At 47.6% G+C, this 144179-nt stretch overlaps 1 non-coding gene across 1 annotated transcript; it reads right to left on the reverse strand.

Moving 5' to 3' along the window:
- Positions 1-55940: 55940 nt before the first annotated feature.
- Positions 55941-56096, reverse strand: LOC138288658 (small nucleolar RNA U109). The gene has a single exon (XR_011202514.1). It is a non-coding gene; the product is annotated as a small nucleolar RNA U109 (small nucleolar RNA).
- Between the last annotated feature and the right edge of the window lie 88083 nt (positions 56097-144179).

Genomic DNA, 144179 nt, shown 5'->3' on the forward strand with positions numbered 1-144179 from the left:
CAACAGCATTATCAGATATGTCTTCAAACTCTGCAAACTCTGGGCTTATAGATCAACATAAAAAAATCCAAACAGAAACCAACTCAAAGCAGCCATTACCTAGGAGCGACACTGGGTACAAACCATACAAGAGTGCATCCTTCGGAGGAAAGGTGTACTCAATCTACATGAAATGTTGAATTCTCCTCTGCACTCCTTGCCAATCAGCCAGACAAGTGGTATAACTATTGGGATCAATGGCCTCCTGCATCTTCACAATTCCCAATGCCAGGCTGCACATTAGACCTCTACAGCAAATCCTGGAGGATCAATGGTCTCGATATTTCAACCAATGGAACAACAAGATACTTCTCGCAAGGGAAATCAAACAATCCCTCCGATGGTGGATGCAGAAACAGCAGTTACGGATAGGAGTTCCTTTTCACCAAGAACTTCCGACACAAACTTTGATCACAGATGCTTTCTCTCAGGGTTGGGGGGCTCACATGTGTCCCTTACAAGTTCAGGGCGTGTGGTCTGACAATGAACAGCTTTATCATATAAACATGTTGGAACTCAGAGCAGTCCATCTAGCACTGAAATCCCTCTATCCTGCCATTCAGACAAACTCTCTGCCTGTTCAAACAGACAACATACCAGGATCTGGGTTTAAACGAAGACGCTGTTAAAACTATTTTTCAAGAATGGTGGCAACTGCAAACAGACCTATTCGCAGATGAAGAAAACATTTTTTACTGTCCAGGGACAAAGGGCAATGCCCTTTTGATCAACTGGTCATAAAGTTTTCAGTATTCATTTCCTCCCATTCCTCTAATTCCGAATGTCATCAACAAGCTCTACAGAGCCAGAATGATCCTAATAGCCCCTACTTCATTTCTCAGAGAAACTACACATGAAATTGCAGTGCAGACCGGATCTCCTTCACAATCTTGAGGGTAAAATACTCCATCCCAATCTTCCTTCCTTGAGCTTGACAGCATAGCTCCTGAATTCCTCCAATATGGTCATTTCTGCATTTTGCAGGAATGTATAGATATTCTCAAGGAGTCCAAAAATCCATCAACGAGACACGCATATGCGTTTAAATGGAAAAGATTTTATATGTGGTGCATCCAGAATAATTTCCATCTGATTCTGGGGCAGGAGGATGTTATTTGACCTTACCTCCTTCATCTGGCAAAATCAGGTTTCATCGATAAAGCTACATCTTGCGGCTATAACTGCTTATAGAAAAACGCCTTCTCAGACATCCTTTTTTCGAATGCCTTTTGTTAAAGATCTTTTAGAGGGTTTAAGAAAAGTTTTTCCCCCTGTTTGTTTACCCTCTGCTCCCTGGGGGCTAAATGTGGTACTTCAAAGACTGATGGGTCCACCTTTTCAGCCCATACATAAGTCTTCCCTACAGCATATCACATGGAAAACAGCGTTTCTTGTAGCTATCACCTCAGTGCACAGAGTAAGCAAAATTCAGGCTCTCTGTGCAAAAGAGCCTTACAATGTCTTCCACGATAACAGGGTAGTTATGAGAACCCATCCTAGTTTCCTGCCAAAGGAGGTTTCTGATTTCCACATTAACCAGACTGTTTCCCTTCTTACATTTTTCCCCAAACTTTCCACGCCAGCTGAAAGAGCTCTACACTCTTTAGCTCTAAAGAGAGTTGTAAAATTCAATTTGGATAAAACAAAAGACAATAGACAATCTGATCATTTATTTGTGAACTATGGACCAATGAGAACAGGCATGTCTGCTTCCAAACAATTTCTAGATGAATAGTTTCTTACATTACATTCAGTTAGCCAATAAGCAAATGGCTGCAAGGCCCAAAGTTCATTCTACCAGGGGCAAGGCAGCAAAACTAGCTCTTCTGATAAATGTCCCCATCTCCGAAATCTGCAAAGCTGTGATGTGGAGATTGGTACATACTTTCACAAGACATTACTGTCTCGATTCATAAACTAGAGCAGACACCCAAGTGGAACAGTCCTCATTACGAAACCTGGCCTCCATAATGATCCTTGTAATTTGTTCCAAAGTCCAACATAAGTCCTTAGGTATCCATTAAAATCATGTAAATTGCACGTTAGTTCTCCATGTTATATCAGCTCATGTTCATCAACACAGCTAACACGTGTTTCATCAGGGAAATCTCCCACTAGACTTCATCGGGGTTATGATAATATATAACATAGAGTTCAATTAATGTAACCAATTAATAATGTTACTGATTGCACTAACCATCAGGTGTTCAGCAGGTGATAATAAATTCTTGTTGTGAATATATCTGTGAAAATATTACCCTCTGTGAAGACACTGTATTAAGTTATAGGATAATAAATGCTAAAAATGGTTTTATACTTATTAGCTAGATTAAATTATGTGAACTTTATATTAATTTTCATATACTGTATTTACCTGTTTCCCAATTAGTGTTCACCATGTGTACATGCACACACCAGTGAATATTACCATGTTTAAGACGTCGAATGACCTTCGTTACTCATTAGATACCTTATTTCCAAATTATGGTCCTTATACTGTCATGAATTCTTATTTCATAGTTAATTGGCCACCACAGTTCCTTTGTCTAAAAAACAGAAATTAATCTGACAATCTTGATTAATATGTTGTCTAATAGTGTATTGAGAGTCCTAGCTAATAAATCGAAGCATTAGATTTGTATCAATCTGTCAACATCTAGTGTAAACATAAATAAAATTGGTCAAATAGTCATAGCCATGATATCGCACATGTGTTTAAAGAGCTGTTTTAAGTTTTCAAATAGAAATATAATCTCATATTTAGCCAGTCATTGCAATATAAATCATTTGACGAGTTATTCTGCTAAAAGTTATATTTATAGTTCCCTCAGATTCCCTATAGGTGCTTGTATAAGTTTACAACCACTTTGAATGCGCAAAATTAAGGTATACGAATAATTCCACTCCTCGGTATAATAGCATCCCAAGTCCCCTACTGTATTGCTGAGAATTAAGCATTATGACCATTCCAACCGCTTACCTGCTTGTAATCAATATCATGTAAGTAAGTTTTATATTACCACGCGATGCGAGTACGCTCCTTAGACGGGCGAGGTAAATACCCAATGTTTTCCACATGTAAGTCGGCAAATAGCTTTACTTTGTCGTACTTCAATTTCTATAACTTACTGCCCACATAGCAGTAGAAAGAGGACTGAAAACACCGTTTCCTCTTCTTGTATGTTGAAGCTTACTGCTTACTGTTTAATGTTTCACTCGTACAGAACTGCAGTGACTATTATTACGAGATTACCTCAGGGTAAACTAACCAGCTATTCAAGATAACAATATTAGCGATATTTGATAACTATGATCAAAGAAATTAAATATTTGGTTTCTTATCTTTTGAATTCCCCTTATGAATCATGTGTATTCATCTGTTGTCTATTCTAAGTCATATTAACCGAGAACAATTAAATCAAAACGAATATTAAATACATGTAGTTCAAGATATACACTAATAATGTTGTCATATTCTGTTTCATATATCTATTGCTACATTGGCTAATGCCTGCCAACATACTGCTAGTGAATATTACCTAATCTTAATATATTCATGGTGCATATAGATTGATGATGGATTACAAATTTGGCTAAAATACGAAATGTGTGTGCAAGTTTTCTGGTGAATCTAAAGTTAGGGATTTTTTTTGATGTCCAGCAATGTATGTCCCCAAAAAATATTCCAGTTCACGGTCTGTGTTTAAACCCATCTCCACCGCTTGTAGTTTCATAATCCATAGTGATTATTTGTGTCTTAACTGTAATTCCCTATTACCTCCCCTGGAGTCCATAGGAATTTGTTCTAAACCAAAGACTTTTATGTTTGCATGGGTATTTCGATCAGTGCAAGACAGTATGGGGGTCATTCTGACCCTGGCGGCCGGTGGCCGCCAGGGCCACCGACCACGGGAGCACCGCCAACAGGCTGGCGGTGCTCCCGAGGGCATTCTGACCGCGGCGGTTCAGCCGCGGTCAGAAAGGGTAAACCGGCGGTCTCCCGCCGGTTTACCACTGCCCGTTGGAATCCTCCAAGGCGGCGCAGCTTGCTGCGCCGCCGAGGGGATTCTGACACCCCCTACTGCCATCCTGTTCCTGGCGGTTCGGCCGCCAGGAACAGGATGGCGGTAGGGGGTGTCGCGGGGCCCCTGGGGGCCCCTGCAGTGCCCATGCCAATGGCAATGGCATGGGCACTGCAGGGGCCCCTATAAGAGGGCCCCGCTAGTATTTCACTGTCTGCTTTGCAGACAGTGAAATATGCGACGGGTGCAGTAGCACCCGTCGCACCTTCCTACTCCGCCGGCTCGATTACGAGCCGGCTTCATCGTGGGAAGGTCGGTTTCCCCTGGGCTGGCGGGCGGCCTTTTGGAGGCCGCCCGCCAGCCCAGGGGAAACCTCAAAATACCCACCGCGGTCTTCCGACCGCGGTACGGTATTTTGGCGGCTCCCGCCGGGCGCGCGGTGACCGCGCCCGGCGGGAGTCAGAATGACCCCCTATGTGTTGTACAATTGGATATCTCTCATCCATTTGTTTTCATGCCCTCAGATGTTCATCTATTCTTATTTTCAATGGTCATATTGTACTACCAACATATATACATTCAGATTTGCATTTTATAATATAAATTATGTACTTTGTGCCACAGGACGAAATTCTTGTGAACATTAGTTTAAATAATATACACTGTCAGAGAGGATGGATTAATGAGATGGTTTACAATGAATACTGATGATGTACTGTGAATTATATGAACTGTGACATAACTAGCTGGACGAGTGCCTGCAATTAATTTATCATAATTTATCACTAACTTTGTTGCTGAGACACAGGGTCTTTTTGGGGGTATTCACCCTGTTCAGTGCACCTTCCAGACTAGTGAGTATTGAATCAAGGGCAGGAAACGACATATTACTCTATGAAAAGTTCTTTAATCAGACTATTATATTTCTTGTGAGTAGGCAGCTCCGTCTTGATTCTATAGTCAAATACATAAAATGGAGAGGGAAAAAGAAGCTGAAGATCTATTTAGTAACCTACTGAAGGGACGTACTGTACAGGAAGCAATGAAAAGTGGGAACCAGACACAGAAACAGAGTTTATCGGAGAACTTTTTGAGATTAGAGAAACTGAAAAAGACTGAAATGTCAGGATGGTGGGATGGGGTGACATTGAAACAGTATAAGAAACTTAACAGAATCCCTAGGGGTCTCAGGTCACAGATCTTCCCAACATATGATGTTTTAGATTTAGATTTTCTAACACAATGGGACAAAGAACTAACATCAAGTTCCAGGAGACTAATGGATATCCTAATTTAAAGTGCTGACAGAAAGGTCTCTAAATTATAAGCAGAGATAGAAATATTAGAACAAGAAATCAAAGATACTGGTTTACTGGAAGCAATAGGAAAGAATTATAGAATATTAAATGAGATTCTAACCCAACACCAAGAAGAAATCAAACAAAGGGAAGCAAGGAAACTAAAAAGGGATGAATGGGACTATTTGAATGGCAGAGTTTTTATTTTCACTAGAAAGTATGACCATTTAGCTAAACAGATGAATACTAAAACTCTGTCAACCTCATCTTTAAGTTCTGTCTCGTCTTCAGGGGGTAGTGGGTCAATATGTGAATATGATAATACTAGAAGGGAAGCAAGTACGAGTGCAGATCCCACAAACGGGAGTTCTTTTTTTACGGGAGATGCTGAGAATAAAACAAGGTAATTGACAACAAAGAAGAGAAACAACAGGCAAACTAGGAGGGGACATAGAGGGAGGAAACAGCACACGGAGGAAAGGGATGAAAACGAGGTCCTGGGACAGGAAGGCACAAGGCCCTTGACAGAACAGCAAATCAATGTAATCAACTTGTCGAACAAACACTTGACGGCAGACATGATCTCCTTGATTAGTAAAGGATTAGGATTCTGCCCCACGAATAAGGGAGACCTTTGTAAACAGCAAATTGATTTCTGTAAATATGTGAGACGTTTGAAATTGAAGAGATTTTTTTAAATTAATAAGCAATTGGGACAGAATTCTAATACCATAAGAAAAGTGAATTGACAATACAGGACATACATGACACAGCAACTGTAATGTTGATTACGGACTATGAGGAAATACCTACTATCACTCAAAGATTATTAAATGATTTGAATATTTTTTCAGACTTACATGAAACGAGTGGTTTAAAGAAAAAATCTAGTTGGACACCGAGAATGGGGAATGACAGCAATATTGAAGTTTTCTAGAGATCAGTAATTAGGGACTTCAGAGAATACATGGTCAAAACAAAAAATAGAAGACCGAGGTATAACCTTACTAGGAAAGAGTGGCAGGCCTTAAAACAATTACAGGAAGAGGAGGACATAATAATTCGACAAGCCGATAAAGGTGGTAACATTGTTGTTATGAATAAGAGGGACTATGATGAGGAAATTTATAGTCAGTTAAATGATGAAAATTGCAATGAAATTCTCCCCTCGAACCTGATACACAGCCTTACTGGTCTAATTAATAATCTATTGGGAACATGGTATCAACAAGGTTTACTGGATGAAGAAGAGTACATGTATTTGAGAGTAGATAGACCTAGATATCCATGCTTTTACACTTTACCGAAAATACATAAGAATCTCCTGTTTCCCCCTGGGAGACCAATTATCTCAGGGATTGGTGGACCCACAGAGAAAATTTCAGAATTCGTTGACATTTTCTTACAACCAATGGTAGTCAATTTACCATCTTACATTAAAGATACAAAACACATTCCAGGATTCCCCAGGGCAGTGGAAAACCGGCAGTACACTGCCGGTTTTCCATTTCTGACCGCGGCTGTACCGCCGAGGTCAGAATGCCCAAGGGAGCACCACCAGCCTGTTGGCGGTGCTCCCGCGGTCGTTGGCCCTGGCGGATTTTACCGCCAGGGTCAGAATGACCCCCTTAGTCTGCTGAAACATACAGAAATTATCCTAAATATTGTGGATTTGATTCTAAATCACAATGTATTTCTTTTTAACGATCAATGGTACAGACAAAAAGAAGGAGTAGCGATGGGAGCCAGATTCTCCCCTTCTTATGCCAATCTCCTTATGGGGTGGTTTTAGGAGAGGTGGGTCTGGGGACCTGGTGCCAAAGAGTGGCAAGACTATATACTGTATTGGGGACGATTTATTGACGATTGTTTCATGATATGGACGGGTGATACGGCACAATTTATTGAATTTTGTGATTATTTGAATAACAATTATGTGAATATTAGGTTTACTTATAAATATAGTGAACACAAAATAGAATTTCTTGATGTAGAATTATTTATTAATGAGGGTCAGATTCAAAGCAGATTATTTAGGAAACCTACGTCCTGCAATGCAATATTACATGCCTCTAGTCAAGTGCACACCCGAAACACCAAATACAAGCAATTGCATTTGGGGAGTTAGTGAGAGCGAGACGAAATTGCAGCAGGGCTGAAGCTTTTAAAAAATGCATACAAGATATGACGTCACATTTTGAAAAGGGAGGTTCTAACAGGACTACTATTAAGGTTGCACAAGAAAGGATCAAGAGAGTCAAGAGAACAGAGACTTTACTACCACGCCCAAAGACTTAAGAGGAGGACACTAATAATGTACGATTGATTACGTATTTCAACAACAGTGCATATATCATGCAGAACATGATGAAACGACATTGGAATATTCTTAAACAGGATAATACTTTGAACACTTATACATAAGCAGGTCCATTAATTATGTATCGAAGAGGAAGATCATTGAAGAACTCAGACTTACTCAAGACCTAAGATCAAGGATAATTGGCTTACAGTTAAGAATATGTTTTTTTCAAATGTGGTAATTGTGGTGTATGTAAATGGGCTTGTCATGGCATAACAGAGGTAATATATATCGAATAAGATCATATATGACCTGTGGCACAAAGTATGTAATTTATATTATAAAATGCACATGTGAATGTATATATGTTGGTAGTACAATACGACCATTGAGAATACGAATAGGTGAACATCTGAGGGCATTAAAACAAATGGATGAGAGATATCCAATTGTACAACACATACTGCTTTGCACTGATCAAAATACCCATGCAAACATAAAATTCTTTGGTTTAGAACATATTCCTATGGACTCCAGGGGAGGTAATAGGGAATTACAGTTAAGACGCAAAGAATCACTATGGATTATGAAACTACAAGCGGTGGAGATGGGTCTAAACACAGACCGTGAACTGGAATATTTTTTGGGCACATAAATTTCTGGACATCAAAAAAAAATCCCTAACTTTAGATTCACCAGAAAACATACACACACATTTCGTATTTTATCCAAATTTGTACTCCATCATCAATCTATATGCACCATGAATATATTAAGATTAGGTAAAATTCACTATCAGTATGTAGCAATAGATATATGAAACAGAATATGACAATATTATTAGTGTGTATCTTGAAATACATGGATTTAATATTTGTATTGATTTAATTGTTCTCGGCTAATATGATTTAGAATAGACAATGGATGAATACACATGATTCATAAAAGGAATTCAAAAGATAAGAAACCAAGGTGGTCATTACAACCCTGGCGGACGGTGTTAAAACGGCGGTAAGACCGCCAACAGGCCGGCGGTAAAAAAAATTGGAATTACGACCGTGGCGGAAACCGCTAACAAAGACAGCCACTTTAACACTCCGACCGCCACGGCGGTACAGACAAACAGCTTGGCGGACACCGCCAACAGACAGGCGGAAGTCAATGTACCGCCCACAGTATCACAGCCTACCAATCCGCCACCTTTTCCGGGGCGGATTCACCACGGACAAAAACACGGCAGAAACAGGACTTCGAAGGAAAAAACGCTCACCTCTACACACCCCACGAGGAATCCGGACGCCATGGAACCAGAGCTGCACATTTTTCCAGCCCTCACCTTCTTGCTCCTCTACCAGGAGCACGAACGCCGGCGGCGCAGACAACGGTGAGTACTGCACCTACGACACAGGGGATGGGGGAGGGAAAAAACAGGGACACACACACACAACACCCCCACCCCCACCCTCACCCACTAAAACACACAGACAAATACATATTTATACATTATATTTAAACCCCCCAACCCCCCGGAAGAATGCAAAGACAAAAGGAAATGAGTGGAACCATTGTAATCTATTAAAATCAAGTACGCAAAAATATATATATACCATAACAAAATATACACCAATCTTAGTAGTCCAGGTAGTGCTCCAATGAAGTCCGTGGAACACTGGGCCCACACGGTATGGGCGAGGCCCACACAAGATCCCCGACCATGACGGAGAGAACACTGCAGGGGCATCAGAGAGCAAGAAAACAGGCACCTCAGGGGGAGGGAAAGGGGGGCACCTCAGCCGGTTGAGTACACGACGCCAAATCCACGAGGGGGCCACATGCCCACTGTTCAATCCTGGGGAGTGCAAAGCACAGTCTCTCGAGTCTCTACAGTGGGTGGGTTGCCCACTGTTCCATCCTGGGGAGTGCAAACCCACAGTCTCTCAAGTCTCTACAGAGGGTGGGTTGCCCACTGTTCCATCATGGGGAGTGCAAAGCCACAGTCTCTCAAGTCTCTACAGTGGGTGGGTTGCCCACTGCTGCATCCTGGGGAGTGCAAAGACACAGTCTCTCAAGTCACTACAGTGGGTGGGTTGCCCACTGCTGCATCCTGGGGAGTGCAAAGCCACAGTCTCTCAAGTCACTACAGTGGGTGGGTTGCCCACTGCTGCATCCTGGGGAGTGCAAAGCCACAGTCTCTCAAATCACTACAGTGGGTGGGTTGCTCACTGCTGCATCCTGGGGAGTGCAAAGCCACAGTCTCTCAAGTGGATAACAGTCTCCACTGGTTCTGGAGGGGGCCTGGTGCCCAGAGTGCTTCATCCTGCTAAGGACAGAGGCAGCGGATGTGATACTCCACTGGTTCTGGAGGGGGCTTTGTGACCAGAGTGCTTCATCGTGACTGACTCAGTAGCATCAGTGCCCTTGGCACTCATGGGCCAGTGGTGCTTGTGGCGGCGGTGCCCTGTTCAGCGGTGCTTGAGGCGGCGGTGCCCTGTTCAGCGGTGCTTTAGGTGGCGGGGCCCTGTTCAGTGGTGCTTGAGGCGGCGGGCTCCTTTGTAGCGACTCAGCTTCTGGCGGTCCTCTCTGTCCCAGCGGGGCTTGTGCTGACGGTCCTCCCTGTCCCAGCAGGGCTTGTGCTGGCGGTCCTCTCTGTCCCAGTGGGGCTTGTGCTGGTGGTCCTCTCTGTCCCAGCGGGGCTTGTGCTGGCGTTCCTCTCTAGCCCAGCGGGGCTTGTGCTGGCGGTCCTCTCTAGCCCAGCTGGGCTTGTGCTGGAGGTCCACTCTAGCCCAGCGGGTGCTGGCGGTCCACTCTAGGCCAGCGGGGCTTGTGCTGGCCATCCTCTCTAGCCCAGCGGGGCTTGTGCTGGTGGTCTTCTCTGTCCCAGCGGGGCTTGTGCTGGCGGTCCTTTCTAGCCCAGCAGGGCTTGTGCTGGCGGTCCTCTCTGGCCCAGCGGGGCTTGTGCTGGCAGTCCTCTCTGGCCCAGCGGGGATGATGGCTGTGGCCTCCTGGGCAGCGGGGATGATGGCGGTGGCCTCCTGGGCAGCGGGGATGATGGCGGTCTCCTCCGCCAAGCTGTTCTTCCCAGACTTGCCGGGTTTCTTGTGGTCCTTCCCCACCTTTGAAGGTGTCGCAGCTGACTCCACACTCCCACCGGGACCCCTGGGTGCGGCTTTGGTGGCTGGTGTCATCCCCCTCTCCCGCCGGGCACTGGCCAACTTCTGATGCTTGACAGGTGGGGGACTGTCCATGCTGTGGCTCCGTGCCACACTGGCTGCCCTGGTGGCCGGTGCACTCCAGATTCCGGTGACTACCGGCACCACTGGTCCCGGAGATGTTGTGGCTGAGGTGCTAGGTTGGGACCTGGAGAGTCGGGACCTAGGAGATGGACGGGGTGGGGGAGATGTGGGAAAGAGGTCAAGGTTGGACAGGAAAAGTTTTTGGGAGACACTGGGACGGGTAGCTGGAGGGGGTTTGGGAGTGGAGGAAGAGGTTGTGGTTTTAGGAGGTGTTCGTTTGGTGACTTTGGGTGAAGGTGCATGCGCTGGAGCCTGTCGTGAGGTGGATGGCTGTTAGGTGGGTGTGTGCCTGCGTTTGTGTATCTTGGGAGGTGGCGTCACAGACACACTGGGAGAGGACACAGGGGACTTGTGGATGGTAGTGCGGGGGTGGTGACTGCACATGAGCGGGGTGTGGTGGTGTGTGTGCTGGTGATGGCAGTAGTGGCTGTAGATGTAGTGCATGCAGGTGTGAATGTAGACGAGACTGGGAGGGAGGAGGGAGGCGAGGAGGAGAGGGACACAGTGGAGGCAATGGATGTTGGTGTGTCTGTATGTGTGTGATGCTTGCGTGAGTGCCTGTGGGATGTGTGGTGCTTATGTCTGCCTGAGCTTCCCTTGTGTGTTGAGGTGTTTACATGCTGGTCTGAAGGTGTGCTTGGGATAGGCTGGGGTACAGAGGATTGGGTCTGGGTGGAGGAAGTTGGAGGGGGGAGGCTAGAGACGGGGACAATGGCTGCCCTCAGTGCTGAGGCCAGAGTCTGAAAAGCTCGCTGAAGGGCCACCTCACCAGAATGAATGCCCACCAGGAATGTATTTGTTTGCTGCAACTGCCTTTCTACACCCTGGATGGCATTCAAAATGGTAGACTGCCCAACAGTGAGGGACCTGAGGAGGTCAATGGCCTCCTCACTGAGGGCAGCAGGGGTGACTGGGGCAGGGCCTGAGGTGCCTGGGGCGAAGGTGATGCCCACCCTCCTGGGTGAGCGGGCACGGGGCAAAGGCTGAGGGGCTGCTGGGAGCGCGGTGCTGGTAGGGGGGGTGGCGGCTGTACCTGTAGATGCGGGGGCACAGATGTTGCCGCCACCACAAGGGAGCTCCCATCAGAGGACGAGTCCGTGTCGCTGGTGTCAGTTCCTGTCCCCGCTGTGGAGCTCCCCTCGCCCTCTGTCCCACTGGTGAAATCAGACTCCGTAGTCTCACCTTCCATGGACATGTGGGATGCAGCTCCCTCGTGCTCTGGTGCCACTGCTCCTCCGCCTGATGATGCTAATGCACACAAGAACAGGGAGACCACAAAAAGGGTGGGGATGACAGAAGAAAGACATGTTGAGTGCATGCATTACTGCTACCGTTGGCGGACACGACAGACACAGAAGCCCCCTGTACTATGCCGCGCTCTTGGGCTCCACTGTGCAATCCCTGGGACATGGCCTACTAGGCTATGGACGACATCTGCACACATGGATGACACAGGGGCTTAACTAGGTGTACTTGGCACTCTACAGAGGTGGGGTGGGGTGCCACATGGCCTGCCTTACGGAGGACCTTGCCTACTTAACTCGCCCTGGCCTAGGGAAACCACAGCCCACCTCCCCCACCCAGATACCTCCACTGCGCGCTAAATCAGTAGGATGAGAGTGTACTCACCCCCTTGTGGCTGCTGTGATGCCCTCAAGCGCCCATCCAACTCTGGGTACGCCACCGCCAGGATCCTGAACATCAGGGGGGTCATGGTGCGACGGGCTCCCCTCCCACGTTGGGAGGCCATCCCCAGCTGAGCCTCTGCTGTCTTCTTGCTCCAGGGGCGACTGTCCTCCCATCTTTTCCGGCAGTGGGTGCTCCATCTGTGGTAGACCCCCAGGGTCCAGACGGCCTTGGCGATGGCACGCCAAAAATATTTTTTCTGGTGGGCGCTGACCTACATTATTTGTACAGGGGAAAGAGAAACTTATTACCAACTGCACCGTCACAGTCAGTTGCCCCCATCGCTACCTTTGGCATGTGGCACATGCATTCACCGTTGTTTCATGCACGCCACACTCTCCCTCCTTCCTTCTTACATCCACCCCTCTCCACACAGGCATAGCCCATACAGCATGCTCCCAGTGTACTTACCTGTTTGTCTGGAGGACCGTAGATGTGAAGGCCCTTTCCCCAGACACTCGAGCCATTGTCTCTTCCAGGCCGAGGTCACAGCACCACTTGCAGTGTAGGTCCTCTCCTGTCGAAGATCAGGTATCGAGTGATTGAACAGATAGAAAATGGCACTCACGTCCGTGGCGGTGTGTACCGTCACCGCCGGCGTACATCGTCATTGGCTCCTGGGACCCATAGGGTCCAATGTTAACCAATGCAGCATTGCGCCGCGGTCTTCAACCGCCTCCCGCAACGGTGTACAACGCCAGCGCAGTTACCTCACATCCCATTGCCCCACTTTAGAGGTCAGACAGCCGCCATTTCAGGGGCCCACATGGCTTTATTTGCAACTGCGTCACACATACCTAGGCCTAGACTCTACACACATACAGCCCACTTTTCGGATTATGATTCGTGTTCTGTGTAAGCTGTGGGTACGTACCTCTGAGTTGGTTGACTCTGTGCTCGCTGTTGTCCTTCATAGGCACTGTTCGCTGGGACATGTGAGGAGATGGCGGCATCCTCCGGTGTACAGACCGCTGGTGGACCTATCGGCAATGGAGGTCAGACATGTGATCATCACATACAGGCTTGACCGTGCCACAATCCATGAACCGTGTACCCAGCTGGAGCCAGACCTGATGTCAGCTATCCGCCACCCCACAGGAATACCCCCTCAAGTGCAGGTGCGGTCAGTGCTCCATTTCCTTGCAAGTGGCCATAGCATCAGGGATGTCCCAGCCTATGTTTTCCAACGTGTTGTCCAGAGTGTTGTCTGCCCTGCTGAAACACATGTGGAGCTGCATTGTTTTCCCTCAGGTGGAGGATTTGCCTACAGTGAAAGGTGACTTCTATGCCCTGGGACATATCCCCAACATCATAGGTGCCATTGATGGGACACATGTGGCTTTGGTACCCCCCGCAGGAGTGAACAGGTGTACAGAAACCGGAAGAGTTATCATCCTATGAATGTGCAGATGGTACAGACCAGTACATCTCCCATGTGAATGCCAAGTTCCCTGGCTCAGTGCATGACGCATACATCCTGCGGAATAGCAGCATCCCTTATGTGATGGGTCAACTCCAGAGGCACCGTGTGTGGCTATTAGGTGAGCACCTGGAAGCAAGTCACTGGGAATGGTTGTCTGGGTCTGGGGATATCCCTACAGGTTACTGTGTGTCTAACAGTTGTCCCTTGCCATTTGCAGGTGACTCTGGTTAACCCAACCTGTCATGGCTACTGACCCCAGTGAGGAATCCCAGGACAAGGGCAGAGGTACGCTACAATGAGGCCTATGGGCGAACACAGCGAATAATCGATCGGACCTTCGGTCTCCTGAAGGCCAAGTTCCGGTGCCTTCATATGACAGGTGGATCCCTATTCTGCTCACCAAAGAAGGTTGCCAGATCATCGTGGCCTGCTGTATGCTGCACAACTTGGCTTTGCGACGACAGGTGCCTTTTTTGCAGGAGGCTGGTCCAGATGGCGGTGTTGTTGCAGCTGTGGATCCTGTGGACAGCGAAGATGAGGAAGCAGAAGAAGAGGACATCGACAACAGGGACTCGGTGATCCTGCAATATTTCCAGTGAGACACAGGTAAGAATACAAACCTGACTACTACATGTACTTTAACATTACTACCTCTCTATTGTCTGTCGTTTTCACCCAGTGTATGGTCACTGAGTTGTCACTTTCCCTTACGATTTCACAGATGTGGGTCCCACTGTGTGACATCTGCTTTGATTCCTCATGGACTAGAGCTGTGTTACATAGGTATGTTGGCATTACAATTGTAAGAGCTTTTTGCCACAGTAATTGATAATACACTAATTCGAAATCACAGACTGACTCCAGATTGTTTTGTGCTTCAAGGGTGTTTATTTAAGTGTACAATATTGGAGGGGGTTGCAAAATTGGGAGGGGTATGGTGGAGGTACGTCCATGGCAGAGTCCAGATTATTGATCTCACAGGTGCATTGCCCAAATGGGCATAGGAAGTGGAGCTGGGGAAGTTTGAGGATGGACAGGGTGACAAAGTGGGACGGAAAGATGACATTCAGGGTGGTCTCATTTCTTGGCGGGGGTCTTGGCATCATTCTCTGTCTTCGTCCTGGATCTCAGGGCCCGTTTGCGGGGTGGTTCTCCCTCTGCAGGGGATGGGGTGCTGGTGTGGTGTTCCTGTGGCGGTGCCTCCAGTCCACTAGCGCTGGCGGAGGTGGTGGGCAGTTCATCATCCAGGCTAGTGTCAGGGGCCCCTTGTTGTTCCACAGTGTCCCTCCTGGTGTTGAGTACTTCCTTCAGCACCCCTACGATGGTGCCCAGGGTGGTATTGATGGCTCTGAGTTCCTCCTGCAGCCGCTGGGTCTCCTGAAACTTGGTCAGTACTGTTGCCATCGTCTCCTGGGAGTGGTGGTAGGCTCCCATGATGTTGGAGAGGGCCTCATGGAGAGTGGGTTCCCTTGGCCTGTCCTCCCCCTGTCGCACAGCAGCCCTCCCAGTTCCCCTGTGATCCTGGGCCTCTGCCCCCTGAACAGTGTGACCACTGCCACTGCCCCCAGGTCCCTGTTGTTGTTGGGGTGGTGGGTTAGCCTGGGTTCCCTGTAGTGGTGGACACACTGCTGCTTGACGTGTCCTGGGGACAGAGGTATGGGCCCGCTGGGTGGGTGCTGTGCTGGTGTTTCCAGAGGGGGGAAGCTCTGTAGTGGCCTGTGACTGTGTGAGGGGAACCGACTGTCCCGAGGTCCCCGATGGTCCGGGCTGGTCATCTAGATCCAGTTGGACAGAGCTGCAGTCATCACTGTGGGCCTCTTCTGTTGGTGGTGTGGACATGTCTGGACCCTCCTGTGCGGTGGCGTTGGGTAGGGGTCCTGCAGGGGTGTAAAAGCATGATTATTGCATCTGTGGGTGCCATGGTGTGCAATGGGTGGTTGACCGTGTACCCCTGTGCTTGCATTCCTGTGTGGGACCTTGTGTGAGGATGGTTTAGAGGGTGTATGGGTTTGTGCAGTGGGCATGCTTTGGTGTTGGTTGTCCATGCTTTGTTGTTGCATGCAGGGCTTGGTGTTGGGATGTGTGGTTTGTGATACTGGGACATTTGTGAGGAGTTGGAGTGATGGGGGTGAGGGTGGGGGTATGTGTTGGCATGCAGGTTGGATGGGGGATGAAATAATGAGAGATTTGACTTACCAGTATCCATTCCTCCTGCTACTCCTGAGAGGCCCTCAGGATGCAGAATAGCCAAGACCTGCTCCTCCCATGTTGTTAGTTGTGGGGGAGAAGGTGGGGGTCCGCCGCCAGTCCGCAGAACCGCAAGGTGGTGTCTTGAGACCACGGAACGCACCTTACCCCGTAGGTCGTTCCACCTCTTCCTGATGTCATCCCTATTTCTTGGGTGCTGTCCCACTGCGTTGACCCTGTCCACTATTCTTCACCATAGCTCCATCTTCCTAGCAATGGAGGTGTGCTGCACCTGTGATCCGAGTAGCTGTGGCTCTACTTGGATGATTTCCTCCACCATGACCCTGAGCTCGTCCTCCGAGAACCTGGGGTGTCTTTGCCGTGCCATGAGGTGGTGTGGGTGATGTGTGGGGTGGTGTGTATGGGGATAAGTGTGCTGATATGTAGTGGTGTGTAGTGTGAGGTGCATGGAAGTTATGTGGGTGATGGTGTTGTGTGCCTGTGGATGCTAGTTTGTTGATGGTGGTGTCTCTCTCTGGCCTTCTCTCTGTAATTCTGTAATTCTGTAATTCTGGTCGTAGGGGGTTGTGGGTGATGTGGTTGTGTGTTTTATATAGTATTGGGTGTGTGGGAGTGGTGTGATTATGTGTATCAGGTGTGTGTATTTCGATTTGTCCAATGTGGTAGTGTTTTGTATGTGTGTGTGTATTTTGAGCGCAGCGGTGTGTACCGCCAATGGAATAAAGCAGTTGAAAGACCGCAGTGTGGATTTGTGTGTCGTGATAGTGTGGGCGTATTTCTGTTGGCGTGACGGTGGAGGTTTTGTTTTCGCCAGTTTATCACTGACCTTTGGTTTGACGGACTTGTGTGGGTGTCTGAATTTTGGCGGGTTCCGTGTTGTGGGTCATAATAGCTGTGGCGGATTTCCGCGGGCGCGGCGGTGTGTTGGCGGTCTTCTGCAGGGCGGTAAGCAGCTTTTACCGCCAATGTTGTAATGACCGCCCAAATATTTAATTTCTTTGATCATAGTTATCAAATATCACTAATAGTGTTATCTTGAATAGCTGATTAGTTTACCCTGCGAGGTAATCTCGTAATAACAGTCACTGCAGTTCTGTACGAGTGAAACCGTAAGCTTCAACATACAAGAAGAGGAAACAGTGTTTTCAGTCCTCTTTCTACTGCTATGTGGGCAGTAAGGTATAGAAATTGAAGTAGGACAAAGTAAAGCTATTTGCCGACTTACGCGTGGAATACGTAGAAGCGGCTATTTAAACATCGGATATTCACCGCGCCCATCTAAGGAGCATACTCGCATCGCGTGGTGAAATAAAACTTACTTACATGATATTGATTACAAGCAGGTAAGCAGTTGGAATGGTCATAATGCTTAATTCTCAGCAATACAGTAGGGGACCTGGGATGCTATTATACCGAGGAGTGGAATTATTTGTATACCTTAATTATGCGCATTCAGAGTGGTTGTACACTTATACAAGCACCAATAGGGAATCTGAGGGAACTATAAATATAATTTTTAGCAGAATAACTCATCAAATGATTTGATATTGCAATGAGTGGCTAAATATGAGATTATATTTCTATTTGAAAACTTAAAACGGCTCTTTAAACACATGTGCGTTATCATGGCTATGACTATTTGACCAATTTTATTTATGTTTACACTAGATGTTGACAGATTGATACAAATCTAATGCTTCGATTTATTAGCTAGGACTCTCAATACACTATTAGACAACATATTCATCAAGATTGTCATATTAATTTTAGGTTTTTTAGACAAAGGGAGCAGAATATATGGTCAACTATGGTGGACAATTAACTATGAACTAAGAATTCATGACAGTATAAGGACCATAATTTGGAAACAAGGTATCTAATGAGTAATGAAGGTCAGTCGACGTCTTAAACATGGTAATATTCACTGGTGTGTGCATGTACACATGGTTAACACTAATTGGTAAACAGGTAAATTCAGTATATGAAAATTAATTAAAAGTTCACATAATTTAATCTAGCTAATAGTATAAAACTGTTTTAGCACTTAATATCCTGTAACTTGATACAGTGTCTTCACAGAGGGTAATATTTTCACAGATATATTCACAACAAGAATTTATTGTCACCGGTGAACACCACATGGTTAGTGCAATCAGTAACATTAAACCGTTTTAGCACTTATTATCCTATAACTTAACACAGTGTCCTCACAGAGGGTAATATTTTCACAGATACATTCACAACAAGAATTTATTGTCACCCGCTGAACACCGCATGGTTAGTGCAATCAGTAACATTATTAATTGAACTCTATGTTATATATTATCACAGCACTGATGAAGTCTAGTGGGAGATTTCTCTGACTGTTTTGATGAACATGAGCTAATATAACATGGAGAACTAACGTGCAATTTACATGATTTGAATGGATACCTAAGGACTAATGTTGGACTTTGGAACAAATTACAAGGATCACTGTGGAGGCCATATGGGCATATATATGGACTGTGAGGAACTACAATAAAATCTATATGAAACACATTTGAGAGTAGGGTTCAATCAATTAATCAAAAAAAAATTGTAGAGCGCGCTACTCACCGTGAGGGTCTGGTATCGGAGGACGAAATTCATGTGAACATAAGTTTAAATAATATACACTGTCAGAGAGGATGGATTAATGAGATGGCTTACAATGAATACTGATGGTGTACTGTGAATGATATGAACTGTGACATAACTAGCTGGACGAGTGCCTGCAATTAATTTATCATAATTTATCAGTAACTTTGTTCCTGAGACACAGGGTCTGTTTGGGGGTATTCACCCTGTCCAGTGCACCTTCCAGACTAGTGAAGAGTAAATCAAGGGCAGGAAGCGCCATATTACTCCATGAAAACTTCCTTAATCAGACTATTATACTCATTACGAAACATGTTTAAATGAACTGATGAACTGCTGTAGCTTAATCTAGCTCAATCTAGCTTTGTCTGCAGGGGTATGGGATGGGCTTGCTACTCTATTCAATGCTTATGACTTTTGATGAGGATCCCCTGGAAGAGAAGGAAACATTACTTACCTGTAATCCTAGTTCTCTTCATGGGGAATCCTCATCAAAGTCATAAGCAACCCTCACACGTCCACGGACGAAACTTCGCATACAGCAGTTTCATATTTTAGTGGAGTTTTTCTTATTCTCTACTTCACTGTTTAAAAAAAGAACTGATTTAACTGCCACCTAACTGCCACCTTTCCCTTACCTCTGAGGCTTGGTGGGATAATGGAAGTCTCTGAGGCCTTAAAGGCACAGTGCCATTTATTTGCTTTACATGTTAATCTGAATGCAGTCTATTGACTAAAAAATGTTTGTGCTTTTCATTACAGCGGTATCTTCATTAAAGTACTGTTATCTATGCCTCATTTTTTCGGAGTTTCAGAAATTCTGGAGCTCTTTTTGATATTTATTAAAGGAAAACTCAAAGAAAATTAGACATGTTTTTACCTTTATAATATAGGCTGCATAAATATCTATCTATCTATCTATACCTATATACATATTTATATATTTGATATGTGAACATGTCTATGTGTTATGTGTAGGCGGGAATAATTCATGCTTATGACTTTGATGAGGATTCCCTTGGAAATGAACTAGGATTACAGGTAAGTAACTTATCCTTCTTTCTCATTGAAATCATGAGCAACCCCCCTCCATGTTGATGCAAGGGATAAAGTATGGTTAAAGTATGTCCTGTTTCTTATTGCTTCAAAAACAAGTGGGTAATCTGCCACCTAAGTGCTTGATGGGATACTAGAGGCCAAGGATGCAGGGTACCATTCTCATTGTTGCTGTTCTGGAGCCTATCCTTCCCCATCATCAACAATAAAATAAAAGGATTTTGTCAAGGGTGTTTTAAAGTGTTACTTTTGCTTAATTTCAGTGACCTTCAAAGGATGCTTGTTTTACTTCCAAATGTATTAATGGAATTGACAATAGAGCCTGTCTTTATGCTGCAAATGTTTACATTTTTGTCACATGTACTTCCCGGCCTTTCCCAAGTAAGGCAAAGATACTGTACAAAATTTGACTTTGGAAAAGGTGCTCTGAGTTTCCTTATGTGGGCAGGTTTCTTCACTACTTATGATTTCAATCGAGCGTAGTCCCCTGAGAGAGTACTGGGATTACAGGTAAGAAAGCATTTCAATCAGTAGAATGTTTTTGTTGTAGGAAGTCTTTCTGTATGTGAACAGTATGTCATTATGACAATTTAACCTCTAGTAGCAAAGATGAGTCTGTCACTGTAGGAAAGTACCCTCTTTTTGGCATGGTTCCCCCATTTTATGCCTGATATCAGTGTGTTTGACTGTGTTCACTGGGATCCTGCTAACCAGGACCCCAGTGATTATGCTCTCCTCTAGATTTTGTCACTGCATACTGGTAACCCAGTATTTCACCCGAAATTGCCGTACTGGTGCCCCCTTATAAGTTCCTAGTATATGGTACCTAGGTACCCAGAGCATTGGGGCTTCAGGGAATCCCTATGGGCTGCAGCATTTCTTTTGCCACCCATAGGGAGCTCATGCAAAGGCTTCTACGGGACTGCCATTGCAGCCTGCATGAAAAGGTGCATGCACCCTTTCACTGCCATTTACACTGTACCAGGTCACTTATAAGTGAACCCTAATGCAGGCCTTCCAGCCCTGAAGGCAGGCTGCAGAGTACCTGTGTGTGAGGGCACCCCTGTACTAGCAGAGTTGCCCCCACGACCTCAAGGACCATTTTCCCGGACTTCGTGAGTGCGGTGACACCATTATACATGTGTACTGGACATAGGTCACTACCTATGTCCAGCTACATAATGGTAACTCCAAACATAGGCATTTGGTATCAAACATGTTGGAATCATACCCCAAGGCTTTTGCAAGCATTGGTTGCATGATTCCATGCACTCTGGGGGCTCCTTAGAGAACCCCTGGTGCTGCCATTATGGGCCTTCTAAGGTTTTCTAGGCAGCCCCAGCTGCTGCTACCTCACAGACAGGTTTCTGCCCTCCTACAGCTCAAGCCCAGGAAGGCAGAACAAAGGATTTCCTTTGGAAGGGGGATCCCAAAGGACATATTACTCCCTTTAGAAATAGGTGTTACAGGCTTGGGAGTGGTAGCATCCCCAAGCCTCTGGAAATGTTTTGAAGGGCACAGATGGTGCCCTCCTTGCATAATCCAGTCTACCCCGGTTCAAGGACCCCAAGTCCCTGCTCTGGCGTGAAACTAGATGAAGAAAAGGGGAGTGACCACTCCCCTATTCATCACAGCCCCAGGGGTGGTGCCCAGAGCTCCTCCAGAGGGTTCCTGGATTTTGCCATCTTGGATTCCAAGTTGGCAGGGCACTCTGGGAGCATCTGAGTAGCCGGTGACAGCAGGTGACGTCAGAGCCCTCCCCTGATAGGTGCTAACCTGTTTAGGTGACCAATCCCCCTTTCAGGGCTATTTAGGGTCTCTCACTTGGGTGGTTCTTCAGATTCGGATTGCAAGACTGTATCAGGAATCCTCTGCGTCCCTTACTTCACCTTCTTACCAAAGAAACTGCACCTGGACCCTCCAGGAACTCTACAACTGCAACAAAGAAGAAAAGACGACTTCTGCAACAATGTATCTTCAGCTCCTGCCAGCAACTGCTACTGTTTCCCGGTTGTCCATCCTCAGAGGACAGCCTGTATTCAGCCTGCACCAGAAGGATGAAGGAATCTCCCTTGGAGTGAAGGAGTCACTACCCTGCTTCAGCAGGCACCTCTCTGCAATGATGACTGGTTGATTGGGACCCCTCTCCTGATGAGCTGTGTGAATCCTGCATCACGGGTGGTGGACTGAGGTGGTCCCGATGATCCTGATGTCCAACTGTCCAACTTTGGTGGAGGTAAGAGCTTGCCTCCCCACGCAAGACAGTACCCCTGCGCACCGCGTGTTTTGCAGTTGCCAAGGCTTGTTGACATCCTTCCACAAACGTCTTTGTGCACCGTGCAGCTCCGGCCTCCAGCACTCCTTCCTGCGATGCACAGCTTTCTGCGTAGTTCTCCGGCAGCGTGGGATCCTCTGTTGTAGTGCTATGTGGGCCTCCTTTTGCACCTTCTTTGTCCCCGTGCTATGGGACTCCTGTGCACACTGCCTGGTCTTCTGAGGGCTCTTTGAGTTGCTGAGAGCCTCCTCTGACTCCCCCTTCTGGGTAGAGTCAGCCAGGTCCCTCCTGGTCCTGGACAGCGCCATTTTCCGCTAACCGTGAGTTTTGCATATGTCAACACTTGTTGGCAGAGTCCAGCAATGCAAAGCAGACTGCATTCATCCATCCGGCGTGGGACAAACCAGGAACCTGTATCCGTCTTCTTGGGTGCAGTACTGACTGTTGCTCTTCACCAGTGGTTCTCCTTTTGCACCTTCATCCAGGTTACCAGGGGCTCCTGTTCTCCCTGGACTCTTCAGTGCTTCTTAGTCTTGGTCCCCTTCTTCCACAGGTCTTCAGGTCTAGGAATCCATCGTTGGTGTCTTGCAGTCTCTTCTGGTTCTTGCATAATCTTCCTCATGTTTTTGTGTGTTCTAGTAAAGTTACTGTGATTTACTCCTGCTTTCCTGGGCCCTGGGGTGGGTTCTATTACTTACCTTCGGTGTTTTTAATACTACTAGCGCCCCTCTACACACTACACTTGCCTAGGTGAGAAACCAACATTTGCATTCCACTTTCTTAGTATATGGTTTGTGTTCCCTCTGGCCCATTTCTAACTATTGTGATTTTCACTATTTGCACTGTTTTCTAACTGTTTTTACAGCTATTTTTGCACACTAGTGTATATAATTTATTTATTACTTACCTCCTGAGGGAGTATAGTCTCTATGGTATTTTTGGCATTTGTGTCACCAATACAAAGTACCTTTATTTTTGTAACTCTGAATAATTTCTTTCATGTGTGTGATTACTGGTTGACTACATTGGTATTCCATAAGTTTTACATGTCTCCTAGTTCGACCTTTGTTGCTCATCCACACTACCCCTAGAGAGCCTGGCTTTTACATACTGTCTACATTTCACTAATAAGGGATAACTGGACCTGGTATAAGGTGTTAGTACCTTGGGTGCCCACTACAAACCAGGCCAGCCTCCTACAGTCACTTATAACTCTAATTCATTTTAGTATTTGTAAAGGCAATTCACACCTTTTCAGGTATGATTATTTTCCAAAATAGGTAAATACCATATGAAAATGTTATCCCTAAAATTCCAAGTCAAATGTGATGCATGCAATATTTTTCCTTATTTACTTTAAACAGACTGATCTAATTCACCTTGAGAATCAGATCCTTGAAGTTCAGCATAACTGGACATCCCTCAAGCAAGACCTACTGGAACTTATTGAGTTGAGGACAATCTTACATGAAGCGGACCAGTTATATCAGGTGTGTACCATGAGGACCCAGGAAGCAGAAACAATTGTTTTGTCCTTGAAAATACATGAAATAAAAAGTACCTGTCATTTATATTGTGTCAGAACAATCACCTGAATAGGTGTAGTGTGCATGCATTGCTGTTGTGCCACACATAAGCTGATGAGTTAGCATCCTTGATATGAATATTTGTGATATAATAAATATTTAACAAACAAATGGCCATTAGCGGAAAGCCTTATGTGTTTCTTTCATTCTTCCCATTCCTTGTCTATTATCTCTTCTGCAACCCCTTGTATTTTGAACTGAGCTGCAAAATTAATTCGCTAAGAGATATTTTTACAAGATATAGGGGGTCATTACGACCCTGGCGGTCTGAGACCGCCAGGGCTAAAGTGGCGTCCGTACCGCCAACAGGCTGGCGGTACGGAGACCCGTATTTCGACCGCGGCGCTACGCACCGCCGGGGCTGGCGGTTTCCCGCCGTTTTAGCCCCGGCGGTGATAATCCGCCAGGGCAGCGCTGCAAGCAGCGCTGCCCTGGGGATTATGACTTCCCTACCGCCAGCCTGTTTCTGCGGTTTGCCACACCAGGAAGAGGCTGGCGGTAAGGGGAGTCCTGGGGCCCCTGGGTCCCTTGCACTGCCCATGCCACTGGCATGGCCAGTGCAGGGGCCCCCTAACAGGGCCCCGTGCAGCTTTTCACTGTCTGCTATGCAGACATTGAAAAGCGCGACGGGTGCAACTGCACCCGTCGCACGGCCGCAACACTGCTGGCTCCATTAGGAGCTGCTCCTATGTTGCGGCCGCATCCCCGCTGGGCCGGCGAGCGTAAACTAGGTTTGCGTCCGCCGGCCCAGCGGGGATGTTGTGATGGGCACCATGGGAGTGCGGCTGCATTGGCGGCTGCATGGCGGTTACAGCTTGGCAGGCGGCAGAAGCCTCCCGCCAATGTTGTAATGACCCCCATATTCCTTCACCAACTGTTATAGCTGTGAGGTCAGAACCGCTGTATGGGGGTGATTTTATTAAAGTAATTTGCATAAGTTGCTCATTTTTACAAATGTTTTCTTGCAGAATAATGGGATTTATGGGACTATAGGCTAGATGTGCACTAGCCTTCTCCATGATCACATATCCTCACATAATCTAATTTACTTGAATATAGTTTATGGAGTCATGCAAGAACCACACATCATCTCTTTCTATATCATAGTATTTTTTTATGGTCATGACTAATTGTTAAGACAGTTTCCTTGGATCCTGAAACACAGTTTTATCTTTTAAAAAACAAAACTGAATTCAGCAATGCATAATTTTCTTTCTAAAAAGCAACAAAAAAACAGGTTGAAGCCACACTAGTGCCTAAGGGCTTAGTTTTTTTTTTTTTTTTACAGATTCACATGCTTGAATCATTGCCAATCATCGAGTTGTGTGTCTCAGGGTAACTTCAAAATAGCTGTATACAACTTGCACTGGAAGGCTGCACACAGTGCAGTGGCATGTTAGTGGCACAAACATCTAATCTAAAAGTTCAGAACTTCAACATGAGATGAGAGTGCATTGATCTACCATTTCCCCAGAGGCAACAAAACCTCAGATTTCTGACACCGTGTGTGAGGGAGTATCTGTACAGAGATTTGCTCTACAGCATTTAAGATTCGTTTTTTTAGTCAGTAAATCTTCCATGGATATTTTTTCAATTCAAATAGCCTGCTGTCCTCCTGTGGAAGACTGTTTGTGGGGTGTTTGACCCAGTGAGCATTGAATTCAAAGAGCTACTTTTAAAGTGTGTGGCAGGCAGCTGGATTCCTACCTGAGACCCTAACACCCTCTTTAAAACCTGACATAGTCGTTAACAACTATCAGGGTAGTTCCCCTCTGATTCCCCCTCTTCTGGCAATGAGCCAGCGAGTAGCCCTGAGAACCCTTTATTTATTTATTTTTTACAAGTTCGTTATTGGCATTTTCTTGTCAATCATCACACATATATAGGGATACAATCGTGTATACATATATAGCTAGGTGTGATAACAGATTCCTAACATTCCTTTAGCACTAATAACAGTAAAGTAGCAACTTCTATCATTTAGGGTGTTAAGATACATTGAGGAGGATGGGTTAAGGGCAATCCCTGAGGATACATGCTGTACCCATATACCTTAAGGATAAGCCAATGTGTAAATTGTTTAGCATAACAAATCAACATTTCAACATTATTCATTGTTTTCCAAGTGACATAAAAATTGTCTGGCTGGTATGGTCCCTTACGATGATCTAGGTCTGTGTCGGCCCGAGGGACCAGAGGACACTTTTAGGTACCTTGGGACGCCCGTTGGTGGAGTGTGTCTTGGGTATGGCGGGGGAGAGGGAAAAAGAAAGAGGAGGGCGACAGCTCATCTCATCGAACACCATCCAGGAGGGGGCTGGGTCCCTGTAAAGCTTCACGGTCCAATGTGTGAGGGAGGGACAGACTGCATATTAATTTAATACAGTCAGGTGTCTTATCCATCCTGGGAGGGGGTCAATTTTGTCAAATAGTTTAATGACATATGTGCCCCACATTGTAGCCACACCTCCTCCCCCTCATGACCTACGTTCAAGCATTATGGCATCTGGCTCTGCCAGGCCCCATTCTGAGTCAAGTCGAAGCCAACTCACAACCATAGGTGGTTGGAAGGCTTTCCAATTCATGGCCATCAGTCTCTTGTAGAGGACCATCGCCAGGTTTACTAACTTCAGGTAAAGTTTGTTGTGTTTAATACATTTTGTCATCCCAAGAGACATAGGAGTGGGTCTCGCGGCAGCTGAACATCAATGACTGTGGACACCTCTGCCAATACCTGGGTCCAGGTGCGAAGCAATGGAGGGCACTCCCTACCCATGTGAATAAATGTGGAATCCACATGGCCAGTTCTCTTCCAGGGGTATCCTCATCAAAGTCATAAACATTGAATATTCCCGCCCTTGTGCGGGGACCCCGGAGCATATATAAATTATATACACATTATACATGTGTAACAAACAGTCATGCAGGCTATCATGTTAAAAACAGGCTAAAATGCTTTATTTCTATGAAGTTTTTTTTTTTTTTTTTTTAATTAAATACTACAATAGAGCCTAAATAAGTACCCAAGCTCCTAAAACTAGGCTTGGGGAAGTAAGCAGTAGCAAACTCTAGTGAAACAATAGAGAAAACTGCATTGAAAAACAATGAAGCATTCTTAGCCAATAGGCTGCATGTAGGTTAACACAGGAGAACCATAAAAACTTTGGCACTGTGCCTTTAAGACCCTGAGCACCTCCAGTATCCCACCATGCCTCAGGGGTGAAGGAAAGGTGACAGTTGGTTCACAGTTAGGTCAGTTCTTTTTTCCGGCTTCTTCTGAGAGGATCCTGGAGCATTGAGCTCTCAGTTTTTCTGAGTTTTCCTCAGAAAAATTCTTTTTAAAAGCGTTTTTCACTTTTCACTCGACAAGTAACATCTTTGTCTGAGCTAGGAAGGTTTTTTTCTGACAGAAAAATGCCTTCTCTTTTTGTCAAATGCCCTGCTTGTGGGAAGAAGAAGGCCCAGTCAGATCCCCACTCTCTGTGCATAGTGTGCCTGCCTCAGAGTCACTGCCCTGACACTTGTAAGTACTGTAAGAACATGTCTAGGAGGACTCTGAAAGACAGAGAGAAGATCCGACTTCATGGGCTTCAGGAGAGGAAAAGAACATCGTCCTCCTCACTCCTCAGGCATCCAGAAGGCCATTCTCAGGAGAGAATGGCCCGGTCGACGTCGACAGGTAGGAAAATACCTGTTTGTTCACCGTCGACGTCGTCGCTACCACCGTCCCACCGGCATAGATCGCCGGCGACGGCGACACACCCGACGTCGAAGGGAACGGCGTCGAGGGAACATCAGAGCAGGGGCAGGTCTCCGTTGACGGCAGCCCGCCGATCGACGTCGAGCCATCGCCGGCGTGCCCGGTCGCCGCCAAAGGCTGTGCGCCCCCGACGTCAGGACACACGGCGTCGAGATCTCCACGACGGCACGAGAAACATCCGCCGTCAACCTCCCATCGCTCCACGTCGAGGCACACGACGGCGAGCAGGTCGAGGTCCAAGGAACGCCGTTCGACGTCAAGGCACTCATTGTCGAGGCACTCAACGTCGAGGCAGGGCCAACCGACTGGGCGTCCTTCGACGTCGAAACAGCCATCGACGTCGACGCAGGTTTTACCTGTCCAACAGGGAGCAGAACATCGCCCCTCGCCAGACAAGGCGCCGTCTCCAGTGGTCTCCATACCGAGCGACTCTTCTCGGTCAAGAGCATCTCCTGGGCATGTCTCGCCCATCAACCTATCTCCGAGATGGCTGGAGAGCCTCAACAGACCAGCGGCCTCCCCAGATTCGCAATATTCGCGAATGTATTCACCCACTGCCTCCCCGCCAAGAACGCCATCGCCGACAGCCGGGGCAGAACGGGCTCGTTCAGCTCCTCGACAGCCGACCGCGAGGCCTAGGCGCTCGGCTACAGCGTCCCGCAGCAGATCTCGCTCTCAACGGAGATCCAGGTCGCGCTCAAGAAGATCACCCTCTTGGTCTTCATCAGGTTCTTCTGTCGGGCGTTACTCACCTACTCTTACAGATTCACCACCTGCTAGAGTCTCACCAGTGGATGACATAACCACATTCAACGAGGTGTTGCTAAGAGGAGCGCAGAAACTCAATATAGAGGTTCCAGAACCGTCTACCTCCTCATCAATCATCTTTGAGACGCTACAACAGAGATCAGCGTCAAAAAAGTTGCTGCCTCTAGTGCCTGGTTTGTTGCAGCCAACCATGGACACTTTTCTGGCCCCAGCCTCGCTTAAGTCTGCCCCGGCTAGGATTCTTAAAAAGTACAAGGCTCCAGAGCAAGACCCTTTATTCCTTAGGAAGGATCCGCCACCAGACTCAGTGATCATAGCTGCCGCCCGAAAGACCCACTCGGTGGCATCTTCATCCACGGTACCCCGGATAAAGAGAGCAGGCATTTAGACTCTCTGGGAAGAAAGATGGGCGGGACAGCAGCTTCAGCAATGAAGGTCTCTAGTGCGTCTGCGCTCCTGGGCAGGTACGATCGTTCTCTGTGGGATTCCCTCAGTAGATTTACAGAAAAACTGCCCAGAGAAGACAGGCAAGATTTCCAAGAGATTCTACAGGAAGGATGCCTGGTATCTAACCAAGTTATCAGCGCAGCAGCGGATGGGGCGGATTTGGCGGCTCATGGGTACGCACATGGTATCTGTGCGAGGAGATCTTCCTGGCTGAGGCTCACTGGCTTGAAACAGGAGGCACAACAATGTATCCTGAATCTCCCATTTGCCGGGAATTCTCTATTCGGTGCCCATGCAGACGAAGAGATGGCCCGCATGAAGACCGAGGTGGATACCATGAAGGCGGTAGGCCTCGAAAGAAGGAAAGATTTCAGGCGGAGGTACAGACCGTACGATAGACGCCCTTTCCAACAGAGGGTTCAAACCCCTCATTGGTCACAAAGGTCTCAGCAACGACAGGGACGCCCTCTGTTTCAGCGAAGAAACACAAGGGAGCGAGGGTCAAGCAGACCTCAACAGTCCACTCCAAAAGCACCCACTAAGCAATGAAGTCTCGCTTCCCTCGACACTGTACACCACTCCGGTGGGGGGAAGTATTATTGCTCATCTTCACGAGTGGCACTCTATCACAAGAGACAAATGGGTGCTCAATATTGTCGAACATGGCTATTCTCTTCTTTTCAAACAGCCTCCACCACACTTGCCACCAACCAAACACAATCCGTCTCATCTCACCTTGCTACGCAAGGAGGCTCTCGCCCTCCTAAGAAAGAATGCCATAGAAAGGGTTCCACCTGCCCACAGAGGAAAGGAGGTCTACTCCTGTTACTTTCTAGTAGCAAAGAAGGGTCAAGAGGGCGTTTTCAGGCCAATCCTGGATCTAAGACTGCTGAACAAATACATAAGAAAGCAGAAGTTCAGAATGCTAGCACTTCACCAAATTTTCCCTCAACTGCATCAGGGAGACTGGATGTGCTCCATCGACCTGCAGGATGCGTATTTCCACATCCCAATAGCTCCAAAGCATCGAAAATTCCTGCGATTTCGAGTAGCGTTACAGCATTACCAGTTCAGGGTTCTACCCTTTGGCCTGAAATCTGCTCCAAGAGTTTTCTCGAAATGTATGGCAGTGGTGGCGGCACATCTACGAAGACAAAGGATATACATATATCCATACCTAGACGACTGGCTACTAAAGGCTTCTTCTCCGGAGCAGGCGAGAAGCCATCGGGACATTGTACTAGGAGTTTGCGAAGCTCTAGGTCTTCAGGTCAATTACCAGAAGTCAACCTTGACTCCAACGCAGAGTCTTCACTACCTAGGAGCTATCATAAACACAGAACTACAAAAAGTGTATCCTTCGGAGGAACGACTGTCCTCAATAAACAAGAAGTGCCAGGACCTGTTGAGAGCCAGCGCACCTACGGCACGTCAGGTGACATCACTACTGGGCTCCATGGCATCGTGCATCTTTATTGTCCCAAATGCCAGACTCCACATGAGACCCCTCCAAGAGGCATTGGAGGCCAATTGGAGCCAAAGAACAGGTCGCTGGGAGGACACAATGCGGCTACCGGAGGTAGCACTTCAGTAATTGAGATGGTGGATGCACAGACCTCACCTGTCAGTGGGCGCTCCGTTTCACCAGGTACTTCCATCCGACACTCTGGTAACGGATGCGTCTCTTCAGGGATGGGGGGCTCATCTGGGTCCTTTTCAAGCGCAGGGTCTGTGGTCAGACAAGGAGAAGCAGTACCACATCAATCTGCTAGAACTCAGAGCGGTCCATCTGGCTCTCAAGTCTTTCACACCGCTAATTCAGGGGAAAACTCTATTGATACAGACGGACAATACAACCACGATGTATTACTTGAACAAACAAGGGGGAACGAGATCCCTACCCCTTTCACGAGAGTCCCAAGCGATATGGCATTGGCTCCTGGCCAGAGGAATGTCAATCACAGCAGTTCACCTGCCAGGTCAGCAGAACGTAGAAGCAGACTTTCTAAGCAGACACCGGGAGGACGTTCACGATTGGGTCCTGCACGACGAAGTCGCAGAATACATCTTCGCGCAATGGGGTCGGCCTCAACTGGACCTCTTCGCAGACGATGTAAACAGGAAATGCCCAGACTTCGCATCCAGGTTCTACCGTCCGGGATCTCGAGGGAATGCCCTGTTGATCGACTGGTCAGGGACATTTCTTTACGCTTTTCCGCCGATTCCCCTCATTCCGGCAGTGATCAGCAAACTTTACGGATCCAGGACCAGAATGATTCTTATAGCGCCACAATGGCCTCGACAATTCTGGTACACGGATCTCCTCAACCTGTCGGAAAAACCTCACAGGAGGCTGCCGTGCAGACCGGATCTTCTGAGCAGAATGGAGGGCAGGATTCTGCATCCCAACCTACCCTCTCTGAGATTAACAGCATGGCTCCTGAATTCCTGCAGTATGGGCACCTAGGACTCTCGCAGGAGTGCATGAACATCTTGAAAGAGTCCAAACGGCCTTCCACGCGGCGTTCCTACGCTTTTAAGTGGAAGAGATTCTACATATGGTGCTGTCAGCAAGGCCATAATCCCATACGGGCGCAGGAGGACGTCATACTGTCCTATTTGCTTCACCTAGCGAAATCCGGTCTGCAGGTATCATCTATTAAGGTACATTTGTCTGCTATTACTGGCTATCGCAAGTCACCTTCTCAGGAATCCTTCTTTACAAAACCTGTAGTCAAGGATTTCTTAGAAGGTTTGAAGAAAGTTTTTCCGCCAATTCGGAGGCCTTCTCCTCCGTGGGAACTGAACATAGTCCTAGCAAAACCTATGGGCCCTCCTTTCGAGCCTATCCATAAGGCCTCCTTACAACACCTTACGTGGAAAACGGCTTTTCTGGTGGCCATTACTTCAGCGAGGAGGGTCAGTGAGATCCAGGCCTTGTCTGCAAAAGAACCGTACACGGTTTTTCATGACAATAGAGTAGTTCTACGAACTCACCCATCTTTCCTTCCGAAGGTGGTGTCAGAATTCCATATTAATCAGACCATAACTTTACCGACGTTCTTTCCCAATCCGGAAACTCCGGCTGAAAAAGCATTGCACTCATTAGACTTGAAAAGAGTGCTGAAATTTTATCTGGACAAGACAAAATCGATTAGACACTCTAACCGTTTGTTTGTGAACTATGGTCATTTAAGAACAGGAGAAGCAGCATCTAAGCGAACAATATCAAGATGGATAGTTTCTTGTATTGTTAATACTTACCAGCTAGCTAATAGACAATTGCTAGCGCGGCCTAGAGCGCATTCCACAAGGGGAAAAGCGGCTACTGCTGCTCTCCTTAACAATGTTCCTATATCTGAGATTTGTAAGGCTGCTACATGGAAGTCTGTCCATACTTTTACAAGACATTATTGTTTAGACTCAGATGCAAGAGCGGATGCCCAAGTGGGGCAGGCCTCTCTAAGAAATTTATTTGCGTAAGACATGTCTATTCCTGCACTTCTATCGGACAGTCCGCTGGGTTTAGGGATGGGCTTGCTAATCTATTCAATGTTTATGACTATTGATGAGGATCCCCTGGAAGAGAAGGATAAGTTACTTACCTGTAAATCCTAGTTCTCTTCCAGGGGTATCCTCATCAAAGTCATAAACAACCCACCCTCCTCCCCGGACGCACGTCTACTGGAAGTGCAGGACAGACAGTATTTTGATTCAATTATACAAATTGTCACCGTAAAAAGAACTGACCTAACTGTGAACCAACTGTCACCTTTCCTTCACCCCTGAGGCATGGTGGGATACTGGAGGTGCTCAGGGTCTTAAAGGCACAGTGCCAAAGTTTTTATGGTTCTGCTGTGTTAACCTACATGCAGCCTATTGGCTAAGAATGCTTCATTGTTTTTCAATGCAGTTTTCTCTATTTTATCACTAGAGTTTGCTACTGCTTACTTCCCCAAGCCTAGTTTTAGGAGCTTGGGTACTTATTTAGGCTCTATTGTAGTATTTAATTAAAAAAAAACTTCATAGAAATAAAGCATTTCTGATGGATACAACTACCTGTGGATTCCTCACCTAATGAATACTCCCATGGCGCCAGCATTCGACGGAAATCTTCTTACTAGTCTCTGCACGTCGACGAGGACGTCACTCTAGCCCACGCGACGCCGTCTGACGTCATACAGGCAATAAGAGGTCCTCGACGACGTGCGGACGTCAGTTCCCTTTTTTCCGTGCATTCGAAACGGTTATCTTCGAGGGAGCAACTGTTACTTTTTTGGTTACAGTGTATTTTTGCTGCGTAGTTTTTCGCTGTGGTAATAATGTCGCAGAGAAAGTCTGGATTTAAGCCTTGTCGTGAGTGTGGAGGCAAGATGTCGGTGACGGATCCTCATTCCGATTGCCTTTGGTGTTTGAGCTCCGACCACGACGTCTCGACTTGTGATTCATGCCAGCACATGAATCCAAAGGCCCTCAAGGAACGTGAGGCGAAGCTGTTTATGGCTAAATCGAAGGAGAAGCATCACAAGAAGTCTTCTTCTCCAAGACATCGGCGTCATCGAGAGACCCGGCGCCGTAGAGAATCTCGGCGTCATTCGAAGGAGACTCGTTCCAGGTCTTCGGATCGGCGCCGAAGGACATGGGAGATCAGTCCCACGGTTACGCCGCATCCTTCGACGCCGTTTCCCTCACCGGCGTCTCCGACTTCACCTGGACAGGCGTCGGTGATTGAGGTATTGGAGCCTCAGGTGTGTTCTCCGGCGCAGACGCCGAGGCCGGCGTCGGGGTCGCCTCCGAGACAGGCACCTCAGTATCCGGCTTTTCCCACCCCTGGAGCCGATAGTTCCGCATTCTTGAATGCGATGTATGCCATCTTCCAACAGATGGCTCCAGGGGGTGCTCCGGCTGGGCCTTTGGCCTTTTCTTTGGGTGATCCTGCGCCTCTTCGGCTGGCACCCTTTATGCCCTTTCTCCCTTTTGGGAACGTGGGCTCGGCGCCAGTGTCGGCGCCGGTGGCCGCTCCGGTGGCTTCAGAAGGATTGGCCCCGGGGATTTCCATCCCGTCGACGTCGAAGTTGGGATTTCGGCCTGTGACTCCGGTGGGTCCATCTGCTTCAGCTGCTCTTTTGTCGGCGCCGAAGTTACCCGTGGCGCCGGACGTGGCGTCGGTGGCTTCTGAAGATCGGCGCCGATCTTCGACTTCAGCGGAGGCATTGTCGACTCCGCGTATTGAACAGCGACTTCATTCCAGGAGACGTGCTCTCCGTGTATTAGAAGAGCAGGAGTACCAACGAGCCCTGGAGGAAGGAGAGCTAGAGGACTCGGGTGATGGGCTGCGTGGACTGGAGTCGGCCAGTGGGCTGGACACTTCCCCTGAGTGGGATCTTTCGTCCCCGGGGGAGTATACTGAGGAGGCTGCTTCCTTTCATGCAGTGGTACGGAAGGCAGCTAGTTTTTTGGACCTGCCTTTGCCGGTGGTGGAGGCTAAACAAAACCTTTTAACAGAGGTGCTACATCCGGCCTCAGCTGCGGCGGAGCCTCTGTTGCCATTTAATGACGCTCTGCTGGATCCGGTGATAGAGGTGTGGAAGAGGCAGGCATCTTCCCCAGCAGTTCACAGAGCCGTGGCCAGGAGGTATCGGGCGGCTCCGACTGACCCTGGGTTTCTATCTAGGCACCCTACGCCGGAGAGCTTGGTGGTGCAGGCCTCCTGTTCATCCAAGTCAGCGCCTGGTTCTTTCCCGACGGTGCCTGGGGACAGAGATTCAAAGAAGCTAGAGGCGCAGTCGAAGAAATTTTTTTCGTCCTGCAGTCTGGCGTTAAAAGCCACCAATGCAACCTGTATCCTGGGGAGGTATATTCATGCTCTGATGGATGACATTTCCTCATCGTTTACAGAGCTTCCCCAGGGTCTTTTGGATCTTGTCTCAAATGCCCAGGCTGCTGCGACCCAGATTATCCAGACGGGACTGGATACCACCGACTCGGTAGCCAGAGCAATGGGCACAACTGTGGTGGCAAGGAGACAGGCCTGGCTCCGTAACTCGGGCTTTTCTGCAGATGTACAGTCCACATTGTTGGATCTCCCATTTGATGGGGACAAACTGTTTGGAGCCAAGGCTGATTCGGCCTTGGAACGTTTTAAGGAAAGCAGGGCCACGGCTAAGTCGTTAGGGCTCCAAGCTCCTTCTTCCACGGCCTCTTCCAGATTTTTCAGGAGGTTTCGTGGATTTGGGCGTGGCTCTTCCTCCTCTTCCTTTCGGGGAAGATATCAGCAACCTGCCTCTTCCCATCCCTATAGATCTTTCAGGGGGAGAGGTAGGGTCCGCACCAGAGGAGCCTCTCAGCAGCACTCTGCCTCTTCCTCATCCTCTGGCGGGGTGCAGCAGGGGAAGCAGCCTTAGGCTTCCACCATTTCCCACTCACTCCTCTCCTGTAGGGGGAAGATTACAGCATTTTCTCACCAAATGGAAGACTGTTACAACGGACACTTGGGTTCTCAGTATTGTGGGAAAAGGCTACACCCTTCCCTTTCGGGAGTTCCCGCCCCTCATCCCGCCCCGCCCTTCTTATTGTTCAGAAGAACACCTCCTGTTGCTAGAACAGGAGGTACAAGCCCTCCTTTCCAAGGGCGCGGTGGAGTTGGTCCCAGAGCAGGAAAGGGGTCGAGGATGTTACTCAAGGTATTTCCTGATTCCCAAGAAGGATGGTCGTTTGAGACCAATTCTGGACCTGAGGATCTTGAATTGGTTCCTCAAGCAGGAAAAATTCAAGATGCTGACCCTAGCACAGGTGCTTTTGGCGTTGAACAAGGAAGACTGGATGGTGTCTGTCGACTTGCAGGATGCTTACTTTCATATCCCGATACTCAAGTCACACAGGAAGTATCTCCGGTTTGTGGTGGGATCGCAACACTATCAGTTTGCGGTCCTTCCGTTTGGTCTTACTTCAGCACCTCGAGTCTTCACGAAGGTGATGTCGGTGGTTGCGGCAGAACTCAGAAGGAAGGGGATAGCAGTATTCCCTTACTTGGACGACTGGTTGATCAAAGCCAAGTCCCCGGAGCTTGTGACGCATCATCTGCAGTCAACAACCCAGTTGTTGTTCGACCTGGGTTTTTCGGTGAACGAGCCCAAATCTCACCTAGAGCCCTCTCAGCGCCTCCTGTTCATAGGGGCAGTACTGGATACAACATTGGGTCGGGCCTTTCCTCCGCCTCAGCGGATTCAAGATATTCAGGATTTGGTTCCAATGTTTCGAAATGGAGCGGTAGTTCCAGTCCTCAAGGTCCTTCGTCTGCTCGGTCTGTTTGCCTCCTGCATTCTGTTGGTCACGCATGCTCGCTGGCACATGAGGGCTCTTCAGTGGTGCCTCCGAAGGCAGTGGTCTCAACACAAAGGGGATCTAGAGAGTACTGTCAAGATCTCCAGAGATGCTGCTGTGGATTTGAAGTGGTGGATTACAAGCAACAATCTTTCACAAGGAAAGCCGTTCCAGCAGTCGCCACCAGTGGCCACAGTCATAACGGATGCTTCCACTCTAGGGTGGGGAGCTCATCTGGGGGATCTGGAGATCAAAGGTCTTTGGTCTCCAGAGGAACAGATGTTTCACATCAATCTGTTAGAGTTACGGGCTGTACGTCTGGCTCTCAAGGCCTTCCTCCCTTCCCTTCGTGGTCAGTCGGTACAGGTCCTGACGGACAATACTACCACGATGTGGTACATAAACAAACAGGGAGGAGTAGGGTCGTACCTTCTCTGCAGAGAAGCTCTTCGACTATGGTCCTGGGCAAAGGACCATCAGATTTGCTTGGTAGCAAATCATCTGGCCGGGGTCTTGAACGTACGTGCGGACAGTCTCAGTCGCCAATTCTCGGCAGACCACGAGTGGTGTCTCCATCCAGATCAAGTCCGTTTAATCTTCCAGAGGTGGGGGTTTCCTCGGGTAGATCTGTTTGCCACTCGAGAGAACGCGCATTGTCCGTTATTCTGCAGCCTCCAGTATCCGATGCAGGGAGCGTTGGGGGACGCGTTTCAAATAACCTGGTGCGGCCAGTTGCTTTATGCGTTTCCTCCCATACCCTTGATTCCTCGAGTATTGAGGAAGATTCGCCAGGACCGGGCTCTAGTCATCCTAATAGCTCCGGATTGGCCAAGGAGGGTATGGTACTCCGACCTTCTCCAACTCTCAATGTGCCCTCCGCTCCGTCTCCCTTTCAGGGCAGACCTCCTCTCGCAGTCGCAGGGGCAGGTTCTACACCCCAACCTCCAGAGTCTGCACCTACATGCCTGGAGATTGAACGGGGCAACCTGAGTTCCTTCTCTCTCCCGCCTGAGGTAGTGGATGTTATATTAGCGGCCAGGCGACACTCCACTAAATCTATCTACGCTAATAGATGGTCTAAATTTGTCGCGTGGTGTGGAGAGAGGCAGATTGATCCTTTGCATGCTCATCTATCGGACGTTTTGTCTTTTGCTCTGTCTCTAGCGCAGAAAGGTTGTGCAGTGGCTACCATTAAGGGTTATTTATCGGCCTTGTCAGCCTTCATATGTCTTCCAGACCAACCATCTTTATTTAAATCCCCTATTGTTATCAGATTCCTGAAAGGTCTTCTAAATAAATATCCTCCAAAACCATTCGTTATGCTGCAATGGGATTTGTCCTTGGTCCTGACTTTCCTTATGGGGTCCCCTTTTGAACCTATGCATTCTTGCCCCTTAAGGTATTTGGTTTTAAAAACAGTCTTCCTGATAGCTATAACATCAGCAAGGAGAGTGAGTGAGTTGCAGGCCTTATCAGTAAAGCCCCCTTATACAACTTTTTATGGGGATAAGGTGGTGTTGAGGACCAAGGCTGCTTTCCTCCCGAAGGTTGTTTCACCCTTCCATTTGGCTCAGGCAATTACTTTGTCCACGTTCTATCCTCCGCCTCATCCTTCCAAAGAGGAAGAAAGACTGCACCGTCTGGACCCAAAGAGAGCGTTGAGCTTCTTTATTGATAGAACAAAGGATTTCAGGCTGGAGGATCAGCTGTTTATTGGATACGTGGGCAAGAGGAGAGGAAAGGCAGTCCACAAGAGAACACTATCCAGGTGGGTTGTTCTTTGCATTAAAATCTGTTACTCTTTGGCAAAGAAGGATCCTCCTGAGGGCATTAGAGCTCATTCCACCAGAGCTAAGTCGGCCACTTCGGCCTTGGCCAGGGGTGTTCCTGTGGTTGACATCTGCAAGGCCGCAACTTGGTCGTCCCTTCACACTTTTGCAAAACATTACTGTTTGGATTCTGAGGTTAGAAGAGACGGCCATTTTGCACGGTCAGTGCTGCAGGATTTCTTGGTTTGACCATTTAGGCACCCACCGCCGGGCGTGGTACTGCTTTGGGACTCTATTCATTAGGTGAGGAATCCACAGGTAGTTGTATCCATCAGAAGAACGAGTTACTTACCTTCGGTAACGACTTTTCTGGTGGATACATTAGCTACCTGTGGATTCCTCACGGTCCCACCCGCCTCCCCGTTGCCTTTCTGGTCTTACCAAGTAATCCTTGAGTGCGTTCCTCTTGGTCTTTGAGGGTGCAATAGATGTTGTATATAATATATTTATATATATGTATATATGTATATATCTTTGTGTATATACTTGATGTGTGTATATATTTTTAAAAAAGAGAGAGTTATATATATATATATAAAAGATTTACAGTTATTCATGCAATGTTGTGTATTTTTACAATATAATGGGATGTTGCCTTGCTCTTTAATTGCATTGCCTGGTTGTTCTCATGCACGTAAAAAATGATTGGTACTGACGTCCGCACGTCGTCGAGGACCTCTTATTGCCTGTATGACGTCAGACGGCGTCGCGTGGGCTAGAGTGACGTCCTCGTCGACGTGCAGAGACTAGTAAGAAGATTTCCGTCGAATGCTGGCGCCATGGGAGTATTCATTAGGTGAGGAATCCACAGGTAGCTAATGTATCCACCAGAAAAGTCGTTACCGAAGGTAAGTAACTCGTTCTTTTGCCTGTTTTTAACATGATAGCCTGCATGACTGTTTGTTACACATGTATAATGTGTATATATTTTATATATGCTCCGGGGTCCCCGCACAAGGGCGGGAATATTCAATGTTTATGACTTTGATGAGGATACCCCTGGAAGAGAACTAGGATTTACAGGTAAGTAACTTATCCTTCTTGGGCATGCCAAGGACACCTCTGAAAACATTTTGTATAAGCTGTGTGGTTTGATGTATATAATTAAATTATGTAAACTTTAAGCAAGTGTAGGAGGCTGGCGTGGTTTGTAGTGGGTACCAAAGGTACTTACACTTTATACCAGGTCCAGTTATCCCTTATTCGTGAAATGTAGTCAGTGTCTAGAAACCAGGCTGTCTAGGGGTAGCTGTAGCTGAGCAGCCAAGGCTTATCTAGGAGACATGAAACGCTCTTGCAATACCACTGTAGTCACACATTACTCACACACAAGAAAATACTCAGGGTTACAAAAATGAAGGTACCTTATTTTTAATGACACAATGCCAAAAATACCTTAGAGACTGTACTCCCTTAGGAGGTAAGTAATCAAATTATATAAACTAGTACCCAAACATTGCTGTAAAAACAGTTAGAAAACAGTGCAAATAGTGGAAATCACAATAGATTTGCAATGGGCCTGGGGGAACACAAACCATATACTAAAATAGTGGAATGTGAAAGATGGTTTCCCACCTAGGAAAGTGTAGTGTGTAGAGGGGCGTTGGGAGTGTAAGAAAACACCAAAGGTAAGTAATAGAATCCCCTCCTGAGCCCAGGAAATCAGGAGTAAATCACAGTAAGTTTCCTAGAACACACAAGAAGTCATGATAGAAGATTATGTAAGAACCAGAAGAGACTGTAAGGCACCAACAATGGATTCCTGGACCTGAAGACATGTGGAAGAAGGGTACCAAGTCCAAGAAGCACTGGAAGAGTCCAGGGAGAACAGGAGCCCCTGCTAACCCGGATGAAGGTGCAAAAGAAGAAACATTGATGAAGAAGAACAGTCAATACTGCACCCAAGAAGACGGATGTGTGTTCCTGGTTGTTACAGATGATGTTCCACACCGGATGGATGATTGCAGCCTGGTTTGCATCACTGGATTCCGCCAACAAGCCTTGGCACACACAAAGCTCGCGGTTAGAGGAAAATGTCGATGCCCGGGACCAGGAGGGACGTTGTGGCCCCAGGATGGGGAGAGAGAGGTGGGTCTCAGCAACTCAGAGAGCCCTCAGAAGACCAGGCAGCATGCACAGGAGTCCCATAGCAGGGGGACAAAGAAGGTGCAAATGAAGGCCCACGCAGCGCAACACAAAGGGTTCCCATGCTGCTGGAGAACCACTCAGGAAGCTGTGTGTCACAGGAAGGAGTGCTGGGGGTCGGAGCTGTGTTGTGCATGAAGAACCTCGTGGAAGGTAGCACACAAGCCTTTGCAACTACAAATCACAGGGTGCACGGTGTACTGTCTTGCGTGGGGAGGCAACGTCTTACCTCCACCAAAGTTGGACAGCTGGACCTTAGGACCGTCGGGACAACTTCAGTCCACCACCGGTGTTGCTGGATCCACGCACTTTGTCAGGAGAGGGGGCCCACGCCACAGGTCGTCGCTGCAGAGGGGTTCCAGCTGAAGCAGGGAAGTGGCTCCTTCACTTTAAGGGAGAGTCCTTTGCTTCTTCTGGTGCAGGCTGAAGACAAGCAGTCCTCTGAGGATGCATGCCCTGGAAACATTTGCATTTGCTGGCAGGAGCTGAAAATACAATGTTCCTGGAGGGTCCAGATGCAGTTTCGTCAGTAGAAAATGAAGATTCCTGTTGGAGTCTTGCAATCCGAATCTGAGGAAGCACCTAGGAGAGAGATCCTAAATAGCCCTGAAAGGGGGATTGGTCAGCTACTCAGGTAAGCACCTATCAGGGGAGGGCTGTGACGTCACCGGATGGCACTGGCCACTCAGATGCTCCCAGAGTGCCCCATCACCTTGGAATCCAAGTTGGCAAAACGCAGGGACACTCTGGGGAAGCTCTGGGCACCACCCATGGGGTGGTGATGGACAGGGGAGTGGTCACTTCCCTTTTCTTTGTCCAGTTGGGTGCCAGAGCAGGGATTGGGGGTCCCTGAACCAGTGTAGACTGGATTATGCAAGGAGGGCACCATCTTCGCCTTGATAGCAGTGTGTGCAAGGAAGAGGCCAGTGTCATATAGTTCTTGCAGACTCTGGAAGGATAGCAGGGCCCGTCACTATATAAGTTACCCATATGGGTAAGTACATCATCACATCATGGAGAGGGATCATGGACCCTCAGCAGCTTCTTCTAAGCTGGTATGCTCCACAAGGGTAGCTGTGGAGCATAGGGGATCGGCGTGTGTCTTGGTTAAATATAACAATTCCACATGAGCTTGGCTGTATGCATGAGTTTACCCATCCCCCTAATTGGTCTATCCAAGGAGAAAATCCATGCTAAGTGATCCATATCTATCAGGACCGCTTGAACCATGCCACCTTCCATCGTTTTATCTCCAGATAGCCAACGCATGGACCATTGTAACTGAGCCGCTGTGAAGTACAGCTCTAGATCTGTGACCCCAAGTCCTCCTTCAAAGTGAGGGTGTTGAAGAATGGGCAACGAGCCACGCTTCCGTGCAGGTCCCCACACTAGCTCATACACTTCTCAGAGTCTTGTAGAGGCATCTGGCTGGTATTACTATCAGTGCCTCAATGAAATATAGGAGCAACAGGAGGATCAGCATTTTAGCCACTGATGCTCTGCCCATAGGTGAGATGGAAATTGCGTCCAGAAATTCATGGATTGATGAACTGAAGTTAAGGCTTTACCATGATTGCCATTGAGGTAAATCCTTGCTTGTGTGATAAATGTTCACACCAGGTTATCGAAAAGTCTCAAAACACTAAGAGACACACCCCCCATCTGGTGCATCTTGGCGCCCTTGTTCGATCCAACATGGAGGGAATATGCCCAATTTGTCCCAGTTCACCTTCGGGACAGCTAATTTGCAAAAGCGATGAAGCAGGGCATAAAGGGTCGGCAGTGCAGAGGCATGATCCCGTAAGTGTATCAGAACATTGTCTACGTATAAAGACACAGTATGCCAGGCTGGTCCCACCTTAATGCCCTAATCTGGGCCCCTAATGCGTGGCATGGCAGCTAGTGGCTCCATAGCCAAGGCAAATAGTACTGGTGATAAGGAGCATCCTTGACGAGTTTCTCATTGTGAGAAAAGGCCTCTTTTGTCATGGTTAGCTCCCACGTTTTGCCTGGTATTTGATGTGGTCTCAAAATTATTAGTGCCCAGGGCCCATGCTAACCTGGTTCCCTGGGCCAGATCTCTTTTTCAAAACTGTTGTGATGCATTGGCACAATTGGCAACACCTTTAGCTGTCACTTTAAGTCCCTAGTAAACGGTACTTATGTACCCATCATGGGAGCTACTAAGGGTGTGTCCCTGAGGGCAGCAGCACAGATTGTGCCACCCTCTAGGGCCATGCATCCAGATGCACCCATCACTGCCATTGCATATTGGGTGTTCTGGTGCAATCTTAATATACAAACAAGACATGGCACACAGCCTGCGTATCCTGTCCACTGAACACTGCTTGCAATATAGGTAAGTCACCCCTCTGGCAGACCTTCCAGCCCTAAGGCAGGGTGTACTATACTGTGTGTGTGGGCACAGATACATAAGCAATATGCCCCTACTGTGTCCTTGCCTAAACTAGGACATAGTAAGTGAACAGAGCTGCCATTTTAAATGCATGTGTTGGACACTGGTCAGTATGAGTTCCACAGCTACATGATGGCCGCTCTCAACCCTGGGTTGTTTGGTATCAAACAACTCAGAATGATAAATCCAGATTGGTACCAAAGCTAACTAACACTGGCATGGTTGCTGGCCGGTCACAACCAGTCTGCCACCACCAGACAAGATTCTTGAACCCTGGGGTGAGAGCTCCTGCAGAACGAAGCCCTTCCTGGATGGAGTTGTCACACCTCCCTCCTTAGGAATATGCTAGCAAGCTTCGAAGGGCTTACCACCTTTGAAACTCAACCCCGAAGCCTGGTGCTAGCAGCATATGGCTGCCGCTGTTGCAAACCCCCACTTTTGGCAGGACCAATGGCAGGAAAACACACAAGGGACATGAGGAGTGGTCAGCCCCAGCTTGCACCACCCCTAAGGTGTTGCATGTGAGGTGACCCCTCCATTTCATTTTTTTCCATCTTGCAGGGAAGGAAAATAGACTATCAGGTGAAGGGAAGTGACCTCTGCCCACAAGAAGTGGTCACTGAGTGGGTGTAGCCACCGAAAGGTAGATGATCCTTTGATCACCTCTAGGCACTCCTCTAAATGACCACTAAATACAGTATTTAGTGAGCACCCCTAGACCAGGGATTTAGAGTCCAAGGACACAAGAAGACCAGCAACAAAGAAGACCCAAGGCTTGAGAACTGAATTCCTGCTGCACCAAGAAAAAGGCGCCAAACCCTGACTGCTGCATCCAGGACTCGACAATCTCCGCTGCAGTGTTTCTGGCACTCAGCCCAGGGTGCCTTATCTATAGGCTCTACAAACCTCCAGAGGACCTTCACTGTTCTGAAAATCACCGAAGATCTCCCTTCAGAGTGAAGGCATCACTCTCCTGCAATCAAGATCAAAAGACCAGCGAAGACCAGTTCCCTGCCCAGCTGCTGACCAAGGAACCTGACACTACAGCTGTACCAAATTTTACCCAATGGACTGTGAGGACACAATTTGTAAGTGTACCAAGTTTGGTGGAACTGTGACTTCCAGTGGCTGAACTGTGCAATAGCCCCAGGAAATGGTCACTCAATATTGGACACATGGAAGGACAGTCCACTCCTGACTGAAAAAGGACGAGGAGAAAGCTCCATTCAAGAGACTTCAGAAAAAACACTAGGACTTCCCCCCAGAGTGCTCCTGATGACCTACAAGCAACCCTCAAAGCGACGTACCTCCTGCTGCTTCCAAGGGCACCTTTGCACACAGATCCTGGCTCTCCGTTTCGCTCTGCACCTGTTCACCCTATGCCCTGTACTGAAGATCCAGCTGTGTTCTAAGAGTCCCTCACTCCTTGCGACCTTGACACCCCAAGGGGACCCACTAGACTCACCTTAAAGTCCACCCCACCTGTGGAGTGCTTTTCCAAGTGGTCCCCTTAGGAGGCCTTGACCCAGCTCCAATTACTTTCTTCAGCTGCTCCCACCGAAACCGGGAGCCACCCTAAAGTCTCCAGCAGTCCACAGGGCCCACCAACGATCTCGACCTATCTGCAAAAGGAGAGATTGGTAAATGCATTGCCTGATTTTATATTTTTAAAGCATTGATTCTTATGGTGCGTAATTCCACATATAACTGAGACATTTTCTAAACATTAAAAGTTTATAACTTAAAAAGTACTTACCTGATTTTGATGATCATGGTCTTAAAAATTCTATAAATCTGAAGTATTTTTGTTAATTGGTCTTGAGTCATTCTTTTTAGTGTGTGTCTTGCTTAATTGATACTTTGAGTATCGCAAATGCCTTGCACTTCTCCAAGATTATCCTAACAGCTCGACAAAGCTCCCATAAAAAGTAGAGCATTAGGTGGTCTAGTTTTTACCTTTGTAAACCAACGTGTGGTTGCCTGGACTTTCTGCACAGTGTGCCTAGCTTTGTGCACTACATAGAGTGCCAGCCTCCTACACTCCTACTATCAGGGACAAGAACATGAGATCTGATGTCTGGTGCAGACTCGAGCCTATGGGGCAGTGTATAAGAGCATTACCCAACCTAAGAAATTAGGACCCATCCAGAATGCCTTTAGCACCTGTAAAAAGGAGGACCAACTCAGCGTATTGAATGTTTTCTCAAATTCCAGGGAGACCACCACCGGTGGGCCATCCTCCTCAGACAGTGCATCCATTATGTGGCACAAGCGCCAGATATTGAAATATGTTGCTCGTTTGGGCACAAATCGGCATTGGTCAGGATGGACAAGGGTGCCAAGTATTGGGAGTAATTTGTTGGCAGGGACATTGCTTAAGATTTTATAGTCAATATTTAACATTGATAGTGTTCTATAGGAGCTCCCCTCAAGGGGGTCCCTACCTCTTTTCGGGAGCACCACTATGAGGGCCTGACATAGGTAGTCCGACAAAGTAGATCCCAAGAAGACGAGGAGCAAGAGTGGATCTAAAGGCTGTATATTACTCCACAGGGAACCCGTCGTAGTAGAAGGCTGGCTCATTAAATTTTGTACACCCAGTGGTTCCCAACCTGTGGTCCAGGGACCCCTGAGGGTCCACGTATCCTCCTCAGGGGGTCTGTGACCGCTTAGAAAATTAAATGGTCCCCAGCTTTCAGTAATGACTCAGTTAGGAGGTCCCCTGATTCAAATAATGATTTGTTGGGGATCCCGGGGCTCCAGTAATGAAAAAATAGGAGTCCACATAAGTCAAAAGGCATTGGAGCAGTAGGTGTTCCCCATGGGCTGCAGAATGTATTGTGCCACCTATGGGAGCCCAAGCAAAATGTGTCTGCAGGCCTGCCATTGCAGCCTGCATGAAAAGGTGCATGCACCCTTTCACCACAGTGCACCCCTACAAGAGCAGAGGTTCCCCTACGAACTACAGCTCCATTTCACTGGACTTCATAAGTGCAGGTAAGCCATTTTACCCATGTACTGTACACAGGTAGTGTGTCCAGCTACATAATAGTAACTCCAAACCTTGGCATGTTTGGTATCAAACATGTCAGAATCATACCCCAATTCTGTTGCCAGTATTGGTTGTATGATTCCATGCACTCTAGGGGCTCCTTAGAGGACCCCTCAGTATTGCTCCTACTAGTTGTCCAGGGTTTTGCAAGCAGCCTGCTCTGCTGCCCCTCTTCAGATGGGTTTCTGCCTTCCTGCTGCTTGACCAGCTCAAGCAGGGGAAGGCATAACAAAGGATTTCCTGTGGAGAGGGAGGCAACACCCATTCCCCTTGTGTAGGAAAATGGCTCCTTGTTGCAGTAACACCCCCACTTTTTGCCTGATATTGATGCTGATTTGACTGAGAGTGTGCTGGGACCCTGATAACCAGGCCCCAACACCAGTGTTCTTTCATGAAAAATGTACCATTGTTTCCACAATTGGCACACCCCTGGCTCACAGATAAGTCCCTTGTAAAAGGTACCAGTGGTACCAAGGTCCCTGTGACCAGGGAAGGTCCCTAAGGGCTGAAGCATGTGTTGTGCCACCCTAAGGGACCCCTCACCTAACACATGCACACTGCCATTGCAGATTGTGTGTGTTGGTGGGGAGAAAAAGGCAAAGTCGACAGGGCATCCCCTTAGGATGCCATGTACACAAAATACTGCCTGTGGCATAGGTAAGTCACCCTTCTAGTAGGCCTTAAAGCCCTAAGGCAGGGTACACTATACCATAGGTGAAGGCATGGCTGCATGAGCAATATGCCCCTACAGTGTCTAAGTCCATTCTTAGACACTGAAGTACAGTGTGGCCATATTAGTTATATGGTCTTGGAGTTTGTCAAAACGAACTCCACAGTTCCATAATGGCTACACTTCTCAGAATAATAAACACACACTGATGCCAGTGTTGGATTTATAAAAAAAATGCACACAGAGGGCATCTTAGAGATGCCCCCTGTATTTTACCCAATCCTTCAGTGCACGACTGACTGGTCTGTGCAAGCCTGCCACTGAGAGATGAGTTTCTGACCCCCTGGGGTTAGAGCCTTTGTGCTCTCCAGGGCCAGAAACAAAGCCTGCACTGGGTGGAGGTGCTTCACACCTCTCCCCTGCAGGAACTGTAACACCTGGCGGTGAGCCTCAAAGACTCAGGTCTGGTGTTACAATGCCCCAGGGTACTCCACCCAGAGGAGATGCCCGCCCCTGGACGAACCCCCACTTTTGGCGGCAAGTCCAGAGGGATAATGAGGAAAACAAGGAGGAGTCACCCCCTCAGCGAGGTCCACCCCTAAGGTGACCAGAGTTGAAGTGACCCCCTCCTTGGAAAATCCTCCATTTTGTTTGGGAGGATTTAGCCCAATAGGGATAGGGATTTGCTCCCCTCCCCAAAGAGAGGGACCACAAGGAGAGTGTAGCCACCATCAAGGACAGTAGCTATTGGCTACTGCCCTGTGACCCTTACACACCCCTAAATTCAGTATTTCGGGGTGACCCTGAACCCAGGACTTGAGATTCCTGACAACCTACAAAGAAGGACTGCCTAGCTGAAAAACCCCGCAGAGAAGAAGGAAGACGACAACTCGTTTGGTCCCAACCCTACCGGCCTGTCTCCAACTTCAGAGAACCTGCACCAGCGACGCATCCTGCGGGAATTTTAAAGCCCCCAGGCCCGTGAGAAACCGACTGCCGGCGCAGCAGTGACCAGCAGGCAGTCATCATCCTTGCCCAGTTGGTGGCTGGCCCAAGAAGCCCCCCAGTGCCCTGCCTGCAACATCTGAGTGACCCCCGGGTCCTTCAACCTATAAACCTATTTAAAACCCGACACCCTGTTTGCCCACTGCACCTGCCCGCCCCTGCGCCGCGGAGGGTGTGTTTTGTGTGCCTACTTGGGATCCCCCCAGTGCTCTACTAAACCCCCCTGGTCTGCTCCCCGAGGACACTGGTATTTACCTGCCAGCAGACCGGAACCGGAGCACGCCCTGTCACCAGAGGCACCCATGTTAGTTGGGCTCCTCTTTGCCCTCTGCACCTGACCGGCCCTGTGTTGCTGGTGCTGGGTGTCGGGGTTGACTTGAACCCCCAACGGTGGGTTACCTATGCCCCGGAGACTGAACTTGTAAGTGCTTTACTTTCCACATTAACTTAACTGTACTTACCTCCCCCATGAATTGTTGAATTTTGCACTGTGTCCACTTCTAAAATAGCTTATTGCCATTTTATGAAAAAGTGTGTACATTACTGTTTTGGTTCAAAGTCTTAACTATACCTATGCAAAGTACCTTACATTTAATGTACTTACCTGCAGTTTGAATCTTGTGGTTCTAAAATAAATTAGGAAGAGAATATTTTTCTATATAAAAAACCATTGGCCTGGAGTTAAGTCATTGAGTGTGTGTTCTCATTTATTGCTTGAGTGTGTACAACAAATGCTTAACACTACTCTCTGATAAGCCTAACTGCTCGACCACATTACCACAAATAGAGCATTAGTATCATCTATTATTGCTTCTCTCAAGCCTCTTGGGGAACCCCTGGACTCTGTGCACACTATGGGGGTCATTCTGACCTTGGCGGTCTTGGACCGCCAGGATCACGAATGACGGAAGCACCGCCAACAGGCTGGCGGTGCTTCAAATGCCATTTTGACCGCGGCGGTAAAGCCGCGGTCGCCCCGCCGGGGCCGGCGGTTTTCTGCTGTTTTTGCCCCGGCTGGGAGAATCCGCCAGGGCAGCGCTGCAAGCAGCGCTGCCCTGGGAATACTGACCCCCTTACCGCCAGCCTGTTTCTGGCGGTTTTCACCGCCAGGAAGAGGCTGGCGGTAAGGGGTGTCCTGGGGCCCCTGGCATGGGCAGTGCAGGGGTCCCCTAACAGGGCCCCGGCCAGCTTTTCACTGTCTGCCTAGCAGACAGTGAAAAGCGCGACGGGTGCAACTGCACCCGTCGCACGGCCGCAACACCGCCGGCTCCATTCGGAGCCGGCTCCTGTGTTGCAGGCCTCATTCCCGCCGGCCCAGCGGGAATGTTGGAATGGGGGCAGTGGTATTTTGGCCGCATGGCGGCCAAATGGCGGTTCCCGCCAAGGTTGGAATCACTCCTATATCTCATTTTGATATAGTATATACAGAGCCAGCTTCCTATACCTTGGAAATAGGTATGACATTGCCTGGGAGGTGTAGCCTCCCCAAGCCAGCGGTATGAGTTGAGGGGCACATTTGGTGCCCTCCTTGCACAAACCAGTTTGCACCAATCCGGGGCCCCGGGTCCCTGCACTGGTGCGAAACTGGACAAAGGAAAGGGGTGCGACCAGTCCCCCGTCCATCACCACTTCAGGGGGGTGCCCAGAGCTCCTTCAGGTGGCCACTTGGTTCTGCCATCTTGAATCCAAGATGTGCAGAGGCCTATGGTAACATCTGAGTAGCCAGGTCAGGTAGGTGATGTCACAGCCCCCTACTGATAGGTGGTCACCCTTATAGGTGACCAATCCCCTCTTCCTGGGCTATTGAAGGTCTCCCTATTGGGTGGGTCTTCAGATTCGACGTGCAAGATTCCAGCAGGTATCACCTGCATCATTTACTTCACCTTCTGGCCACTGGAACAGCAGCTGGACTCCACAGAAACCAACAATCTGCAACTTTAGCAACAACACCGCTTTGAAACATTGTTTCTCTGGCTGCTTTCTGCATTTCCACAGTTGTGCATCCTCTGAGGTCAATGAGACTCCAGCCTGCACCAACAAGTAAGAATACATTTCCCTTGGAGTGAAAGAGTCACTCCCCTGCATCTGCAGGCACCAACTGAAACGGCGAACCGCTGCTTGGATCTACTCTTCTCCGGAAATGGGTGGATCCTGCATGGATCCTGCATCACAGGTGGTGGTCTGGAGTGCCCTCCTTGGTCCTCTCTGCCAGCTGTCCAACTTGGGACACAGTACGTCCTTATCTCTCCTTCTAGGGAAGTACCCCTGTGCACCATGACTCTAGCCGTTACCAAGGCTTGTTTGCTTCTTCTCCAAGGGATCTTCAAGCGTCCTGTGGCCCCAGCCCCCAGCACTTTTTTCTGCCAAGCACAGTCCCCTCTCTGCTGCTCCAGCTGCCAGCAGCTGGGACACCTCTTCAGGTGTGCTGAGTGGTGACTGCTGTGCCTACTGCCAGTGGGTTGCCTATGGGGACTGCCTCCTCTTCTTGTGACTCTCCCGACTGCTGAAGTTCACCCAGTACTCTCCTCCTTTGGTCAAGTCCCCTGGGCCTTGCTGGTCCGCTTCAGCCTTGCAACTCATTTTCTTCTTCTTTTGCATTTGCCAAGGCTTGTTGGTGGTTCTCCAGAATCACTGACCTACTGCAACTCAACAGATGACGTAGGGCACCATCTGTATCAATTCAGGAACTCCTATTCATTTTCTATGCTGCACAGCTGGTCTTCTTCATCCTCCATCAACCTGGTCCTGCATCCACAGAAAGGTGGGTAGCAGCTCCAGCCATGACCGGACACTCCATCATGAACTGGACTTGGCCCCCTTACTTTGCAGGTCCTCTTCTGCCAGAATCCCCTTTGGGTTCTTCCAGTCTTGTTGGGTTCTTGCACAATCCTTTTTCTATGTCCTTCTATTGGATTTGGGGAAAACCAGGTACTTACCTCTGCTTTCCTGGTCACTACGGGTCACGCTGGTACTCACCTCTTGGGGTTCCTAGTTCTTCTAGCTCCCCTTTACTGATTGCACATGATTGGGTGGGGGACTGTAGCTCGCATTTCACTTTCTTAGTATAATTTTTGGCCCTCTCCCTGGGCCTTCACTATTTCCTATTACTTTTGCCAATGCTTATTGCTTTTTATGCACTTTACTGGTTGCCAATGTGTACATAATAGTGTGTTTACTTACCTCCAGTTGAGGACTGCCTATTAGTACTCTAGTATTTGTGTTACCTTAAAAATACCTTTAATTGTGTAACACTGTGTAGTGCTTTCATGTGTAATAGTGCTGTATGACTACAGTGCTATTGCATAAGCTTTGCATGTCTCCTAGGTAAGTCTTGGTTGCTCATCCACAGATACCTCTAGAAAGCCTAGATTTCTAGACACTGTCTACACTTCACTAATAGGGGATACTTGGACCTGGTATAAGGTGATAACACCATAGTTGCTCACCACACACCAGGCCAGCTTCCTGCAGCATGGTCCACCACCACCAGAATAAATATGTTCCCAGAGGTTGTAGGAAGGTCTAGAGGACCAACAATGTTGATCCCTATCCTCTCAAAGTGAACCCTAACCACTGGTAGTGGAATTGATGGGGCCTTTGTGGTGCCACCTGACTGCCACTAGTTTGGCCGGTGACACAGGAGTGACAAACCTCCTTTGTGTCTTCAGATGTGTGGGGGCCAGTGGAAGTGTGGAACAAGTCTGTCACAAGTCTTGCTTTGTCCAAGATGTCCTGCAAGGGGAATGTCATGTGTCGGGGTTAATAAGAATTCCCTAAACGTCTGAGGAGTGGCCAACCTCCTGGTAGTATCAAACTTGGGGTCTCTAGCCTCAGAGTAAAGGAGACCATTTTCCCAGTATATCATGTTGGATGCACTGACATCCCCTGCCTCTTCTGCAGCACCTTGCTGTCTGAGGCCTTCAAGAGAGGAGCAAGATTTCTGCTCTAGACTAAGGGCCAGATGTAGGTAGGTAAAAAATAGCGACTCGCAAATTGCGAGTATTTGTGACTCGCAATTTCCGACTCGCTAACTGCAATGCAGGTAGAAAGTGCGAGGACAATTTGCGACTCGCACACTGAGTCGCACCGCAGATAGCGAGTCTGCTGTTTGCGAGGTCGCTTTTTGCGACCACGCAAAAAACGGACTCGCAATTTGCGAGTGGGTGTCGCAAATAGCGACTGTGCTGAAAATTGAATGCAGGTGCTGCAGAACACTCTGGAAAACACTTCAGAACACTCAGGAAAACACTTCCTGGCACATGATGATGACATCACAGCCAGGAAGTTTACAAGTACACCTGGGAGGAGGGAGGACCACACCCATTTCAACTCAGCACAGCTAATAAACAGAGCTCCTGCAACCATTGCTGACAATCCTAGGAAAAGGAAGCTAAAGTTTGCTGAAAAGGAGTTGGAGGTGCTGACTGATGAGTGCTGTCAGCACCAAGACGAGCTGTTTGGCAGGGCAGCCCTCACCGTGCCAGACACAGAGAAGAAAAGAATTTGGCAGGAGATTCAGGACAAGGTCAACTCCCTAGTGGTCAGCCACCGGAGTGTGGAAGAATTGAAGAAAAGGTGGTATGACCGGTGCTCCCGGGCCACGAAGAGGGTGGCAGAGCTGCTCCGGGAGATGAGAGGCACAGGAGGGGGACCATCGACGGTACCACCACCCACACCCCTGGAGGAAAGGGTAGAAGAGACCCTAGAGCCTGAGGCTGTAAGCGACATGGTAGATCTGGACACCTCTGAGCCAGGACCATCAACCGGTGAGTACCATGTGACATGCATGTACCCTCATCAATGCCATACCCCCACCCACCTTGTACACAGGGGCATGCACAACCAAGATAGCTCCATTTCAGAGTAGCAAACACCAGAATGATGCATTATGGGCAATGTAGTCAATTAGGCAGTTCATAGGCAATAGTTTATTAGGAAGTTGATAACAGATAGTATACACTGACAGTGTGTTCCGTATGTCCCACAGGTCTCCCACAAGACACCCCCACCAGCCCAAGCAGCCAGGGGCCAATGGTCAGCCAGCACACACAGGAGACAACAGGACCAGCCACCACTGCTACCTGCACCACCGACACCATGTCCTCTCAGGAAACACCTATTGCAGTAGTGGTGTGTGAGCCTGCACCAGGTACGAGCCAGAGTGCCATGGCAGACAACACAGGGCCTCCACTGCTTCGCAGGCGACGTGGAATATCAACAGCAGAGTGGCAGGCAGAGTCAGGGCATGCCTCCACATCACCAACCGAGGCCCAACTTCTACGGGGTCAGCGCCTGCAAAACCAACAATTAAGGAGGATTAGTGGGGTATTGCGGCGCTTTCAACGCAATCATGCCATCAGTATGCAGCAGGTACATTCGGAGTTACAGGTGATCGGTACCAACACGGGTGACCTTGCACTGTCTATGCGCCAACTAGTGGCAGGACTGCTAACGCAGAGTGACAGTGCACGGCGCAGGGACCGCCAGCTGCTGCAACGCCTGGACAGGATGTCCTCCTCTATAGTTAGGCTGGCTGTCAACACAACAGGGCTGTCTAGGCGCACAGTCAGCCTCCAGGTGTACATGGGCCACTTTGCTGGTGACGTGGCACGGGGACTGGGCCGTCTCAGCCATGCAATAGACCTCATGGAGGCACGGCAGGTGGCCAGGGGCACAGGCGACACGCCACAGGACAGTGAGGAGGGCTCCACTGTCAGCAGTGTCTCTGCCGGTGACACCAGGGTGCTTCGTAGTGGAAGCACAAGGCAGAGCACTGCTGACCCCCCTAGTACCAGCCAGGCTGGCCGAGCCTGCCGTAGGGTGTGAGTTCCACACTGTCCTTGGGGTTGGGGCACATATGTCAATGTGTCCCATGCCAGGTGGACTATTGAAGCCCCTGAACTGTTCGTATTGTACATAGTTTTGTTATTTGCACTTATTAAATCACTTGTTCTTTCCACTTAACACATGAACTCTTTGTGTGTTACATTGGTGAGTATGGTAAAAGTTGGAACGTACCTTCCAAAGTATTGGTTTGCAATGTGTTCCCGTCTCAGTCTGCCTTGATTTGCGATGCTCCTATCCCCATGATGGCGATGTGGTAGCTCTTGCTCTTCATCCTCAGAATCTGGGTCTTCAGGGGTGAGAGGTAGCCCACGTCTGGTGGCAATGTTGTGCAGTATAGCACATGCAACAACTATTTTGAAAGCTGTTATTGGGGTATACTGGAGGGCACCTCCACTTCGGTAGAGGCATCTGAACCTTGCTTTCAGCAGTCCAAAAGTACGTTCGATTATGTTCCTGGTCCTCTTATGTGCACTGTTGTATCGCCTCTCGCTATCATTGCTGGGTGTTAAGTACGGAGTTAGTATCCATGGTCGTAGTGCATATGCACTGTCACCTGTTTGGCACAAAAAGTACAATGTTAGCAAAGCATGGGTGGTTTGCACATTGACCTGTGTGCATGTCTTCAAGGTGTATTCAGCTCTACCTAGGAGGTATCCGTCTCCAAACTCCCCACGTTCCAGGCGTTGGTGTATCCCACTGTGCCTAAATATGGAAGAGTCATGAGTACTGCCTGGAAATTTGGCTACCATGTCAGTGATGACATAATGGGCGTCACATACCACCTGAATATTGAGTGAGTGGGTACACTTCCTATTGCGGAACAGATATTCCAGGTTTGCAGGAGGGCATATTTGTATATGTGTCCCGTCTACACACCATATGACATGGGGGAAGTTGGCAATCCTGTAAAATTCCAACTTGGTGCTGTTGATTTCTGCCTCATTCCTGGGTAGGTATGTGTATCAGGACATGTGTGTGAGTAAGGCGTCTAGGAATGCCCTAAAGAACCGTGATAGTGCACTTTGGGATACCCCACCTGCCACAGCAATGAGCCCCTGATAGCTACCCGAGGCCAAGAGGTGCAGTGAGCATAGCACTTGCACATGCATAGGGATGGCGCAGCCGCGCACAGTCTGGCATTCTAGCTGTGGTTTGAGTAATTCTATAAAATCTAGTATAGCTGCGCTGCTAAGTCTATATTTATCATATATTTCCTCCTCAGTTTGCTGGAAGAGTGTCTGCCTTGCTCTGTATATCTTTTCCTGTCTCTGGCTCCTCCTCCTCCTCTGCTGGGCGGCGTGGGCTCTCCTCCTCACTGCTATCAGGTATATCTCCACCATCTTGAGTAACCCAGATGCCTTCTGGGTCTCCTTTTATACTTTGGTAATGGTTACCACCTGCTCTGAGTTAGTGGTAAATTGGAAGTGCAAAATGGGCTTTTTGCGACTAGTCGCAATTTGCGAGTTGCTATTGCATATGGTTTGCGACTCGCAAATTGCGACTAGCTATTTGTGGGTCGCAAAAGGGGGTCGCAAATTTTGCGAGTCGGTAACGGCTCGCGTCGCATTTTGCGAGTCGGAAATGAGATTTTTGCATCCCATTTCCAATTTTGCGGGGTCGCAAATTGCGAATCGGGCCATTTGCGACTCGCAAAAGCTTGCTACATCTGGCCCTAAATTCCTCCCTGGAGGGTCCCCTTCCACCAAAAGCTCTGTTGTGTCAGGCCCAAGCTCCTCTGGGGCAGTTCCCTCACAAGGGTCAAGATCATCTCCCTGAGGAGCCTGATCCTCACCTGTAGTCTGGGTAGAGGGTGCCTTTTTAGGTCGAGTATAGCGTTCAACGTGTTGTATACTTTTATTAGGTCGAGCGTAGCGTTTGACGTGTTGCATACTTTTAAGTATACTTAAACTGCGGTTCAAAGCTATTTCATTTGTTGGTTCCAGTGTTCTTCAAAAATCCTTGCTTGCTAGTGGTCAGTTCTGTCTCTTTGTCCTGCCCTTTTCACTTTGGGAGCAGCATAAATTACTGTATAATTACGCTGTGTCCTGTTCATCTCTTCTGTAGGGGACTATTTTTTTTTTTACTTTTTGGCTGTTCATCTTACACTGTGGGTGTGTGTTGCAGAGCAGCCACCTCGGGCAAGTCCCTCCTCCCCCCCCCCAAGCTTCCTCTGAAACATCAAACCAACAGCAAGGGGGGCGCTTTTCCAAGGCCAGCTCACCTTCCTTTATCTTAGCTCCCATGCTTGTCTTGGAATGAGAGCTTTAATTTCCTTGTTGTCTGGGCCATATCTGGAAAAGACGAGCTGCAGTGCTCCGGTGCTGCTTAAAAGGGAGTGCTATGCTGATTAGTGACTGCAGCCATGATGATTGTATGAGCATGATCCCACGAACCTGCATTTAAATAAAGCAAATATGCAACTTAGAATTTATTTAAACAAACTAATTACATTGGAAAAAATACGAAACAGGCAGAAAAACATACACATAACACTGAGAGGGCAGCTCTGGGCCCCACAAGGCTATAACTGGCATTGCTTCTTTAAGGGGTCCCTCTAAAACGATGAAATGGGAGACTGTTGTTGCTTTCCCGGTGCCTGACTTCATCGGTTTGGAGCTGTGTGTTTGTGAGATGGCATTCCTGTATATTCATGTATTTGTTCTGCCTAAAGAAGCATTATGGTCTCACCTGCTTTGACTCAGTGAGTTGTAACCTCCTGCTGCTAACACAAGTGAACATTTTTTTAACCTTTCCTTCAGTACTCCACAGGAATGCATGGCTTTCCTTACTCTACCCCACCCCCGCACCACCACTTTGTACAAGTATACTTTTCACAAGAGACCGTTCTGCTGGTTTGTATAAGTAGGATGTTTGTGTGGGAAGTACATACTAGCACTCGGCCTGTTCTGGCAGGCCCGTGGCCCTGATAGCTCCACCCTTCATCTGGCACATTAATGGGTTAATCGCACTCTATGGAAAGTGGACTCACACGGGGCAGTACTTGAGTGCAGACCCCTCCATGTGCGTTTCAAACATTCAAGTACACTCTCCTCATACAATATAAACAATCATCCAGTTATGTAGAAGAAATACGGTTACGGAGCAGAACTGTCTTTCAGAATTTAATATAATATTATCAGCCAGCAATGGTGTTCAGCACCCGCAACCCTTTCCATGAGCCCTGCAGTGATCAGGGCGGCAGTCACCTTTTCATCCTTCCAAAGTCGCTAAACTAAGAGGGTCTCAAAACCTCTGATTTGCAGTTCACATGAATCAAATAAGTAGTATTCATCCCACCAAGCCAATTATACCAGTTACAAATTTCTAAACAACAGTCAGAATAAACTCGAAAATGCAGAAGTGCTTTCAAGGCCGTTCCTTTTAATTGTTTTTCTTAAATATTACTAACAAGTGATCCAACTATGAGCACTAGTGTTTAATTTTGTTTAATCATCGACACGTGTGTACAGATTTTGCAGTTTCCCCATTACACCTCCCACCCCATTTGCGTCTGCACAATACATTCATTCGCTGGTCTGATATCTTCTAAGCCGGTGGTTCCCAACCTGTGGGCCGGGGACCCCTGGGGGTCCGCGAAGCCTCGTCAGGGGGTCCGCGGCTGCTTAAGAAATGTAATAATATTAGGTCCCAGCTATCAGTATTGACTCAGTGGGGGTCCCCCGGTTCCAATAATGATTCAGTGGAGGTCCCTGGGCTCCAGTATTGATATAATGGGGGTCCACAGAAGTGAAAAGGTTGGGAACCATTGTTCTAAGCTGTGCGCACGAGTGAGCTTTCACAGGGGCCATGACAGGCAGCCAGGGCCGCAACTTTTCACCCCGCCCAATAAATACATTTTGTGATAAATAGTTGGGTACAGGTGCTTTCAGTTGGGTATGGGGAGGTGTCTGTCAGAATTCACCAGGACTTCTCACACACAGACAAAAATGCACACACATAAACTCTACCACTTGCTGTTAGGAAAGATATACAAAATGTTGGTTATTTCACAAAATAATGTGCTTTTTTTCTCTTATTCCCTCTGCATTCCTTTCTGTTTCCACTGCCATTTAAGCCACTGGTGTGCGCCCTGCTCGTCGAATAATGTATTTTAACATCATATGCCCACGTGATTGTTTGGAAATTTAAAGTTTACACCCCTGCTGTATACCTTTAAGTATACTTATACTGTGGTTCAAAGCTATTTAATTTGTTGCGAGCACTACCTCTGAAATGATCCCTGCAGGGGTTACCACTACTAATATTACCACTACTGTGATTACTATCTCTGAGATTACCACTGCAGGGATTACCACTGCAGGGATTACCACTACTGTGATTACCACTACTGTGATTACTACCACTGTAGAGGGTACCACTGCTGAAATACCACTGCTCTGATTGCTACCTCTAAAACTACCACTGCAGGGATTATCACTGCTGAGATTACCACTACTGCAATTACTACAGCTGAAGCTACCCCTGCAGGGGTTACCACTGCTGAGGTTACCACTACTGTGATTACTACCTCCAAGATTACCAATGCAGGGATTACCTCTTCTGAGATTACCACAGTTTAAATTATCACTTCAAGGATTACCACTGCTAAAATTACCACTACTGGGATTACTACCTTTGAGATTACCACTGCTGACATTACCACCACTGTGATTACTAACTCTGAGATTACCACTACTGATATTACCACTACTGTGATTACTACCTCTGAGACTACCACTGCAGTGAATACCACTGCTGAGATTACCACTACTGAGATTATCACTACTGTTATTACTACCACTGAGATTACCACTGCAGGGAGTACCACTGCTGAATTACCACTACTGTGATTACTACCTCTGAGAGTATCACTGCAGGGATTACTGACACTGAGATTACCACTACTGCGATTACTAATTCTGACATTACCACTGCTGATATTACCACTACTGTGATTACTACCTCTGAAGTTACCCCTGCAGGGGTTACCAATGCTGAGGTTATCACTACTGTGATTATTACCTCCGAAATTACCAGTACAGGGATTACCTCTGCTGAGATTACCACTGTTTAAATTATCACTGCAGGGATAACCACTGTTGAGATTACCACTACTGGGATTATTACCTCTAAGATTACCACTGCACAGATTACCACTGCTGAGATTACCACTGATATGATTATTCCACTGAATTACTACTACTGATATTACCACTACTGTGATTACTACCTCTGAGATTACCACTGCAGGGATTTCCACTACTGTGTTTACTACCACTGAGATTACCACTGCAGGGAGTACCACTACTGAATTACCACTACTGTAATTACTACCGCTGAGAGAACCACTGCAGGGATTACCACTGCTGAGATTACCACTGCTGCTACTACCACTACTGTGAATAATACCTCTGAAATTACCCCTGCAGGGGTTACCACTACTGTGATTACTACCTCTGAGATTAACACTGCTGCAATTACCACTGCTGGGATTACCACTGCTAGGATTACCACTGCTGAGATTACCACTACTGTGATTACTACCAATGAGAGTATCACTGCAGGGAGTACTACTGCTGAATTACCACTACTGTGATTACTACCTCTGAGAGTATCACTGCAGGGATTACTGCCCCTGAGATTACCACTACTGCGATTACTAACTCTGACATTACCACTGCTGATATTACCACTACTGTGATTACTACCTCTGAAATTACCCCTGCAGGGGTTACCAATGCTGAGGTTATCACTACTGTGATTATTACCTCCGAAATTACCAGTACAGGGATTACCTCTGCTGAGATTACCACCGTTGAAATTATCACTGCAGGGATAACCACTGTTGAGATTACCACTAGTGGGATTACTACCTCTGAGATTGCCACTGCAGGGATTACCACTGCTGAGATTACCACTGCCGCTATTACCACTACTGTGAATAATACCTCTGAAATTACCCCTGCAGGGGTTACCACTACTGATATTACCACTACTGTGATTACTACCTCTGAGATTAACAATTACCACTGCTGGGATTACCACTGCTAGGATTACCACTGCTGAGATTACCACTACTGTGATTACTACCATTGAGATTATCACTGCAGGGAGTACCACTGCTGAATTACCACTTCTGTGATTATTACCTCTGAGAGAACCACTGCAAGGATTACCACTGCTGAGATTAACACTACTGCGATTACAAACTCTGAGATTACCACTGCTGATATTACCACAGCTGTGATTACTACCTCTGAAGATACACCTGTAGGAGTTACCACTGCTGAGGTTACCACTACTGCGATTACTACCTCTGAAGCTACCCCTGCAGGGGTTACCACTGCTGAGGTTACCATTATTGTGATTACTACCTCCAAGATTATCAGTGGAGGGATTACCTCTGCTAAAATTATTACCGTTCAAATTATCACTTCAGGGATTACCATGCTAAAATTACCACTACTGGGATTACTACCTCTGAGATTACCACTACTGATATTACCACTACTGATATTACTACCTCTGAGATTACCACTGCTGATATTACCACTTCTGTCATTACTAACTCTGAGATTATCCCTGCAAGGATTACAACAGTTGAATTACAATTTCTAAGATTACCACTAGACTGAGTAAAATAGATTGAAGAATAAGTGTACTGATCCTGTGCTAACCTACTCCTTAAAATGAAACCGTACTTTATAAGTACCCACCACCCTATCTTAATGACCTTACAGGGCCCTCTCCTTTACCCAATGGTTACATTGCACCGGGGGTGCCAGTGGGCCCACCAGTGCCTATTTTGGAGAACCAGGACTCTTCCATTCTGTCCCCTGGTGGTCCTATTGGTCTTTACAATGCATGGGCCTACCCTCTCCATTAGTCCCCCTCAGGCCTAGGCATAGATATGACTGTAGCATTCTCAAGTGGCAGGGACACCAAGCGCTTCATTTTCCTGCATCCATTCTTATGTTAAACCTTTCTGTGCCCAGGCAAAGACACGCTTTCATTGTCATAAAATATTATTTTGTACCATGTAACATTTCAGGATTTTTATTGAGTATTTCCATGTTCTTTGTCCATGTACACAGGCATGCTATCAGTGTTAGGTGGACCAGCCCCTTTGATATTTTAGTAGATGCTGCTTTGTTTCACTCTTTGCCTTTTATTCTGTAGAACACTAAAAATGTGTTCCCATGACATCGACCCTGTTACATGGATATTTGCACTTTTGCGGTTACATAGATAATTGCACTTTTGCCGATAATTTTCACGGCGAGCGGATTTTATTTTTGTGTGTTTCCTTTGTGCTCATGGCTCTGTCGGCTTGCTTATGTGAAACTGTTTTACTTTTCAGTTTATGTGGCAAGAAAAGTGTGGTTAGGAGCTTACAATGCTAATAGCTTTAACTCAAGTAAACGCGAGACCTACTGCATTGCAAATGCTTGTTACCCTTCCTACCTCTCTTCTTGGGAGCTGCCTGGGCCACTGTTCCAGGCTTCAATGCTCCTCGTTCTCCCTGTTTCTAAGCCTGTGCTCTAGTTGCCACAAACACACTCTCTGCAACTCCACTTCAGCCCATGCCGAAGTCTTCAAATCATTGCCCATAAGATAATGTGCAGGAAGGGATGAAGATACAGCAACTTTTTAGGGTCAGTAACCCTCCCCCAGCTGAAATTAACCACTGCCATGGAGTGGCACATAGTGATGTTCCTGTGTCCCTGTAAGCTTCTGCCTCAATACCATTTATAAGGGTATGCTGCTTGTATTTCTTCATATTAGGAGTCCAGGCAGCAAACGTGGCGAGGTCAATGTCACCCTCTGATACCAGGACAGTCTTAGAGGTTGCTCTGACTAGGCCAGAGTTCACTGCAGTACCCAAGGTGAACCCAGCTACATCACCAGATGTGCTACTACTACCATTGTTACTGCTAGTGGCTAGTACTGGTGCTATTCTTCAGACAACTGGAATCAGATGTCCTATGGCCTTTTGTTTTACCAAGAAAGCACCATGGTTTCTCGTTGAAGGAAGAGGATTTGGACCCACCCCCAGAAAAAGTTTGTGGACCTGATAAAGACTCTTTCTTTTTGTCTTTAGGTTTCTCTCCATCCTTCCCTGAGGACTTAGAACTATTACCCTACTTTTGGTCACCCCCAATATGGGTGTTCTTAACCATCCTTGTATGGCCCATTTGTGTGCCTTCTTTCCCAGTTCTTGGGGAGAGGTCAGCTCAGAGTCCACCAGGTATTGGTGCAGTTTTTCAAACACAGTTATTAAGGATATGCTCTCTCATGATCAAATTGTACAGCCCTTCATAGTCATGTACCTTACTACTGTGTAGCCAGCCTTCCAGAGCCTTAACTTTACAGTCTACAAAATCAACCCAGGCTTGAGAGGACTCCTTCTGGGTTTCTCTGAACTTACTCCTGTACTCCTCAATTGTACGCCCAAACCCATCCATCAGTGCCTCTTTCAAAACCTGATAGTCGTCTGCATCCCCTTCCCTTCACTTCAAAAGCTTGTCTCTGCCTTTGTCTGCAAAAGAGAGCCACAGGATAGCTGTCCACTGCCTCTGGGGACCTTTTGGACTTTACAGGCCCTCTCCAGAGCACTTACCCATTTGTGGATGTCATCCCCAGATTTGTAAGGGGGGACTATCCTGCTGAGAGTCCTAGAATCAAAGTGTTCCGCCCTAACCCTAGAGTCTCTAGTGCTGCGACCATGGGGTTCTAACCCCAAACTCTTCCTTCCTTTCTCCACCTCCAAGGCCTCCATTTCAAGACCCAGCTGCTCCCTTTTAAGCCTGAGCTTAGTTTTCTCAAGCTTGAGCAGGTTGTAACCCCTATCTAATGCTAACTCCTTTCAGTTATTAGAATGGGTGGACTCAATACAGGATGCTGAGGAGAGTGTGAATGAAATCAAGGAGGATCTATTCCTCCTAGTAACCCTTTGGACCCTCCCAGGGAAGGTAAAAGTGAACCTATCTGTGTGCCCCCTTTCTGTACTATTAGTACCTCCCTCTACAGACCAAGAGGTATCCTCAATGACTTCCTCTGAGTCCTCTTTGACATGCTCCGAGTAAGAACCTGAAGTGCAGGGTACTTCCTGGCCTAAACCTCCCACCTTGGTCTCCCTGCTCTACCTGCTCTTCATGATGCCAGAGGTCATACTGTATGAGCATTTCTAGGAACTTAAGCATGCTGTATCCAGACTCATGTGGAAACTCACCTATGGCAATAATAAAGTACACTGTTTTAAAGACAAAGTGCTACAAGATCACCAAGCAACTGATAGCCAGGAGCTAGAGAGCCCTCACACACCCATTAGGATGTAAAGCTTCATCTCAGGGCACGCTCCTCGTCAGACCGGTGCTGCAATGTTTAACGGGCCACCCCTTAGAAAGGTGGTGGTTCTTAGCCAGAGATTTTTTACTGATGGTAACATGTTTCGCGTCTAGATGGTCACATAGGATCCAGTGACGCTTCTTCAGGACCACAAATATCACTTCTCCTGATAATAATACTGAAGCCCAATTAGGATATAATAAAGTAAGTACTGGTCGGTCACTTACTCGTGTAGGATGCACGTCATGGTCAGTCTAGTCTGCAAGTCGCCCATCCCATCCTAATGTACGGGCTTCCTAGGAGTACGGTCCCTGGGTAGGTGCCGGGCTGTTCCAGATCGTGGACTTTTACCACATTCTTGGTCTTTTGGCCTGCGTACTCCTAGGATGCAAAACATTTTGACCTAGCACCATAGGACTTGGGACATTTCCCACTTTCCTTTATCGGAGTGCAGCTGAGCATTATATCCATAAGTACTCCGCTTTTTAATTTTTTAATCTTGGCCTAAACCTTCTTCTGAATTATTAAATATGATGGTTATGGTTTAGAGCCAATTTTATTCTCTCTTTCTGCTCTCCTGCATACACCTATAGTTTGTGTTCATCATAGGTCTTACTAACATTGGTAAAAAATCTCCGGCTAAGAACCACCACCTTTCTAAGGGGTGGCCTGTCAGATATTGCAGCCCCGGTCTGACGAGGAGCGTGCCCCGTGATGAAGCTTTACATCCTATTGGGTGTGTGAGGGCTCTCTAGCTCCTGGCTATCAGTTGCCTTGTGATCTTGTAGCACTTTTTCTTTGGAACAGTGTACTTTATTATTGCTATAAGTTATATGTGGGAGAGTGTACACTGGACCAAGTAATCTCCGTGTTCCCCCGCTTTATTGTAGAAACTCACCTATGGCCAAGTGGTAAAGCAATTCAAGTCTTTATCCCAACCGCTGCACCACCAATGTAGGATGCTGGAACATTATATGGTGTACACCTATAGGTGAGGCACTATGCTGAGCCCAGGCAGCCCTTATTTATAGTGTAGGAGGTTTTAGATAACCAGAGCTCTCAGAGAGGTAGCTGTGGAGATCAGCTAAGGCTTATCCAGGAGGGTGTAAAGCAGTTCAAATACCACACAGGTCAGGTCAGTCAGTGATGTACACACAGGAAAGAACCACACAAGTGTAAGAAAAATATTCAATATTTACTGTAACACACACTAGAACTAACTTTGGTATATCTCCAAACCGGAGATACAATCATACAAAAATATGGTTAAAAAAGGTTTGTACAGGTATGTAATAACATGTGCCCCAATGGGGGGGATGTAGGAGGCTGGCCTGGCTTGCAGTGGGTACCAAGGGGTACTTACACTCTGTACCAGGTCCAGTTATCCCTTATTAGTGTAGAAGAGGTGTTTCTAGCAGCTTAGACTGATAGAAGGTAGCTATAGCATAGCAGTTTAGGCTGAACTAGGAGACAAGCAAAGCTCCTACTATACCACTGGTGTCATATGCACAATATCATAGGAAAACACAATACACAGATATACTAAAAATAAAGGTACTTTATTTTTATGACAATATGCCAAAAGTATCTCAGTGAGTACCCTCAGTATGAGGATGCCAAATATACACAAGATATATGTACACAATACCAAAAATATGCAGTAATAGCAAAAGGAAGTAATGCAAGCAATGTAAAGTTACAGTAGATTGCAATAGGAGCACATAGGTATAGGGGCAACACAAACCGTACACTCCAAAAGTGGAATGCGAACCACGAATGGACCCCAAACCTATGTGAGCTTGTAGAGGGTCGCTGGGACTGTAAGAAAACAGTGAGGGTTAGAAAAATAGCCCACCCCAAGACCCTGAAAAGTAGGTGTAAAGTGCACCTATAACCCCCAGAGAGCACAGAAGTTGTGATAGGGGGTTTCTGCAAGGAAGACCAACACCAGCAAAGCAACCAAAGTGGATTTCCGGACCTGAGTACCTGTGGAACAAGGGGACCAAGTCCAAGAGTCGCGACAATGTCGAGAGTGGGCAGATGCCCAGGAAATGCCAGATGAGGGTGCAAAGAAGCTGCCACCGGACGGTAGAAGCTGTGGATTCTGCAAGAACGAAGAGGGCTAGAAACTTCCCCTTTGGAGGATGGATGTCCCACGTCGTGAAGAAGCTTGCAGAGGTGTTCCCACGCAGAAAGACTGCAAACAAGCCTTGCTAGCTGCAAGGGTCGCGGTTAGGGTTTTTGGATGCTACTGTGGCCCAGGAGGGACCAGGATGTCGACACTTGGATGAGGAGACAGAGGGGGTGCCCAGCAAGTCAGGGAGCCCTCACAGAAGCAGGCAGCACCCGCAGAAGTACCGGAACAGGCACTTGGAAGAGGAGTGAACCGGAGTCCACTCGAAGTCACAAAAGGGAGTCCCATGACACCGGAGGACAACTCAGAAGGTTGTGCACTGCAGGTTAGAGTGTCGGGGACCCAGGCTTGGCTGTGCACGAAGGAAATCCTGAAAGAGTGCACAGGAGCAGCTGCAAATCACGCGGTACCAAGCAATGCAGTCTAGCGTGGGGAGGCAAGGACTTACCTCCACCAAACTTGGAATGAAGAGTCACTGGACTGTGGGAGTCACTTGGACAGAGTTGCTGAGTTCCAGGGACCACGCTCGTCGTGCTGAGAGGGGACCCATAGGACCGGTGATGCAGTCTCTTGTTGCCTGCGTTTGCAGGGGGAGGATTCCGTCATCCCACGGGAGATTTCTTCAGGGCTCCTGGTGCAAGAAGGAGGCAGGCTACCCCCAGAGCATACACCACCAGGAAACAGGCGAGAAAGCGGCAGGATCAGTGATAAAAGGTTGCAGTAGTCGTCTTTGCTACTTTGTTGCGGTTTTGCAGGCGTCCTGGTCAGTCAGCGGTCGATCCTTTGGCAGAAGGTGAAGAGAGAGATACAGAGGAACTCTGGTGAGCTCTTGCATTCGGTATCTGAAGAATTCCCCAAAGCAGAGACCCTAAATAGCCAGAACAGGAGGTTTGGCTTCCTAGGAAGGAGGATAGGCTAGTAACACAGGTAAGAGCCTATCAGGAAGAGTCTCTGACGTCACCTGCTAGCCCTGGCCACTCAGAGCAGTCCAGTGTGCCAGCACACCTCTGAATCCAAGATGGCAGAGGTCTGGGGCACGCTGGAGGAGCTCTGGGCACCTCCCCTGTGAGGTGCAGGCCAGGGGAGTGGTCACTCCCCTTTCCTTTGTCCAGTTTCACGCCAGAGCAGGGCTGGGGGATCCCTGAACCGGTATAGACTGGCTTATGCAGAGATGGGCACCATCTGTGCCCATCAAAGCATTTCCAGAGGCTGGGGGAGGCTACTCCTCCCCAGCCCTTCACACCTATTTCCAAAGGGAGAGGGTGTAACACCCTCTATCAGAGGAAATCCTTTGTTTTGCCTTCCTGGGCCAGTGCTGCCTGGACCCCAGGAGGGCAGAAACCTGTCTGAGGGGTTGGCAGCAGCTGCAGTGAAAACCCGGGAAAGGCAGGTTGGCAGTACCCGGGTCTGTGCTAGAGACTCGGGGGATCATGGAATTGTCTCCCCAATGCCAGAATGGCATTGGGGTGACAATTCCATGATCTTAGACATGTTACATGGCCATGTTCGGAGTTACCATTGTGACGCTATACATAGGTAGTGACCTATGTATAGTGCATGCGTGTAATGGTATCCCCGCACTCACAAAGTCCGGGGAATTTGCCCTGAACAATGTGGGGGCACCTTGGCTAGTGCCAGGGTGCCCACACACTAAGTAACTTTGCACCCAACCTTCACCAGGTGAAGGTTAGACATATAGGTGACTTATAAGTTACTTAAGTGCAGTGGTAAATGGCTGTGAAATAACGTGGACGTTATTTCACTCAGGCTGCAGTGGCAGGCCTGTGTAAGAATTGTCAGAGCTCCCTATGGGTGGCAAAAGAAATGCTGCAGCCCATATGGATCTCCTGGAACCCCAATACCCTGGGTACTTTAGTACCATATACTAGGGAATTATAAGGGTGTTCCAGTATGCCAATGTATATTGGTGAAACTGGTCACTAGCCTGTTAGTGACAATTTAGAAAGCAGAGAGAGCATAACCACTGAGGTTCTGGTTAGCAGAGCCTCAGTGAGACAGTTAGTCATTACACAGGGAACACATACAGGGCACACTTATGAGCACTGGGGCCCTAGCTGGCAGGGTCCCAGTGACACATACACTAAAACAACATATATACAGTGAAATATGGGAGTAACATGCCAGACAAGATGGTACTTTCCTACACAACCCCCCCCCAAACGAAGGACAATAAGACTAGCCATAACCTGATGAGTCTTCATTGTCTAAGTGGAAATATCTGGAGAGTCCATCTGCATTGGAGTGGGTACTCCCAGGTCTATGTTCCACTGTATAGTCCATTCCCTGTAGAGATATGGACCACCTCAACAATTTAGGGTTTTCGCCTTTCATTTGTTTTAGCCAAAGTAGAGGTTTGTGGTCTGTCTGAACAATGACGTGAGTGCCAAACAGGTATGGGCTCAACTTCTTCAGTGCCCAGACCACAGCAAAGGCCTCCCTCTCTGTGGCAGACCAACGCTTTTCTCTAGGGGTCAACCTCCTGCTGATAAAAGCAACAGATTGATCCTGGCCCTCAGAATTGAGTTGTAATAAGACCGCCCCTACCCCTAATTCAGATGCATCAGTTTGAACAATGTATTTCTTGGAGTAACATGGGCTTTTTAGGACAGGTGCAGTGCACATGGCCTGTTTCAGCTCTTCAAAAGCTTTCTGACAGCTAGCTGTCCACAATACCTTTTTAGGCATTTTCTTGGAGGTGAGGTCATTAAGTGGGGCTGCAATGGAGCCATAGTTCTTAATGAACCTCCTGTAATACCCAGTGAGGCCTAAGAAGGCTCTCACCTGGGTCTGAGTTGTAGGGGGAACCCAATCAATGATAGTTTGGATTTTCCCCTAAAGTGGTGCAATCTGTTCTCCACATACCAGGTGTCCCAGATAAACCACTTTCCCCTGCCCTATCTGGCACTTTGAAGCCTTGATAGTGATGCGTGCCTTTTGCAGGTGTAGGAGGCTGGACTGGCTTGTAGTGAGTACCAAGGGGTATTTGCACCTTGCACCAGGCCCAGTTATCCCTTATTAGTGTATAGGGTGTCTAGCAGCTTAGGCTGATAGGTAATGGTAGCTTAGCAGAGCAGCTTAGGCTGAACTAGGAGACGTGTGAAGCTACTACAGTACCACCTAGTGTTATATGCACAATATCATAAGAAAACACAATACACAGTTATACTAAAAATAAAGGTACTTTATTTTTATGACAATATGCCAAAGTATCTTAGAGTGTACCCTCAGTGAGAGGATCGGAAATATACACAAGATATATATACACAATAGCAAAAATATGCAGTATAGTCTTAGAAAACAGTGCAAACAATGTATAGTTACAATAGGATGCAATGGGGAAACATAGGGATAGGGGCAACACAAACCATATACTCTAGAAGTGGAATGCGAACCACGAATGGACCCCAAACCTATGTGACCTTGTAGAGGGTCGCTGGGACTATTAGAAAATAGTGAGAGTTAGAAAAATAACCCTCCCCAAGACCCTGAAAAGTGAGTGCAAAGTGCACCAAAGTTCCCCTAAGGACAAAATAGTCGTGTTAGAGGGAGAATGCAAGGAAAACACAAATCAGCAATGCAACAACGATGGATTCCTGACTGAGGGTACCTGTGGAACAAGGGGACCAAGTCCAAAAGTCACAAGCAGCTCGGAGATGGGCAGATGCCCAAGAAATGCCAGCGGTTGGTGCAAAGAAGCTCTTACTAGGCTGAAGAGCTGTGAATACTGCAGGAACGACAAGGGCTAGAGACTTCCCCTTTGGAGGATGGATCCCCCACGCCTTGGAGAGTCGTGCAGAAGTGTTTTCCCGCCGGATGGACGCCAACAAGCCTTGCTACACGCAAATCGTGCGTTTGGCGTTTTTGGACGCTGCTGGGGCCCAGGAGGGACCAGGAGGTCGCAAATTGGACCTGCAGAGAGAGGGGACGTCGAGCAAGACAAAGAGCCCTCACTGAAGCAGGTAGCACCCAGAGAAGTGCCAGAAACAGGCACTACGAGGATGCGTGAAACGGTGCTCGCCGAAGTTGCACAAAGGAGTCCCACGTCGCCGGAGACCAACTTAGAAAGTCGTGCAATGCAGGTTAGAGTGCCGTGGACCCAGGCTTGGATGTGCACGAAGGATTTCCGCCGGAAGTGCACAGGGGCCGGAGTAGCTTGCAAAGTCACGGTTCCCAGCAATGCAGTCCAGCGAGGTGAGGCAAGGACTTACCTCCACCAAACTTGGGCTGAAGAGTCACTGGACTGTGGGGGTCACTTGGACAGCGTCGCTGGATTCGAGGGACCTCGCTCGTCGTGCTGAGAGGAGACCCAAGGGACCGGTAATGCAGCTTTTTGCTGCCTGCGGTTGCAGGGGGAAGATTCCGTCGACCCACGGGAGATTTCTTCGGACCTTCTGGTGCAGAGACGAGGCAGACTACCCCCACAGCATGCACAAGCAGGAAAACAGTCGAGAAGGCGGCAGGATCAGCGTTACAGAGTTGCAGTAGTCGTCTTGGCTACTATGTTGCAGGTTTACAGGCTTCCAGCGCGGTCAGCGGTCGATTCCTTATCAGAAGGTGAAGAGGGAGATGCAGAGGAACTTGGCTGAGCTCATGCATTCGTTATCTAAAGTTTCCCCAGAGACAGAGACCCTAAATAGCCAGAAAAGAGGGTTTGGCTACCTAGGAGAGAGGAAAGGCTACTAACACCTGAAGGAGCCTATCAGCAGGAGTCTCTGACGTCACCTGGTGGCACTGGCCACTCAGAGCAGTCCAGTGTGCCAGCAGCACCTCTGTTTCCAAGATGGCAGAGGTCTGGAGCACACTGGAGGAGCTCTGGACACCTCCCAGGGGAGGTGCAGGTCAGGGGAGTGGTCACTCCCCTTTCCTTTGTCCAGTTTCGCACCAGAGCAGGGGCTAAGGGGTCCCTGAACCGGTGTAGACTGGCTTATGCAGAATTGGGCACATCTGTGCCCAACAAAGCATTTCCAGAGGCTGGGGGAGGCTACTCCTCCCCTGCCTTCACACCATTTTCCAAAGGGAGAGGGTGTCACACCCTCTCTCAGAGGAAGTTCTTTGTTCTGCCATCCTGGGCCAGGCCTGGCTGGACCCCAGGAGGGCAGCTGCCTGTCTGAGGGGTTGGCAGCAGCAGCAGCTGCAGAGAAACCCCAGGAAGGGCAGTCTGGCAGTACCAGGGTCTGTGCTACAGACCACTGGGATCATGGAATTGTGCCAACAATGCCAGGATGGCATAGAGGGGGCAATTCCATGATCATAGACATGTTACATGGCCATATTCGGAGTTACCATGGTGAAGCTACATATAGGTAGTGACCTATATGTAGTGCACGCGTGTAATGGTGTCCCCGCACTCACAAAGTTCAGTGAATTGGCTCTGAACAATGTGGGGGCACCTTGGCTAGTGCCAGGGTGCCCTCACACTAAGTAACTTTGCACCTAACCTTTACCAGGTAAAGGTTAGACATATAGGTGACTTATAAGTTACTTAAGTGCAGTGTAAAATGGCTGTGAAATAACGTGGACGTTATTTCACTCAGGCTGCAGTGGCAGGCCTGTGTAAGAATTGTCAGAGCTCCCTATGGGTGGCAAAAGAAATGCTGCAGCCCATAGGGATCTCCTGGAACCCCAATACCCTGGGTACCTCAGTACCATATACTAGGGAATTATAAGGGTGTTCCAGTAAGCCAATGTAAATTGGTAAAAATGGTCACTAGCCTGTCAGTGACAATTTGGAAGCAATGAGAGAGCATAACCACTGAGGTTCTGGTTAGCAGAGCCTCAGTGAGACAGTTAGGCACCACACAGGGAACATATACATGCACACCTATGAGCACTGGGGCCCTGTGTGACAGGGTCCCAGTGACACATACATATAGGCCACAAACCTATGAGCACTGGGGTCCTGACCAGCAGGATCCCAGTGACACATAACAACCATACTGAAAACATAGTGTTTTCACTATGAGCACTGAGGCCTGGCTATCAGGATCCCAGTGAAACAGTGAAAACAGTGACAAACACCCTGACATACACTCACAAACAGGCCAAAAGTGGGGGTAACAAGGCTAGAAAGAGGTTACCTTCTCACACAACCCCCCCCAAACGAAGGACAATAAGGCTAACCTTGGCCAGTTGAGACTTTATTGTCTAAGTGGTGATAAGTAGAGAGTAGCTCTGCAATAGACTGGTTACTCCCTTTATCATCCACTATATGGTTACTTCCCTGTGGGGATGTAAACCACCCTGTTTGAAGTTTTTTAGCTAAGCAACAATGTGAAGATGTATTTTCAGAGTTTCTATCAGTAAGTTTTAGTTTAGAGCAGTGGGAATTGTCCACTGAACCTATTTGTAGTGATGGAAATGCCAGACAGGGATGCTGTCTCAGAAAAGCCATTGCTGGGCAAAAACTTTGTCCATCTGGCTGGAAGAGAGAACAGGGATGCTGTTTCTCTTGAGTTGGAGCAGGGCAGGGATGCTGTCCTATGAGCTCCACACTAGGGCAGGGATGCTGTCCTAAGTGTTGTGAGGTAGTGCAGGGTTTCTGCACTAAAGTTTCTCTGGGAGGGTTGGAGGGATGCTCCATGTTAACTAAAATGGTGCTGTTTTCCTCACCAATGTTAGTTATCCCACAGAGAGGTACTTCCACCTCAGGGAGTCCAGCTTTGCCAACTGATGATTCCCTTGGAACAGGTGCCACCCCAGGAGAGGTTTCTCCCACCACAGGAATAGTATCCTGAATGGTAGGGTGGTTAGGGGATACTGTGATACCCTTTTTACCTGTTGATGGAGAGGGATCCTGAGTTTCCAGGCCTTCTCTCCTTTGCTTTTTCATTTCACTTGAAATGAGAGGGAACAATTCCTCAGGGATGCCCAGCATGGCTGCATGGGCATAAAACTCTACATCAGCCCAACCTGAGGCCTCTAGGTCATTACCTAAGAGACAGTCTACAGGTAAGCTAGGTGATACCACCACCTGCTTAGGGCCAGTAACTCCACCCCAACTAAACTGAATTATAGCTAAGGGAAGAAACTTAGTGGAGTTATGGACATCAGTAATCTTATACTGTTGTCCAATGATGTGTTGATCAGGGTGCACTAGGTTTTCAGTCACCAAAGTGAAACTGGCACCTGTGTCCCTGTAGGCCAAGGCCTCAACACCATTTATTGAAACTGTCTGCCTGTACTTATCCATTGTAAGGGGACAAGCAGCCAGTGTGGCAAGGCCAATGCCACTAGGTGTGACAGAAACTGTCTTGGGACTGATTACATCAGTTTCCACTATGGACCCATAAGTGAACCCAACTACACCCTTTGCTTGACTGTTGCCAGCAGTCCCACCACTAGTACCACTACTGCTAGGGGCACTAGAGCTTGATGTATTAGTGGTGGTAGGCTCAGGGGGTTTACCTGGACAGGACTTATCCCCTGGCCTATGGCCTCTGTTTTTACACACAAAGCACCAAGGCTTTTTAATGTGTGCAGGTTGGGAAGAAGAGGAAGAATTTGTTTTATCCCCACCCTCTGAAGAGTGTTTAAGATTTGAAGTGGGATCTTTGGTTTTACCCTTATCCCCATGCTTATCTTGAGATTTTTCACCATCTTTCTTCTTATTGCCATCTTTGTCACCCCCTGTATGAACTTTTCTGTTCACTCTTGTTCTGACCCATTTGTCTGCCTTCTTTCCCAATTCTTGGGGAGAGGTCAGATCAGAGTCTACCAAGTACTGGTGCAACAAATCAGACACACAATTATTAAGAATATGCTCTCTCAGGATCACGTTATACAGGCTGTCATAATCAGTAACTTTACTGCCATGTAACCACCCCTCCAAGGCCTTCACTGCCTGGTCAATGAAATCAACCCAGTCTTGTGAAGACTCCTTTTTGGTATCTCTGAACTTTATCCTGTACTGTTCAGTGGTTAAGCCATAACCATCCAGGAGTGCATTCTTAAGAACTTGGAAATTGTTAGCATCATTTTCTTTTACAGTAAGGAGCCTATCCCTACCTTTTCCAGTAAATGATAGCCATAGGATAGCAGCCTACTGCTTTTGAGGGACATCCTGTACAGCACAGGCCCTCTCAAGTGCAGCAAACCACTTGTTAATGTCATCCCCCTCCTTGTAAGGGGGAACTATCTTGTGCAGATTCCTGGAATCATGCTCTTTTGCAGGATGACTATGGGGAATACTGCTGCTGCCACCATGGGTATCTAAACCCAACTTCTGTCTTTCCTTCTCTAATTCTAAAGACTGTCTATCCAAATCCAGCTGTTGCTTCTTGAGCTTCAGTCTGGTTTGTTCCACTCTCAATCTATTGAGCTCCCTTTCTAACAATCTGTCATCAGGGTGGGTGGGAGGGACATTTCTAGATACAGAGGTATGATGGGAATGAACAGAAGGAGACCTGTCCCTTACAGAGGGCACCCTAACAGCTTGGCTACCAGTATAATGTGAGAGCACACCATCAGTATGGTGTGATTCAACCTCTGTACCAACTATGCTAGACTGTCTAGTAATGGGCAGGCTGAGAAGTTTCTTTCCTGAACCTTTTCCTGGGGGAGTCCCTGGATCAGATTGAGAACCATTAGCTACTTTTTCACCAGATTTGGCACTTATGGCCTTATCCTGTACTCTAAGCATATTAATTAACAGTTCTAAGGAAGGATTCTTCCCTACACTCAAACCTCTCTCTATGCAGAGACTCCTTGCTCCTTTCCAGCTAAGGTGATCATATGCAAGTTTGGACAGTTCAACATTTTTGCCTGTGCCAGACATTTTTTAGAGAGAGTTAAAGTGATAGATAAAGAGAAAAAAGTTTTCAGAACTTTTTGGAAAGACAGAAAAAACTTTTTAAACTTTTAAGAACTTTTTGAAAGTTTAGAAGTACTTTTCAGCACTTAGAAAAGAGTGAAAAGAGGAAATGCAAAACTTTTTGGCTATGTGTATATACACTGACCTTGTTTTGTATATTTTTCTCTTATGAAAAGTACAATGACAAGAGTGGTAAGTAGTCTCAAAGCACTTATCCCACCGCTGCACAACCAATGTAGGAGGCTGGACTGGCTTGTAGTGAGTACCAAGGGGTACTTGCACCTTGCACCAGGCCCAGTTATCCCTTATTAGTGTATAGGGTGTCTAGCAGCTTAGGCTGATAGATAATGGTAGCTTAGCAGAGCAGCTTAGGCTGAACTAGGAGACGTGTGAAGCTACTACAGTACCACCTAGTGTTATATGCACAATATCATAAGAAAACACAATACACAGTTATACTAAAAATAAAGGTACTTTATTTTTATGACAATATGCCAAAGTATCTTAGAGTGTACCCTCAGTGAGAGGATCGGAAATATACACAAGATATATATACACAATAGCAAAAATATGCAGTATAGTCTTAGAAAACAGTGCAAACAATGTATAGTTACAATAGGATGCAATGGGGAAACATAGGGATAGGGGCAACACAAACCATATACTCTAGAAGTGGAATGCGAACCACGAATGGACCCCAAACCTATGTGACCTTGTAGAGGGTCGCTGGGACTATTAGAAAATAGTGAGAGTTAGAAAAATAACCCTCCCCAAGACCCTGAAAAGTGAGTGCAAAGTGCACCAAAGTTCCCCTAAGGACAAAATAGTCGTGTTAGAGGGAGAATGCAAGGAAAACACAAATCAGCAATGCAACAACGATGGATTCCTGACTGAGGGTACCTGTGGAACAAGGGGACCAAGTCCAAAAGTCACAAGCAGCTCGGAGATGGGCAGATGCCCAAGAAATGCCAGCGGTTGGTGCAAAGAAGCTCTTACTAGGCTGAAGAGCTGTGAATACTGCAGGAACGACAAGGGCTAGAGACTTCCCCTTTGGAGGATGGATCCCCCACGCCTTGGAGAGTCGTGCAGAAGTGTTTTCCCGCCGGATGGACGCCAACAAGCCTTGCTACACGCAAATCGTGCGTTTGGCGTTTTTGGACGCTGCTGGGGCCCAGGAGGGACCAGGAGGTCGCAAATTGGACCTGCAGAGAGAGGGGACGTCGAGCAAGACAAAGAGCCCTCACTGAAGCAGGTAGCACCCAGAGAAGTGCCAGAAACAGGCACTACGAGGATGCGTGAAACGGTGCTCGCCGAAGTTGCACAAAGGAGTCCCACGTCGCCGGAGACCAACTTAGAAAGTCGTGCAATGCAGGTTAGAGTGCCGTGGACCCAGGCTTGGCTGTGCACGAAGGATTTCCGCCGGAAGTGCACGCGTGTAATGGTGTCCCCGCACTCACAAAGTGAACAATGTGAACAATGCTCTGCTAACCAGAACCTCAGTGGTTATGCTCTCTCATTTCTTCCAAATTGTCACTAACAGGCTAGTGACCAATTTTACCAATTTACATTGGCTTACTGGAACACCCTTATAATTCCCTAGTATATGGTACTGAGGTACCCAGGGTATTGGGGTTCCAGGAGATCCCTATGGGCTGCAGCATTTCTTTTGCCACGCATAGGGAGCTCTGACAATTCTTACACAGGCCTGCCACTGCAGCCTGAGTGAAATAACATCCACGTTATTTCACAGCCATTTTACATTGCACTTAAGTAACTTATAAGTCACCTATATGTCTAACCTTTACCTGGTAAAGGTTAGGTGCAAAGTTACTTAGTGTGTGGGCACCCTGGCACTAGCCAAGGTGCCCCCACATTGTTCAGGGCCAATTCCCCGGACTTTGTGAGTGCGGGGACACCATTACACGCGTGCACTACATATAGGTCACTACCTATATGTAGCTTCACAATGGTAACTCCGAATATGGCCATGTAACATGTCTATGATCATGGAATTGCCCCCTCTATGCCATCCTAGCATAGTTGGCACAATCCCATGATCCCAGTGGTCTGTAGCACAGACCCTGGTACTGCCAAACTGCCTTTCCTGGGGTTTCACTGCAGCTGCTGCTGCTGCCAACCCCTCAGACAGGTTTCTGCCCTCCTGGTGTCCAGCCAGGCCTGGCCCAGGATGGCAGAACAAAGGACTTCCTCTGAGAGAGGGTGTTATACCCTCTCCCTTTGGAAAATGGTGTGAAGGCAGGGGAGGAGTAGCCTCCCCCAGCCTCTGGAAATGCTTTCTTGGGCACAGATGTGCCCAATTCTGCATAAGCCAGTCTACACCGGTTCAGGGGACCCCTTAGCCCTGCTTTGGCGCGAAACTGGACAAAGGAAAGGGGAGTGACCACTCCCCTGACCTGCACCTCCCCTGGGAGGTGTCCAGAGCTCCTCCAGTGTGCTCCAGACCTCTGCCATCTTGGAAACAGAGGTGCTGCTGGCACACTGGACTGCTCTGAGTGGCCAGTGCCACCAGGTGACGTCAGAGATTCCTTCTGATAGGCTCCTTCAGGTGTTGCTAGCCTATCCTCTCTCCTAAGTAGCCAAACCCTCTTTTCTGGCTCTTTAGGGTCTCTGTCTCTGGGGAAACTTTAGATAACGAATGCAAGAGCTCATCCGAGTTCCTCTGCATCTCTCTCTTCACCTTCTGCCAAGGAATCGACTGCTGACCGCGCTGGAAGCCTGTAAAACTGCAACATAGTAGCAAAGACGACTACTGCAACTCTGTAACGCTGATCCTGCCGCCTTCTCGACTGTTTTCCTGGTGGTGCATGCTGTGGGGGTAGTCTGCCTCCTCTCTGCACTAGAAGCTCCAAAGAAATCTCCCGTGGGTCGATGGAATCTTCCCCCTGCAACCGCAGGCACCAAAAAGCTGCATTACCGGTCCCTTGGGTCTCCTCTCAGCACGACGAGCGAGGTCCCTCGAATCCAGCAACTCTGTCCAAGTGACTCCCACAGTCCAGTGACTCTTCAGTCCAAGTTTGGTGGAGGTAAGTCCTTGCCTCACCTCGCTAGACTGCATTGCTGGGAACCGTGACTTTTGCAGCTACTCCGGCCTCCATGCACTTCCAGCGGAAATCCTTTGTGCACAGACCAGCCTGGGTCCACGGCACTCTAACCTGCATTGCACGACCTCCTAAGTTGTTCTCCGGCGACGTGGGACTTCTTTGTGCGACTTCGGGTGAGCACCGTTTCACGCATCCTCGTAGTGCCTGTTTCTGGCACTTCTCCGGGTGCTACCTGCTGCTAAGAGGGCTCCTTGTCTTGCTCAACGTCCCCTCTACCTCCTGGTCCAATTTGCAACCTCCTGGTCCCTCCTGGGCCACAGCAGCATCCAAAAACGCTAACTGCACGATTTGCAGCTAGCAAGGCTTGTTGGCGTTCTTTCGGCGGGAAAACACTTCTGCACGACTCTCCACGGCAAGAGGGATCCGTCCACCCAAGGGGAAGTCTCTAGCCCTTTTCGTTCCTGCAGAAACCTCAGCTTCTTCTGTCCAGTAGAAGCTTCTTTGCACCCACAGCTGGCATTTCCTGGGCATCTGCCCATCTCCGACTTGCTTGTGACTTTTGGACTTGGTCCCCTTGTTCCACAGGTACCCTCGACTGGAAATCCATTGTTGTTGCATTGCTGGTTTGTGTCTTTCCTGCATTATTCCTCTATCACGACTTCTTTGTCCTTGGGGGAACTTTAGTGCACTTTGCACTCACTTTTCAGGGTCTTGGGGTGGGCTATTTTTCTAACCCTCACTATTTTCTAATAGTCCCAGCGACCCTCTACAAGGTCACATAGGTTTGGGGTCCATTCGTGGTTCGCATTCCACTTTTGGAGTATATGGTTTATGTTGCCCCTATCCCTATGTGTCCCCATTGCATCCTATTGTAACCATACATTGTTTGCACTGTTTTCTAAGACTATACTGCATATTTTTGGTATTGTGTACATATAACTTGTGTATATTTCCTATCCTCTCACTGAGGGTACACTCTAAGATACTTTGGCATATTGTCATAAAAATAAAGTACCTTTATTTTTAGTATAACTGTGTATTGTGTTTTCTTATGATATTGTGCATATGACACTAAGTGGTACTGTAGTAGCTTCACACGTCTCCTAGTTCAGCCTAAGCTGCTCTGCTAAGCTACCATTATCTATCAGCCTAAGCTGCTAGACACCCTATACACTAATAAGGGATAACTGGGCCTGGTGCAAGGTGCAAGTACCCCTTGGTACTCACTACAAGCCAGTCCAGACTCCTACAACTGTGAATTGGTAGTGCCCTCCAATAGTCGAAAATGCAGTTTTTGCTTTAGCATCCTCTGATAACTTGATCTGCCAATACCCCGCAGTCAAATCAAAGGTGCTTAGATACTTGGCAGATGCCAGTGTATCTATGAGCTCATCTGCCCTGGGTATAGGGTGAGCATCAGTTTTAGTTACCTGGTTGAGACCTCTGTAATCTGCACAAAACCTCATCTCTCTTTTCCCATCTTTTGAGTGAGGCTTTGGTACAAGCACCACAGGAGAGGCCCATGGGCTTTCAAAATGTTCAACCACTCCCAGTTCAAGCATTTTCTGAACTTCTTGTTTTATGCAGTCCCTGACAAGGGCAGGCTGCCTATAGATCTTACTTTTGACAGGCATGCTGTCTCTAGTATTTATAGTGTGCTCACACCAAGAAGTGGTGCCTGGCACAGTAGAAAAGAGTTCAGAAAACTGACCCAGGAGATTTATGCAGTTGTCTTTTTGCTCAGCAGTTAGACAGTCTGCCAAAACTACACCTTCCACTAGAGCATCCTGCTCTGTGGAAGAGAAGAGATCAGGGAGAGGGTCACTCTCTTCTTCCTGTCCTTCATCTGTTGCCATGAGCAGCGTGAGATCAGCCCTGTCATAGTAGGGTTTTAGGCGATTGACATGGAGCACCCTAAGGGAACTCCTGGCAGTGCCCAAGTCAACCAAGTAGGTGACTTCTCCCTTCTTTTCAACAATGATGTGGGGTCCACTCCATTTGTCTTGGAGTGCTCTTGGGGCCACAGGCTCCAATACCCACACCTTCTGTCCTGGTTGGTACTGAATCAGAACAGCCTTCTGGTCATGCCATTGCTTTTGGAGCTCTTGGCTGGCCTGAAGGTTTTTACTGGCCTTTTTCATGTACTCAGCCATTCTGGATCTTAGGCCGAGTACATAGCCCACTATGTCTTGCTTAGGAGCTTTTAAAGGTTGTTCCCAACCCTCCTTCACAAGTGTTAGAGGACCTCTTACAGGGTGTCCAAATAGGAGTTCAAAGGGGCTGAAGCCCACTCCTTTCTGGGGTACCGCCCTGTAAGCAAAAAGGAGGCAAGGTAACAGGACATCCCATCTCCTTCTGAGTTTTTCAGGGAGTCCCATTATCATTCCTTTGAGAGTTTTATTAAACCTCTCTACCAGTCCATTTGTTTGTGGATGATAAGGTGTGCTGAATTTGTATGTTACACCACATTCCTTCCACATGGCCTTCAAGTATGCAGACATAAAGTTGCTTCCCCTGTCTGATACCACCTCTTTTGGGAAACCCACCCTGGAAAAGATTCCCAGCAGGGATTTTGCCACTGCAGGAGCTGTAGTGGTCCTTAGAGGAATAGCTTCAGGATATCTTGTGGCATGGTCCAGTACCACCAAGATAAACCTATTGCCTGAAGCAGTAGGAGGGTGAAGGGGGCCAACTATGTCAACCCCTCCCCTTTCAAAGGGAACCCCAACCACAGGCAGTGGAATAAGGGGAGCCTTTGGGGTGCCACCAGTCTTGCCACTGGCTTGGCAGGTCACGCAGGACTTACAATAGTCTTTTGTGTCCTCTGACATCCTAGGCCAGTGAAACAGGGGGACAAGCCTTTCCCATGTTTTAATCTGACACAAATGTCCAGCCAAGGGAATGTTGTGTGCCAGAGTTAGGAGGAACTCTCTGTACTGCAGGGGAATGACCAATCTCCTGGCTGCTCCAGGTTTTGGGTCCCTTGCCTCTGTGTACAAGAGGTTGTCCTCCCAGTAAACTCTATGTGAGTCACTGACATCCCCATTTTGCTGTTTGACAGCTTGTTGTCTTAGACCCTCTAATGTGGGACAGGCCTGCTGTGCCACACTCAGCTCCTCCCTGGCAGGCCCTCCTCCACCCAAAAGCTCAGCAGTGTCTGCTGCCAGCTCCTCTGGTGAAGGTTCTGCACAGGGGGAAATTCTTCTTCCTCAGAAGTAGAATCATCTGTAGAGGGAGGGATAGTGGGTATGGATTTACCCTTACTAACCCTAGCTTTAGGGAGCACGTGGTCCATTGTTCCAGGATCCAAGTCACCCTGTCCTTTTTGCTTTTTGGCCTGAGCCTTGTCAAAGCAAAAATATGCCCAGGAATGCCCAGCATTGCTGCATGAGCCTCCAACTCCACTTCTGCTCAAGCTGATGTCTCTAAATCATTCCCTAGTAGACAGTCTACAGGTAAATCTGAGGCAACCACAACTTTCTTTGGACCAGTAACCCCCCCCCCAGTTGAGATTCACAACAGCCATGGGTTGGCTAAGAGTGTTGTTATGAGTGTCTGTCACTTGGTACTGGTGACCAAGTAGGTGTTGTTCAGGGTGTACCAGTTTCTCTATTACCATGGTAACACTGGCACCTGTGTCCCTGTAGGCCTGAACCCCAACACCATTTATTAGGGGAAGTTGCTTGTACTTATCCATATTAAGGGGACAAGCAACCAAGGTGGCCAAATCAATGGCACCTTCAGAGACTAGCACAGCCTCTGTGGTCTCCCTAACAAGACCAACCCCAACTAAATTACCAAAAGTGAGCCCAGCTACTCCCTTGGATTGGCTATTAGTAGGTTTGCTACCACCACCACTGCTATTACTAGGGGCACTAGAGGTTGCAGTCGGGGTTGTGGTAGTGGGAGGCATGGTGCTTTTCTTTGGACAACTGGCATCAGTTGTCCTATGGCCTTTTACTTTACATAAATAGCACCATGGTTTCTTTAGTTGATTAGAAGAGGATTTGGACCCACCACCCCCACCAGAGTGTTTTTGTGGGCCTGATAAAGACTCATTTTTAGATGTGTCCCCACCCTTGTCTGAAGACTTACCATCCTTCTTCTTGCCATCCTTGTCACCCCCTGTATGAACTTTTCTGTTCACTCTTGTTCTGACCCATTTGTCTGCCTTCTTTCCCAATTCTTGGGGAGAGGTCAGATCTGAGTCCACTAGATATTGGTGTAACAAATCAGACACAAAGTTATTCAGAATATTCTCTCTCAAGATTAGATTGTAGAGGCTTTCATAATCAGAAACTTTACTGCCATGTAACCACCCCTCCAAGGCCTTCACTGAATAGTCAACAAAGTCTACCCAGTCTTGTGAGGACTCTTTCTGGTTTCTCTGAACTTAATCCTGTATTGTTCAGTGGTTAAGCCAAATCCATCCAAGAGTGCATTCTTCAAAACTGTAAAATTATTGGCATCACTTTCCTTCACAGTAAGGAGCCTATCCCTACCTTTTCCACTGAAAGATAGCCATAGGATAGCAGCCCACTGCCTTTGAGGGACCCCCTGTACCATACAGGGCCTCTCAAGTGCAGCAAACCACTTGTTAATGTCATCCCCCTTCTTGTAAGGGGGAACTATCTTATGCAGATTTCTAGAATCATGTTCTCTCACAGGATTGCTATCTGGAATACTGCTGCTGCCACCATGGGGTCCAAACCCCAACCTCTGTCTCTCTTTTTCTAAGTCTAGGGATTCCCTGTCTAGAGCCAGCTGTTGCTGTTTAAGCTTCAGTCTGAACTCTTCCACTCTCAAGTTATTTAGTTCCCTTTTTAACACACTGTCATCAGGGTGGGTGGGTTGGGAATGTTTTGACACAGAAGAATGATGAGAATGAACAGAGGGAGACCTGTCCCTAACAGTTGGCACCCTAGCAACCTGGCCTGCAGGAACAAAAACATCCCTACTGTGATGGGAGCTTCTGATACTACCAGCATTGCTAGGTGGTCTGCTAAGGGGCGGATTAGGAAGGGCACCCTCTAACACTTTTACTGGGGGTTCCCCTGAGTCAGAGTGTGAGCTATCTCCTAACTTCTCAATTGAACTGCCAGCTAAGGCCTTATCTTTTTCAATAAGCACGTTAGACAATAATTCTCTAGAGGGGTTCTTTCCTACCACTAAACCTCTATCAATGCAGAGACTTTTTAGGCCCTTAAAGTTAATGTGGTCATAAGCTGTACTGACCAAATTAAGAGGAGTTCCTACATCAGACATGATAGAAAAAGGTTTAGGGACAGATAAAAGAGAGAAAAAGTTTTATGACAACAGGAAAAAAAACTTTTTCATCTTTTTGAAATTTTAGGAGTACTTTTCAGCACTTAGCAGATAGTGTAAGAGAAGAAAAGCAAAACTTTTTGGTTAGGTGTACATACACTGAACTTGTTTTGTATATTTTTCTCTTATGAAAAGTACAAAATGACAAAGTGGTAACTAGTTGCAAGTACTTATCCCACCGCTGCACAACCAATGTAGGAGGCTGGCCTGGCTTGTAGTGGGTACCAAGGGGTACTTACACTCTGTACCAGGTCCAGTTATCCCTTATTAGTGTAGAAGAGGTGTTTCTAGCAGCTTAGGCTGATAGAAGGTAGCTATAGCAGAGTAGCTTAGGCTGAACTAGGAGACCTGCAAAGCTCCTACTATACCACTGGTGTCATATGCACAATATCATAGGAAAACACAATACACAGATATACTAAAAATAAAGGTACTTTATTTTTATGACAATATGCCAAAAGTATCTCAGTGAGTACCCTCAGTATGAGGATGCCAAATATACACAAGATATATGTACACAATACCAAAAATATGCAGTAATAGCAAAAGGAAGTAATGCAAGCAATGTAAAGTTACAGTAGATTGCAATAGGAGCACATAGATATAGGGGCAAAACAAACCATATACTCCAAAAGTGGAATGCAAACCACGAATGGACCCCAAACCTATGTGAGCTTGTAGAGGGTCGCTGGGACTGTAAGAAAACAGTGAGGGTTAGAAAAATAGCCCACCCCAAGACCCTGAAAAGTAGGTGTAAAGTGCACCTATAACCCCCAGAGAGCACAGAAGTTGTGATAGGGGGTTTCTGCAAGAAAGACCAACACCAGCAAAGCAACCAAAGTGGATTTCCGGACCTGAGTACCTGTGGAACAAGGGAACCAAGTCCAAGAGTCGTGACAATGTCGAGAGTGGGCAGATGCCCAGGAAATGCCATCTGAGGGTGCAAAGAAGCTGCCACTGGATGGTAGAAGCTGTGGATTCTGCAAGAACGAAGAGGGCTAGAAACTTCCCCTTTGGAGGATGGATGTCCCACGTCGTGAAGAAGCTTGCAGAGGTGTTCCCACGCAGAAAGACCGCAAACAAGCCTTGCTAGCTGCAAGGGTCACAGTTAGGGTTTTTGGATGCTGCTGTAAACCAAGAGGGACCAGGATGTCGCCACTTGGATGAGGAGACAGAGGGGGCGCCCAGCAAATCAGGGAGCCCGCACAGAAGCAGGCAGCACCTGCAGAAGTACCGGAACAGGCACTTGGAAGAGGAGTGAACCGGAGTCCACCCGAAGTCACAAAAGGGAGTCCCACGACGCCGGAGGACAACTCAGAAGGTTGTGCACTGCAGGTTAGAGTGTCGGGGACCCAGGCTTGGCTGTGCACAAAGGAAATCCTGGAAGAGTGCACAGGACCCGGAGCAGCTGCAAATCATGCTGTACCAAGCAATGCAGTCTAGCGTGGGGAGGCAAGGACTTACCTCCACCAAACTTGGACTGAAGAGTCACTGGACTGTGGGAGTCACTTGGACAGAGTTGCTGAGTTCCATGGACCACGCTCGTTGTGCTGAGAGGGGACCGAGAGGACCGGTGATGCAGTCTCTTGTTGCCTGCGGTTGCAGGGGGAGGATTCCGTCGTCCCACGGGAGATTTCTTCAGAGCTCCTGGTGCAAGAAGGAGGCAGGCTACCCCCAGAGCATGTACCACCAGGAAACAGGTGAGAAAGCGGCAGGATCAGCGATACAAGGTTGTAGTCGTCGTCTTTGCTACTTTGTTGCGGTTTTGCAGGCGTCCTGAGCAGTCAGCGGTCGATCCTTTGGCAGAAGGTGAAGAGAGAGATGCAGAGGAACTCTGGTGAGCTATTGCATTCGGTATCTGAAGAATTCCCCAAAGCAGAGACCCTAAATAGCTAGAAAAGGAGGTTTGGCTACCTAGGAAGGAGGATAGGCTAGTAACACAGGTAAGAGCCTATCAGAAAGAGTCTCTGATGTCACCTGCTGGCCCTGGCCACTCAGAGCAGTCCAGTGTGCCAGCACACCTCTGAATCCAGGATGGCAGAGGTCTGGGGCACGCTGGAGGAGCTCTGGGCACCTCCCCTGGGAGGTGCAGGCCAGGGGAGTGGTCACTCCCCTTTCCTTTGTCCAGTTTCCCGCCACAGCAGGGCTGGGGGATCCCTGAACCGGTGTAGACTGGCTTATGCAGAGATGGGCACCATCTGTGCCCATCAAAGCATTTCCAGAGGCTGGGGGAGGCTACTCCTCCCCAGCCCTGACACCTTTTTCCAAAGGGAGAGGTTGTAACACCCTCTCTCTGAGGAAGTTCTTTGTTCTGCTTTCCTGGGCCAGGCCTGGCTGGACCCCAGGAGGGCAGAAACCTGTCTGAGGGGTTGGCAGCAGCTGCAGTGAAACCCCGGGAAAGGCAGGTTGGCAGTACCCGGGTCTGTGCTAGAGACTCGGGGGATCATGGAATTGTCTCCCCTATGGCAGAATGGCATTGGGGTGACAATTCCATGATCTTAGACATGTTACATGGCCATGTTTGGAGTTACCATTGTGACGCTATACATAGGTAGTGACCTATGTATAGTGCACGCGTGTAATGGTGTCCCCGCACTCACAAAGTCCGGGGGATTTGCCCTGAACAATGTGGGGGCACCTTGGCTAGTGCCAGGGTGCCCACACACTAAGTAACTTTGCACCCAACCTTCACCAGATGAAGGTTAGACATATAGGTGACTTATAAGTTACTTAAGTGCAGTGGTAAATGGCTGTGAAATAACGTGGACATTATTTCACTCAGGCTGCAGTGGCAGGCCTGTGTAAGAATTGTCAGAGCTCCCTATGGTGGCAAAAGAAATGCTGAAGCCCATAGGGATCTCCTGGAATCCCAATACCCTTGGTACCTTAGTACCATATACTAGGGAATTATAAGGGTGTTCCAGTATGCCAATGTGAATTGGTGAAATTGGTCACCTGCCTGTTAGTGACAATTTAGAAAGCAGAGAGAGCATAACCACTGAGGTTCTGGTTAGCAGAGCCTCAGTGAGACAGTTAGTCATTACACAGGGAACACATACAGGGCACACTTATGAGCACTGGGGCCCTGGCTGGCAGGATCCCAGTGACACACACTAAAACAACATATACACAGTGAAATATGGGGGTAACATGCCAGGCAAGATGGTACTTTCCTACAGGGAGGGCAAACCTTATACTAAGTAAATAGAATGTGAGAATCACTCCCATCTCAAACTACCACCTAAGGACGCTTAGGACTGGGGAAGCATGCGAACACCCAAGGTAAGTAAGGTAGGATTCCCCAAGCACCTGTGTGCAGAAGTGTGGGTGTCAATAGGATAAGGTGGGGAAATCGTGGTCAGAGTTTGTGGATTTAGGACCCTTCTCAGAGGACCCCGAGGATGCCCATTGGGACAAGGGAGGTTATATAGTGTCCTCACTTGTGGATATCCAGAACGGTGGAGTACCCACACCAAGTATCCCAGGTGCATAGGTGTGAGGTTGTGTTGGAACCTCCCAGTGAAGTCAATGGGGACCTCCGTTGTCCAGCTGCTGTCCTGACCCGTGGAACAGGCCGGTGGAACCCAGGCATGGATTCCTGAAGAAGCAGACCTCAGGAAAGAGAGGACAGAGTCCAGACCACCCAGAGGTGCCCAGGCAGTGCAGGAGGGCAACACCCACCCTTCCAGAAGATGCTTTCCTTTTATAAGGTGGATGAAGAAATGTAGAACTGGAGTCTAGGCAATGCAGGAAGACTCCTGGAGTCATCTGCAAGCTATCCCATGCCAATTGTTGGACCGCAGAGGGGTCAGTGGTCAGCAGGACCACCAACAAGCCTTGACAAATGGAGGGAAGTGTTGCACAAAAATTGCAAGATTTGTGGGGACCAGCAAGGTCAAGGCAACCTAACTTTTGCAGGTAGGTCAGGGCCAGCCGTCCGCAAGCAGGAGAGCCACCATCAATCAATGGAGCCCCCAGCAGGACCCTCTGGCAGCAAGCACAGGGAGTTGCACGGAGACCTCAGAAGCACAGCAAAGAGAGATGCCCATGTCGCAGGAGTTGCAGAGAAGGTGTCATTTTTGGAGCTGGAGAGTGCTGGAGGCCAGGGCTTCTTGGAGCTATGTGGTCTTTGAACTGAAGAGCCAACCAGCCTTGGCAATGACAACCAGACATGGTGCACAGGGATTCCAGCCAAGCAGCTCCAGCGAGGGACCACAGACTTCTCAGTTGCAAAGAAGACAGGGCAGAAATCTGGAGAGCCACAGAACCACCATCTGTGTTGTAGAGCCATGTAGAGTCAGTGGGACAGAAGAATCCACAAACCGGTTGTCAACGTTGGGGTGCCTGTAGATGCAGGGGAGTGACTCCTTCACTCCAAGGGAGATTCCTTCTTGCTTTCCTAAGTGCAGACAGAGTCCTTGTGACTGTGGATGATGGACTACCACTGAGGTTACAGACATCTTGCAGAACCTGGAAACAAAGTTGCAGTAGGAGCCCTACTACTGGTTACAGTCTTGCTGTCAGTCCCAGAGAAGAACAGCAGTGGTTCCGGTGTCCAAGTTGCAGAAGTGTCTTGTAGAGGACACTTACAGAGGGACCTTGAAGTCTTACAGATGAATCTAGGGTCCCACCCTCAGGGGATCCCAAAAGTAACTCAGGAAGGGGGTTGGACACATTCTGCAGGGACCCCCCTGTCAGCAGGGTTAGGGACATCACACAGCTGGACTAATCAGTCAGATGATCCCGGGAGCCTCTGCTCATCTTTTTTCCAAGATGACAGAATCTAGGGGCCACCTGGCAGTGCTTTGTACACCTCCCTATGGAAGGAGCTGGACAAGGGGGTGGTCTCTCCTGTGTCCTTTGTGTGGTGTCACACCAGAGCAGGAAGCAGGGGCTTCTGCACTGGAGTAAACTGGTTTATGCAAGGAGGGCACCAAATGTGCCCTATAAAGCAGTCTGGTGGCTCCTAGGGGCACCCCCACACTTGCCCAGCGACACTTATTTCTAAAGGAGAGGTGATCACACAGGAAATCCTTTGTTCTCTTCCAGGGGATCCTCATCAATAGTCATAAACATTGAATATTCCTGCCCTCGTGCGGGGACCCCGGAGCATACATAAAATACACACATATAAAAGTATGAAAAATGCACGAAAAATATATATATATAGCATTTTTAGTAGACAATTTTCATACCAAACTCACGTATACGTGTGTACAACAGCAATGCAGACTATATTCATAAACAGGCTAAAAATGCTTTATTTCTATGGATTTATTTATTTTTTTTTTTAAACAGTCCCTTTCAAAATTACAATAAGAGAAAAACTTTCCAAAGCCCCAAAGCTGGACCCAGTGAAAGAAGCAGTAGCAACATCAGTGAAAAAAGAGAAAAAACTGCATTGAAAACAATGGAGCATTATTAGCCAGTAGGCTGCATGCAGGTTAACACAGGAGAACCATAAAATTCTGGCACCGTGCCTTTAAGACCCTGAGCACCTCCAGTATCCCACCATGCCTCAGGGGTGAAGGAGAGGTGACAGTTGGTTCACAGTTAGGTCAGTTTTTTTTCCGGCTTCTTCTGAGAGGATCCTGGAGCATTGAGCTCTCCGTTTTTCTCAGTTTTTCGCAGGAAAATATTAAAAAACAGCATTTTTTTTCTACTTTCACTCGACATTTTACAACTTTGTCTGAGTCAAGAGATTTTTTTCTGACTGGAAAATGCCTTCTCTTTTTGTGAAGTGCCCTTCCTGTGGGAAGAAGAAGGCCCAGTCTGATCCACACTCTCTCTGCATTGTATGTTTGCCTCAGAGTCACTGCCCTGACACTTGCAGACACTGCAAGAACATGTCAAAAACGACTCTGAAGGACAGGGAGAAGATCAGACTTCATGGTCTTCATGAGAGACAGAAGACATAGGGGGTCATTCTGACCCAGGGTCGGCGGGAGCACCGCCGACAGACCGGCGGTGCCCCGCAGGGCATTCTGACCGCAGCGGTTCGGCCGCGGTCAGATGCGATAAACCGACGGTCTCTCGCCGGTTTCCCGCTGCCCTGCAGAATCCTCCATGGCGGCGGAGCGCGCTCCGCCGCCATGGGGATTCTGACACCCCCTACCGCCATCCTGTTCCTGGCGGGTCTCCCGCCAGGAACAGGATGGCGGTAGGGTGTGCCACAGGGCCCCTGGGGGCCCCTGCAGTGCCCATGCCAATGGCATGGGCACTGCAGGGGCCCCCGTAAGAGGGCCCCACAAAGTATTTCAGTGTCTGCTATGCAGACACTGAAATACGCGACGGGTGCCACTGCACCCGTCGCACCTTCCCACTACGCCGGCTCAATTCTGAGCCGGCGTCCTCGTGGGAAGGTTGATTTGCCCTGGGCTGGCGGGCGGCCTTTTGGCGGCCGCCCGCCAGCCCAGGGCAAATCCCAAAATACCCTCAGCGGTCTTTCTACCGCGGAGCGGTATTTTGGTGGGGGAACTTTGGCGGGCGGCCTCCGCCGCCCGCCGAAGTTAGAATGACCCCCATAGTCCTCTTCGCTTCCCAGGCAGCCCACAAGCCATTCTCAGGAGAGACAGGCTAGATCGACGTCAGCAGGTAGGAAGGTACCTGTTTGTTCCCCGTCGACGTCATCGCTGCCACCGGCACTTCGTCATAGATCGCCGTCAACGGCGACCCGAGCGACGTCGAGAGATATGACGTCGAAGGTACATGGCCACCACAGTGGCAGATCTCCCTCAATGGCAACCCACCGATCAACGTCGAGCCAGTACCGGCGTGCCCATTCGCCGTCGAAGGCCTCGCACCCCTCGACGGCATGGAAGACGACGTCAAAATCGCCTCAACGGCGAGAGCAAAGACATCCGCCGTCTACGACCCATCACTCGACGGCGAGGCACACGACGTCGAGCAGGTCACGGTCAAGGGACCGCCAGTCACCGTCGAGGCGCTCAACGTCGAGACCAGAGCAATCCGCGACACTCCTTTCGACGTCGCTGTAACTGTCGACGTCCACACAAGTTTTGCCTATCTCACAAGGAGAAGAGCGTCGACTACCGCCGGTGGATAAGAACACTCCAACAACTCCTGTGGTCTCCATAAGGAGTGGTTCATCTGGGCGGTCGAGAGTTGCATCGTCTGGGCATGTCTCGCCCATCAACTTGTCGCCAAGGTGGTTGGAGAGCCTTAATAGAACAACTGCTTCTCCGGACTCGCAATACTCGAGGATGTACTCACCTTCGGCTTCTCTCCTGAGAACACCATCGCCAACAGCACGGGCAGGACGGGCTCGTTCTGCATCTCGCCAGTCGGCCACTAGGCCTCGGCGCGCCGCTACAACATCTCGGAGCAGGTCACGCTCCCAGAGAAGATCCAGATCACGATCACGCCATCGCAGAAGGTCTCCTTCTTGGTCCACATCGTTGGGGTCTTCAGTAAGAAGGTACTTCCCGACCCTAACGGATTCTCCACCAGCTAGAGTTTCCCCGGTGGACGATATCACAACTTTTAACGAGGTGCTTCTCAGGGGAGCACAAAAGCTGAATATTGAGGTCCTGGAGCCTTCAACCTCGTCATCCGTGATCTTTGAAACCCTGCAACACAGGGCGGTTTCAAAGAAATTGTTCCCGCTGGTGCCTGGTCTTTTACAACCAACCATGGACACCTTTTTAGCACCAGCCAACCTGAGATCAGCTCCTGCTAGTATCTTAAAGAAATACAAGGCACCTGAGCAAGATCCTTTGTTTCTCCGGACTGATCCACCGCCAGACTCAGTCATATTAGCCGCAGCCCGGAAGACGCACTCAGTGGCATCACCCTCCACGGTTCCACCAGACAAGGAGAGTAGACACCTGGACTCTCTGGGGAGGAAGATGTGTGGCACAGCGGCTTCCATGATGAAGGTCTCCAGCGCCTCCGCACTCCTAGGCAGATACGACCGGTCACTCTGGGACTCGCTGAGCAGGTTCACAGAAAAGCTGCCTAGAGAGGACAGGCAGGATTTTCAGGAGATCCTTCAGGATGGAAGTCTGGTCTCCAATCAGGTCATCAGTGTGGCAGCAGATGGGGCTGACTTAGCAGCACATGGTTACGCACATGGGGTTTGTGCGAGAAGGTCTTCCTGGCTAAGACTCACAGGATTGAAGCAGGAAGAGCAGCAGCGTATCCTAAACCTTCCGTTCAACGGAATCTCGCTTTTTGGAACCCACACAGATGAGGAGATAGCGCGTATGAAGGCGGAAGTGGACACTATGAGGGCAGTGGGCCTTGAGAAAAGGAAAGACTTCAGGCGAAGATATAGGCCTTACGACAGCGCCCGTTCCAGCAGAAGGTTCAAGCCCCTCATTGGTCCCAGAGGCCACAACAGAAACAAGGGCGTCCACTCTTCCAATCTCGTAAAGCCACAAGAGACCGAGGGTCAAGCAGCCTCAGCAGTCTACACCCAAAGCTCCTGCAAAAAAATGAGGATTTGCTTCCCTTAACACCGTGCACCACTTCGGTTGGGGGAAGTATCACAGCGTTCATTCACGAGTGGCGTGGCATAACAAAAGACAAATGGGTGCTGAACATTGTGGAGAATGGGTACTCTCTTCTTTTCCGACAACCTCCTCCTCACTTGCCACCAACCAAATGCAATCCGGCTCACATGAGCCTATTATGCACAGAGGCTCACGCTCTTTTACGGAAAAAAGCAATAGAAAAAGTCCCAGTCGCACACAGAGGGAAAGGGGTGTACTCCCGCTATTTTCTGGTAGAAAAAAAGGGTCGAGAAGGAGTTTTCAGACCGATTCTAGACTTACGACTACTGAACAAGTACATAAAAAAGCAAAAGTTCAGGATGCTGGCTCTCCACCAGATTTTCCCTCAGCTGCATCGAGAGACTGGATGTGCTCCATAGACCTGCAAGACGCGTATTTTCATGTCCCGATCATTCCCAAACATCAGAAATTCCTACGGTTCCTGATAGCCTCCCAACACTATCAGTTCAAGGTGCTTCCTTTCGGCCTAAAATCTGCCCCTCGCATTTTCTCAAAATGTGTAGTAACGGTGGCGGCGCATCTAAGGAAGCAGAAAATCTCCATTTATCCATACCTAGATGACTGGCTACTGAAAGGCTCCTCTCCGGAGCAGACGAAAAACCATCTGGTCATTGTGCTCAGTGTTTTCAGATCTCTGGGTCTACAAGTCAACTACCAAAAGTCCACCCTCATCCCAACACAAACCCTCCACTACCTGGGAGCAATACTGAATACAGAGCTCGAAAGAGTGTATCCTTCGGAGAAACAACTGTTATCAATAAGGAGAAAATGTCAAGACCTTCTGAGGTCCCACACACCTGCGGCCCGTCAGGTGACATCTCTGTTGGGCTCCATGGCCTCGTGCATTTTCATTGTCCTAAATGCCAGGCTGCATATGAGGCCTCTTCAAGAGGCGCTGGAAAACAACTGGAACCAGAGCACAGGCCGCTGGGAGGACAGAATGTGTCTTCCGATAGGAGCACGACAATCGTTATGATGGTGGATGCACAGACATCACCTGTCAGTAGGAGTTCCGTTTCATCAGCCATTCCCGTCCGACACTCTGGTAACGGATGCGTCGCTTCAGGAATGGGGAGCTCATCTGGGTTCCCTTCAAGCTCAGGGCCTGTGGTCCAACAACGAAAGAGAGTACCACATCAACCTGCTGGAGCTCAGAGAAGTTCATCTGGCTCTCAAGTCTTTTGCTCCATTGATTCAGGGGAAATCTCTCCTAGTGCAAACGGACAATACAACGACAATGTATTATCTGAACAAACAAGGAGGAACGAGATCCCTGCCCCTATCTTGGGAGTCTCAGGCCATCTGGCATTGGCTCTTAGCAAGGGGAATGTCTCTTACAGCAATTCACCTACCAGGGCAGCAAAACGTGGAGGCGGACTTCCTAAGCAGAACCCTCGAGGACGCCCACGATTGGGTTCTTCACGACAAGGTCGTCGAAGACATCTTCGTTCAATGCGGTCGGCCTCAATTAGATCTCTTCGCAGACGAGGAAAACAAGAAATGCCTAGACTTTGCGTCCAGGTTCTACTGTCCGGGGTCTCGAGGGAATGCCCTGTTGATCGACTGGTCAGGGATATTTCTCTACGCCTTTCCACTGATTCCCCTCATACCAGCTGTGATAAACAAACTCTACAGATCCAGCACCAGAGTGATTCTCATAGCCCTGCAATAGCCTCGTCAGTTCTGGTACACGGATCTCCTCAACCTATCAGAACAGCCGCACAGGAGGCTGCCGTGCAGACCGGATCTCCTTTGCAAGCTGGGAGGCAGGATACTTCACCCCAACCTTCCCTCTCTGAGCTTGACGGCATGGCTCCTGAATTCCTGCAGTATGGGCACCTAGGGCTCTCACAGGAGTGCATGAACATCTTAAAGGAGTCCAGACGACCCTCCACACGGCGTTCTTACGCGTTCAAGTTCAAGAGGTTCTACATATGGTGTCGTCAGCAAGGTCAGAATCCTATACTGGCTCAGGAGGAGGTCATACTTTCTTACCTGCTCCATTTGGCGAAATCGGGTCTGCAAGTGTCATCTATTAAGGTACATTTATCTGCCATTACAGCCTATCGTAAGTCACCTTCTCAGGAATCCTTTTTTACAAGACCAGTAGTCAAGGATTTCTTAGAAGGTTTGAAAAAGGTTTTTCCACCCATTCGAAAACCCTCTCCTCCATGGGAACTAAACATAGTATTATCTAGACTCATGGGCCCTCCTTTCAAACCTATCCACAAAGCTTCTTTGCAACACCTTACGTGGAAGACGGCTTTTCTTGTAGCCATTACTTCTGCGAGGAGGGTCAGTGAAATTCAGGCTTTGTCCTCCAAAGAACCATACACGGTCTTCCATGAGAATAGAGTGGTTCTATGAACTCATCCATCATTCTTACCGAAGGTGGTGTCAGATTTTCACATCAATCAGACTATTTCACTACCAACTTTTTTCCCCAATCTGGATACTCCGGCGGAGAAAGCTTTGCACTCCCTGGATTTGAAAAGAGTGCTAAAATTTTTACTTGGATAAGACCAAACTGATTAGACGATCTCACCACTTATTTGTAAATTACGGTCATTTGAGAACAGGCGGGGCAGCCTCAAAACGAACCATATCTAGATGGATAGTTTCATGTATTGTTACTGCATATCAATTGGCTAACAAACAGTTATTGGCTAGGCCTAGGGCTCATTCGAAAAGAGGAAAAGCAGCTACTGCTGCCCTCCTAAATAATGTTCCAATCTCTGAAATTTGTAAGGCTGCTACATTGAAGTCTGTACATACATTTATTAGGCATTACTGTTTGGACTCAGATGCCAGAGCAGACGCCCAAGTTGGGCAAGCATCTCTGAGAAATTTGTTTGCATAATGTATATCTCTTCCTGCACTTCTATTAGACAGTCCGCAGAGTTAAGGGATGGGCTTGCTAATCTATTCAATGTTTATGACTTTTGATGAGGATCCCCTGGAAGAGAAGGATAAGTTACTTACCTGTAAATCCTAGTTCTCTTCCAGGGGTATCCTCATCAAAGTCATAAACAACCCACCCTCCTCCCCGGACGCAAGTCTCCTAGAAGTGCAGGACACACTATCTCTCTAATCTGCTGGATACGTTGTCACCATAAAAAAGTACTGACCTAACTGTGAACCAACTGTCACCTCTCCTTCACCCCTGAGGCATGGTGGGATACTGGAGGTGCTCAGGGTCTTAAAGTCACGGTGCCAGAATTTTATGGTTCTCCTGTGTTAACCTGCATGCAGCCTATTGGCTAATAATGCTCCATTGTTTTCAATGCAGTTTTTTCTCTTTTTTCACTGATGTTGCTACTGCTTCTTTCACTGGGCCCAGCTTTGGGGCTTTGGAAAGTTTTTCTCTTATTGTAATTTTGAAAGGGACTGTTTAAAAAAAAAATAACTCCATAGAAATAAAGCATTTTTAGCCTGTTTATGAATATAGTCTGCATTGCTGTTGTACACACGTATACTTGAGTTTGGTATGAAAATTGTCTACTAAAAATGCTATATATATACAGGGAGTGCAGAATTATTAGGCAAGTTGTATTTTTGAGGATTAATTTTATTATTGAACAACAACCATGTTCTCAATGAACCCAAAAAACCCATTAATATCAAAGCTGAATATTTTCGGAAGTAGTTTTTAGTTTGTTTTTAGTTTTAGCTATGTTAGGGGGATATCTGTGTGTGCAGGTGACTATTACTGTGCATAATTATTAGGCAACTTAACAAAAAAAAAATATATACCCATTTCAATTATTTATTATTACCAGTGAAACCAATATAACATCTCAACATTCACAAATATACATTTCTGACATTCAAAAACAAAACCAAAACAAATCAGTGACCAATATAGCCACCTTTCTTTGCAAGGACACTCAAAAGCCTGCCATCCATGGATTCTGTCAGTGTTTTGATCTGTTCACCACCAACATTGCGTGCAGCAGCAACCACAGCCTCCCAGACACTGTTCAGAGAGGTGTACTGTTTTCCCTCCTTGTAAATCTCACATTTGATGATGGACCACAGGTTCTCAATGGGGTTCAGATCAGGTGAACAAGGAGGCCATGTCATTAGATTTCCTTCTTTTATACCCTTTCTTGCCAGCCAAGCTGTGGAGTACTTGGACGCGTGTGATGGAGCATTGTACTGCATGAAAATCATGTTTTTCTTGAAGGATGCAGACTTCTTCCTGTACCACTGCTTGAAGAAGGTGTCTTCCAGGAACTGGCAGTAGGACTGGGAGTTGAGCTTGACTCCATCCTCAACCCGAAAAGGCCCCACAAGCTCATCTTTGATGATACCAGCCCAAACCAGTACTCCACCTCCACCTTGCTGGCGTCTGAGTCGGACTGGAGCTCTCTGCCCTTTACCAATCCAGCCACGGGCCCATCCATCTGGCCCATCAAGACTCACTCTCATTTCATCAGTCCATAAAACCTTAGAAAAATCAGTCTTGAGATATTTATTGGCCCAGTCTTGACGTTTCAGCTTGTGTGTCTTGTTCAGTGGTGGTCGTCTTTCAGCCTTTCTTACCTTGGCCATGTCTCTGAGTATTGCACACCTTGTGCTTTTGGGCACTCCAGTGATGTTGCAGCTCTGAAATATGGCCAAACTGGTGGCAAGTGGCATCGTGGCAGCTGCACGCTTGACTTTTCTCAGTTCATGGGCAGTTATTTTGCGCCTTGGTTTTTCCACACGCTTCTTGCGACCCTGTTGACTATTTTGAATGAAACGCTTGATTGTTCGATGATCACGCTTCAGAAGCTTTGCAATTTTAAGAGTGCTGCATCCCTCTGCAAGATATCTCACTATTTGTGACTTTTCTGAGCCTGTCAAGTCCTTCTTTTGACCCATTTTGCCAAAGGAAAGGAAGTTGCCTAATAATTATGCACACCTGATATAGGGTGTTGATGTCATTAGACCACACCCCTTCTCATTACAGAGATGCACATCACCTAATATGCTTAATTGGTAGTAGGCTTTTGAGCCTATACAGCTTGGAGTAAGACAACATGCATAAAGAGGATGATGTGGTCAAAATACTCATTTGCCTAATAATTCTGCACTCCCTGTATATATTTCGTGCATTTTTCATACTTTTATATGTGTGTATTTTATGTATGCTCCGGGGTCCCCGCACGAGGGCGGGAATATTCAATGTTTATGACTTTGATGAGTATACCCCTGGAAGAGAACTAGGATTTACAGGTAAGTAATTTATCCTTCTGCCTTCCCCTGCCCTAATGAGGCTCATCAGCAGGAGGGCAGAACAGTGTCTCGGCTCGGCAGCAGCATGGGGTGGCATGTAGCCCCTGCAAAGCTGTACAGGCAGACATGGGGGATCCCCTAGTGGATCCAGAGAGTACATGGTATCATGCAACTACAACTGGAATCAGTGTAGTTGCATGAGTCCAACATGTTTGATGCTAAACATGCCTTAGTTTGGTGAAGCCATTATGTAGTTGGTCATCTTGTGTTGACTAGTGTCCTCTACATACCTTAAGATGGCTTCCTCACACTTATAAATCCCAGAGACTGGAGTCTGGGATTTGGAGGGGCACCTCTGCTCATCCAGGGATGTCCTCACACTGAGAAACAAGTACCCTGCCCTTGGGATGAAGGACCTACCAGAGGGTGTCTTATAGTGTCAGAGTGCAGTGACCATGATATAATGCAAACATTATGGGGGTCATTATGACCCTGGCGGACTGCGGTATGTTGGAGAAAGGTACTGGCAACAGGCTGGCGGTACCTTTCACCAAAATATGACATTGGTGGTTTGTCTCAAGCCAAACCGCCAATGTACCACTCTCTCCGCCAAGGCAGTAACAGCCGCCGGGCTGGAGACTTCAGTCTCCAGCCAGGCGGCTGTCACTGTTCCACCCACGGGATAATGACCCCGCCTACCGCCATAGTGTAGGAGGCTGGCCTGGCTTATTGTGGGTACCTTGTGGTACTTACAACCTTGTGCCAGGTCTAGTTATCCCTTATTAGTAGAATACTGTAGACGTGTTTCTAGTAGCTTAGGCTGATAGAGGTAGCTGTAGCTGAGCAGCTTAGGCTGAACTAGGAGACATGCAAAGCTCCTCCTATACCACTTATATCATATAGCACTATATCACAAGAAAACACAATACTCAGAGTTAGTAAAAATAAAGGCACTTTATTTTAGTGACAATATGCCAAAAGTATCTCAGAGGATACCCTCACTTAGGAGGTAAGTAATATACATAAATTATATGTACACAAACCAAAATCAGGTAAGTAACAGTAAGAAAAGTAGTGCAAACAAGGTAGAATCACAATAGGATACAATAGGTAGAAATAGGCCTAGGGGCAACACAAACCATATACTCCAAAAGTGGAATGCGAATCACAAATGGACCCCAGACCTATGGTAGGTTGTAGAGGGTCACTGGGATTGTAAGAAAACAGTGAGGGTTAGAAAAATACCCCACTCCAAGACCCTGAAAAGTAGGAGTAAAGTACACCTACTACCCCCAGAGAGCACAGAAGTCGTGATAGGGGGATTCTGCAGGAAGAACAAACACCAGCAGTGCACTGACCACGTATTTCCAGACCTGAGTACCTGTAAGACAAGGGGACCAAGTCCAATAGTCGCGTCAGTGTCCAGGGGGGGCAGGAGCCCAGGAAACCCCGGATGAAGGTGCAAGGATGCTGCCTCTGGTTGGAAGAAGCTTGGAGGTCTGCAAGAAAGAAGATGACTAGGAACTTCTCCTTTGGAAAACGGATGTCCCACGTTACGATGAAGCTTGCAAAGGTGTTCTCATGCAGAAAAACCACAAACAAGCCTTGCTAGCTGCAAGGGTTGCAGTAGAGGTTTTTGGGTGCTGCTGAAGACCAGGAAGGACCAGGATGTCGCCTTTTGGAGGAGGAGACAGAGGGGGTGCTCAGCAACTCAGAGAGCCCTCACAGAAGCAGGCAGCTCCCGCAGAAGTACCTGAACTTAGAAGAAGAGTGGACCAGAGTCCATGCAAAGTTACAAAGGGGGGTCCCACCACGTCAGAGGACAACTCAGAAGGTTGTGCACTGCTGGACAGAGTGCTGGGGACCCAGGCTAGGCTGTTCACAAAGGAAATCCTGCAAGAGTGCACAAGAGCCAGAGTAGCTGCAAATCACGCGTTACACAGCTTTGCGGTCTTGCATGGGGAGGCAAGGACTTACCTCCACCAAACTTGGACTGAAGAGTCACTAGACTGTGGGAGTCACTGGGACAGAGTTGCAGTGTTCCAGGTACCACGCTCGTCAGGATGAGAGGGTACCCAGAGGACGAGTGATGCAGTCTTTTGGTGCCGGCGTTAGCAGGGGGAAGATTCCGTCGACCCACAGGAGATTTCTTCAGAGCTTCTGGTGCAGGGTGAAGGCATGCTACCCCCTGAGCATGCACCACCTGGAAACAGTTGAGAAAGCTGGCAGGATTAGGTGCTACAATGTTGCTAGTAGTCGTCTTGCTACTTTGTTGCTGTTTTGCAGGCATCCTGGAGCAGTCAGCGGTCGATCCTTTGGTAGAAGGTGAAGAGGGAGATGCAGAGGAACTCTGGTGAGCTCTTGCATTCGTTATCTGAAGAATTCCCCAAAGCAGAGACCCTAAATAGCCAGAAAAGGAGGTTTGGCTACCAAGTTAGGCGGATTGGCTACAAAGAGAGGTAAGAGCCTATCAGAAGGAGCCTCTGACATCACCTGCTGGCACTGGCCTCTCAGAGCAGTCCAGTGTGCCCCCAACACCTCTGTTTCCAAGATGGCAAAGGTCTGGGACACACTGGAGCAGCTCTGGGCACCTCCCCTGGGAGGTACTGGTCAGGGGAGTGGTCACTCCCCTTTTCTTTGTCCAGTTTCGCACCAGAGTAGGTCTGGGGGATCCCTGAACCGGTGCAGTCTGGCTTATGCAGAGATGGGTACCATCTGTGCCCATCAAAGCATTTCCAGAGGCTGGGGGAGGCTAGTCCTCCCCAGCCCTTCACACCTATTTCCAAAGGGAGAGGGTGTAACACCCTCTCTCAGAGGAAATCCTTTCTTCTGCCTTCCTGGGCCAGGGCTGCCTGGCCCCTAGGAGGGCAGAAACCTGTCTGAGCGGTTGGCAGCAGCAGCAGCTGCAGTGGAGACCCCGGAAAGGCAGTTTGGCAGTACCCGGGTTCTGTGCTAGAGACCCGGGGGATAATGGAATTGTCACCCCAATACCAGAATGGTATTGGGGTGACAATTCCATGATCTTAGACATGTTACATGGCCATGTTCGGCGTTCCCATTGTTACGCTATACATAGGTAGTGACCTATGTATAGTGCACGCGTATAATGGTGTCCCCGCACTCACAAAGTCTGGGGAATTTGCCCTAAACGAGGTGGGGGCACCTTGGCTTTACCAGGGTGCCCACACACTAAGTAACTTTGCACCCAACCTTCACCAGGTGAAGGTTAGACATATAGGTGACTTATAAGTTACTTATGTGCAGTGGTAAACAGCTGTGAAATAACGTGGACGTTATTTCACGCAGGCTGCAGTGGCAGGCCTGTGTAAGAATTGTCAGAGCTACCTATGGGTGGCAAAAGAAAAGCTGCAGCCCATAGGGATCTCCTGGAACCCCAATACCCTGGGTTCCTCAGTACCATATACAAGGGAATTATATGGGTGTATCAGTATGCCACTGTGAATTGGTAAATTTAGTCACTAGCCTGTGAGTGACAAATTTGGAAGGCAGAGAGAGCATAACCACTGAGGTTCTGGTTAGCAGAGCCTCAGTGAGACAGTTAGGCATCACACAGGGAACACATACAGGGCACATGCTATGAGAAATGGGGCCCTGCCTGGCAGGGTCCCAGTAACACATGGACTAAAACAACATATATACAGTGAAATATGGGGGTAACATACCTGGCAAGATGGTACTTTCCTACACAACCCCCCCCCAAACGAAGGACAATAAGACTAGCCATGACCTGATGAGTCTTCATTGTCTAAGTGGAAATATCTGGAGAGTCCATCTGCACTGGAGTGGGTACTCCCAGGTCTATGTTCCACTGTATAGTCCATTCCCTGTAGAGATATGGACCACCTCAACAATTTAGGGTTTTCACCTTTCATTTGTTTTAGCCAAAGTAGAGGTTTGTGGTCTGTCTGAACAATAAAGTGAGTGCCAAACAGGTATGGCCTCAACTGTTTCAGTGCCCAGACCACAGCAAGGGCCTCCCTCTCTATGGCAGACCAACGCTTTTCTCTAGGGGTCAACCTTCTGCTGATAAAAGCAACTGGTTGATTCTGGCCCTCAGAATTCTGTTGTGATAAGACTGCCCCACCCCTAATTCAGATGCATCAGTTTGAACAATTAATTTCTTGGAGTAACATGGGCTTTTTAGGACAGGTGCAGAGCACATGGCCTGTTTGAGCTCCCCAAAAGCTTTCTGACAGCTAGCTGTCTATATTACCTATTTAGGCATTTTCTTACTTGTGAGATCATTAAGAGGGGCTGCTATGGAGCCATAGTTTTTAATGAATCTCCTGTAATACCCTGTGAGGCCTACAAAGGCTCTCACCTGGGTCTGAGTTGTAGGGGGGCCCAATCCATGATTGTCTGGATTTTCCCCTGAAGTGGTGCAATCTGTTCACACCTACCAGGTGTCCCAGATAAACCACCTTACCCTGCCCTGTCTCGCACTTTGAGGCCTTGATAGTGAGGCCTGCCTTTTGCAGGGCCTCCAAAACGTTCCAAAGGTGGACCAGGTGCTCATCCCAGGTGGAGCTAAAGACATCAATATCATCAAGATATGCTGCACTGAAAGCCTCCAACCCTTGCAGGACTGTGTTCACCAACCTCTGAAAAGTGGCAGGTGTATTTTTCAAACCAAAGGGCATCACTGTAAATTGGTAGCACCCTCCTATAGTTGAAAATGCAGTCTTGGGTTTAACATCTTCTGCCAATTTGATCTCCCAATACCCTGCAGTCAAATCAAAAGTGCTAAGATACTTGGCAGATACCAGTGTATCAGTGAGCTCATCTGCCTTGGGTATAGGGTGAGCATCAGTTTTTGTTACCTGATTGAGACCTCTGTAGGCTACACAAAACCTTATCCCCCTCTTTCCATCTTTGGTGTGAGGTTTTGGTACAAGCACCACTGGGCTAGCCCATGGGCTTTCAGAAGGCTCAATCAATCACTCCCAGATCCCACATTTTCGGCACCTCTTGTTTAATGCAGTCCCTGACATGGTCAGGCTGCCTATAAATTTTACTTTTGACAGGAAAGCTGTCTCCAGTATCAATTGTGTGTTCACACCAGGATGTTGTACCTGGCACAATTGAAAAGAGGTCAGAAAATTGTCCAAGGAGATTGATGCAGTTGTCTTGATGTTCCGCAGTCAGACAATCTGCCAAAACTACTCCCTCCACTAAAGCATCTGCTTCAGTAGGGGAGAAGAGATCAGGGAGAGGGTCACTCTCTTCTTCCTGTTCCTCATCTGTTGCCATGAGCAGGGTGAGATCAACCCTGTCATAGTAGGGTTTTAGGCGGTTGACATGAATCACCCTAAGGGGACTCCTGGCAGTGCCCAGGTCTACCAAATAGATAACCTCACCCTTTTTCTCAACAATTAGATGGGGTGCACTCCATTTGTCCCGGAGTGCTCTTGTGGCCACAGGTTCCAATACCCAAAACTTCTGTCCTGGTTGGTACTGGATCAGAACAGCCTTCTGGTCATGCCATTGCTTTTGCAGCTCCTGGCTGGCCTGAAGGTTTATACTGGCCTTTTTCATGTACTCAGCCATTCTGGATCTTAGGCCAAGTACATAATCCACTATGTCCTGTTTAGGAGCTTTTAAAGGTTGTTCCCAAACCTCCTTCACAAGAGTGAGCGGACCTCTTACAGGGTGTCCAAAGAGGAGTTCAAAGGGGCTGAAGCCCAATCCTTTCTGGGGTACCTCACTGTAAGCAAAAAGAAGGCAAGGTAACAGGACATGCCATCTCCTCCTTAGTTTTTCAGGGAGTCCCATTATCATACTTTTGAGAGTTTTATTAAACCTCTCTACCAGGCCATTAGTCTGTGGATGGTAATGAGTGGTGAACTTGTAGGTAACACCGCACTCCTTCCACATTGCTTTGAAGTATGCAGACATGAAGTTGCTACCCCTGTCTGATTCTACCTGTTTAGGAAAACCCATCCTGGAAAAGATTCCCAGGCGGGCCTTTGCCACTGCAGGAACTGTAGTGGTCCTTAGAGGAATTGCTTCAGGATATCTTGCGACATGGTCCACAACCACCAAGATAAATCTATTGCCTGAAGCAGTAGGAGGGTCAAGGGGGCCAACTATGTCAACACCTACCCTTTCAAAGGGCACCCCAACCACTGGAAGTGGGATTAGAGGGGCCTTTGGAGTGCCACCAGTCTTGCCACTGGCTTGGCAGGTCACACAAGACTTGCAAAAATCTTTAGTGTCCTCTGACATCCTAGGCCAGTGAAACAGGGGGACAAGCCTTTTCCATGTTTTGATCTGGCCCAAATGCACAGTCAAGGGAATGTCATGTGCAAGAGTTAGGAGGAACTCTCTGTACTGCAGGGAAATTACCAATCTCCTTGTTGCTCCAGGTTTTGGGTCCCTTGCCTCTGTGTACAAGAGGTTATCCTCCCAGTAAACTCTACACTGACATCCCCATTTGGCTGTTTGACAGCTTGCTGTCTGAGACCCTCTAATGTGGGACAGGTTTGCTGTGCCACACTCGGCTCTTCCCTGGCAGGCCCCCCTCCACCCAAAAGCTCAGCAGTGTCTACTGCCAGCTCATCTGGTGAAGGTTCTGCACAGGGAGGAAATTCTTCTTCCTCAGAAGGAGAATCATGTGTAGAGGGAGGGATAGTGGGTAGGGATTTACCCTTGCTACCCCTAGCTTTAGGAAGCACTTGGTCCATTGTTCCAGCATCCAAGTTACCCTGTCCTTTTTGCTTTTTGGCCCGAGCCCTGGTTAAAGCACAAATATGCCCAGGAATGCCCAGCATTGCTGCATGAGCCTCCAACTCCACGTCTGCCCAAGCTGATGTATCTAAATCATTCCCTAGTAGACAGTCTACAGGTACATCTGAGGCAACCACAACTTTCTTTGGACCAGTAACCCCTCCCCTCCAGATGAGATTCACAACAGCCATGGGGTGGCTAAGAGTGTTGTTATGAGCGTCTGTCACTTGGTACTGCTGACCAAGTAGGTGTTGTTCAGGGTGGACCAGTTTCTCTATCACCATAGTTACACTGGCTCCTGTGTCCCTGTAGGCCTGAACCTCAACACCATTTATTAAGGGAAGTTGCTTGTACTTATCCATATTGAGGGGACAACCAACTAAGGTTCCCAAATCAATGGCACCTTCAGAGACGAAAACAGCCTCGGTGGTCTCCCTAACAAGACCAAACCCAACTACATTGCCAATAGTGAGCCCAGCTACAACCTTGGATTGGCTATTTGTAGGTTTCCCACCACCACTGCTATTACTAGGGGCACTAGAATTTGCAGCAGGGGTTGTGGTAGTGGGAGGTTTGGTGTTTTTCTTTGGACAACTGGAATCAGTTGCCCAATAGCCTTTGACTTTACACAAATAACACCAAGGCTTTTTAGGTTCATTATTGGAAGAGGATTTGGACCCACCACTTCCACCAGAGGATTTTTGTGGGTCTGATGAAGACTCAGTATTTTTACCTTTGTCCCCACCCTTGTCAGAAGACTTACCAGCCTTCTTCTTGCCATCCTTGTCATCCCCTGTATGAACTTCTCTGTTCACCCTTGTTCTGACCCACTTGTCTGCCTTCTTTCCCAATTCTTGGGGAGAGGTCAGATCCGAGTCCACTATGTATTGGTGCAACAAGTCAGACACACGGTTATTCAGAATATGCTCTCTCAGAATAAGATCATACAGGCTTTCATAGTCAGATACCTTACTGCCATGTAATCACCCTTCCAAGGCCTTCACTGAACAGTCCACAAAATCTGTCTAGTCTTGAGAGGACTCTTTTCTGGTGTCTCTGAACTTAATCCTGTATTGTTCAGTGGTTAAGCCAAATCCATCCAAGAGTGCATCCTTTAATACTGTGTAATTGTTAGCTTCACTTTCTCTAACAGTAAGGAGCCTATCCCTACCCTTTCCAGTGAATGATAGTCACAAAATAGCAGCCCATTGCCATTGAGGGACCAACTGTACCATATGGGCCCTCTCAAGTGCAGCAAACCACTTGTTGATGTCATCCCCCTCCTTGTAAGAGGGGACTATCTTGTGCAGATTCCTGGAATCATGCTCTGTAACAGGATTACTATAGGGAATACTGCTGCTGCCACCATGGGGTCCTAACCACAACCTCTTTCTTTCCTTCTCAATGTCCAGGGATTCCCTACCTAAGGGCAGCTGTTGCTGTTTAAGCTTCAGTCTGGTCTCTTCAACACTCAACTTTTTGAGTTCCCTTTCTAACAAGATATCCTCAGGGTGGGTGGGTTGAAAATGCTTTGACACAGATGACAAATTGGAAACTTCAGAGGGGGATCTGTCCCTCTCTGTCTGGATCCTGGTAACTTGGCCTCTAGGAATAAAGGATGCCCTACTGTGATGGGAACCTCCATTACTACCAACATTACTAGGTGTCCTGCTAGGGGGCAGACCCTGTTCCGAACCCTCCCCACCCTTCTCAGGGAACTCTCCTGAATCAGACTGGGAAGTTTCTACATGTTCTAACCTCTCATTTGATGAGCCAGCTTGGGTCTCATCATCTACAATAAGCATGTTGAACAGAAACTCTTTTGTAGGGTTCTTTCCCATCACTAAACCTCTATCTAAGCAGAGACTCCTCAAGCTCTTGTAATTCAAACTGTCATAAATAGCATTGACAGTTTTGGGAGCTGAATCTACCACAGATATGATAGCAAAAGGTTTAGAGATAGTGAGAAGAAAGAAAAAGTTTCAGAACTTTTTAAAGCACAGAGAAAACAAATTTTTCTAACTTTTAGAAAACTTTTAGAAGTTTTTGAAAACTTTTCAGAACTTTGTAAAACGTTTTAGAGAAGAAAAGCAAACTTTTTTGGTTAAGTGTACATACACTGAACTGTTTGGTATATGATTCTCTTATGAAAAGTACACAATGACAGAGTGGTAAGTAGTTACAAGTACCTATCCCACCGCTGCACAACCAATGTAGGAGGCTGGTCTGGCTTGTAGTGGGTACCAGAGGTACTTACACCTTGTGCCAGGTCCAGTTATCCCTTATTAGTGTAGAAGAGGTGTTTCTAGCAGCTAAGGCTGATAGAAGGAAGCTATGGCAAAGCAGCTTAGGCTGAACTAGGAGACATGTAAAGCTCCTACTATACCACTTGTGTCATATGCACAATATCATAAGAAAACACAATACACCGAAGTACTAAAAATAAAGGTACTTTATTTTTATGACAATATGCCAAAAGTATCTCAGTGAGTACTCTCAGTAACAAGGTAAGTTATATACACAAGTTATATGTACCCAAACCAAAGTTAGGTAAGCAAGAGCGAGAAAAGTAATGCCAACAGTGTAGAATTACAATAGGTTGCAATAGGCAAGCATAGGTATGAGGGCAACACAAACCATATACTCCAAAAGTGGAATGCGAACCACGAATGGACCCCAGACCTATGTGCGCTTGTAGAGGGTCGCTGGGACTGTAAGAAAACAGTGAGGGTTAGAAAAATACCCCACCCCAAGACCCTGAAAAGTAGGAGTAAAGTACACCTACTACCCCCAGAGAGCACAGAAGTCGTGATAGGGGGATTCTGCAGGAAGAACAAACACCAGCAGTGCACTGACAATGGATTTCCTGGCCTGAGTACATGTAAGACAAGGGGACCAAGTCCAATAGTCGCGACAGTGTCCAGGGGGGGCAGGAGCACAGGAAACCCCGGATGAAGGTGCAAGGAAGCTGCCTCTGGTTGGAAGAAGCTTGGAGTTCTGCAAGAAAGAAGAGGACTAGGAACTTCTCCTTTGGAAGACGGATGTCACACGTCGCGCTGAAGCTTGCAGAGGTGTTCCCACGCAGAAAGACCGCAAACAAGCCTTGCTAGCTGCAAGGGTCGCAGTAGAGGTTTTTGAGTGCTGCTGAGGACCAGGTAGGACCAGGATGTCACATTTTGGAGGGGGAGACAGAGGGCATGCTGAGCAACTCAGAGAGCCCTCACTGAAGCATGCAGCACCCACAGAAGTACCCCAACAGGCACTTAGAAGAAGAGTGGACTGGAGTACACGCGAAGTTACAAAAGGGGGTCCCACGACGTCGGAGGACAACTCAGAAGGTTGTGCACTGTAGGAGGCTGGACTGGCTTGTAGTGAGTACCAAGGGGTACTTGCACCTTGCACCAGGCCCAGTTATCCCTTATTAGTGTATAGGGTGTCTAGCAGCTTAGGCTGATAGATAATGGTAGCTTAGCAGAGCAGCTTAGGCTGAACTAGGAGACGTGTGAAGCTACTACAGTACCACTTAGTGTCATATGCACAATATCATAAGAAAACACAATACACAGTTATACTAAAAATAAAGGTACTTTATTTTTATGACAATATGCCAAAGTATCTTAGAGTGTACCCTCAGTGAGAGGATAGGAAATATACACAAGATATATATACACAATAGAAAAAATATGCAGTATAGTCTTAGAAAACAGTGCAAACAATGTATAGTTACAATAGGATGCAATGGGGAAACATAGGGATAGGGGCAACACAAACCATATACTCCAAAAGTGGAATGCGAACCACGAATGGACCCCAAACCTATGTGACCTTGTAGAGGGTCGCTGGGACTATTAGAAAATAGTGAGAGTTAGAAAAATAACCCTCCCCAAGACCCTGAAAAGTGAGTGCAAAGTGCACTAAAGTTCCTTTAAGGACAAAGTAGTCGTGTTAGAGGAATAATGCAGGAAAGACACAAACCAGCAATGCAACAACTGTGGATTTCCAATCTAGGGTACCTGTGGAACAAGGGAACCAAGTCCAAAAGTCACAAGCAAGTCGGAGATGGGCAGATGCCCAGGAAATGCCAGCTGCGGGTGCAAAGAAGCTTCGACTGGACAGAAGAAGCTGAGGTTTCTGCAGGAACGAAAAGGGCTAGAGACTTCCCCTTTGGTGGACGGATCCCGCTCGCCTCGGAGAATTGTGCAGAAGTGTTTTCCCGCCGGAAGGACGCCAACAAGCCTTGCTAGTCGCAAATCGTGCATTTTTCGTTTTTGGACGCTGCCGGGGCCCAGGAGGGACCAGGAGGTCGCAAATTGGACCTGAAGAGAGAGGGGATGTCGAGCAAGACAAAGAGCCCTCACTGAAGCAGGTAGCACCCGGAGAAGTGCCAGAAACAGGCACTACGAGGATGCGTGAAACTGTGCTCGCCGAAGTTGCACAAAGGAGTCCCACGTCGCCGGAGACCAACTTAGAAAGTCGTGCAATGCAGGTTAGAGTGCCGTGGACCCAGGCTTGGCTGTGCACAAAGGATTTCCGCCGGAAGTGCACAGGGGCCGGAGTAGCTGCAAAGTCGCGGTTCCCAGCAATGCAGCCCAGCGAGGTGAGGCAAGGACTTACCTCCACCAAACTTGGGCTGAAGAGTCACTGGACTGTGGGGGTCACTTGGACAGAGTCGCTGGATTCGAGGGACCTCGCTCGTCGTGCTGAGAGGAGACCCAAGGGACCGGTAATGCAGCTTTTTGGTGCCTGCGGTTGCAGGGGGAAGATTCCGTCGACCCACGGGAGATTTCTTCGGAGCTTCTGGTGCAGAGAGGAGGCAGACTACCCCCACAGCATGCACAAGCAGGAAAACAGTCGAGAAGGCGGCAGGATCAGCGTTACAGAGTTGCAGTAGTCGTCTTTGCTACTATGTTGCAGGTTTGCAGGCTTCCAGCGCGGTCAGCAGTCGATTCCTTATCAGAAGGTGAAGAGAGAGATGCAGCGGAACTCGGCTGAGCTCATGCATTCATTATCTAAAGTTTCCCCAGAGACAGAGACCCTAAATAGCCAGAAAAGAGGGTTTGGCTACCTAGGAGAGAGGATAGGCTACTAACACCTGAAGGAGCCTATCAGCAGGAGTCTCTGACGTCACCTGGTGGCACTGGCCACTCAGAGCAGTCCAGTGTGCCAGCAGCACCTCTGTTTCCAAGATGGCAGAGGTCTGGAGCACACTGGAGGAGCTCTGGACACCTCCCAGCGGAGGTGCAGGTCAGGGGAGTGGTCACTCCCCTTTCCTTTGTCCAGTTTCGCGCCAGAGCAGGGGCTAAGGGGTCCCTGAACCGGTGTAGACTGGCTTATGCAGAATTGGGCACCTCTGTGCCCAACAAAGCATTTCCAGAGGCTGGGGGAGGCTACTCCTCCCCTGCCTTCACACCATTTTCCAAAGGGAGAGGGTGTCACACCCTCTCTCAGAGGAAGTTCTTTGTTCTGCCATCCTGGGCCAGGCCTGGCTGGACCCCAGGAGGGCAGCTGCCTGTCTGAGGGGTTGGCAGCAGCAGCAGCTGCAGTGAAACCCCAGGAAGGGCAGTTTGGCAGTACCAGGGTCTGTGCTACAGATTGTGCCAACTATGCCAGGATGGCATAGAGGGGGCAATTCCATGATCATAGACATGTTACATGGCCATATTCGGAGTTACCATTGTGAAGCTACATATAGGTAGTGACCTATATGTAGTGCACGCGTGTAATGGTGTCCCCGCACTCACAAAGTTCAGGGAATTGGCTCTGAACAATGTGGGGGCACCTTGGCTAGTGCCAGGGTGCCCTCACACTAAGTAACTTTGCACCCAACCTTTACCAGGTAAAGGTTAGACATATAGGTGACTTATAAGTTACTTAAGTGCAGTGTAAAATGGCTGTGAAATAACGTGGACGTTATTTCACTCAGGCTGCCGTGGCAGGCCTGTGTAAGAATTGTCAGAGCTCCCTATGGGTGGCAAAAGAAATGCTGCAGCCCATAGGGATCTCCTGGAACCCCAATACCCTGGGTACCTCAGTACCATATACTAGGGAATTATAAGGGTGTTCCAGTAAGCCAATGTAAATTGGTAAAAATGGTCACTAGCCTGTTAGTGACAATTTGGAAGTAATGAGAGAGCATAACCACTGAGGTTCTGGTTAGCAGAGCCTCAGTGAGACAGTTAGGCACCACACAGGGAACATACACATGCACACCTATGAGCACTGGGGCCCTGTGTGACAGGGTCCCAGTGACACATACATATAGGCCCCAAACCTATGAGCACTGGGGTCCTGACCAGCAGGATCCCAGTGACACATAACAACCATACTGAAAACATGGTGTTTTCACTATGAGCACTGAGGCCTGGCTATCAGGATCCCAGTGAGACAGTGAAAACAGTGACAAACACCCTGACATACACTCACAAACAGGCCAAAAGTGGGGGTAACAAGGCTAGAAAGAGGCTACCTTCTCACACAACCCCCCCCCCAAACGAAGGACAATAAGGCTAACCTTGGCCAGTTGAGACTTTATTGTCTAAGTGGTGATAAGTAGAGAGTAGCTCTGCAATAGACTGGTTACTCCCTTTATCATCCACTATATGGTTACTTCCCTGTGGGGATGTAAACCACCCTGTTTGAAGTTTTTTAGCTAAGCAACAATGTGAAGATGTATTTTCAGAGTTTCTATCAGTAAGTTTTAGTTTAGAGCAGTGGGAATTGTCCACTGAACCTATTTGTAGTGATGGAAATGCCAGACAGGGATGCTGTCTCAGAAAAGCCATAGCTGGGCAAAAACTTTGTCCATCTGGCTGGGAGAGAGAACAGGGATGCTGTTTCTCTTGAGTTGGAGCAGGGCAGGGATGCTGTCCTATGAGCTCCACACTAGGGCAGGGATGATGTCCTAAGTGTTGTGAGGTAGTGCAGGGTTTCTGCACTAAAGTTTCTCTGGGAGGGTTGGAGGGATGCTCCATGTTAACTAAAATGGTGCTGTTTTTCTCACCAATGTTAGTTATCCCACAGAGAGGTACTTCCACCTCAGGGAGTCCAGCTTTGCCAGCTGATGATTCCCTTGGAACAGGTGCCACCCCAGGAGAGGTTTCTCCCACCACAGGAATAGTATCCTGAATGGTAGGGTGGTTAGGGGATACTGCGATACCCTTTTTACCTGTTGATGGAGAGGGATCCTGAGTTTTCAGGCCTTCTCTCCTTTGCTTTTTCATTTCACTTGAAATGAGAGGGAACAATTCCTCAGGGATGCCCAGCATGGCTGCATGGGCATAAAACTCTACATCAGCCCAACCTGAGGCCTCTAGGTCATTACCTAAGAGACAGTCTACAGGTAAGCTAGGTGATACCACCACCTGCTTAGGGCCAGTAACTCCACCCCAACTAAACTGAATTATAGCTAAGGGAAGAAACTTAGTGGAGTTATGGACATCAATAATCTTATACTGTTGTCCAATGATGTGTTGTTCAGGAGGCACTAGGTTTTCAGTCACCAAAGTGAAACTGGCACCTGTGTCCCTGTAGGCCAAGGCCTCAACACCATTTATTGAAACTGTCTGCCTGTACTTATCCATTGTAAGGGGACAAGCAGCCAGTGTGGCAAGGCCAGTGCCACTAGGTGTGACAGAAACTGTCTTGGGACTGACTACCCCAGTTTCTACTATGGACCCATAAGTGAACCCAACTACACCCTTTGCTTGACTGTTGCCAGCAGTCCCACCACTAGTACCACTACTGCTAGGGGCACTAGAGCTTGATGTATTAGTGGTGGTAGGCTCAGGGGGTTTACCTGGACAGGACTTATCCCCTGGCCTATGGCCTCTATTTTTACACACAAAGCACCAAGGCTTTTTAATGTGTGCAGGTTGGGAAGAAGAGGAAGAATTTGTTTTATCCCCACCCTCTGAAGAGCGTTTAAGATTTGAAGTGGGATCTTTGGTTTTACCCTTATCCCCATGCTTATCTTGAGATTTTTCACCATCTTTCTTCTTATTGCCATCTTTGTCACCCCCTGTATGAACTTTTCTGTTCACCCTTGTTCTGACCCATTTGTCTGCCTTCTTTCCCAATTCTTGGGGAGAGGTCAGATCATAGTCTACCAGGTACTGGTGCAACAAATCAGACACACAATTATTAAGTATATGCTCTCTCAGGATTGTGTTATACAGGCTTTCATAATCAGTAACTTTACTGCCATGTAACCACCCCTCCAAGGCCTTCACTGAATGGTCAATGAAATCAACCCAGTCTTGTGAAGACTCCTTTTTGGTCTCTCTGAACTTTATCCTGTACTGTTCAGTGGTTAAGCCATAACCATCCAGGAGTGCATTCTTAAGAACTGTACAATTATTGGCATCATTTTCTTTCACAGTAAGGAGCCTATCCCTACCTTTTCCACTAAATGATAGCCATAGGATAGCAGCCCACTGCCTTTGAGGGACATCCTGTACAACACAGGCCCTCTCAAGTGCAGCAAACCACTTGTTAATGTCATCCCCCTCCTTATAAGGGGGAACTATCTTGTGCAGATTCCTGGAATCATGCTCTTTTGCAGGATGACTATGGGGAATACTGCTGCTGCCACCATGGGTATCTAAACCCAACTTCTGTCTTTCCTTCTCTAATTCAAAAGACTGTCTATCCAAATCCAGCTGTTGCTTTTTAAGCTTCAGTCTGGTTTGTTCCACCCTCAACTTATTGAGTTCCCTCTCTAACATTCTGTCATCAGGGTTGGTGGGAGGGACATTTCTAGAAACAGAGCTATGATGGGAATGAACAGAAGGAGACCTGTCCCTTACAGAAGCCACCCTAACAGCTTGGTTTACAGAAACATTACTACCAGTATGGTGAGAATAAATGCTTTTGCTATAGTGTGAGACAACACTATTTATATGGTGTGGCTCATCATCATTACCATCTATGCTAGATTGTCTAGTAATGGGCAGGCTAGGAAGTTTCTTTCCTGAATCTTTTCCTGGGGGAGTCCCTGAATCAGATTGGGAACTATTAGGTACTTTTTCAACAGATGGGGCACCTATGGCCTTATCCTGTTCTCTAAGCATGTTAAGTAACAGTTCCAAGGAAGGATTCTTCCCTACACTCAAACCTCTCTCTATACAGAGACTCCTTGCTCTTTTCCAGCTAAGGTTGTCATATGCAAGTTTGGACAGATCAACAGTTTGGCCTGTGCCAGACATTTTTTAGAGAGAGTTAAAGTGATAGAAAAAGAGAAAAAAGTTTTCAGAACTTTTTGGAAAGACAGAAAAAAACTTTTTAAACTTTTAAGAACTTTTTGAAAGTTTAGAAGTACTTTTCAGCACTTAGAAAAGAGTGAAAAGAGGAAATGCAAAACTTTTTGGCTATGTGTATATACACTGACCTTGTTTTGTATATTTTTCTCTTATGAAAAGTACAATGACAAGAGTGGTAAGTAGTCTCAAGCACTTATCCCACCACTGCACAACCAATGTAGGAGGCTGGACTGGCTTGTAGTGAGTACCAAGGGGTACTTGCACCTTGCACCAGGCCCAGTTATCCCTTATTAGTGTATAGGGTGTCTAGCAGCTTAGGCTGATAGATAATGGTAGCTTAGCAGAGCAGCTTAGGCTGAACTAGGAGACGTGTGAAGCTACTACAGTACCACTTAGTGTCATATGCACAATATCATAAGAAAACACAATACACAGTTATACTAAAAATAAAGGTACTTTATTTTTATGACAATATGCCAAAGTATCTTAGAGTGTACCCTCAGTGAGAGGATAGGAAATATACACAAGATATATATACACAATAGAAAAAATATGCAGTATAGTCTTAGAAAACAGTGCAAACAATGTATAGTTACAATAGGATGCAATGGGGAAACATAGGGATAGGGGCAACACAAACCATATACTCCAAAAGTGGAATGCGAACCACGAATGGACCCCAAACCTATGTGACCTTGTAGAGGGTCGCTGGGACTATTAGAAAATAGTGAGAGTTAGAAAAATAACCCTCCCCAAGACCCTGAAAAGTGAGTGCAAAGTGCACTAAAGTTCCTTTAAGTAGTCGTGTTAGAGGAATAATGCAGGAAAGACACAAACCAGCAATGCAACAACTGTGGATTTCCAATCTAGGGTACCTGTGGAACAAGGGGACCAAGTCCAAAAGTCACAAGCAAGTCGGAGATGGGTAGATGCCCAGGAAATGCCAGCTGCGGGTGCAAAGAAGCTTCGACTGGACAGAAGAAGCTGAGGTTTCTGCAGGAACGAAAAGGGCTAGAGACTTCCCCTTTTGGTGGACGGATCCCTCTTGCCTTGGAGAGTCGTGCAGAAGTGTTTTCCCGCCGGAAGGACGCCAACAAGCCTTGCTAGTTGCAAATCGTGCGTTTGGCGTTTTTGGACGCTGCCGGGGCCCAGGAGGGACCAGGCGGTCGCAAATTGGACCTGAAGAGAGAGGGGACGTCGAGCAAGACAAAGAGCCCTCACTGAAGCAGGTAGCACCCGGAGAAGTGCCAGAAACAGGCTCTACGAGGATGCGTGAAACGGTGCTCGCCGAAGTTGCACAAAGGAGTCCCACGTCACCGGAGACCAACTTAGAAAGTCGTGCAATGCAGGTTAGAGTGCCGTGGACCCAGGCTTGGCTGTGCACAAAGGATTTCCGCCGGAAGTGCACAGGGGCCGGAGTAGCTGCAAAGTCGCGGTTCCCAGCAATGCAGCCCAGCGAGGTGAGGCAAGGACTTACCTCCACCAAACTTGGGCTGAAGAGTCACTGAACTGTGGGGGTCACTTGGACAGAGTCGCTGGATTCGAGGGACCTCGCTCGTCGTGCTGAGAGGAGACCCAAGGGACCGGTAATGCAGCTTTTTGGTGCCTGCGGTTGCAGGGGGAAGATTCCGTCGACCCACAGGAGATTTCTTCGGAGCTTCTGGTGCAGAGAGGAGGCAGACTACCCCCACAGCATGCACAAGCAGGAAAACAGTCGAGAAGGCGGCAGGATCAGCGTTACAGAGTTGCAGTAGTCGTCTTTGCTACTATGTTGCAGGTTTGCAGGCTTCCAGCGCGGTCAGCAGTCGATTCCTTATCAGAAGGTGAAGAGAGAGATGCAGAGGAACTCGGCTGAGCTCATGCATTCGTTATCTAAAGTTTCCCCAGAGACAGAGACCCTAAATAGCCAGAAAAGAGGGTTTGGCTACCTAGGAGAGAGGATAGGCTACTAACACCTGAAGGAGCCTATCAGCAGGAGTCTCTGACGTCACCTGGTGGCACTGGCCACTCAGAGCAGTCCAGTGTGCCAGCAGCACCTCTGTTTCCAAGATGGCAGAGGTCTGGAGCACACTGGAGGAGCTCTGGACACCTCCCAGGGGAGGTGCAGGTCAGGGGAGTGGTCACTCCCCTTTCCTTTGTCCAGTTTCGCGCCAGAGCAGGGGCTAAGGGGTCCCTGAACCGGTGTAGACTGGCTTATGCAGAATTGGGCACCTCTGTGCCCAACAAAGCATTTCCAGAGGCTGGGGGAGGCTACTCCTCCCCTGCCTTCACACCATTTTCCAAAGGGAGAGGGTGTCACACCCTCTCTCAGAGGAAGTTCTTTGTTCTGCCATCCTGGGCCAGGCCTGGCTGGACCCCAGGAGGGCAGCTGCCTGTCGGAGGGGTTGGCAGCAGCAGCAGCTGCAGTGAAACCCCAGGAAGGGCAGTTTGGCAGTACCAGGGTCTGTGCTACAGACCACTGGGATCATGGGATTGTGCCAACTATGCCAGGATGGCATAGAGGGGGCAATTCCATGATCATAGACATGTTACATGGCCATATTCGGAGTTACCATTGTGAAGCTACATATAGGTAGTGACCTATATGTAGTGCACGCGTGTAATGGTGTCCCCGCACTCACAAAGTTCAGGGAATTGGCTCTGAACAATGTGGGGGCACCTTGGCTAGTGCCAGGGTGCCCTCACACTAAGTAACTTTGCACCCAACCTTTACCAGGTAAAGGTTAGACATATAGGTGACTTATAAGTTACTTAAGTGCAGTGTAAAATGGCTGTGAAATAACGTGGACGTTATTTCACTCAGGCTGCAGTGGCAGGCCTGTGTAAGAATTGTCAGAGCTCCCTATGGGTGGCAAAAGAAATGCTGCAGCCCATAGGGATCTCCTGGAACCCCAATACCCTGGGTACCTCAGTACCATATACTAGGGAATTATAAGGGTGTTCCAGTAAGCCAATGTAAATTGGTAAAAATGGTCACTAGCCTGTTAGTGACAATTTGGAAGTAATGAGAGAGCATAACCACTGATGTTCTGGTTAGCAGAGCCTCAGTGAGACAGTTAGGCACCACACAGGGAACATACACATGCACACCTATGATCACTGGGGCCCTGTGTGACAGGGTCCCAGTGACACATACATATAGGCCCCAAACCTATGAGCACTGGGGTCCTGACCAGCAGGATCCCAGTGACACATAACAACCATACTGAAAACATGGTGTTTTCACTATGAGCACTGAGGCCTGGCTATCAGGATCCCAGTGAGACAGTGAAAACAGTGACAAACACCCTGACATACACTCACAAACAGGCCAAAAGTGGGGGTAACAAGGCTAGAAAGAGGCTACCTTCTCACACTGCAGGACGGAGTGCTGGGTACCCAGGCTAGGCGGTGCACAAAGGAAATCCTGGAAGAGTGCACAGGAGCCGGAGCAGCTGCAAATCACACGTTACACAGCTTTGCAGTCTAGCGTGGGGAGGCAAGGACTTACTTCCACTAAACTTGGACTGAAGAGTCACTGGACTGTGGGAGTCACTTGGAAAGAGTTGCTGTGTTCCAGGGACCACGCTCATCAAGGTGAGAGGGGAACCAGAGGACCAGTGAGGCAGTCTTTTGGTGCCTGTGTTAGCAGATGGAAGATTCCGTCAACCCATGGGAGATTTCTTTGGAGCTTCTGGTGCAGGGTGAAGGCAGGCTACCCCCAGAGCATGCACCACCTGGAAACAGTCGAGAAAGCTGGCAGGATTAGGCGCTACAATGTTGCTGGTAGTTGTCTTGCTACTTTGTTGCGGTTTTGCAGGCGTCCTGGACCAGTCAGCAGTCGATTCTTTGGTAGAAGGTGAAGAGGGAGATGCAGAGGAACTCTGGTGAGCCCTTGCATTCGTTATCTGAAGAATTCCCCAAAGCAGAGACCCTAAATAGCCAGAAAAGGAGGATTCGCTACGAAGTTAGGAGGAGTGGCTACCAAGAGAGGTAAGAGCTATCAGAAGGAGCTTCTGACGTCACCTGCTGGCACTGGCCACTCAGAACAGTCCAGTGTGCCCCCAACACCTCTGGTTCCAAGATAGCAGAGGTCTGGGACACACTGGAGGAGCTCTGGGCACCTCCCCTGGGAGGTACTGGTCAGGGGAGTGGTCACTCCCCTTTCCTTTGTCCAGTTTCGCGCCAGAGCAGGGCTGGGGGATCCTTGAACCAGTGTAGACTGGCTTATGCAGAGATGCGCACCATCTGTGACCATCAAAGCATTTCCAGAGGCTGGGGGAGGCTACTCCTCCCCAGCCCTTCACACCTATTTCCAAAGGGATAGGGTGTAACACCCTCTCTCAGAGGAAATCCTTTGTTCTGCCTTCCTGGGCCAGGGCTGCCTGGACCCTAGGAGGGCAGAAACCTGTCTGAGGGGTTGGCAGCAGCAGCTGCAGTGGAGACCCCGGAAAGGCAGTTTGGCAGTACCAGGGTTCTGTGCTAGAGAGCCGGGGGATCATGGAATTGTCCCCCCAATGCCAGAATGGCATTGGGGTGACAATTCCATGATCTTAGACATGTTACATGGCCATGTTCGGAGTTACCATTGTGACGCTGTACATAGGTAGTGACCTATGTACAGTGCACGCGTGTAATGGTGTCCCCGCACTCACAAAGTCCGGGGAACTTGCCCTGAGCGATGTGGGGGCACCTTGGCTAGTGCCAGGGTGCCCACACACTAAGTAACTTTGCACCCAACCTTCACCAGGTGAAGGTTAGACATATAGGTGACTTATAAGTTACTTATGTGCAGTGGTAAATGGCTGTGAAATAAAGTGAACGTTATTTCACTCTGGATGCCGTGGCTGGCCTGTGTAAGAATTGTCAGAGCTCCCTATGGGTGGCAAAAGAAATGCTGCAGCCCATAGGGATCTCCTGGAACCCCAATACCCTGGGTACCTCAGTACCATATACTAGGGAATTATATGGGTGTACCAGTATGCCAATGTGAATTGGTAAATTTACTCACTAGCCTGTTAGTGACAAATTTGGAAAGCAGAGAGAGCATAACCACTGAGGTTCTGGTTAGCAGAGCCTCAGAGAGACAGCTAGGCATCACACAGGGAATACATACACGGCACATACTTATGAGCACTGGGGGGTCCCAGTGACACATAGACTAAAACAACATATATACAGTGAAATATGGGGGTAACATGCCAGGCAAGATGTTGCTTTCCTACATTGTGTAGGAAGGTAGCCTCTTTCTAGCCTTGTTACCCCCACTTTTGACCTGTTTGTGAGTATATGTCAGGGTGTTTTTACTGTCTCACTGGGATCCTGCTAGCCAGGGCCCAGTGCTCATAGTGAAAACTCCTATGCTGTCAGTGTGTTTGATATGTGTCACTGGGATCCTTCTAGCCAGGACCCCAGTGCTCATAAGTTTGTGGCCTGTATGTGTTCCCTGTGTGGTGCCTAACTTTATCACTGAGGCTCTGCTAAACAGAACCTCAGTGTTTATGCTCTCTCTGCTTTCTAAAATTGTCACTTTTCCGGGTCTTGGGGTGGGGTATCTTGGACACCCTGACTGTTTTCTTACAGTCCCAGAGACCCTCTACAAGCTCACATAGGTCTGGGGTCCATTCTTGGTTTGCATTCCACTTTTGGAGTATATGGTTTGTGTTGCCCCTATACCTATGTGCTCCTATTGCAACCCATTGTAATTCTACACTGTTTGCATTACTTTTCTTGCTCTTACTTACCTAATTTTGGTTTGTGTACATATAACTTGTGTATATATCTTATCTTCTTACTGAGGATACTCACTGAGATAATTTTGGCATATTGTCATAAAAATAAAGTACCTTTATTTTTAGTAACTCTGTGTATTGTGCTATCTTATGATATTGTGCATATGATATAAGGGGTATAGTAGGAGCTTTACATGTCTCCTAGTTGAGCCTAAGCTGCTTTGCCATAGCTACCTTCTATCAGCCTAAGCTGCTAGAAACACCTCTTCTACACTAATAAGGGATAACTGGACCTGGCACAAGGTGTAAGTACCTCTGGTACCCACTACAAGCCAGGCCAGCCTCCTACATTGGTTGTGCAGCGGGGGATAAGTACTTGTAACTACTTACCACTTTGTCATTGTGTACTTTTCATAAGAGAATCATATACAAAACAGTTCAGTGTATGTACACTTAACCAAAAAGTTTTGCTTTTCTTCTCTCAAACTTTTTACAAAGTTCTGAATAGTTTTCTAAAACTTCTAAAAGTTTTCTAAAAGTTAGAAAATGTTTTTTTCTCTGTTCTTTAAAAAGTTCTGAAACTTTTTCTTTCTTCTCACTATTTCTAAACCTTTTGCTATCATGTCTGTGGTAGATTCAGCTCATAAAACTGTCAATACAACTTATGACAATTTGAATTACAAGAGCCTAAGGAGTCTCTGCTTAGATAGAGGTTTAGTGATAGGAAAGAACCCTACAACAGAGTTTCTGTTTAACATACTTATTGTAAATGATGAGTCCCAAGCCAGACAGGCCCATCAGATGAGAGGTTAATAGAAGATTCCCATTCTGACTCAGGAGAACACCTTGAGGATGGTGGGGAGGGTTCTGAGCAGGAACTGCCCCCTAGCAGAACACCCTTTAATGTTGGTAGGAATGGAGGTACCCATCACAATAGGGCAGTCTTCATTCCTAGAGGCCAAGTTTCTAGGGTTCAGTCAGTTAGGGACAGATCCCCCTCTGTAGTTTCCAACCTGTCTTCTGTGTCAAAGCATTCCCAACCCACCCACCCTGAGGATAACTTATTAGAAAGGGAACTCAATCCCTATCACAACTTCTGTACTCTCTGGGGGTAGTAGGTGCACTTTACACCTACCTTTCAGGGTCTTGGGGTGGGCTATTTTTCTAACCCTCACTGTTTTCTTACAGTCCCAGCGACCCTCTACAAGCTCACATAGGTTTGGGGTCCATTCGTGGTTCGCATTCCACTTTTGGAGTATATGGTTTGTGTTGCCCCTATACCTATGTGCCCCTATTGCAATCTACTGTAATTTTACACTGCTTGCATTACTTTTCTTGCTATTACCGGCATAATTTTGGTTTGTGTACATATATCTTGTGTATATAAATTATCCTCATACTGAGGGTACTCACTGAGATACTTTTGGCATATTGTCATAAAAAGAAAGTACCTTTATTTTTAGTACTTCTGTGTATTGTGTTTTCTTATGATATTGTGCATATCACACCAGTGGTATAGTAGGAGCTTTACATGTCTCCTAGTTCAGCCTAAAATGCTTTGCCATAGCTACCTTCTATCAGCCTAAGCTGCTAGAAACACCTCTTCTACACTAATAAGGGATAACTGGACCTGGCACAAGGTGTAAGTACCTCTGGTACCCCCTACAAGCCAGGCCAGCCTCCTACATTGGTTGTGCAGCGGTGGGATAAGTACTTGTAACTACTTACCACTTTGTCATTGTGTACTTTTCATAAGAGAATAATATACAAAACAAGTTAGTGTATGTACACCTAACCAAAAAGTTTTCCTTTCTCCTCTTAAACCTTTTTCAAACTGTTGAAAAGTATTCTAAAACATCTAAAAGTTCCTAAAAAGTTAGAAAAAGGTTTTTTCTCTGTTCTTTAAAAAGTTCTAAAACTTTTTCTTCCTTCTCACTATTTCTAAACCTTTTACTATCATGTCTATAGAAGATTCTACTCTTAAAATGGTCAATACTACTTATGAGAATTTGAATTATAAGAGCCTAAGGAGTCTCTGCTTAGAGAGAGGTTTAGTGATAGGAAAGAACACTACCAAAGAATTTCTATTTAACATGCTTATTGTGAATGTGAGTCCCAAGCAGGCACTTCAAATGAGAGGTTAATAGTAGGTTCCCAATTTGACTCAGGGGATCTCCTTGAGGGAGTTAGGGAGGGTTCTGATCAGGATTTGCCCTCTAACAAGACACCCAGTAATGTTGGTAGTAACGGAGGTTACCATCACAGTAGGGAAGTCTTTATTCCTGGAGGCCAAGTTGCTAGGGTTCAGTCAGATAGGGACAGATCCCCCTCTGTTGTTTTCAATTAATCTTCTGTGTCCAAACATTCCCAACCCACCCACACTGAAGACAAGATGTTAGAAAGGGAACTCAAAAAGTTGAGAGTTGAAGAGACCAAACTGAAGCTTAAACAGCAACAGCTGGCCTAGGATAGGGAATCCTTAGACCTGGAGAAGGAGAGAGAGAGATTGGGGGTTGGACCCCATGGTGGCAGCAACAGCAGTATTCATGATAGTTATCCTGTTAGAGAGAATGATTCCAGGAATCTGCACAAGATAGTCCCCCCTTACAAGGAGGGGGATGACATCAACAAGTGGTTTGCTGCACTTGAGAGGGCCAGTATGGTACAGGGGGTCCCTCAAAGGCAGTGGGCTGCTATATTGTGGCTATCTTTCACTGGAAAGGGTGGGGACAAAAGTAAAAATTAGTATTCATCAGGCCCACAAAAATCCTCTGGTGGGGGTAGTGGGTCCAAATCCTCTTCCAATAATCAACCTAAGAAGCCTTGGTGATATTTGTGTAAAGTCAAAGGCCATTGGACAACTGATGCCATTTGTCCAAAGAAAATCACCAAACCTCCCACTACCACAACCCCTACTGCAACTTCTAGTGCCCCTAGTAATAGCAGTGGTGGTGGGAGCAAACCTACTAATAGCCAATCCAAGGGAGTAGCTGGGCTCACTTTTGGTAACTTATTTGGGGTTGGTCTTGTTAGGGAGACCACAGAGGCTGTGTTAGTCTCTGAAGGTGCCATTGATTTGGCCACCTTGGTTGCTTGTCCCCTTAATATGGATAAGTACAAGCAACTTCCCCTAATAAATGGTGTTGAGGTTCAGGCCTACAGGGACACAGGTGCCAGTGTTACCATGGTGATATAGAAACTGGTGCACCCTGAACAACACCTACTTGGTCAGCAGTACCAAGTGACAGATGCTCATAACAACACTCTAAGCCACCCCATGGCTGTTGTAAATCTCACCTGGGGGGGGAGGGCTACTGGTCCAAAGATAGTTGTGGTTGCCTCAGACTTACCTGTAGACTGTCTCCTAGGGAACAATTTAGAGACATCAGCTTGGGCAGAAGTGGAGTTGCAGGCTCATGCAGCAATGCTGGGCATTCCTGGGCATATTTTTGCTTTGACAAGGGCTCAGGCCAAAAAGCAAAAAGGACAGGGTAACTTGGATCCTGGAACAATGGACCAAGTGCTCCCTAAAGCTAGGGGTAGCAAGGGTAAATCCCTACCCACTATCCCTCCCTCTACAGATGATTCTCCTTCTGAGGAAGAACAATTTCCTCCCTGTGCAGAACCTTCACCAGATAAACTGGCAGCAAACACTCCTGAGCTTTTGGGTGGAGGGGGGCCTGCCAGGGAAGAGCCGAGTGTGGCACAGCAAACCTGTCCCACATTAGAGGGTCTCAGACAGCAAGCTGTCAAACAGCGAAATGGGGATGTCAGTGTAGAGTTTACTGGGAGGATAACCTCTTGTACACAGAGGCAAGGGACCCAAAACCTGGAGCAACCAGGAGATTGGTCATTCCCCTGCAGTACAGAGAGTTCCTCCTAACTCTTGCACATGACATTCCCTTGACTGTGCATTTGGGCCAGATCAAAACATGGAAAAGGCTTGTCCCCCTGTTTCACTGGCCTAGGATGTCAGAGGACACTAAAGATTTTTGCAAGTCTTGTGTGACCTGCCAAGCCAGTGGCAAGACTGGTGGCACACCAAAGGCTCCCCTTATTCCACTACCTGTGGTTGAGGTCCCCTTTGAAAGGGTAGGGGTTGACATAGTTGCCCCCCTTAACCCTCCTACTGCTTCAGGCAATAGGTTTATCTTGGTGGTTGTGGACCATGTCACAAGATATCCTGAAGCAATTCCTCTAAGGACCACTACAGCTCCTGCAGTGGCAAAGGCCCTCCTGGGAATCTTTTCAAGGATTGATTTCCCTAAAGAGGTTGTATTAGTGGAAGGAATGTGGTGTAACCTACAAATTCACCACTCCTTATCATCCACAGACTAATGGACTGGTAGAGAGGTTTAATAAAACTCTCAAAGGTATGATAATGGGACTCCCTGAAAAACTCAGGAGGAGATGGGATGTCCTGTTACCTTGCCTCCTTTTTGCTTACAGGGAGGTACCCCAGAAAGGAGTGGGCTTCAGCCCCTTTGAACTCCTCTTTGGACACCCTGTAAGAGGTCCACTAACACTTGTGAAGGAGGGTTGGGAACAACCTTTAAAAGCTCCCAAACAGGACATAGTGGACTATGTACTTGGCGTAAGATCCAGAATGGCCGAGTACATGAAAAAGGCCAGTAAAAACCTTCAGGCCAGCCAAGAGCTCCAGAAGCAATGGAATGACCAGAAGGCTGTTCTGATCCAGTACCAACCAGGACAGAAGGTGTGGGTATTGGAGCCTGTGGTCCCAAGAGCACTCCAGGACAATTGGAGTGGACCCCATCTAATTGTTGAGAAAAAGGGTGAGGTTACCTATCTGGTAGACCTGGGCACTGCCAGGAGTCCCCTTAGGGTCATTCATGTCAACCGCCTAAAACCCTACTATGACAGGGCTGATCTCACCCTGCTCATGGCAACAGATGAGGGACAGGAAGAAGAGAGTGACCCTTTCCTTGATCTCTTTTCCACCACTGAAAATGATGCTTTAGTGGAGGGAGTAGTTTTGGCAGATTGTCTGACTGCAGAACAGAAAGACAACTGTATAAATCTCCTTGGACAATTTTCTGAAATCTTTTCAACTGTGCCAGGCACCACATCTTGGTCTGAACACACAACTGATACTGGAGACAGCATGCCTGTCAAAAGTAAAATCAATAGGCAGCCTGACCTTGTCAGGGACTGTATAAAACAAGAGGTTCAGAAAATGCTTGATCTAGGAGTGGTTGAACCTTCTGAAAGCCCGTGGGCGAGTCCTGTGGTGCTTGTACCAAAGCCTCACTCAAAAGATGGAAAAAGGGAGATGAGGTTTTGTGTAGACTACAGAGGTCTCAATCAGGTAACAAAAACTGATGCTCACCCTATACCCAGGGCAGATGAGCTCATAGATACACTGGCATCTGCCAAGTATCTAAGCACCTTCGATTTGACTGCAGGTTATTGGCAGATCAAATTGGCTGAGGATGCTAAACCTAAAACTGCATTTTCAACTATAGGAGGGCACTACCGACTTACAGTGATGCCCTTTGGTTTGAAAAATGCACCTGCCACTTTTCAGAGGTTGGTGAACACAGTCCTGCAAGGGCTGGAGGCTTTTAGTGCAACATATATAGATTATTTAGCTGTATTTAGCTCCACCTGGGATGAGCACCTGGTCCACCTTTGGAAAGTTTTGGAGGCCCTGCAAAAGGCAGGCCTCACTATCAAGGCCTCAAAGTGCCAGATAGGGCAGGGAAAGTTGGTTTATCTGGGACACCTGGTAGGTGGAGAACAGACCACCACTGCAGGGGAAAATCCAGACAATCATGGATTGGGTTCCCCTACAACACAGACCCAGGTGAGAGCCTTCTTAGGCTTCACTGGGTATTACAGGAGATTCATTAAAAACTATGGCTCCATAGCAGCCCTACTTAATGATCTCACAAGTAAGAAGATGCCTAAAAAGGTATTGTGGAAAGCTAGCTGTCAGAAAGCTTTTGAGGAGCTCAAACAGGCCATGTGCTCTGCACCTATCCTAAAAAGCCCATGTTACTCCAAGAAATTCATTGTTCAAACTGATGCATCTGAATTAGAGGTAGGGCAGTCTTATCACAACTGAATTCTGAGGGCCAGGATCAACCAGTTGCTTTTATCAGCAGAAGGTTGACCCCTAGAGAAAAGCGTTGGTCTGCCATAGAGAGGGAGGCCTTTGCTGTGGTCTGAGCACTGAAAAAGTTGAGGCCATACCTGTTTGGCACTCACTTTATTGTTCAGACAGACCACAAACCTCTACTTTGGCTAAAACAAATGAAAGGTGAAACCCCTAAATTGTTGAGGTGGTCCATATCTCTACAGGGAATGGACTATACAGTGGAACATAGACCTGGGAGTACCCACTTCAATGCAGATGGACTCTCCAGATATTTCCACTTAGACAATGAAGACTCATAAGGTCATGGCTAGTCTTATTGTCCTTCGTTTGGGGGGGGGGGGGTTGTGTAGGAAAGTACCATCTTGTCTGGCATGTTACCCACATATTTCACTGTATATATGTTGTTTTAGTCTATGTGTCATTGGGACCCTGCCAAGCAGGGCCCCAGTGCTCATAAGTATGTGCCCTGTATGTGTTCCCTGTGTGATGCCTAACTGTCTCACTGAGGCTCTGCTAACCAGAACCTCAGTGGTTATGCTCCCTCTGCTTTCCAAATTTGACACTAACAGGCTAGTGACTAAATTTACCAATTCACATTTGCATACTGGTACACCCATATAATTCCCTAGTATATGGTACTGAGGTACCCAGGGTATTGGGGTTCCAGGAGATCCCAATGGGCTGCAGCATTTCTTTTGCCACCCATAGGGAGCTCTGACAATTCTTACACAGGCCTGCCACTGCAGGCTGAGTGAAATAACGTCCACGTTATTTCACAGCCATTTACCACTGCACTTAAGTAACTTATTAGTCACCTATATGTCTAACCTTCACCTGGTGAAGGTTGGGTACAAAGTTAATTAGTGTGTGGGCACCCTGGCACTAGCCAAGGTGCCCCCACATCGTTCAGGGCAAATTCCCCGGACTTTGTGAGTGCGGGGACACCATTACACCGGTGCACTGTACATGGGTCACTACCTATGTACAGCGTCACAATGGTAACTCCGAAAATGGCCATGTAACATGTCTAAGATCATGGAATTGTCACCCCAATGCCATTCTGGAATTGGGGGGACAATTCCATGATTCCCCGGGTCTCTAGCACAGAACCCGGGTACTGCCAAACTGCCTTTCTGGGGTCTCCACTGCAGCTGCTACTGCCAATCCCTCAGACAGGTTTCTGCCCTCCTGGGGTCCAGGCAGCCCTGGCCCAGGAAGGCAGAACAAAGGATTTCCTCTGAGAGAGGGTGTAACTCCCTCTCCCTTTGGAAATAGGTGTCATGGCTGGGGAGGAGTAGCCTCCCCCAGTCTCTGGAAATGCTTTGATGGGCACAGATGGTGCCCATCTCTGCATAAGCCAGTCTACACCGGTTTAGGGATCCCCCAGCCCTGCTCTGGCGCGAAACTGGACAAAGGAAAGGGGAGTGACCACTCCCCTGACCTGCACCTCCCAGGGGAGGTGCCCAGAGCTCCTCCAGTGTGTCCCAGACCTCTGCCATCTTGGAAACAGAGGTGTTTGTGGCACACTGGACTGCTCTGAGTGGGCAGTGCCAGCAGGTGACGTCAGAGGCTCTTTCTGATAGGCTCTTACCTCTCTTGGTATCCAATCCTCCTTCCTTGGTAGCCAAACATCCATTTCTGGCTATTTCGGGTCTCTGCTTTGGGAAATTCTTTAGATAACGAATGCAAGAGCTCACCAGAGTTCCTCTGCATCTCCCTCTTCACCTTCTACCAAAGGATCAACAGCTGACTGCTCAGGATGCCTGCAAAACCACAACAAAGTAGCAAGACGACTACCAGCAACATTGTAGCGCCTAATCCTGCCGGCCTCCTTAACTGTTTCCAGGTGGTGCATGCTCTGTGGGTAGCCTGCCTTCACTCTGCACCAGGAGCTCTGAAGAAATCTCCTGTGTGTCAACGGAATCTTCCCCCTGCTAACGCAGGCACCAAAAGACTGCAACACTGGTCCTCTGGGTCCCCTCTCATCCTGACGAGCATGGTCCCTGGAACACAGCAACTCTGTCCAAGTGACTCCCACAGTCCAGTGACTCTTCAGTCCAAGTTTGGTGGAGGTAAGTCCTTGCCTCCATACGCTAGACTGCATTGCTGGGTACTGTGTGATTTGCAGCTGCTTCGGCTCCTGTGCACTCTTCCAGGATTTACTTTGTACTCAGCCAATCCTGGATCCCCGGCACTCCATCCTGCAGTGCACAACCTTCTGAGTTGTCCTCCGGCGTCGTGGGACTCCTTTTTGTGACTTTGCGTGGAGTCCGATTCACTTTTCTTCTAAGTGCCTGTTGGGGTACTTCTGCTGGTGCTGTCTGCTTCTGTGAGGGCTCCCTTAGTTGTTGGGCGCCCCCTCTGTCTTCTCCTCCAAGTGGCGACATCATGGTCCCTCCTGGGCCACAGCAGTACCCAAAAACCTCTACCGTGACCCTTGCAGCTATCAAGGCTTGTTTGCAGTCTTTCTGCGTTGGAACACCTCTAAAAACGCCTAAAACCCTACTATGACAGGGCTGATCTCACCCTGCTCATGGCAACAGACGAGGGACAGGAAGAAGAGAGTGACCCTTTCCTTGATCTCTTTTCCACCACTGAAAATGATGCTTTAGTGGAGGGAGTAGTTTTGGCAGATTGTCTGACTGCAGAACAGAAAGACAACTGTATAAATCTCCTTGGACAATTTTCTGAAATCTTTTCAACTGTGCCAGGCACCACATCTTGGTCTGAACACACAACTGATACTGGAGACAGCATGCCTGTCAAAAGTAAAATCAATAGGCAGCCTGACCTTGTCAGGGACTGTATAAAACAAGAGGTTCAGAAAATGCTTGATCTAGGAGTGGTTGAACCTTCTGAAAGCCCGTGGGCGAGTCCTGTGGTGCTTGTACCAAAGCCTCACTCAAAAGATGGAAAAAGGGAGATGAGGTTTTGTGTAGACTACAGAGGTCTCAATCAGGTAACAAAAACTGATGCTCACCCTATACCCAGGGCAGATGAGCTCATAGATACACTGGCATCTGCCAAGTATCTAAGCACCTTCGATTTGACTGCAGGTTATTGGCAGATCAAATTGGCTGAGGATGCTAAACCTAAAACTGCATTTTCAACTATAGGAGGGCACTACCGACTTACAGTGATGCCCTTTGGTTTGAAAAATGCACCTGCCACTTTTCAGAGGTTGGTGAACACAGTCCTGCAAGGGCTGGAGGCTTTTAGTGCAACATATATAGATTATTTAGCTGTATTTAGCTCCACCTGGGATGAGCACCTGGTCCACCTTTGGAAAGTTTTGGAGGCCCTGCAAAAGGCAGGCCTCACTATCAAGGCCTCAAAGTGCCAGATAGGGCAGGGAAAGTTGGTTTATCTGGGACACCTGGTAGGTGGAGAACAGACCACCACTGCAGGGGAAAATCCAGACAATCATGGATTGGGTTCCCCTACAACACAGACCCAGGTGAGAGCCTTCTTAGGCTTCACTGGGTATTACAGGAGATTCATTAAAAACTATGGCTCCATAGCAGCCCTACTTAATGATCTCACAAGTAAGAAGATGCCTAAAAAGGTATTGTGGAAAGCTAGCTGTCAGAAAGCTTTTGAGGAGCTCAAACAGGCCATGTGCTCTGCACCTATCCTAAAAAGCCCATGTTACTCCAAGAAATTCATTGTTCAAACTGATGCATCTGAATTAGAGGTAGGGCAGTCTTATCACAACTGAATTCTGAGGGCCAGGATCAACCAGTTGCTTTTATCAGCAGAAGGTTGACCCCTAGAGAAAAGCGTTGGTCTGCCATAGAGAGGGAGGCCTTTGCTGTGGTCTGAGCACTGAAAAAGTTGAGGCCATACCTGTTTGGCACTCACTTTATTGTTCAGACAGACCACAAACCTCTACTTTGGCTAAAACAAATGAAAGGTGAAACCCCTAAATTGTTGAGGTGGTCCATATCTCTACAGGGAATGGACTATACAGTGGAACATAGACCTGGGAGTACCCACTTCAATGCAGATGGACTCTCCAGATATTTCCACTTAGACAATGAAGACTCATAAGGTCATGGCTAGTCTTATTGTCCTTCGTTTGGGGGGGGAGGGTTGTGTAGGAAAGAACCATCTTGTCTGGCATGTTACCCACATATTTCACTGTATATATGTTGTTTTAGTCTATGTGTCATTGGGACCCTGCCAGGCAGGGCCCCAGTGCTCATAAGTATGTGCCCTGTATGTGTTCCCTGTGTGATGCCTAACTGTCTCACTGAGGCTCTGCTAACCAGAACCTCAGTGGTTATGCTCCCTCTGCTTTCCAAATTTGACACTAACAGGCTAGTGACTAAATTTACCAATTCATATTTGCATACTGGTACACCCATATAATTCCCTAGTATATGGTACTGAGGTACCCAGGGTATTGGGGTTCCAGGAGATCCCAATGGGCTGCAGCATTTCTTTTGCCACCCATAGGGAGCTCTGACAATTCTTACACAGGCCTGCCACTGCAGGCTGAGTGAAATAACGTCCACGTTATTTCACAGCCATTTACCACTGCACTTAAGTAACTTATTAGTCACCTATATGTCTAACCTTCACCTGGTGAAGGTTGGGTACAAAGTTAATTAGTGTGTGGGCACCCTGGCACTAGCCAAGGTGCCCCCACATCGTTCAGGGCAAATTCCCCGGACTTTGTGAGTGCGGGGACACCATTACACCGGTGCACTGTACATGGGTCACTACCTATGTACAGCGTCACAATGGTAACTCCGAAAATGGCCATGTAACATGTCTAAGATCATGGAATTGTCACCCCAATGCCATTCTGGAATTGGGGGGACAATTCCATGATTCCCCGGGTCTCTAGCACAGAACCCGGGTACTGCCAAACTGCCTTTCTGGGGTCTCCACTGCAGCTGCTACTGCCAACCCCTCAGACAGGTTTCTGCCCTCCTGGGGTCCAGGCAGCCCTGGCCCAGGAAGGCAGAACAAAGGATTTCCTCTGAGAGAGGGTGTAACTCCCTCTCCCTTTGGAAATAGGTGTCATGGCTGGGGAGGAGTAGCCTCCCCCAGTCTCTGGAAATGCTTTGATGGGCACAGATGGTGCCCATCTCTGCATAAGCCAGTCTACACCGGTTTAGGGATCCCCCAGCCCTGCTCTGGCGCGAAACTGGACAAAGGAAAGGGGAGTGACCACTCTCCTGACCTGCACCTCCCAGGGGAGGTGCCCAGAGCTCCTCCAGTGTGTCCCAGACCTCTGCCATCTTGGAAACAGAGGTGTTTGTGGCACACTGGACTGCTCTGAGTGGGCAGTGCCAGCAGGTGACGTCAGAGGCTCTTTCTGATAGGCTCTTACCTCTCTTGGTATCCAATCCTCCTTCCTTGGTAGCCAAACATCCATTTCTGGCTATTTCGGGTCTCTGCTTTGGGAAATTCTTTAGATAACGAATGCAAGAGCTCACCAGAGTTCCTCTGCATCTCCCTCTTCACCTTCTACCAAAGGATCAACAGCTGACTGCTCAGGATGCCTGCAAAACCACAACAAAGTAGCAAGACGACTACCAGCAACATTGTAGCGCCTAATCCTGCCGGCCTCCTTAACTGTTTCCAGGTGGTGCATGCTCTGTGGGTAGCCTGCCTTCACTCTGCACCAGGAGCTCTGAAGAAATCTCCTGTGTGTCAACGGAATCTTCCCCCTGCTAACGCAGGCACCAAAAGACTGCAACACTGGTCCTCTGGGTCCCCTCTCATCCTGACGAGCATGGTCCCTGGAACACAGCAACTCTGTCCAAGTGACTCCCACAGTCCAGTGACTCTTCAGTCCAAGTTTGGTGGAGGTAAGTCCTTGCCTCCATACGCTAGACTGCATTGCTGGGTACTGTGTGATTTGCAGCTGCTTCGGCTCCTGTGCACTCTTCCAGGATTTACTTTGTACTCAGCCAATCCTGGATCCCCGGCACTCCATCCTGCAGTGCACAACCTTCTGAGTTGTCCTCCGGCGTCGTGGGACTCCTTTTTGTGACTTTGCGTGGAGTCCGATTCACTTTTCTTCTAAGTGCCTGTTGGGGTACTTCTGCTGGTGCTGTCTGCTTCTGTGAGGGCTCCCTTAGTTGTTGGGCGCCCCCTCTGTCTTCTCCTCCAAGTGGCGACATCATGGTCCCTCCTGGGCCACAGCAGTACCCAAAAACCTCTACCGTGACCCTTGCAGCTATCAAGGCTTGTTTGCAGTCTTTCTGCGTTGGAACACCTCTAAAAACGCCTAAAACCCTACTATGCAGGGCTGATCTCACCCTGCTCATGGCAACAGACGAGGGACAGGAAGAAGAGAGTGACCCTTTCCTTGATCTCTTTTCCACCACTGAAAATGATGCTTTAGTGGAGGGAGTAGTTTTGGCAGATTGTCTGACTGCAGAACAGAAAGACAACTGTATAAATCTCCTTGGACAATTTTCTGAAATCTTTTCAACTGTGCCAGGCACCACATCTTGGTCTGAACACACAACTGATACTGGAGACAGCATGCCTGTCAAAAGTAAAATCAATAGGCAGCCTGACCTTGTCAGGGACTGTATAAAACAAGAGGTTCAGAAAATGCTTGATCTAGGAGTGGTTGAACCTTCTGAAAGCCCGTGGGCGAGTCCTGTGGTGCTTGTACCAAAGCCTCACTCAAAAGATGGAAAAAGGGAGATGAGGTTTTGTGTAGACTACAGAGGTCTCAATCAGGTAACAAAAACTGATGCTCACCCTATACCCAGGGCAGATGAGCTCATAGATACACTGGCATCTGCCAAGTATCTAAGCACCTTCGATTTGACTGCAGGTTATTGGCAGATCAAATTGGCTGAGGATGCTAAACCTAAAACTGCATTTTCAACTATAGGAGGGCACTACCGACTTACAGTGATGCCCTTTGGTTTGAAAAATGCACCTGCCACTTTTCAGAGGTTGGTGAACACAGTCCTGCAAGGGCTGGAGGCTTTTAGTGCAACATATATAGATTATTTAGCTGTATTTAGCTCCACCTGGGATGAGCACCTGGTCCACCTTTGGAAAGTTTTGGAGGCCCTGCAAAAGGCAGGCCTCACTATCAAGGCCTCAAAGTGCCAGATAGGGCAGGGAAAGTTGGTTTATCTGGGACACCTGGTAGGTGGAGAACAGACCACCACTGCAGGGGAAAATCCAGACAATCATGGATTGGGTTCCCCTACAACACAGACCCAGGTGAGAGCCTTCTTAGGCTTCACTGGGTATTACAGGAGATTCATTAAAAACTATGGCTCCATAGCAGCCCTACTTAATGATCTCACAAGTAAGAAGATGCCTAAAAAGGTATTGTGGAAAGCTAGCTGTCAGAAAGCTTTTGAGGAGCTCAAACAGGCCATGTGCTCTGCACCTATCCTAAAAAGCCCATGTTACTCCAAGAAATTCATTGTTCAAACTGATGCATCTGAATTAGAGGTAGGGCAGTCTTATCACAACTGAATTCTGAGGGCCAGGATCAACCAGTTGCTTTTATCAGCAGAAGGTTGACCCCTAGAGAAAAGCGTTGGTCTGCCATAGAGAGGGAGGCCTTTGCTGTGGTCTGAGCACTGAAAAAGTTGAGGCCATACCTGTTTGGCACTCACTTTATTGTTCAGACAGACCACAAACCTCTACTTTGGCTAAAACAAATGAAAGGTGAAACCCCTAAATTGTTGAGGTGGTCCATATCTCTACAGGGAATGGACTATACAGTGGAACATAGACCTGGGAGTACCCACTTCAATGCAGATGGACTCTCCAGATATTTCCACTTAGACAATGAAGACTCATAAGGTCATGGCTAGTCTTATTGTCCTTCGTTTGGGGGGGGAGGGTTGTGTAGGAAAGAACCATCTTGTCTGGCATGTTACCCACATATTTCACTGTATATATGTTGTTTTAGTCTATGTGTCATTGGGACCCTGCCAAGCAGGGCCCCAGTGCTCATAAGTATGTGCCCTGTATGTGTTCCCTGTGTGATGCCTAACTGTCTCACTGAGGCTCTGCTAACCAGAACCTCAGTGGTTATGCTCCCTCTGCTTTCCAAATTTGACACTAACAGGCTAGTGACTAAATTTACCAATTCATATTTGCATACTGGTACACCCATATAATTCCCTAGTATATGGTACTGAGGTACCCAGGGTATTGGGGTTCCAGGAGATCCCAATGGGCTGCAGCATTTCTTTTGCCACCCATAGGGAGCTCTGACAATTCTTACACAGGCCTGCCACTGCAGGCTGAGTGAAATAACGTCCACGTTATTTCACAGCCATTTACCACTGCACTTAAGTAACTTATTAGTCACCTATATGTCTAACCTTCACCTGGTGAAGGTTGGGTACAAAGTTAATTAGTGTGTGGGCACCCTGGCACTAGCCAAGGTGCCCCCACATCGTTCAGGGCAAATTCCCCGGACTTTGTGAGTGCGGGGACACCATTACACCGGTGCACTGTACATGGGTCACTACCTATGTACAGCGTCACAATGGTAACTCCGAAAATGGCCATGTAACATGTCTAAGATCATGGAATTGTCACCCCAATGCCATTCTGGAATTGGGGGGACAATTCCATGATTCCCCGGGTCTCTAGCACAGAACCCGGGTACTGCCAAACTGCCTTTCTGGGGTCTCCACTGCAGCTGCTACTGCCAACCCCTCAGATAGGTTTCTGCCCTCCTGGGGTCCAGGCAGCCCTGGCCCAGGAAGGCAGAACAAAGGATTTCCTCTGAGAGAGGGTGTAACTCCCTCTCCCTTTGGAAATAGGTGTCATGGCTGGGGAGGAGTAGCCTCCCCCAGTCTCTGGAAATGCTTTGATGGGCACAGATGGTGCCCATCTCTGCATAAGCCAGTCTACACCGGTTTAGGGATCCCCCAGCCCTGCTCTGGCGCGAAACTGGACAAAGGAAAGGGGAGTGACCACTCTCCTGACCTGCACCTCCCAGGGGAGGTGCCCAGAGCTCCTCCAGTGTGTCCCAGACCTCTGCCATCTTGGAAACAGAGGTGTTTGTGGCACACTGGACTGCTCTGAGTGGGCAGTGCCAGCAGGTGACGTCAGAGGCTCTTTCTGATAGGCTCTTACCTCTCTTGGTATCCAATCCTCCTTCCTTGGTAGCCAAACATCCATTTCTGGCTATTTCGGGTCTCTGCTTTGGGAAATTCTTTAGATAACGAATGCAAGAGCTCACCAGAGTTCCTCTGCATCTCCCTCTTCACCTTCTACCAAAGGATCAACAGCTGACTGCTCAGGATGCCTGCAAAACCACAACAAAGTAGCAAGACGACTACCAGCAACATTGTAGCGCCTAATCCTGCCGGCCTCCTTAACTGTTTCCAGGTGGTGCATGCTCTGTGGGTAGCCTGCCTTCACTCTGCACCAGGAGCTCTGAAGAAATCTCCTGTGTGTCAACGGAATCTTCCCCCTGCTAACGCAGGCACCAAAAGACTGCAACACTGGTCCTCTGGGTCCCCTCTCATCCTGACGAGCATGGTCCCTGGAACACAGCAACTCTGTCCAAGTGACTCCCACAGTCCAGTGACTCTTCAGTCCAAGTTTGGTGGAGGTAAGTCCTTGCCTCCATACGCTAGACTGCATTGCTGGGTACTGTGTGATTTGCAGCTGCTTCGGCTCCTGTGCACTCTTCCAGGATTTACTTTGTACTCAGCCAATCCTGGATCCCCGGCACTCCATCCTGCAGTGCACAACCTTCTGAGTTGTCCTCCGGCGTCGTGGGACTCCTTTTTGTGACTTTGCGTGGAGTCCGATTCACTTTTCTTCTAAGTGCCTGTTGGGGTACTTCTGCTGGTGCTGTCTGCTTCTGTGAGGGCTCCCTTAGTTGTTGGGCGCCCCCTCTGTCTTCTCCTCCAAGTGGCGACATCATGGTCCCTCCTGGGCCACAGCAGTACCCAAAAACCTCTACCGTGACCCTTGCAGCTATCAAGGCTTGTTTGCAGTCTTTCTGCGTTGGAACACCTCTGCAAGCTTCTTCACGACGTGGGACATCCATCCTCCTTAAGCTTCATCGCAACGTATGACATCCATCCTCCAAAGGAGAAGTTCCTAGTCCTCTTCTTTCTTGCAGAACTCCAAGCTTCTTCCAACCAGTGGCAGCTTCCTTGCATCTTCAGCTGGTATTTCCTGGGTTCCTGCCCACTCTCGACACTGTTGCGAATATTGGACTTGGTCCCCTTGTCTTACAGCTACTCAGGTCCAGAAATCCACTGTTGTTGCATTGCGTTCTTCCAGGGGGTTACAGGTTGTATCTGTAATGTTGTTGGATCTGTTAGTGTGTATGGTGTTGTGGGTGAGGGTGGGGGGTGGGGGGTGGGGGTGTTGCGTGTTGTGTTTGTGTGTCACTCACTTTTTCCTCCCCCCTCCCCTGTGTGCTAGGTGCAGTACTCACCGTCGTCATCGCCAACGCCTTCTTTCAAATTCCTGGAGTATTAGCACATACACCAGCATGGGGAGGACCTGCAGTTCGGGCTCCATGGCGTCCTGGTTCTTTGTTGAGTGTCGAAAGGTGAGTGGTTCCCCTTCAGTGTACTGTTTCTGCCGTGCTTTTGATGTCATTGGTACCGCCCCGGAAAAGCTGGCGAATTGGTGCCTTGTAATACGGTGGGAGGTACATTGTCTTCCGCCTGTCTGTTGTTGGTGACCGCCGTGGTATTTGTTGCTAACGCCCTGGCGGTCGGAGTGTTAAAGTGGCTGTCTATGTTGGTGGTTTCAGCCGTGGTCATGATCCCATTTTTTTGGTCCGCCAGCCTATTATCACCGACCGCCAGGGTTGTAATGAGGGCCTTAGTAACTTTGCACCTAACCTTCAGCAAGTGAAGGTTAGACATATAGATGACTTATAAATTACTTAAGTGCAGTGAAAATGGCTGTGAAATAGTGTGTGCACTATTTCAAGCAGGCTGCAATGGCAGTCCTGTGAAAGGGTTTGGCTGAGCTCCTTATGGGTGGCAAAAGAAATGCTGCAGCCCATAAGGATCTTCTGGAACCCCAATGCACTGGTTACCTAGGTACCATATACAATCGCCTTATAAGGGGGGGGTCAAGTGTGCCAATTGAAATTGGTAAATGAAGTCACTAGCCTGCAGTGACAAATTTAAAAGCAGAAAGAGCATAAGCACTGAGGTTCTGGTTAGCAGCACTACTGGCAACACACACATTAGGCCACATACTATGAGCACTGGGGTCCTGGCTAGCAGGATCCCAGTGAGACAGGCAAAACACATTGACATATAGGTTTTTAGCTATGAGTACTGGGGTCCTGGCTGTCAGGATCCCAGTGACACATTAAAACCACACTGACACACACTCACAAACAGGCCAAAAGTAGGGGTAACCATGCTAGAAAGAGGCTACTTTCTCACAAACGGTTTCACCTACATTTAATGTAACATACGTGAAAAAGATGGCACCAGTTATTCCTCTGTTGACCAAGTTTGTGTGTGTGTAAATGTTTTGCTTGAAACATGTCCTGCAGCAATATTCTGAGAATGTGTGTGTTCAACTGTCCACTATTTACCAGAAAAGTCTGGAAGTATTAAATGACACAAGGGTTTTATGCATTGTGCATATTCTAGAATGTATGTTCTGCAGAAATTTAAAAAGCTATGCTCTTTCCTTCTTTGATAACTCATATCCAAAAAACAGGGCACTGAGAAAGGCAATCTTTGTTTTCCTAGAGTTAAATTTGTAGCCTATTTCAGCAAAACCCACCACAGTGTGGTCCATCCATCTCAGGTGTTTGATGGGGTTGTCATCTGTCAAGTAGATGACATCTACATAGGACTATGCATCAGGGTCAATGTCATGTAGTATGGCTATTACACATGCTGAGAACAGTCCAGGACTATTCTTACACCCTTGTGAGAGTCAACAAAATGTTTTTGCAAGCCTAATGTGCTGAAGGAGGTCAAAGCCCGGCTTTCAAATACTATATTTTGGCAGAAAAAAAAGTTAGAAATACCTAAGGTTGTTTTGTATTTTCTGAGTACTAACTTGTTAATATGTGCTGTATTGTGTGCATTTTGTATAGCAAATGTGTATGGGTGACTACTTAAGTGTCTATAATCTAAGACTGTTCTTTACGTTTTACGTTTACGTTTATATGAATGGTCCAGCTTAGCTACTGGGAACAAAGGGTTGTTCATTGGTGATACGCAGGGTTCGCTTACCACCTGGTGCTCAAGTTGTGAAAGTATTTCCCTCACTGGTGCTTTTGCTTCATGTTTAATCGGGTTTTGTGGTTGTGGTAGTGGTGTTGATCTTATCTGTATTATGTGGGAAAGGGAGTCTTTATTCCATGCTACATAGTTGCAATACAGTGCCAGGGCTTGTGCCAATGTCCAATCTACTGCATAAGCCTGTCCCAATTCTTCAGGGACAAGGACCTAGAAAGAGGGCTCAGTGACATCTTCCACTATTGGGAGATCACAGACAAAATCTGGAGGCCAATCTTTTTCTGTCAATAAGATGTCGTAATACAATTATATTTTACCCAGGAATATAGGGGGTTATTACAATTTTGGAGGAGGTGTTAATCCGTCCCAAAAGTGACGGTAAAGTGACGGATATACCACCAGCCGTATTACGAGTCCATTATATCCTATGGAACTCATAATACGGCTGGTGGTATATCCGTCACTTTACCGTCACTTTTGGGACGGATTAACACCTCCTCCAAAGTTGTAATAACCCCCATGCTCTTAATTGTGCACTCTATGTCTCCCTCAAGGAGTAATTTTATAATTTTGTATACCCTATCTGTGGGGGAGAGATGCACATGTCCGCTGTTTTGACTTCTAAATAGTGGTTAGTTGCTGTCACATCCAGAAGCTTTTGGAGATTCTGGCGAACTATTGTGACCTCTGCTGCTGAAGGGCTCTGATTATGCATGGCATTTCTGGCCATAAATGCTGCCACATTTTTCTTTTTGAGCTGTGCTTTCTGTTGGGGAGGTTTCTCTTCCTTTTTTATGGAAGGTTCAGATGAGCGTTGTGAATCTTTTCTTTGTTTGACGTACTTGTTTCATTGTTCGGAACACCCTCCTCTCTCACTGTGTTCATCCAGTGAGTCCTGAAAGGAACAAGATTGGCTTGTGTCAATATATTGATATCTATCAGGAGTTTTTTCTCAAATTGTAGCTTTTTTCTGAGGTCTCCGGTCGCAGAGATTCTCCTCTTTGTTTTACATTTTCTTCATTTTATTTTTGTTTATCCCTGTGTTTTTTTTAGAACCCTCTGGTGCTTGCTTGGTAGAATAGTTATTGGATTTACCTTGTAATTGTGGTTTACCTGGTCTAGCTCCCATACTATCCTGGCCTATACTGCTGTCAGTTTTTATGATAATCTTTGGCAGCCTACGTTCTTGACTCTGTACGGGAATGTCCCAGAGCCGCTGGAATACTGCCAATGCTACTGCTTCCCCTTTAAGGTTACTCAATATTATTCAGGATACGGTGGCAAAATTGCCCAATAATTGCATCCCCAAATCTAGGGGCGGGGCAGCCTCATATTCATCTTAAATTTGTTTTAACACTTCCGGAAGATTCACAAGTGTCAGTGTATTGTGTGCGGTAGTGTAGAGTGCAGCTAACACTGCACCCCAAGAGGCGCAGTTGTCCACTGAGGGTACTATCCCAAATGGCAAGCACATTGTGAGAATTCTGTGCTTATCTTGGGGTCCTGTATGGAGAAACATTGCTTCCAAAGTGCTCTTTGTGCTAACCAAAACAGAATCTCTTCTCTTTGAGTGGGTAATTTACCCATAATTGAATGCATAGTAGCAGGATTAATGCCTGCAGCGCTTGCTGGGGCGTTGTTCAAGGTCCGCATTGCAAATTGTATTAATCATCTGTATATTTCTACGAAATTGGTGCATAGGCGGTGGACCTTTGCTACCACCATTTTACCTGTATTAGGATGTAGTATATAGGTAGCCAATTCTGGCCATGCAGGTCTGTTTTTACTTAAAGGACGTAGTCTAACATTCTGTGAAACGTGTGGTAGGGTGCCATCAAGCCAATTTTGATATTCTTGATACGTGTTTTGTATTTGTAAATACGTGTATGGTCTGTATTGTGTGGGTGCATTTGCTGGAGTGTAATGGTGAAATGTATGTGTATTCCCATCTGCTGTGGAAAAAAACAAAACAAAAACAGTTTTATAGCTTTGTGAGGCTCAACTACAAATGTAACTGCTACTCCTTCAGCTGTGAGGCCATTATTTTTTAAGTGTGTTGTGAGTGGGAAGCTCATGTTTCCTGTAATTACGACCCTGTTTAGGTCCGCCACTTTTACAATGGTATTTATTTGTTCAAAGATAGAAACACCAATTGGGGAATCCTTTTAATTGTTCAGGCTTGAACAACCTATAGCATCTAATAGTTGCTGCCTATCTAGCTGAGTAGGATTTTCCCTAATACCACAGACGTTTCCGTATAAGGTAGTTAGGTTGCCTTTGCATGAAATGAGACTGAGATATTTGGGAGATCTTAAAATTAGTGCTTATCCAATGTTGGCGGTGTTATGATGTAGGCTCTCGCTATGGTAATGAGACTCCTGGACATTTGGCAGAAGCACCACAAATTATGAGGGAGTGAGTCCATTCTCACACCATGTGACAACTGTTACCCTAACCCTTCTGGTTGGCTAACAGCACCTCACCAATACTGAAAGATGGAAGTGATTTGTGGCAGTCTATTGCATGACACTCAGACTCCTCAGGGAAGTCACAGTGGAACAGATCATGCCCCTTTCTTTCACATTTACAAGTCTCATTTGTGCAAAGATGAACAGAAGCAGGTTCTTTGTCCAATATACGTTTAATTGAAGCAACTGCACTCTACATAAAAAGACATGAATTTCGATTATGAGGATCATAAAACACAACACTATTATAACGGTTACAAGGAAAGTGAAACACAGGCAGAGTCCCAACATACTGTCATGATAGCGTCCCTAATATCCCTACCTACCCTACTAAATTTCTACATGAGAGTGACAGCAGTGTTAGCCCTAATATGCCCATCTACTCTTGGGAAGGAAGTACAATCCCCAAACCTGTGTAGAGGTAGTGAAGAAGACTGTTAGTCTGCTGGCAGTACTCCCACATAAATGAAAGAGGAAGCATGAAGTTTCAGCAGGAACTGCAAACAACATGCAGCATGAAATGGCAAGCTGGCTGGAATGTCCCCTCTGCCTTATGTCCAGACAGTCTGTTGTTTTCTAATAAAACAGGGTGGTGTTCTAAGAACTGTCTAGACATGATAATCTGTGTTGTCTATGTCAGGTAGACATTGCTCTCTCTGCACCGGCAATACCCGGTAAACTATTGTATTTAGCTTTGGAGTGAGCACAGAATGAGATGTCATGCAGAGAAAAGAATAACACTTCTGTGTGGAAGGGCACCTGCTATAAAATCATAAAACATTGCCACTAAAATGAGCCCTTTGGCAAAATAATAAGAAAAACAAAATTGCAAGAAAACCTTGAGAGGGCACAGGCTTCTGACTGAGGCTAAAATAAATGTGCCTACATAAGACGCTAAAGTAACCTCATCTTGGCCACGCCCCCCTGAGATGAAATGTAAAATGGCATAAAAATGTATACGCTTCCAAATTCCTTGAACTGAACATTACCAAATGTAGAAGCATTCAAAAGGTGCTTCTTCAAGGATTTTTTCATTATTTCTATTAGGTAGTTTTTAGAATGCCATACAAAAATACATCAAGAACAAATTTGATACCTATGCTTACTCAAGTAAATAGATCTTCATTAATACTTGATCTCCTACAAAGGTAAATTAAGTCATGAGACAATGATCCAAAAATGCATTTGAGTGTGACTAATAGATCTATGGGAGATTATCATAAATGTTGGGTAAAGTGACTTAGTTTGACCTTAAAATGGCAGATCAGAATTTTGTCTAGCCCATTATTTGTATAATTCCTTTTTGAGTAGACATATCCAAAGTATCGAGCCCAGTTCATGTTTCCCTCCCAATGTTTCAAACATGGAATGTCTAACAATCTCCAAGGTTGTAATATCATGCAACAAGTTATTTGTCTAAAAATAAAGCTGAAGTAGTGTTCTGCGCCTGAAAAACTGTCTTGCTCCTAATATAGCCAAACTCAATGGTGTAATGATTGGGAGAAATAATATTATTCAATCTGTCTGAAAAAACCCAGCTCATACCTAAGTACCTTAAGACGTGAACAGGTTGTCATTACGTGTCGCCAGTCCCCGGCCTCATTTTGTTGGCATATGAAACAAGTTTTGGGAGTAGATGGGTAATACTTCTTTATAATTTTAGGGTCTTAATACAGTAACCACTTCGGAAAAAAAATCATCCTTCTCAAACTTGCTGCTCTAAACAGTTTATCACTAAATTGTCAGATACTGCCCTAATCTTGCCCCAACTGCGTAAAGTCAGTCTGAAGCCTGTTTCCTTCTTAGCTTTATCCATGAGACTCAAAAGGAGAGACATTTGCTTTTTGAGGCCTAGAGCCCTACCTCAGCACTCCACGCTTGTCATGATTTCATCATGGTTCTCGTGCTGTATAAGGCTAAAAAGAAATGTTGTATTAGACTTTGATCAGATGTAATTGATTTAATCTCAGGATCAAATATCTTATTAATGAAGTTCTCTCACAAGGGATCTCCACTGATAATCATAAGCACTGAATAGTCCTGCTCAGTTGCGTGGACCCCAGAGCAATTCCATACAATAGATATATATAATTGTAGCTTTCGTAAGGCTACGAATAGTCCATAATTTGTTAAAAAAATAGTGTGTAGCCTATAAAAAAGACTGTATTAGTCAATTGCTTTTATTTTCATTAAAAAAGATTCCACCATACATTTAAAAAACTGGCAAAATTACTAAAAGATGTGCAAGTTTGCCCATGAAATATCTTTCACAAACCTTTTTCTTTATGAAATGGTGAATTAAGGACATGGCAATATAACCATTTAGGGTGCAGTTCTGTAGATATGAAAAGTGATGCTGCACATTTATGGGCTCACAGCCCACCAATATCCCATAATTTACTGTAAATTGCAAACAATTGATTAGTCTTACATATATATTTTGTTTTGTTTAGATAACATTTTAAGACCTTTCTCACATTCAAAGTATGGAGAGATCTTTCTGCTGGAGTAGATCAATCTTGAAAGAAAGTCAGCAAAGTAATGGTTTAGTTAATGTAAAAATCGGAAACAACTTTGGGCAAGAATTTTGGATGAGTTCTCATAATCACCTTATTGCTATGAAATATTGTATATGGTTCATGAGAACACAAAGCTTGAACCTCACTAACATTTTGTGCTTATGTGATGGCAACTAGGAAATACATTTTCCAAGAAAGGTGTTGTTATGAAACTCTATGAATAGGTTTGAAAGGTTTGCCATGAGATATGAAAGTATTACATTTAGTTCCCAAGGAGAAAAAAGACGGCCTACCTCCTTGATATCCTCTAAGAAGTCTTTAATAGCTGGGACTTAAAAAAAGATGATTCCTGCAAAAAAAACAAAGACCATCGTCATTGCCTCTGTACCCCTCTTCACAGCATACTCCTCTTAGAAGGATATCTAAGGCTCCTTTGACACAGTCTGTCACATCACCAAGTAAAGTGTCAAGACTTTTGCCATCTCGCATTTTGGATGGCGATGATGATGATTCAGATGAAGATAGAGCATTTGTTGTGGCCAGGAGTCCGTCTAAATTACATGTGAAATGTCAAGAGTACTCTGATGATGACTCGTATTATGATCAGCAATACTACGAACCAGTTCCGCATCAACAGCAACAAGGGATGGTATGTTTGCCTTCTGGTCAGGTTTCTGACCTACAGGCCATGCTGGCAGATTATAAGGAACACTTCTGTCCACAGCTTGCAGCAGATCCTATTCCAGTGGTTACGGCACCATGTACTCCGGGACCACGTCCAGTTCTTCCTGCTACTCGACAGATTCATTCTCAAGTTCCACAGGGTCCACAAGCCCATGCTTCGTCAGATGAAGCGGCTTAGGAAGGAAGGTGAAGTGCTTTCAGAAAAGGATGAGTGGGATGACTATGTACTTCCAGCACCTCCCTCACCAGAGCCAACTTCTGTTGATTCCCCTCCGGAAGATATTGATTCTTTTCACAATTTATTAGAGAAAGTGGCTGCACATTTTGAGCTTCAAATGCCAACCACACAGCAAGATTGCTTCTTGTACTATTTTAAAGATCGTCATAGGAAGGTGGTCAGAGCAGTCCCTATTATAGATCATGTGTGGAATCAGGGATTGAAAATTATGCGTAACCCTGCTACGGTGCCAGCAGTCTTGCCAAAATTAGATAAAAAATATAAAGCAACAGGTGATGCCCCTGCTTGCCTTGTGGGACATCCAAAACCAGACTCAGTGGTTTATCAAGCAGCCCAATGATGCTCCAGAAGCCCTTCGGCACCTCTATCTGCAACCCCAGACAAGGATCGTAGGCGCCTTGACAACATTGGAAAAAGATTCTCTTCCATGTCTGCCATTGTGGTGCGCGCTGCAAACTCCTTGGCGCTACTGGGAAGATATGATAGGCAACTGTGGTCGGACATTGCTCACTCTGTAGATGATATTTCAGATGCTAGCAAGACCAAGGCACGGAAGATTCTCATTGAAGGACAGCGCACATCTGCAGGAGTTATTAATTGTGTATTAGACATTACCGCAATGGGGTTTTGGCTTCTGCCTGGATCTGCAGTATTAAGGCGCCAGGGTTGGCTTAAAGCCACAAACTGTCAATCGGATGTCCAGAATGAGATTCTCAACCTTCCCTATTATAGACAAGACCTTTTCGGCAAGCATGTGGACAACACTCTCCAGGCAGTCGAGGCAGACACTGATACTGCTAGGTCTTTAGGATCACTGCAGTATAAGCGCACACCCTTTCATGGGGCCAGAGGTAGGGGGCAGTCTTCCTTTGGAGGTGGTTACCAATCATTCAGGTACCCAAAATATTCCTCTCATTTTCAATCTTCCAGACCCCAATATCATCAGAGACAACCCCCGGCAGCAGCATACAGCAGGCCTCCTCCCAGAGGAAAGTCAGGGAGGCAAACCAAAGATACCTCTCGCAGGCAATGACAACCTTCAAGGGCTGGCTGCCTCTCCTTCCTTAAAACATCACCTGCAACGTTGGCGTCAGATAGCAAACGACAAGTGGGTCCTGGACATAATAAATTACGGTCATCTGCTAGAGTTCATATGTATGCCCCTTGAGACTCCGCTTTCCTGGGTACATCAACAGCATCTTCGTCTTCTTCTCCAGGAGATAGATGTCATGTTATCCAAAGGAGCGATAGAGGCCATACCTCATTCTCAAAAAGGAAGAGGTTTCTATTCTCACTTCTTTCTAATCAGGAAAAAATCTCGTCTGTAGAGATGGGAACATTGAAGGGTGTTTTGCAGCTTCTCGACAGAGGAGATTTTATGGCTTCCTTATACCTGCAGGATGCCTACTTTCACATACCCATTCACCCGAAACACAGGAAATGTTTTAGATATCTGGTAGCCGGACGGCACTTTCAATTCAAAGTGCTAACTTTCGGACTCAAATCCGCTCTCTGGATTTTTACAAAGTGCCTAGCCCCTGTTGCAGCATATCTACAATGCCACAGACACCAAATATTTCCATACCTGGACGACTGGTTAGTGAAGGCCTCCGACATCCAGTCGCTACGTTATTCTCTCAAGACGATTTTACGCCTTTTCAAACAGTTAGGTTTAACTCTCAATCGGGAGAAGTCCCATCTTCAGCCTACCAGGAGAATAGTTTTCCTGGATGCTATATTGGACACAACTCAAGCAAAGGCATATCCAGTGGAGGAAAGACAACGCAAACTAATCAAACTATCAGTGGCACTTCAGAAAAGAAAGTCTCTTTCAGTTCAACAGTTCAAGTCATTACTGGGGATGATGTCCTCGTGTATCAATCTCATTCCCCACTGTCGCCTTCGGATGTGTCCACTGCAAGAGGAGCTCGACAAACAATGGAAGCAGACACAAGGTTCCTTCGGGGACATCATACGGATGACAACAAGGATGTTAGATTCCCTAGACTGGTGGTTAACACCGGCAAACATCTCCAGGGGATTAGGATTTTTAGTTCAGATCCCTTCGTTAACGATAACAACGGATGCTTCGATGGAGGGATGGGGTGCATGTCTACAAGACCTCCAAGTAAGTGGCAAGTGGCCCCCTTCTCACGCTACTCTTCACATCAACCTCCTCAAGCTCCGAGTTGTGTACCTCGCACTGCAGGCTTTCCTGCCAAGAATCTGAGGCTCATTCGACCACCATGCACTACATCAACAAGAAGGGACTCGGTCTCATCTGCTGTTCAGAGAAGCGCAGACCATTTAGACCTGGTGCATTCAACACTCAGTGCACATAAAGGCAGAACATCTTCCAGGAGTAAGCAACACCACAGCAGACTTGCTAAGCAGGCTAGGAGCATCTTCCCACAAATGGGAACTGGATCAGCGGACGCTGGATGCAGTATTCCTCAGATGGGGAAAACCAAATTTGGACCTGTTTGCGATGTCTCAGAACGCGAAATGCCGGTATTATGCAAGCTGGCATCACCAACCAAGGTCGTGGGGAAATGCCCTTTCTCTCGTAGGGGATTTCCATGTATAGTCATAAGCACTGAATAGTTCCGCGTGCCTGCGGGGACCCCAGAGCACTGATGTGAAGTATATTCTTAAGTGCAAATACCAGCCCTTTGAAAAAAAAGGTCTGTCAAAAAACACTTAAGAATAACACTG

The sequence above is a fragment of the Pleurodeles waltl genome, chromosome 4_1 (assembly GCF_031143425.1).
Source record: "Pleurodeles waltl isolate 20211129_DDA chromosome 4_1, aPleWal1.hap1.20221129, whole genome shotgun sequence".
Taxonomy (NCBI): Eukaryota; Metazoa; Chordata; class Amphibia; order Caudata; family Salamandridae; genus Pleurodeles; species Pleurodeles waltl.